Below are 108,876 nucleotides of genomic sequence, written 5' to 3' on the forward strand. Positions count from 1 at the left end.
AGGACTTCGAATAGGGTTCTCTCGCTGTGCTCCTTGCTCCTTTGAGGTGATTGAGCAATGTCACCCCAACTTCAGCCAGAGTGTCTGCTTTCTAAATGTTGTACGCTGCGGTCCCACATAAACTTTTCCTTTGGAAAATGTAGAATATAAACTCCCTGAGGACAGGGTCTTTTTGTTCACTAAGGAACCAAGAATTGGCCCTGAGTAGGTGCTCAATAAATATTCATTGAATTACCATGAATATGTGATACAGGGGATTGATTTGAGTGTTGTGATAGTTTGGATTATTATTCAGCAATTATTCACCCTCCTGCCCCTCCTGCTGGGCACAGAGTGTACTTCCCTGGATCAAGGTGTTGGTGACGTTAGTCTCAGCTGTGAAACTGGCCTTGGTGGGGGAATGTTATTGAATATGATGTGAGCAGAGGCTTGAAATATGCTTGTGTAGTTGAGTTTACCCTTCTATACTCTTGCATTTTGGGATAAGAATGTGCCTTAATTAGCCGCTGGCCGAGGAGAGTAAGATCTGGCCTTAACTGCAGCTTGACAAATGCATACACCTGTGTGAGCACCCACGCACAAGCGACAGGCCATTTTCCGCGTCCCCTGAAAGTTATCTGTGCCCCTTTACCATAAAATTTCCTCCATCCCTGGGCACAGGCAACCTCTGATCTGTTTTTGGTAACTACAGATTCATTTGGACTGTTCTAAAACTTCACATAAAAGGTATCATATGGTAATTACTGTTTTGTGTCAGAATTCTTTCATTCCCATTTTTGAGATACATCCATGTTGCTTTGTGTTTCAGTAGTTTGCTACTTTTTATTAATATTACTGAATAATATTTCATTTGTGGATTAGCTATTTTCTTCATCCATTTAAGTGTTATAAATAGTTGGATTCTTTGCAGGTTTCTGCTGTTTTGAATAAAGTATGAACGTACAAGATTTTGTGTGGACATATATTTTTATTTCTCTTGAATAAATTCAGTAGTCTCCTCTTATCTGCAGGGGATGCGTTCCAAGACCCCCAGTGGATGCTTGATACCATGGAGAGTACCAAACTCTACACATACTATGTTTTCTCCTATACATACATGCCTATAAAAAAGTTCAATTTATAAATTAGACACAGTAAGAGATTAACAACTAATAACAAAATAGACAATTATAACAACATATTGCAATAAAAGTGAAACAAGAATGACTTGAACACAAGCATCAGGATACCACAACAGTCGACGTGATAACTGAGCCAGCTACTAAGTGACTAACGGGCGGGGAGCGTCTACAGTGTGGGGACACTGGACAAGGGTAACCCGTGCGTGTCCTTGGTGGGATGGAGATGGACAGTGAGAGATTTTTTTCACACTATTCAGACCAGCATGCAATTTAAAACTTATGAATTATTTATTTCTGGAATTATTTATTCCATTGAATGTTTTTGGACTGCAGTTGACTGTGGGTAACTGAAAATTTGGAAAGTGAAACTTTGGGTAAGGGACTACCATATCTAGAAGCGGAATTGTTGAATCAAATGGTAATTGTATTCTTACTCATATAGGAAACTACCAAACTATTTTCAAAAGTGGTTGTACTGGGTGTAATCTTAGCACTCTGGGAGGCTGAGGCGGGCGGATCGTTTGAGCTCAGGAGTTCAAGACCAGCCTGAGAAAGAGTGAGACCCCGTCTCTACTAAAAAAATAGAAAGAAATTAGCTGGACAACTAAAAATATATAGAAAAAATTAGCTGGGCATGGTGGCGCGTGTCTGTAGTCCCAACTACTCGGGAGGCTGAGGTAGTAGGATTGCTTGAGCCCAGGAGTTTGAGGTTGCTGTGAGCTAGGCTGATGCCACGGCACTCTAGCCCAGGCAACAGAGTGAGACTCTGTCTCAAAAAAAAAAAAAAAAAAAGTGGTTGTACCATTTTACATTCCCACCACTTGATAATGCCAGCCTATCAATTTATTCATTCTCAGTGGTGTGTAATGGCATCTCATTGTGGTTTACTTTGCATTTCCTTAATGACTGATAATATGGAGCATCTTTTCTGGTGCTTATTGGCCATTTGTATATCTTTTTTTTTCCTTTGCCTATTTTTTTGTTGTTTATTTTCTTAACAATGGCTTATAAAATTCCTTATGTATCCTATAAACAAGTCCTTAGTATTGCAAATATTTTCTCCTAGTCTGGGGCTTGCGTATTTGCTATCATAATGGTGTGTTATAAAGAGCAGAAATTAAAAGTTTTGTGTGAAAATACATTTATCATTTTTTCCTTCATTTCATATTTTGTGTTTGTTATATCTATGCCTACCCCAAGGCTGCAAAGAATTTTCTATTTTTTTTCTTGAAGTGTGTGTATGTATGTATGTGTGTGTATAATTTTTGCTTTTAAATTTAGGTTTCAGATTCATTTCAAATTACTTTTTGTGTATGGTTTTAGACAAGGATTGAGGTTTATTTATTAATTGCATATAAATATTCAGTTGTTGCAGCACCGTTTATTGCAGTGACAATCCTTTCCCCATTGAATTACTTTGGCATCTTCATGAAAATCAGTTGACTGTACATGTGTGGGCCAACTTCTGGTTTCTCTATTCTGTTCCATTGGCTTACATGTGTCCATCCTTAGGCTAATCTTGTATTTTCTTGATTACTATGGCTTTATAGTGAATCTGACAATCTCTGTAGTTCAACTGGAGTGTTCAAATGATTACATTTAAAAGAATTATGTATTTTTATGGTTTGTTTTGCTCCTTTTTCTCCTCTTTTCCTGTCTTCTTTTGGATTCCTTGAGCATTTCTTTGTAATTCCATTTTACCTCCAATTGTTCTGTAAGCTATACTTCTCTGGTTTATTTTTATAATAGTTGCTGTGGGGGTTACAATATACATCATTACTTTATCACAGTCTACCTTCAAACAATATTATACCACTTCATGTATTGTGTATCTTTTAAGAATGCACTTTTATTTCCCTCTCCTCTTCTATGTGCTATTGTCATACATGTTTTCACAGTCTGCTGTTACCATATTTGCTTTTACACAGTCAATTATCTTTCAAAGAAGTTTAAAGTCTGACAACTTGTTAATATTTACTTATATATTTACCATTTCTGGTGTTTTTCATTCCTTTGTATCATTTACTTCTGGCCAAAGAACTTCCTTTAACAGAAAAGAAGTCTGTAGTTATCATTAGGCTTATTTCTCTGTACATAATGGGTCTTTTGTTTCTGTCTCAAGTTCCTCTCTATCACTGATTTTTAGGAATTTGATTATGATGTGTCTTGATGTGTTTTCCTTGTGTTTATCCTGCTTGGGATTCATTGAGCTTCATACATTTGAGCTTACAGTTTTCATCAGGTTTTCAAAATTTTCTGCCATTATTTCTTAAACTATTTTTTCTGCTACCCTTCAGCCCACTGGTTCTCCTCCTGGGAGTCCAATTACAAGTATGTCAGACTGCGTGATATGGTCTCACAGGTCATTGAAACACTGCTCTTTTGGCTTTTTATTCATTCATTTTTTTTCTTTGTGCTTTATTTTGGATACTTTTTATTGCTACATCTTCAAGTTCAATAATATTTTTTTCTGCAGTGTCTTATCTGCTTTTAATTCCAGGAAGTAAATTTTATTTTCAGATATTGTATTTTTCAGCTCCAGAAGTTCTGCTTTTTTTTTTTTTTAAGAAAAAATCTTTCATTTCCTTCTCACTGTGCTTATGTTTTTCCTTAAATACTAGAACTTATTTATAATAGCTGTTTGAAAATCTTTGTTAATTTCATCATGCCATTAATTTCTGGGTATATTTCTATTGACTATTTCTTGGTAAAAGGTTATATTTTCCTTTTTCTTGCATGTCTACCAATTTTTGGTTGGATGCCGGACATTGTGGATTTTATAGTATTGAATGTATGGATTTTATTGTTTTTCTTTAAGGAGTGTTGAGCTTTATTCTGAAAAGCAGTGAAGTTACCTGTGGTCCATTTTTACTATTTTGAGGCTTATTTTTAAGTTTTGTTATATTGAACATAGAGTAGCCTCTACCATATTATCAAGATACGGTCTTTCTGGAGTCTCTACTGAATCTCTCTCCTCTGGCTGATGGAAATCTGAACAATGCCAGCCCTGTGAGAGTTACTGGAACAGTTTAACTCACAGCTCCCCAGCCACCCTTCACCCAACCTTGTGGAGTTTTACTGGTCAACAAAGACTCAAGGAGACTTACAGAGATTTCTGGAGTCCTGTTTCTTTTAGCTCTTTTCTCTCCAGAACTCTGCCACACAGCTGCCTCTGCCTCCCGCTTCCATCTTTGCCTCCATTCAGTGAGATTGCTGTGCTCTTCCTGGGATCCTCCTCCCTGCTCTGTGGTCCAGGATGGAACTACAGGCAAAAAGTTGGGGTGATCATAGGGCTTACCTAATTGTTTTTCTTCTTCTATAGATCAATGTCCTTCATAGCCTATTGTTCAATGAATAACAGATTAATTTTATACATTTTGTCTAGTTTTCTAGTTATTTAAGGCAGCAGGTTAAGTCCAATCTCTGTTACTACATCACAACCAGAAACAGAAGTCCTGTTCAGTGATTTTAATAGAGGGATACATGCATGGGTATAGACAGTTAGTGCAGTACAGAGACTGGGCAGAAAAAGGGGTACCTGGAAAAGCAAATTTTTAGAGGAAGGAGGAGCCAAATCAAAATTGGAAAGTGGGAGGTAGGACAGATACTGCTTTCTCTGAAATAAAAAGAAGAAAATAAAAATTGTCAAAAACCTAGTAAGTCTGAAGATCAGAGAAGAGAAGGGGGCTGGGAGAGGAGTCTCAGGAGAAAAAAAGGCAGGCGGGCAAGTCTTCCTCTCCCTCTCGCCATCCCTCTCCCTCTCCGTCTCCTGACTGCTGTATGATAAAATAGCACTCTGAAATTATAACACTCAGATAACTTGTATATTGAGGAGAAGGAAAATAGTTTTCTTCTCCATTAACAATATTAGGAGACTTAGCAGCTCCCTGAGATGGTTTACACTTAATTCACAAACTGAGTATTAGAATGTTTCTCTTAAGTTCCTACATATAACTTTGAACTGAACTGGTACTTTTATCCTGATGATCTGGACCCAAAAGTAACTATTTCTAAAATGTGTTCTGTGTACTGGATCCTTTAACGTCAAAAACCCACCACAAAGCAGTGTGATTTAATTCAGTTTGCAGGAAGTTGTATTCAAAAAGTAGCTCACCTTAACCTTCTTCTCTGTAACTCAACACCTACTAGCATATGCTAAATGCTCAATCTTTCTTAAATGAGTAAAGGAATCTGCATTTTGTAGATGAGGAAAGCAATGCTTTCTGAAGTCCTGACCTGTCCAATATTGCATTGCTCACAGAGAAGGCACCAGGTCTAGACAGTGCTAGCTTTTAAGTAAGAAGCTTCTGACAGAATTGTTCGATAATTAAATCCAGTAATCTACTGGCCTTGCTTATTTAATAAAGTGTGGTGGGTTTTTTGTTTGTTTGTTTTTTGAGACAGTCTTGCTCTGTTGCCCAGGCTAGAGTGCTTGCAGCAACTTCGTACTCCTGTGCTCAAGCGATCCTCCTGCTTCAGCCTCCTGAGTAGCTGGGACTACTGGCATGTGCCACATGCCCATCTATTTTTTTTCTATTTTTGGAGAGAAGGGGTCTTGCTCTTGCTCAGGCTGGTCTTGAACCCCTGAACTCAAGCAATCCTCCCAGCGTAGCCTCTCAGATTGCTAGGATTACAGGTGTAAGCCACTGCACCTGGCCTAGAAATGTATTCTTGACCACTGAACATACTAGAACAGAAGCCAGAAAACATTTTTTAATGATATTTCCTGACCTTTGAAGGAAGCTTAACCATTGCTCACTGAAAGCCTTTGCTGAGATGAGTTCCCATTTTGATCCTAAAGAGTTTCTGCTCTACTCTAAGCCGTACATTTGCTAGCAACTTCTCTGATCTTTTGATGGAAAATTAATTTAAGCTAATGTAAGAGACATTTCCTGAAATGAAGGCAATATTAGGAAATAGGGCTTCAAATGGTGTTAATCTATGTGGCTAAGTAAAGCACAATCTCTGTACTAAAGACAAATCAAAGGATAAACAGTTTATCAGCAGTTATCCCCTTCTTTCAGGAAGGTCTAGGATGGGTTACATTTACAAGCTTTTATATGTGCACATGGCTCCCCTATATTTCGTCTTTAAATGCTGAAGATTTATTAAAGCAAAGCATCACATTGCCAGACAGATATTATTAGAAACATTTTTATTTAAATTCAGACAATAGAAAGGTATCACAGAAAAAAAATTACAGAAACTTGCAGCAACAGAATGCAACTTGCAAAATTTATTAGTAAATAAGAAGGGGAAAAAAGATAGTCCTGATTTTACCAAGTGATTTGCTAGTCCTTAATAGAATAATTTATCAATTCAGAAAAGTATATCCCTTGCTGGTATTTTTTGAACAGACAGCAATTTAACAATTGAGTTAATCTACTAAATTGGTATCTACTAAAATCTGCCATAGTGAGATAGTCAAGGCAGCATCTCCCCAGCATTTTAGATACAACTTGGGGAACTGAAATAATCACTGGAAAGTTGAAAAAAAAAAACAAACACTTCATATGAAATAAGTGGAACCTGGATTTCAGCCCACAGATGGCTCTCTGATAGAAAACAGGCCATAATAAGTCTGGACACTCCCCCCCCCCCACCACACACACACACACACACACACACACACATTGCATCCTGGAGCTCAAGTGCCATTGATGCCCTGCCTAGACTGCAGGCACAGAAGCCCTAGACTGAAAACAAGATGACCTGGGCCCTAGAGCCCTGAATCTATGCTGAGACCTTTCTGAATCCTAGATGGATGGGGCAGCAGGTTTAGGGTAAAGAATGTAAAAAAAATTTTAAACTTTGGCAAGTAAGTACACAAATGACTCTTTCTTGATTGTCACTTTAATAAGGAAATATCATTCTACCTCTTGAAAAGATATTCTTCTGTCTCATTTGATCTCCCTCTCAAACATTTGGAAGGCAAATGCCTATAAAACAGAGTGGGACTAAAACCTCTTTCCTGTAATAATGTTTAGTTTATCATTTTTCACCTTTTCTCTATTTAAAAACTATATAAAATGTATAGCCTATCATTGACAAGTAACTTCAAGATGGTGGTGGTAATGAAGGTTTGGGAACAACATGGTTAATCTTTTTAAAAATTGGCCTCTATATATTTGTTTTATAATAAATTATATATCAGATCTCTGATAAAACATTAGCTCATGCAAATTTTATCATTAATACTTAATACCTTGTAAAGGTATTAAAATCAGTAATGAGCCAAGAATTATGAATATTTTCTAAAATGCTATAATTAGCTGTTTATTCACATTTTTTTATAAACTCTGTTTAAAAAAGAAGAGACCTAAGAATAAACAATGCTATAAAATACTATTCCAAGAACTCACAATCTTATTTGAGATTAAGAAACAGATATTTATGCCTACAATGGTTTTGCTAACAGTAGCACGACTGTTCTATTCCAAAGGGTAATGAAGAGCATCTAAAGACCAGACACGAGATCCAAAATTAGAATCAAATCATAACTTGGAAGGGTAAATTACTGTTCATGATGTTAGGGTAAAAGGAATTTTAAATGCTACTGATCATTCACTAGATTAGTGAACTCATCAATTTGGCTATTTTGAGGGAAATATAAAGGGGAAATTGAGAAATATATTTAAAAATAAATATATGAGACTCTGCAGTTCCTTTTCTGGTTACAGAAAGAATTCTTCATAGATCTATAGGAATAAATTACTGATCTATCCAAACTTCCATCATGGAGTAAGTAGAGCTAACTTGTAAGTCTGGAGGACTCTTAGAGTTATAAATTAATTTAGAAACATTTAGCCCCTAAGTAAAGTTGCCGTAACTCTGCCTTCACATTGTTTGGGAGTGGGAGCAGGCACAAAAAAAGAGCAGGAGGGCTCTCTGTGTCTACTGAACGAGGTATAATCAATAAGTTGCACTCTTCCTAATACAGTCGTGGAATGCTTCTGCCTCATCTGTTCTAATAGATGATAGCACCCATAAAACCTACATTTGGATGAATGTCAGGAAGCAATCAACAAGCAGTTACCAAAGCATCTACTGTGTGCCCAGAACTAGGCTTGTTGCTATGGAGAAATATAAAAATTAGGAGATACATATGGGTCCTGCTTCCAAAAGCATAAACTATGATTAAAATGTGCTTTTTATTTCTTATTTAAAAATTCTAAGTACTATGTTCATGTTAACCTAAAGTCCTTTTTTAGGTCTGAATCCTTTCTAAGAAAGGCAGGTTAATTAGGGCTTTGTTATAATTGGCAGACACTGCTGATTAAAAAAACACACTCAAACACAAAACTTCAGCAATAAAGTGGTAGCCACTGAAACTCGTTCTGCAAATCACATTAAACTGCTTGGGGAAAAGGTATTACATAATGCTAAATCATACCATCTAAGTGAGGAAAACAGCTTTAAACATTCAGACCCTGTTTGGTTACACATGTCAAGGCTTAGATTTCCTAAACTAAGTCTTATTTAAACTAATTATAGTTTACAAATGTTTATATATTCTACTGGACTTAATTTTGAACATAATATTGTCAAGTACTGCCAAATCACTTCTGAAAAGATAATTACAACTCTTTCTCTTAGAAATTCACAGAAATGCTAATTGTTGAAGATTATGGGGCCCCCATCAGTGACCGCATGACTGCAGACCCTCCCTCCGAGGTACAGGCTTCAGCACAGACCAGCCCTCCAAAGTGTAGCTCTCAGCACAGAAGGGTGAACTCAGGGGAAAGAAACAGGGCCACCATAATATTCTGCATCTTGCAAATGGAAAGACTTGTAAGATCTTACATTTTGGTCCTTAGGAACTTCCTAACTTCTAGTTGCCATTAAGTAAAGGCAAATGATACCTTTATCAAGCAAGTGGTCACTCAGAAAGTCTTCAATGTCACATACCTGCAGAAATATACACTAAGGGGCGGGAGTAAACATACCTCTTGTTTCTAAGGGCCAGTGGCCCTTATTTTGAATGAGTTGGCCACTTTGCCCACACATGCTATGATTTAAACAAACACACCATGCAACATGGACTGTCATAGCATTTTTAACCCTCCATCAATATCTAACCTGTATAAAATAGGCAAAGAAGTCATATCTTGAAGAGACATTACAAATCTATACAGCTCTAAGGTAGGAAAGTCCTGGGTATTTTTGACATACACCTATTTAAGGAAATTGCTAACTTGATGGGTTAATATTCATTGAAACAACATCTCAGGCAATTCTACTGTTGTGTCTTCAGTGTACATCATATCAGAAATTTCATAAAATTGCTAAACTACACAAACCATATCATGTTATTTTGGAATTTGTACAATTTAACACATCCTAATGGGAGCGTAATGATTATGTTCATAAAAGTTATAAAGTAATTACATATTTACAGATACTTTACAAAAATAATTCACTCCTTACATCAAATCTGTGATCAATCAAAATTAACTCAATTTCATAGATAAGGAACTAGATATTGAAATAATCTGCCTAGAAATCAATTCAGAACAAAAATATGAATTCATTGTCTTTAAATTTCTAGCCCTTGTAAGTTCTCCCTCCCTCTCTCTGTTTCTAATCAATTTCAGCAAGCTGAAAGTTCATACAGGATTTCTTTACTACTCAGCTATTCTTCCACTCTTAAATTAAAAGTAGGACTAGGAAGGAACACTATTATTTAAAGTCCATGGCAAATTAAAGGATGAACAGAAACCTAAGCAAACATCATTTCACAATTAGGCTGTTTTGGGTGCAGCCTAATTCTGGGGTTTGGAACATTCAGCCGGGAAACACGGAGGATCCATACAGAAACAGAAACAGACCCAATTGTTGAAACAGAGTTTGAAATCACTCCAACATTTGATTTGTTTTCAAAGTTCAGAATGAGGTTCTAACCAAGATATGAGAAAGTTGCTTACTCTAAATTATTATGATCTTTTAGGTATTCCAGTTCAACACCCTGATAAATCCCACTCTATTCAACATCAAAATAAACAGGCATAAAATTTCTATCACAAGCCAATATGAACAGTTAAGTTACTTCTCAATTGATGAGCCTATCCAGACTCTTTTAAGACTCAAGTTATTTCCGTTATCTCTAAATGTGTGGTTTCTAAGAAAAGGGTCATAACTTACTTTTCTGTGTAATAGTTAAATCAAAGTACATGGATTCTAAAAACATCAGTTCACCTTAAAAAAGACTTATTCATTGGGAGAAAATGAATACTTTTTCAATTTTTGTGAGAAAACAGGCAAAAAGAATATTAAAATAATCTATGTTGACAGGATATGATAGAACATCCCCTAAGCTAATGTTATCTCAACAAAAAAGCTGCATGATAAATAACAACCATTATTTTAAACATGAACAAAATATTTTTACATAAAATATATTGTCCAATTTGAAACTAAGTCCAAACTTTCTTGTAAAATAACCTCTAGGACACTAGCTGATATAACAGGAACTCTAGAATACTTAATAAATAAACATTAATTACATAATTTTCATTAATGACTTTTAAACCTTGCTTTTTAATATTTTAATATCTTTTAGTAGTAAAAAAGATCTTCTGTTAAGAGTTTGTATTCTATTTTTATATTTAACAAGCCAAATTATCTTTTTTATATGATGTTTAAAATGTAAACAGCATTACACAATAATTACAAAATACATGAATGAATTAAAGATTTGGTAATATTTTTGATTTAATTATTAAAATTCAGCAATTTTACTGATTTTATCTTGACAAAAGAGTAAATTATAGTTTGGAATACAGATACATACTTTTTCTGTCAATTATATCCATTTTATTGACTTTTCAATTAACAATAAAGTTAGTTTGGATAGTAAATCAGAAAATACTTTCTTCGGTGGCTTTAAATTGCACTTTTTAACCCAAAAATGTTATCCAGAGCCATTTCAGACAAATGTAACCAACGTATAAACACTAAGAATTCACATTCCCTTGAGTAACTGTCCTTCCACTTAGAACACAACGAACTTCTTACGTAGGAAGAGTTCTTGTTCAATTCACTGCAATCCCATTTTAGCACAGAATCAAAGCAAAAAAAAAAAAAGGTAAAAACTGAAGAAGTGAATAGAAAGGATATGCATTATTAATAAACCATATGCTATCTGTTCCCACAGAAGTATTTTGCTGTATATTTTCAAAATCACTTCCCAAGTGCAGGTGTTTTCATCCAAGGACAGATTTCATTACTTACTTTCATTATATTTTATAATGAAATGCTCCTTTACAAGTTACTTATTGGAGTTATTACCAAAAAACATTGTCCTATACCTCCAGTTCAAGATACTAGTATCAGTGTAATACTTAGTTTCAGTTATAAATGATATTTATAGCACATTTATATACTGTAATAAATACACAAGAATGAATACAAGTTATTTTCATAAAATACAATTTCTAATCAATTTAGGAGACTTCCAAACTATGAGGACATTAAATACTTAAAACACTAGGTAATCCCCTCTGTTACAGAACACCAGTCAGGTGAAATCTGAAAGAGATTCTTTATTGGTAGCCAAATACAGTTGACCATACCTGTAATCTCTGTGTTTTCTTGCTGTTTAAGAAAAAATATAGAACCTAGACATTTAAAACATTATCAATGTAATAATTACTACAGACTCTTACTGGATTTTTTAAAATTTCATTAAAAATCACCAAAGTCATAATGAATACAATTATTGCAGCTACATCATTTGAAAAGTAGTATAAATTATGCTGCTAAAGACAAAAACACTGAAATACATAAACATCACAATGTAACACAGCTGTAACTCATAACTATTTCATATGAAAAATTAAATTTAAAAAGATATGTTAGAGAACTTGGGAATTTTTCACTTTAGCAAAACATTCTATTTATACTTGTGTATCTCCAACTTCTATAATATGATACAGTATACAATAAAATACTTTTAAAAGATATGACATTCAAATGCTTCATTTACACAAATAATATTGCCAAATACTAATAAAGTGATGCCCTTAAACATGAACTGCTCTGCTAATTGTGATTTTAAAATGTTTACTTCATTTTACATTTTAGTTAGCAATTAGCATTACATATTAATCAGTTCTGTGCTGACAAATAGAGAGGGTCCTAGTCAAAATACTGTTTCTCAAAAGTAATGTACATCATATTGCTTGAAACTAAACAACCATATAAAAGTGGCAATAATTTATCTAAACATTGATTATGAAAGACAACTGGCATATATTCAGGCAGAGTGTTGAGTTCATGATGATTTATTTACAATAAATATGTAACGGAAGTGAACATGATAAGATTTTATGTCAATTCCTACAGTCTCTTAAAGTTATAAAAATATTATATAAAATACCACAGACTTTAGAGGCTATAACTTCATGTGGTTCTGATACTAGCAGCTGAAAAGTGTTTATAATTTAAAAATAAATAAACTATAGAGGTAAACGAGTTACAAAACAGCAGAGGACTGCAATAGTCACAAGAGTGAAAAGAATTGCTTAATTACACAATAGCTAACAAAATGGTGAAGCAGTTGGATCAAAAGTTTTAAAAACCTCTTTCAGAGATTTATCATCTGTTTCTTTACTGGGGTCATTATCTGGTGTCGGGCTCACCTGTCCTGGCTGCCTTGATTGCCTCGGATCGCTGTACTGGGGCCTAATTAAGCCTGTTAATGCCTGAATAGGAAGACTGTGCACTGCTGGGACCTGAACCTTACCAGAACTCCTGAGAACATCTGCCTGCGGGTCAGCTGGCCCATCGGCAGTGACTTCCACGTTTGGAGTGGTTTTCTGTGGCAGGATTGCTTCTCCAGGAGAAGGCTCATTTTGGTCACTATTTTTTAAACCACTACTTTTTTTCTGGTTCTCTGCATTTTCTCCTAAAGAAACTGTTGCTGGCTCTGATGCAGATGACGAACTATGATCCCTAGGGTCATACAAACTAATACCACCAAGAACTGAACTTGGAGTTCCCAGGGGAAGGCCAGCTGAAGACAAGAGTTTAGGGGCATATGGAGGCAGAGCCCCAGGACCAGAATTGCTAGTTCCTGCCCCTGAGGACTGTGATGAACCAGGGTTTGATCTGGCTAAATGAGGGGTGCCCTTTGATGTATGTGAATCCTTCATAACCATTTGATGAGACTCTGTACTGGGCAGTCTGTGAAGCCTAGGATCAAAATTTTTTTGCAGCCTAGGATCTCCTAATTTACTTCCTGAACTATGTAAGTCTCCAAATTGTTCTAGATAGCCTTCTCTGTTTGCTGTGTTAATTTTGGCTTTAGCTGCTAATTTTGGATCAATAGACGCTGTGTTTTGATGAAGAGCACTTTTTGTATTCCATAACCTATTGAGCCTCTGGTCAGCTATAAGTGGGGGCAGAGGTAAATTGATTGAAGATACTGGATCAGGTTTAGGTAAAGGTACTGGAAGTAAGTCTTCTGGAGCCCACACGATGTGTTTTGCAAAATTGGGTTTGGTTAGGATAATGTCCATTTTAATGTGACTGAACTGTCTCAACTGTGACCTTGGATCCTGGAGCATTACACCAGGTGGAGCATCCAAAGGTATTAAGAAAGCTTTTTCTCTCAGTTCTCTTTCTGTATCTTCATCATCATCATCTCCTCTTTTGTGTTTGACATTAGCGCCAGCATTTGCATGATGTAAATCAAACTTTGCCCCACCAACAGATGAGCCTACGTGACTACTTCCATTCCCTCTTAATTTCCTGGGATCCCACGCAAGTCTAAGATCCAGTGGAGCAGACTCAGGAGGTTTTTTAATGTCTTGCCTTGGGATAGTCCTAAGTCTAGGGTCAACCACTTGATTTCCTTTACATTTCTCTTTAGCAAGTCTTGGATCAGTAGGAGTGCTGAGTTCTATGGAAGGTTGTTGCTGATTCCTTAAAGATTCTGTTTGTCTCTGTAATGTTTTCAGTATTGACTTGACACTGCTCCCTTCTTCTTCTTCACTACTGGAATACCAGTTAACTGTATCATCTAAATGCAGACAAAAACTTATTATAAAGAATGAAGCATTTATATTGGGCCTTAATTATTAAGATAAAAACACATACTGTATATTTCTAAAATAGGTGTAGTCTAACTTCAAGAAAATGCATGACAGAAATGCCAGATTTTAATACTGGAACAAGATAAGATGTAGTAAGACAATTACCAATTCAGTCATTATACTCTGTAAAGGAAGAGGTACAATATTAGAATACGTGTAAGGTCCTTCCAGTCAAAGTCAGGACATTTCATTCCAACTGGCCAAAGGGAACTCAGATGTGTGTGTGGTACGCATGGCAGGGCTGGGGGAGAAGAGAAGATACTCTTGGAGAGGCATTCTAATGTGGTTTTGGAATCTCCAATTCAATTATTCCTTAAGCTTCAAAACTCTGGATTTATCAAGATAACAAGGGACTGGAAAGAAAACAAAATGCTATAAATGATGGTTAAGGGAGCAGTGGAAACTGAGCAAATGAGGGATGGGGTGGAGACTTTTCATTTACACTTTATGATATTTTTAGATGTTTGACCCATGTGAATATATTAATTATTCAAGCATTAAATTAAAAAATAACAAAAATAACTTCCTCAAGTTTATAGATTCTTAACTTCATGAGAACACTTACTCCTAAAGCCTATTTAACTCGAGTGTTAGACACAATTTTAAGAAGCCTACCTATCAGACGGCTTCTCTGTAGTAGAGAAGGAATTACAAACTGAAAGTTCAGGAGGGTGATTCTCCTTCCTCTCCATTACAATATATATAGGTTGGCTATGAATTGACCACAAAGTATCTACTCTTCACATTCTTGCCAGAACATACAATACAGATATATACTCTGTATACGTGTGTGTGTGTGTGTGTGTGTGTGTGTGTGTATACATTCTAGAATATCTTATATCGGCAGAACATCCAACATATTCTCATTTTTACCCCATTTCACTGCTCACTAATGTGTTTCTACTACATGAAACTTTAGTGTTACAGGTTTAGTTAGAATAGAGCAGTACGTAGAAAAACAAGCATTGGTATTTAGGGTGGACTGTGGTTTAAAACAGCATGTATAATAGTATATCACAATTACAAAAAGTTTTACTCAGATCTCAGTGTCTGAAAAAACTACTTCTAGACACTAGATCTCTTTACTTCTCTTACTTCTTTGACATCAAGGAAACTTTGACCTGGACTTGTGATTCACTTTTACCTGTGCAGTTATATTAAATATTTCTGCATAATAATTTCACTCTTTATTGTATTTGTTGCTTCTATCCTTATTTTTTTCATTTCCATATATTTTATAAGCAGTCTTACATCCTTCTTAAAATAAGAGCGAATATAGTAACAGAAGGAGAACAGAAGAGATAGACCAATGGGAAACAGATATTAGAAAATGATACTTAAAAGCTTTTTATCAAAGGAGAGATGAAATTCATATAAAAGCATTAAAATTTATAAAAATAAACACAAACAAAAAATCTTAGCTGTTAAAGATTATTTCTTTAAATGGTTCCTGATCCAAAAAAGAGAAAGATTATTTGTGTATATAGAGCAAACTCTCACAGAACATTACCAATGTATAATATTGTAGTATAAAATTTTATATTATCTAGAAGTTTTAATTTTCTTGTTTATGAAAACATAAAACTCTGTAAGACTTTACAGAAAGATTACCCTTAAAGTGGTTGTTTTTTAAAATTAAGTTTTAGCACTTAAAGGAGTACTTTTAAAATGTATAGAAAATTCACTTAGCAGAGATCCTTCATTTTTCTGTGATATTAGATAAATAAAGTTAATATTACCTTCTTCAAAAATGTAACAAAAAATGTTCATATAATAGCTTGTGCCTACCTAGTCTCACCTAGATTTACATAGTTATTCATAAATTCCATATTTAAGACTGGCCAAACATCAATTTTGTAATTCATAAAAAGAACTGGATGGTTTAAACTTTTCTCATCCTTGACTGAATTAACTAATTGCTGTATACTTATCAATATCAAAAGTTCTAAGGTAAATTTACCATATAATCTTTTCATATTAAAAATAGTATTTCTTAATAATATGGTAGAACCTTGATTACAGCCTTATGCTCCCAAAATTTCTCTAATAACTGAATCATTTTGAAATTGGGCTAGACTTCAAAATCCTCAAACTGGAAGGTATCTTTTTCCTATTCTATTAATATTTCTTTTCTTCCAAAAAAAAAGGTTTAACTGCTTCCAAGTCTGATCACCTAAGCTTTGAACTCTAAGTTCAAATCTGTTCACTACTTCAAGTCTAACTGTTTGCAATTGCAATTAATTATTAATGCATTAATGGCACTGAAACCACAATTAATCTCAAGAAGATAGGGGATACAAGGTAAACTGGAATAGAATAGATAGGTCAGAGGAACACATTTTCTAATTTTAAGTAAGATGCTATTAATAACACCTGACACACCTTCTTCCTTGCTTGGTGCCCTGTGAGGTTGGGTGCTGGTTGGTTCTTCGTCTTCTTGGTATCTCTGAGTAAGTCTGACAAAAAGAGCTCTCTGCACTGCAGGGAGGAGCCCTGGTGCAGGAAGAGGGCCACGGCCTGTCCTGTTGCTGCTGCCATCAGACCCACTCCCACAGTTAGGTGAGTCTTGAAGAACAGGAGGCTGCTGCTGGGCATATTCACCATGCCACATCCCATCTACATGCATAACATGGGAGAGACAGACACTGAGTAAGCACCAAACTCCACCACACTCATAAGAAATGGAAGCTCTCATAATAATTAGATTCAATTATCAAATTATTATGTACTTTTAAAGTATTTTTAAAGTTATCTTAAATTATATTGTTTCAAAAGTTTGGCTAAACTGAAAACATTTTAAGATTTCAATTTCATCAATTATACCTTTTAGCTTTATTGAAACACACATTCCTATCATGCTTTCAATGAAAAATTGGACTTTAAATATTTTAAACTAGGAATAAGTTATTTCAAAAGGTAAACTTACCACCTAAGGTAGTGGGTGGCTGAAAATTATGTACAGCATGCTGTGAATAGTAATTATCATAAAACTCAGCTGGGTTTTGTAGGGACTCATAATTGGTGTTGAGCTGCATTTCACCAGGACTTTGCTGGTATGATGAACCTGGAGAACAGTGATTCTCTCTGGGTACTTTCATCACGTGTCCTGGAAAACCTGAAGACTGGTAAGCCCCACCCATATTCGGCAGTGTCAGAGGTGTATCCGGTTGAACAAGGACTCCAGCTTGATTGTGAGGGCCTACAATTTCAGGTGGACCAGGTGGTAAAGGTGGGCTCTGTGGCACTGGTAGACCAGGGGGTCCTGAACATGGGTGATGTCCAGGGGAGCCTGGGTGCATCACAGGACTGCTGCGTCCCTGAGACATATTAGGTCCAGGACCTGGACTTGACCCAGAACTATAAATATGTTGAGGGCGTGGGCTGCTTCCCTGAAATTGTGGTCCTGGAGGTGAGGCACTGTTATAAAATGCTGGTGGCCTGTAGACAGAAATAGTATTCCTTATTAGTTCAAAGAAAAGAGAAAAACAAGAATGTTAACATTTCTAAATAGATATTGGTTAAGTATGTTTTTCTATATCAGAATAGAATAACTGTGTTTAAGAAGTTTAGTCCCTATCATCTTTAGGTAGAAACACCACACATGCCTCTTGCTTTCATTTTAGCCCACTGGCTGCTTATTACCAGCTGCTCTAAAACTCACTCATTATAGATATTTTGAAAAATCCAGAAAAGTACTAAGATCACCTTTAATCCCACCACCCAAAGATAAATTTTTTGATTGGTTCTCTCCTAGTTCTTTTTCTGGGTATACATAGACTTTTTTACAAAAAAATTATATTACAATTGGTAATTGGTTATTGCTGGCATATAAAAAGACTTTCACTTTTTGACTGTTGCTCTTCTTTCTGGACATCTTACTAATTTAATTATTATTTCTAACAGTTTTGTCGGTTGATTCCTTTGGGTGTATTGAGGGAGACTGTCCAAATAATGAGTCTGCCACTCTACTTCTAATCTTTACATATTTTGTACCTTTCTCTTATTTCATTGACTAGGTAGGATCTGATATACAATATCTGCAAAATAGTGGAATAACTTTTTGTCCTTCTTGACTTCAACAAAAATACTTTTAATGGTTCACATTAATTGTGATATTTACTTTAGATATATTGTTCCTCATTTGCTGAGATCTCCTTGTTTCCCTGAGCGGTCAGGGTTAAAAGAATAAACAATGGGAACTTACTTCTTTCCAATTTTATGTGCTAAATCCACAGTAGGTTTTACAACTATTTCAAACAGAGATGGAATTTTCTTGAAATCATCAGAGAGATCTGTCTGAAAATCATCTTCAGGATCAGAAAAGGGAAAATGCTCTGGAGGAGTTGGCAGAAGCCCAACCCCTGGAGGCGGCTTGGGAAGAGGAGTTATGCCACGCTTTCTAAGTTCTTCTAATTCTCGCTCGTCTTCATTTATAAGTTCTTCATCAGTATTTAACACCTAAAAATATTGGCAAAGATTACTATTTCAAAACAAGTTATCTTCCTCATATTAAAACTGTGAAGACTTCAGTAAACTAATTTTGACAGTACGAAAATAATATTGAAGTTGAAATAGATCAGAGATAGCTAATTCCTCATTTTTGATAAATAGAATGAGGTTCAAAGAGGTAAGGAATATTGCTCAAAGTAAATTAGTTTGCTTAATGGCAGAAGAAGGATAAGAACAAAAGAGTCCTAACTCCTAGTCCAATATTTCTGCTTTTCTAATGTATTATATTAATAGAATAAAACATAAAATAAAAAATCCTCAATTTCTCAGCAGTTTCATAAAATACGATTTGTAAAATATGATTCAAGTCAAAACAATCTTCAGAGAAACCTAACAAATAATCAAGGTACAGAAATATTACTCACTTTGTCCAAAAGTTTCCTTGTTTCTTTAGTTAGATCATCATGGGAAAATTTACAGTTGTCTCCTTGGTAACACTTTGCTCCGCTATGGTAGAACTTGCACGGAAATTCATGTAAATAAAAATATTAAGGAACAGACCAAGTAAAATCAAGGTCTAATTTTTTAAGCAAAAATAAAAAATAACTGTTATACAAGATGATTAAGTTCTAGAGATCTGCTGTATAACATTGTGCCTACAGTCAACAAGACTGTATTTTATACTTAAAATTTTAAGAGGGTAGAACTCATGTTGTGTTCTTACTGTTTAATTAAAAAAACTGCTGAATCAATAAGGTTGTATTATATATTATACTGAATTTCCTATAATCATATCAGACTATTTTTTATTTTATTAAGATTAAATATTTTAATTATACAGGAATGTTTAAGCAGTTTTTAAAATCTGTCATTTATTAAAACTAGAAAACCATTTTTTAAAGAAAAAAACATTTATAATGGTTACAGTAAACACTACAGTATTTTAATTACATAAGCCCCATTACTTTCTACAATAAAATAATATATACATACAAATTTTGTAGCATGAACTTATATCTATGAAGAAAGTAAAGGGGCTTGATATGTCATATTAAAGGCAAATATCCCAACAGTGAAAACTAAGACTAATCTTACTTAAGATTTTGGAGACTAACTTCTAAAGAAAATATTAAATCTACAAGCATAGTGAGAAATACACCATTTTTAGGTGGTGTGTGTTCAGGGAATAGCTCGGTGGTTTCAGGAAATTTATTACTATAATCATATTGATAAGGTCAAGAAAGAAAAATCATATCATCTTGGCAGATGCAAAAGGCAACTGATAAAATTCAAAATTCTTTCTCGATTAAAAAAAAACCTATTGGTAAAATAAGAATATACTTTCTTAACTTGATTTTAAAACAACTGTCTTAAAACAATAGCCACAAGCCAAAACAAAAAGGCATCATTATTAAAATATGTATTATTTCTGCCACAATCACTATTATTTAACATTATTTTAGAAGTATAACAATACAATTAAAATAAAATAAGAGGTATAAATATTGTTAATGAAATAAAATTATCATTATTTACAGATGGCATGACTGTGGAAAAAACAGTAAGACTAAATTGAAAGCTTTTAGAAACAGAGTTCTTTCTATAAGATGTTTGGTTTCTAAAGAAATATGTCAAATCTGAAAAAGAATTATTTTTCTTGAATAGGACAAATTTATTACAACATTTTGATAAAGAAGGGAGGAGTATTTTCCCTACCAAATATCAAACATACTCTTATAGAAGGGAATAGTCACAATAGATAAGAGTAGTATAGAAGCAGAATTGTGTACAAAGGAAACATTAGGGTCTGGCAAAGATGCCATTTTAAATCAGTGAAGATGAGACAATGAGTTAACCATTTGGAAAAAGAATAAAGTCCTTACTGCACATCATACATTAAAATAGAGTCCATATGAATTAAAGATGTAAATGTAAAATAAAAATTACAATCTTCACAGTTATTATATTAATAGATCTCATTTTTATAAAAAATTGTGTGTATAAACATATATACGTATATATATTCATTCACACACACATACTTTGGCATAGAAGAAAGTCTGGAGAGGCTTTATGCATATTGTAAGCATGGTTATCCCTATAGAATGACATTACTTAGGATTTAAAAGTTTGAAGGTTATCAAACATACACAAAAGTAGAGAGAATAACTGTAAATTCCCTCTCATGCTGACCACATAGGTTCAACAATTTTCATCATTTGGCAATTTTGTGAGATTTATAATATATCACCCCTATACTTTCTTCCTGACTCTCACTCCAAACACTGGAGTATTTTAAAGCATATTTCAAATACATTTCATCTGTCAATATTTCTGTACCTACTTCAAACATATAAGGAATACTTTTTTTTTTTTTTTTGAGACAGAGTCTTACTCTGTTGCCAGGGCTAGAGTGCCGTGGCGTCAGCCTTGCTCACAGCAACCTCAGACTCCTGGGCTCAGGCAATCCTCCTGCCTAAGCCTCCCAAGCAGCTGGGACTACAGGCATGCGCCATCATGCCCGGCTAATTTTTCTATATATATTTTTAGCTGTCCATATAATTTTTTCTATGTTTAGTAGAGACGGGGTCTCGCTCTTGCTCAGGCTGGTGATTCGCCTGCCTCGGCCTCCCAGAGTGCTAGGATTACAGGCGTGAGCCACTGTGCCCAGCCAGGAATAATTTTTCTTACCAATCACGACCTCATTATCAACCTGAAAAAATTAATGCATTAATTTCAACTAGTGCCCAGTCACCATACAAATTTTCTAGACTGTTCTTTAAGTTTTTTTTTATAATTCCTTTATTCAGATTAGGATCCAAAGATGATAGACAAATTGCATCTAGTTAATGTATCTTTCAAGTTTCTTTTATTGATCTCTATTTTTATATCATGTATTTGTTAATTTTAATATTAGTTATAGATGGTATTTAAATACTCCCTACTGTTTCTTATCAGGAGGTATTTAATAACTGATTGTTTCTTTTTAGTGATGTTAAGACTTATCAATTTAGGTGTTGTCAGCTTCATACATCAATTATAAAGTTCCTCATCCACTTTTCACCTAATGATTTTTGCATCCATCAGTAATCACTACCCAGATGGATTAGAATTTGCAAAAGGTGAAACTGCTAGGTCAAAGGATAAATGCGTGTGTAATTTTGCCAGACACTGCCAGGCTTCCCTCCAAAAGGGTGCACTGTTTTGACATTCCTACCAACAAGGTATGAATGTATGTATTTTCTCACAGCCTTGCTAACAAACTTTGCTGTCACATTTTTTGGGTTTTTGCAAATCTGCTAGCTGCAAATGTTATCTCAGTGTAGTTTAAATTACATTCCTCTTATCTAAACAAGATTGGGCATCTTTTTGGGACCATTTGCCGCCTTTCTCTTTCTGTGAATTATCTATATCTCTTGCCCCATTTTTCTTCTCAATTTATAAAAACTCATATATTAAGGGTATTACCTGTTCATAACTAATATAAATTGGATACAATTTTTCCCACTTTAATATGTTTTTGTTACAGAAATTTAAGCTTTTCTGTGTAGTCTAGTTTTCAATCTTTTCCTTATTGCTTCTGGACCTTGAGTCATAGGAAAGTTTTCTGCTCTCTTAGGTTATAAAGGAATGTATTCATGTATTCCTCTGGTTATTGTATGGTTCAATTTTTTTACATTTAGACCTATGATAGAAATTTTTCATTCTCTACTTTATTTACTTTCTTTTTTGTTTTTTACATTATTTTTTTAAACTTGACAACACTATTTAAAATTTATCTGAAAAATAAACATGAGAATCTATCAAATATCACAGTGTGCTATTGTGGCAGAAATAATCACAGCAAAGCAACTCATACATGAGGGCAAACAAATCCAAAGAGCCAAACAGAAAGTCTAGAAAAAAACCATATGTGTAAACATTTTGTCTATGATAGAGTTTCAAATCCATGGGAAAAGCTCCATTGGTCATAAGTGGTAGTGAGCAATCAGCTAAGCTCTCTGGGGAAAAATTAACATGAAAAAAATGCATAATACGTTATTTTTTTTTCAAAGGACCAGAATACTACATATGGTGAAATCTCTATTTGAGTAGGGCCAAGAGTACAACTTAAAAGTATATATATTTCCAAGATGAAAAGCAGAGAAGAACATACAGTGGCTATCATTGGATAGTAAGATTTGACAAGACTGATTTTATAATTTTCAACAATGATAATTTACTACTTATGAACCTAAGTAAAATAATTGTCATAAAATAAATATTTTTCCAACTACTTCAGCAAGCACAGTCTCTTGAAATACTTTAAGCTGATTATATAATGTTAAACATAAAGTAATTTTACTTCATAGAATTTTTTTCCAAAGGGAAGTTACTTCATTTTCCTAAAGAATAAAAGTCAGTTTGCCCTTTTGAAGTACAGTCTGACTAGACTGAGTTTATGTAATATGTTGTTTTAAATTTAAAACAAAACTTGGTTTTCTAGGTTATATTTATGAATTTTAAAAATCTCAATGCTTTCAAACCTCAATATTTTGTTTAACGTACATTTTAAATAAAGGATATTATGCATATAAATGCAGTTCTCTCCTTTGGTACAATATCCTTGTAAATAAAATTTGCAGATCTCTTTTCTCTTCTCCAACTCTGCATCATGATCAAATTTACACTGATCTCCCTGTTCACAAAAAAAAAAAAAAGAAAGAAAGAAAAAGGAAAAACAAAAGGTAAGAAAAAAAGAAGAAGAAAATGAAACAAAGAAAAAATTACATTGAATTTTCTCCATGGTGTTTCATGATGGAATTTGTGGTCATTATCTTCAGTCTTTAAATAATGAGCCGATAATAACTCAAACATTCCCTTAGAGTTCCTGCCCAAGACAGTGGATGTGGCTGTGTGCAGCAAGGCTGCACAGTGATGAAGGCCTCAGAAGACATTGCCTGAGTTCCACCAGCACTCACCATTTCTGAACTACCGTGGGAACTTATTTACCCTCTTAGTGCCCTGTATAAAATTACGATAATAATAGTAAATAGTAACTACTTTGTAGGGTCACTGCAAGGTTTAAACCATTTAATAATAGTTGTACTTTGAACAGTACTTGCCATGAAGCATTATGTGATTGTTAAATAAAATCTGATTTTAATAAATTATGTTACTGTCCTAGAATATCATTAAATGACCTTATATACAGTATTTCCATAAAGATACATTTTAAAAAACCAGTTTTATTACAACTATATGAGAAATTAAAAAAATTAGCCACCCCCAAAAAAGACTTTAAGTATCATTTGGGAAGTTAAAATAATTTATGATACCCCTATAAATTTACCTTAATACATCTCCCTTCCAGGAAGTATTTACAGATTTGTTTTCCTTTGTGTTCCACTGTATGCTGATTAATAAATTCCTGAGTCATAACCTTCCATTTTTTCCCTGGTTTACTGTACTGTGAGAAAAAAAATTTCATTTGAATCAACATATGAAATATTAATAGGTATTAAATGTATAGCTAAATGGATCTGGAAAGCCATACAAACTGACTATTAAAAGTGATCAAAATTGATCATTCTGATGCTATTCATTTATTTGGAGAACAATATATTTCTAATAATCTGCTTATTGCTATTAGTGGTTGTAAAGAAGCCTATTTCTATTTTAATGAGGATGTACAACTTCATTTTAAAAACAAAATTATGCAAAGCTTGAAAATTCACAATACTACTCAGTTTTAGCAAAGGTACAATAAAATATGCATTCTCACATCTCATCGATAGCTATGTGATAAAAGACTTTAAAATGTCCATATTGTTTGATACAAAATTTGTACTTTTCAAGATTATTCTGAAAGAATTATCAGGGAGGCACACAAAGATTTATTCACAAAACAATTGCTGCAGAATTACTGACATAGTAAAATAAACAAACAAACGAAACTAGAAACACTCTACATACCCAAAACTATTTAATAGCAGACTGGTCAAATACATTATGATACATTTAGGTGGTAGAATTTTATGCAGTCATTAAACAATCATGTGATAGACAACTCTGGGACATAAAAAATGTTTACAACTTTATGAAGTGAAAAATTGATCTCAATTCTATAATAATAAATAAAGGCAAAGAAAAAAGAATATGCCCCCACATTTTACGGTATATGTCTCTAGATAGTCAGATTAGAGATTTTATGTGTGTGGTTATTTTGTACTTTCTCTAGGAAAAAAAAGGACATAAACAGGGAGTATATATTACCTTTAACTTTTAAATTAAAAAAATTAAGAAAAAGAAATATATTAAGAAAAATTAAGAAAAAGAAATCTCAGGCCAGGGGAGGTGGCTCACGCCTGTAATCCAAGCACTTTGGGAGGCCAAAGAGGGAGGATCACTGGAGGCCAGGAGTTGGAGACCAGCTTGAGCAACACAGAGAGACCCTGTCTCTACAAAAAATAGGAAAATTAGCCAGGCATAGTGGTGCATGTCTGTAGTCCCACCTACCCAGGAGACCAAGGCAAGAGGATCACTTGAGCCAAGGAGTTTGAGTTTGCAGTGAGCTATGATGACACCACTGCACTCTAGCCAGAGCAATAGAGCAAGACCCTGTCACAAAAGAAAAGGAAAGAAAGGAAGAAAGGAAGGAAGGAAAGGAAGGAAAAAAAAGAAATCTCACAGCCCTACTTGTTTTCTTTAGTTCTCCTATTCAACTTTTGCTGCAAGTATAAGATGATTGAGTAACAAGACAGAGTATGATGCTTAGCCATGCTGAATGTAGTAAGTTACATTCATGAACTCTATAAAACAACAGTTTTTCAAGCACTTGGCATGCACTATGCCTTGCACATCATAGGAGCCCAGTAACAATTTACTCTTCTGATTTCATTTCAGTTTTTCCTTTTCCCTTAATTTGCTAGAAGATGGAGCACAAAGCTCCATCTACAGAAAACAGGAAATTGCCTCACAGCAAACACTTGAGGCAATAGATGCCTAAACTAAAATCTGATTCTCACCACTCACAGCTGAAATTATGTTTTACTATAAGCATTTTGAAAAAGGTGCAAGAATACTAAACAAACAGATAATGCTAGAGGTTTTTTAAAATATAAGTATATCCAACTTGTCCCAGGAAAACACAATAAAATTGCTTATAATATACTCTGATAGAATCACTTAAATGTGTTCTTGCATGCTCTAGCTTCTAAAAAAACAAAAGAATCATTTAAAATGTCTTAAATCTACATAAATTTGATTCACAAACATTTTTGTATTTATTATATAAATTAATTTAGAACAAGTGGATATAAATGACCAGCTCACATATGCCTTCTGTACAAAAAATCATAGCTATAATAAAATAAGCAGGCCGGGCACGATGCCTCATGCCTGTAATCCTAGCACTCTGGGAGGCCGAGGCGGGCGGATCGTTTGAGCTCAGGAGTTCGAAACCAGCCTGAGCAAGAGCGAGACCCCGTCTCTACTAAAAAATAAAAAGAAATTAGCTGGACAACTAAAAATATACAGAAAAAAAACATTAGCCAGGCATGGTGGCGCATGCCTGTAGTCCCAGCTACTTGGGAGGCTGAGACAAAAGGATTGCTTGAGCCCAGGAGTTTGAGGTTGCTGTGAGCTAGGCTGACGACACGGCACTCTAGCCCAGGCAACAGAGTGGGATTCTGTCTCAAAAATAAAATAAAATAAGCAGCCAAAGAGAGTGCATTTTGCAAAGTCAATGAGCCAATTTGAGGAATAGAACTCTTAAATTAAAAAGGATTAAGGCCAGGCGCGGTGGCTCACACCTGTAATCGCAGCACTCTGGGAGGCCGAGGCAGGCGGATCGTTTGAGCTCAGGAGTTCGAGACCAGCCTGAGCAAGAGTGAGACCCCGGTCTCTACTAAAAATAGAAAGAAATTATATGGACATCTAAAAATATATATAGAAAAAAATTAGCCAGGCATGGTGGTACATGCCTGTAGTCCCAGCTACTTGGGAGGCTGAGGTAGTAGGATTGCTTGAGCCCAGGAGTTTGAGGTTGCTGTGAGCTAGGCTGACGCCATGGCACTCTACCCCGGGCAACAGAGCGGGACTCTGCCTCAAAAATAAAATAAAATAAAATAAAATAAAATAAAATAAAATAAAATAAAATAAGTAGCCAAAGAGAGTACATTTTGTAAAGTCAATGAGCCAATTTGAGGAGTAGAACTCTTAAATTAAAAAGAATTAAGGTCCGGCGCGGTGGCTCATGCCTGTAATCCTAGCACTCTGGGAGGCCGAGGCGGGTGGATCGCTCGAGGTCAGGAGTTCGAGACCAGCCTGAGCAAGAGCGAGACCCTGTCTCTACTAAAAATAGAAAGAAATTATATGGACATCTAAAAATATATATAGAAAAAAATCAGCCGGGCATGGTGGCGCATGCCTGTAGTCCCAGCTACTTGGGAGGCTGAGGCAGGAGGATTGCTTGAGCCCAGGAGTTTGAGGTTGCTGTGAGCTAGGCTGATGACACGGCACTCTAGCCCGGGCAACAGAGTGAGACTGTCTCAAAAAAAAAAAAAAAAAAAAGAATTAAGTAATCACACACACACAAAAACCCTGAAAAATGCAACAAGTTGTACCTATGTTTCATTAGTACCTAGCTCTTTCTGTCTGCATTATTTTTAATAATGTTTTATTGTTTTAATAAAAGATTGGGGGAGTTGTTTTTTAGTGTAGCTCAGTTTAAATGAGCAGAAAGTATCTCAGTATCCATAACTATGGGAAACCTGATTATAATCAAGGTATTCTAGAAAATCTAAAACAACTGTAACAAAAAAATTTTTAGAACAATATTAAGTGCCCAGGAGATATGGCCTTTTAAGTTTGGGCTTAGAAAGGAACCACAAATGTTTTCTACCTATAAGATCTCTTGTAATGCAAGAGCTGGAAGAACCACAGAATTAATCTAGTTCATCACCCTCACTGGACAAACATGAAAACTGATGATTAGAGAAGTTAGTGACTTGCCAAAGCTTGCATGGTGCGTTGGCAGATTAAGGACTGAACTCAGGTATTGTGTCTTCCAGCTCCATGCTCTTTGCATTATATCATACTAATGCTAGAAAAACACAATACAAGAAAGAGGGAGAGAAAGAGGGAAGGAAATCTAAGCTACCTACTATACTTGGTCATTTAAAAATTTATTTACTTTAGAAGATATATTGATATAAGGGACGAGCAAAAAAATACACACACACACACACACACACACACACACACACACACACACACACACACACACATGGAAATGAAAGTATCTACCAGGAAAAGAATATGTATTCATAGAAAATGTAATAGCTACTATAAACACTAAGGAAACTTAAGAGTATTATGGCTAATAGAATGAAGAAGTCTTTATAATCCTGCAAAAGTTTGCTTCTTCTGTGACTACCCTTGAATTTTCAAAAAAAGTGAGTGTTGACCTGAAGGTACTCCTGCATTTATCTGGCCTTTGGGGAAACTCGCAGTCCCTGACAGGCGCAGGATGGAGATGGAGCTATGTTGGCCACTTTGGTGTGGCCTGCATGTTCACTCTACTCTGCATGGGCCTCCCCTAGACCACTCCTGAACATGAGCTACTTCCTTGGGCTCTGACGCACTCCTGGTTATTTCTTGAATCATAAGAAATGTCTATCATGACAGCCAGTAAACTGACATATTTGATAATGTATTTTATCTTGATTTTTCTATTACATGATAAAGAATTATTTAATTATAACCCAGATCTATAGACATCTAAAATGTTAGTGCTTGAAGGGGCCCTCAGAGTTAATTTAATACTATACTCTCACTTTACAGATTAAGCAAATTGAAGCTCAAAGATAGGTAGTAAATTGCTCCAAGTCACACTTTCTTGGAAGCTAATTCTTTTTTAGGTATAGGAAGTATAGGAGGAGGCTTACATTCATATTAGTTTGAGTCAGGAAAAGCAACACATTCTAGAGGTCTGCTGGTCTAGAGGTATTGAAGATGGACAGGCAGGTTTCAGTCACTCAAAAATTCTAAAATAATAATAATTATAATAATTCCAAGGCTGCTATTCCATAGAACAGTGAGAAGCTCAGTGAATGTTAATTGGTGTGTGTGGGGGCAGGGGTGAGAGTTCATGGTCAAGCAAATTTTTAAAATGATAAGTTGAACAAAATGTATAGGCTTCTTTATGCTTAACCTGCTCAGAACCTTTAATACATTAATGTCGACTAAGAATCTCCAAAAGCAGAGTGGCATGTGCTGGGTTTCACAATTTATTTGAGCCTGAACTTCTTTTTTTAGGTCATATCTGTTAATATCTCCTTGAACAGCACACCAAGGAGTACATATTAAGAAATGTTTGCCTGTTATCTTTAAATTGAGAGATCAGAAAACCAAGCCTATTCAAATAACAGTAGCTCTCACTCAACGTTGCAGCTTAATAATCCATACTTGCCTCTGTATAATTCAATCAACTCTTACTAGAACAGTGGTAAAATATAGGAATTGGACGACTCTAATCTAGAGAGTCACTACAAGGTTGAAATGTATGTGTTCAGAGTTCAACTCAACATATATTTGTTAAATATCTACTACTATATTCAGGGTATTAATATATAAATTTATCTTTCCAACCATTTATATTCCCTTTTCTTCTCTTTCAATGCTTTCAGTTCTAATAGTAAGTTAATTTACCACTGCCTCCCTTCTTGGTCCTGCTACATATTGAGCTATTAGCATTTTATTGCCATTTGCATCTGGGGAAAATGAATCCTTGGAAATAAAAGCACAACAGAAGACTAACAGAGGATATGTTTGTCGCTTTTAAACATATCAATTTTATTTTGAGGTTCTTTCAAACATATCACTTTTATTTCAAAATCACCTAAATTTGTACCTCTCTACTAGTATCATGACTAATTAAAATAACAATTCTTTTTTGGAGTTTATTTATACTCATTTGATCTGATCTGTAAGTTTTTCATTTACTAGGAAAGTAGTGTTAAAATCATAATGCTTTCTTTGCAACCAAATAGATTAAAAGATGGAAAAGCTTCTCTACACCTTACATATAAATAAATTCTCAGTACCTCTTGAAAGTCATCTGTTCCTGAAAAAACATTAGGCCCTTTATTGGCTCTTCCTCCACGGTCTTTTCTTTTAATTTTCTTCGGCAAACCACGTCCACGACTCACATTAAAACTTTTAACCCTTTGTTCAATACCTAAAAAAAGTTAAAATGTACTTCAAATACTACAGAAAAACAGCATACCTGTCAATCTATTAGTTTACAAGGAACAGCATATTTTTAATAGTTTATAATGTACAATGCATTCTTTTTTTCCTCTTTAGATTCAATGAAAAAAAATTAATTAAATCTTTACATTTTACTTCCTGAGTACTGCTTCTTGTTCCTTTGTTTCTTAGGGGATGTTAACAACATAGGAAGGCAAGGAACAAGGATATACATGACTAGAGAAGCTAAATCCAATTTTATTCATTTCAATTTTCCTTAGGATAAGATCATTAACAAGCCTTTCTGCATTCAAGAGAATTAAATACTGTATTCCTATTTAAGGAAGACATTATAGGTATTAGTTAATTTATAGCTAACAAATTTCTCTTGATAATTTTGAGTAGCTATGTACGCATTTCTCCAAGTAAAAATTACACTTGTTTTTTGCTTTTGAGTAACATGGTATTTAAAAGTATCTAAAAAGGTACTCAAATACAAAAGTTATATGTTAGGGTAGTAAGTTAACAATACAAAGTAATTTCTCATTTTACCAACGTCATCCTGAACCAGTAAGTTTTCCAATTACCTTAAAACCTACAAAATGGCCAAAAAATATATGGAAAAATGTTTCATCATTAAAAGAAATCAAAGAAATTTAGAATTTTTAAAATATCATGTCCATTTTCATCTCAAAGAGTAATAAAATTCATTGTTGATAGTTAAAAGAGAAATTGGCATTTTCACACACTGGCAGGGGAACTGTAAATTGGTGCATCAACTTTTTTGATATCAACAGCATATGGGTCAAAAATCTTCAAATATGTGGCTATGTCTTTTGACTTGGCAATTCTACTTTTCAGAATTTGTCCTTAAGAAAAAATATTTACCAAGATGTTTTCTGAGATATGTATAAATATGTTTATGGCAGGGTCACAGAATTGGGAAAAAAAATAGATGCAGGGGAAAAAACCAAGTTACAACAGTATGTATAGTTTTTGTTGAAAATAATGGTCATAAAAATTCTGGAAGAATGTACCAAAAATATCAATATTTCTGGGTGGCAGGGATTCAATTTATTTTTCTTTTATCTTTGATCATTGCTGCGTTATCTTTTCTACACACAGAAAAGTTTTCTGCATTTGACCATATACTACTTTCATAACTCAGGGGGAAAAGAATGTCAAAAATAAAATACAATACCCAATTCTTTAAAAGGACAAGTAAGAGCTGGAAAAGAAAAACCTCAGATGGAAATGGACGGGCCAAGTCCTCTCTGCATGACCCCCACTCTCCAAGTGGGATGATCCAGAACAAACTTGCTGAGTACAATAGCATAAATTCTTTTTATTTTATTTCAGCTAAACTTGCATTCATATTTTTCAAAGGAATTTTGCTATGAAATCAAGAAAAACTAAAGCCATAAAAATAACCAAATTTACTCATAACCATTCCTTTGTTCAAAGATAATTAAAGAGTAGTTACATAGGGTGTGGCTGCTCACTGCTTCACCTCAGCCTCATCTTGCTCCAGTTTTCTTGAACCACATATATCCACTAGCCAATAATTAAGGTTGATTTGAGCCTTACGTGACCTATAGTGTCTTCATCTATTGTCAACAGCTGGCAACTTGCCCTGGTCTCTCCAGGCACCATGTATTAATACTTCAATACAGCACAAAAACAGGCACTCACTCCAGAAATCTCTTTAGATTATGTTCTTATTTCCAGTCCTAAAGGATGTCCATCATCTTATGTACATTCGCATAACAAAGATGACACCGTATTTTAAAGCCTAATAAAAGAATAGCTTCCCAGAGTTCTGTCCTTATTGGTCTAAAATATAAAGTAACACATACAGTAACAGAGACAACTGTATATTGACATCATATAGAAGGGAGGGAAAAACATAATAAAGTATTACATTTTTATACTTTTAAAATATGAGAACGCCATTTTAATTGAAATATTAAGATATATAGATTAAAATATTTGTAGCTTTTTGTTCTTATGGTTTAAAAAATAAAGGAAAATAAATTTAGGTACCGCAAGAATAAGCTGATCTTGAGAAGGGGATAAGAAATTTCTAAGTTTTTACTCCACAGCTACTTGTTTTAATAAGGTTCTCATATTCTAAAACAGACTGTTCAAACTTACCTTGCTGAACTCCTTTCATTCTCTGTTTTTTCCCTGGTTCTTTAGAAAATGATGACCCTAAAGTAGTATTTGAGGTTTCTTTAGTTTGTCTGTATTGTTTCAGCTGACTGGCAAAATCTTCCTCTGTTTCCTGATCGTAGTTACCAAAGTTGTCATCACTGTAGTTACCGAAGTTGTCATCGCTGTAGGTACTGTATTCATCATATTCTTTACTTTTAAATTTTTTGTTATGTTGACCCTTCTTTGATGTCATGTAGTTTCCTGATATATGTCCATGCTAAGTGAAAATGGACAATCATTATCAGGATTTTTCAATTATATAGCAAATGATAGTAACACAGGATATCTATTTTCCCCCAGAAAGTTGGAAGAAAGAAGGTAAAAAGACAGTTACTAGTTCTGACTCTTAATTAATACTTATCTGATACTATTTAACACTAAGTTCAAAAGGCTAAATGTTACTCTGATTTTATTAAACATTATAATCTTTATGCTTTAGCTTTTTTTTTTTTTTTTTTTTTGAGACAGAGTCTCGCTCTGTTGCCCGGGCTAGAGTGAGTGCCGTGGCGTCAGCCTAGCTCACAGCAACCTCAAACTCCTGGGCTTAAGCGATCCTCCTGCCTCAGCCTCCTGAGTAGCTGGGACTACAGGCATGCACCACCATGCCCGGCTAATTTTTTCTGTATATATTTTTAGTTGGCCAGATCATCTCTTTCTATTTTTAGTAGAGACGAGGTCTCACTCTTGCTCAGGCTGGTCTCGAACTCCTGACCTCGAGCGATCCACCCGCCTCGGCCTCCCAGAGTGCTAGGATTACAGGTGTGAGCCACCGCGCCCTGCCTGCTTTAGCTTTTGTTCTCCATATTCTATGTCTCAACACTCATACACACAGAAATACTTAAAAATCCACGTGATCATGTATAAAAATTCCTTCTCCAAAAAATGAAAAGGTCTTTTTGAAAATAAGGAAAAGACAGTTAAAATAAGTTAGGGGTGGTGGTATGGAAAAACATTATTTCTCCTAACACTGAAAAACTCTCTATTGACATTATATTTAGTTTTTAAAAAGTGTGGAATACTTTATAAAAAGAAAATGTTTATATCAATGGTCTAATAGAAAAAACAGAACTTTCCCTATTAGTGAAAAACATCTAGTGAATAAATTGCTCATTAGAAACCATTCATTACAACATTGTTAATTTTATTGCTTCCTTACTAAAGCATGTACAAGCAAAGAATACACTTCAGTCCTGGAAGTTTATTTAATGATAATATTCAAGTCTGTCTCTATTCACTGAAATATTTTTATTAGATCTGTCATATCCTAATTTTTTTTATAATAAAGCAATAAAAAAATTCACATAACTACAACTTGAAGATCTAGAAAACCCCACACCATGATTCATATTTACTTCAGTGCATATAAAAGTACTGCCCTGGCAAAATATCAAGATGAGACTATTTTTAATTAAATACACAAACATATTAGATCTTTATTATTATAAAATAGATACAAATGCATAACTAATCAAGAAAATTAATTTGCTCACCAATTTTAAAAACACTATTAGATTTCTGATTTTTTTTAAGCAGTACTTTTTAAAGTTTATAAACTCCATTCTTAATCTAGCACTTCAGAAATTCAGAAAGGGACTTAAAATTGTAGCCAAAAGGCACTGTTTCCAACATTTTTAAAAAGGCACTATGAAAACTCAAGCAAAACAAAAAATAGCTGCTTAGATTAAGTTGAAGATTAGTTAGTTAAATGATGCTTACATTTCCTTTTATTAAAAATGTGATTACGCTAATACTTTAGTGATTACTGTTAATGATAAGTATGAATTTTTCTCTGGAGATTAGATGCTTCTCATTAAAGTTTTCAGTTCTTAATATTAATTCAACTCTCTGATTTTCACAGCTTTATAAAAATAATCTCCATGTTTTTTAAGTAGAATTACCCCTATACTTTCACAGTTTATCTCCTCCCTAGTTTTCCCAACTGCAAATATTTCTAATAGCCCCCTTAGGATACAAACATTCCATCCCAGGGCTCCTTCTGTAGTGAAAGACTTCTAATGTGGACTGCTAAAGTCTTTAACATTCAGATCAGAGTGCCACCCATGTGGTGTGACTCTCCAAGGAAGCATTAAATGGATGAAGGGTTACAGAGAAGCACCATTTTTCTAGAATACCTCCTTATGGTTTGCATGCTCATCACTGGAGTGAACAAAATGCACTCACAAGCAGGGTCTAGCAAATATTTTTTCAAGCCCTACTGAGAGAAGATAAAAGAAATAAAAAAGATTATAACTACCAAAAGACAGTTTTTCTGACTGCTTTACTGATTGATTATTAGACTATAGAAACTGCTGCAATGTCTGTGGGAGAAGATTTGGTTTCTGTAAAACAAAAAGGAGCCCCATGGCAATCACTGAAAACATGAAATAAAGGAAGAGGAGGCCCTAAAAAAGCAAGAAGAAAAGGGAAGCTATATTAAGTCCTCAATTTAACTTCAAGATGTTAAGAGTATATTTTAATTTCAGCCTGCAATTGTAGAAGTTACATAGCAGATACCTACTATCTAAGAAAATGGGATTTTAAGGATGTAGTTAGAATATTTTCTAATTCTCATTGAGTTAACTCTAAGATATATGTGGAGGATATGGTACTGAACTTTCTCTTTTTGTAATGGCAGACTAGGTAATTCAGACCAGATGTCCCCCTAAGAAAAGTAGAATCTGCTGTAGACATCAGAGAGCTAACAAATTAGTGAAGGATTACTAGCCCAATATCCATGGAGTAGATGAAAATCCCAAGAAGTGAGCAGTATTTGGAGCTGCTTTTGCTCTGAGAGCATCAGCCCACCAGGAAGAATCAGCTGAAAGGCACTTTTAACTTTAACAGCACTCCTGACTATCCCATTAGTCTACAGGAACAAAAGGTGGAGTCCAGAGTCTGGAAAAGGTGGAAGCTCAGTAACCGCCCCGCCTTCTCAATTATGAGAGGTTCTCAAAATGTGAATCAGAGACTGCAGCTCAGCCTGCAGTCATCTGAGTGGTCCAGAAAAGTCTCAAATCTTGAAATTGGAATACAGTTTGTAAAGGTTAACAGGGATCTGGCCAAAGCAAGTGAAAATCTTCTCTGAAGGAAAAGAACATTATCCTAGGCCTAAAACTATTTCTACAAAAGGCACTGTATTTTGCAAATACAATGCCCAGCACACAACAGAAAAAAATCACAAGACAGGCCAGGCACAGTGGCTCATGCCTATAATCCTAGCACTTTGGGAGGCCAAGGCAGGAGGATCACTTGAGGCCAGGAGTTCCTGACCAGGGTGGGCAACACAGCAAGACCCCATCTCTACAAGAAATAAAAATTAAAAAATTAGCTAGGCATGGTGATATGCACCTGTAGTCTCAGCTACTCAGGAGGCTGAGGCAGGAAGATCATTGAGCCCAGGAGTTCAAGGATGCAGTGAGCTATGATAGTGCCATTGTACTACAGCCTGGATGATAGAGTGAGACCCTGTCTCTAAAAAACAATTTTTTTTAATAAAAAAATTAAAACTATTTAAAGAATTTAAAAAAAGAAAAAATACAAAACAAAAATAGGCTTATGAGGAGACAAGACCACATGAAAGGGAACCAGCAAAAACAACAGGCAATAGAAATACAGACTTCAGATATTGAAATTTATGTGACGACAGATTTAAAAATATCTGTTTTGCTATTTTCAAGTACAAGACAATATGAGAATTCCAGAAGGGAACTGGAAACAATAAACTTGACTTAGAAAATTTGAAAAGAATCAAATAAATTTCTAGATATGAAAAATACAAGTACTAAAAATTAACAACTTAATATATGTTTAAAGGCAAATTAGATTCCTCTGAAGAGAAGATAAGAGAAGAGCAATAAAGAATTAAGTAAAGCATACATGGTAAAATGTTAACAATTAGGGAGTTTGGATGAAAGATCTATAGCAGTTCTTTTCACCATTCTTGCAACTTTTCTGTAAGTCTGAAATTATGACAAAATAAAAAGTTATAAAAAATGAGGGTAAAATAAACACATTGCCCAATAAATAAAAGTTAATTGATAGAAAACCTGCTTTCAAATGCTAAACAAAGGCTGAATGAAATACCGCAGGTTGAAAGAAAATGATACCACACTGAAACTCAGACCTACACAAAGAAACAAACAGCACTGGAAATGAAATGTGGATAAATAGAAATATAAATCCTTTTTCTTAATTTCTTTAACTGATTTTTAAAGCAAAAGTAATACCATTTTATCTATAGGGATATATAATAATCATTATATTAACAATACATATTTATTAGCAATAAATAACTGCATGTTTAAAAATGAGACACTTAAAACCAATGCACTATTACTTATACAAACTGAACTTGTCCCTCACAGTGGCCACACAGAAAACTATGTATTTATTGTAATAATGCTGCTACTATTTTCAAATATTCTGAACCTCCTTTTTTGGAGACATTTTAATAAAACCTCATTTATTTTTAATTTCACTTAGCAACCTCAACTATAAAGGTGGCAACAGAAAGTCAGACTATAGAAATAATTCTAACAAAAATAGTAATTTGGTTTCTAAACTTACAAGAGATTAGGAATATCAAATTGGGAGAAAGAATAGAGCTCTTGTATATAAGAATAGTGACAGACTGGCAAAAACCAGAACTCAGAAACTCTGGGGTTTTTCATGTAAATGCACACTGACTTGAATACTTCCAAATGCTTCTGAGGGAATCATTATTTTCCTCGCACAAAATGCTGTATATTCAGAGATAGGGCCTTTAAAGAGGAGAGTAAGTTAAAATGAGGCTGTTAGAATGGGCTCTAATCCAATCTGACTGGTATCCTTACAATAAGAAAAAACCTAGACAGAGAGACACTAAGAGTTCTTGTGCACAGAGAAATGACCACGTGAGGACAAAGAAGAGAGAAGGAGGCCATCTACAAACCAAGGAGAGCACAGATTCTTCCCTTACATTCCCTCCGAGAAAACCAACTGTGCTGGCACCTTGTTCTTGGACTTCTAGCCTCCAGACTGTGAGAAAATAAATTTCTGTTGTTTAAGCCACTTAGTCTGTGGTATTTTGTTATATTAGCTCTAGCAAACTAATACATAATATATTCTTTATTTTCAAAGATTTGAAATTTGCAGCATATGTCTGATAAAACATTTTTTTTCAAAATACCAGAAAGCGAAGAATAAAACTGAAAGTTTATTTTTCTCTTTAAAAGGCAATACCTCAAAAGCACAATGAGAGCCCACTTCACACCCCTTTTCTGTTTCCAAAAAAGAAGAAAAATAACAAGTGTTGGCAAGGATATGGAGAAATTGGAACCCTCAAGCATTACTAGTATGAACGTAAAATGGGTGGCAGCCCTGTGGAAAACAGTTTGACAACTCCTTAGGAAGTTAAATGTTGAATTACCATGTGATCCAGCAATTCCACTCCCAGGTATATACCCCAGTGAATTGAACAGAAGGGTCTTAAAGAGCTGTTTGTACACCCATGTTATAAGCAGCATTATTCACAATAGCCAAAAGGTGGAAGCTACTCAGGTGTCTATCAACAGATGAGTGGATAAACAAAATGTGGTACATGTATACAATGGAATATTATTCAGCCTTAAAAAGGAAATGGAATTCTGACACACGTTACAACATAGTTGAACCCTAAAAAATATGCTAAGTAAAACAAAAGGACAAAATACTGTATGTTTCCACTTATAGGAGGTACCCAGAATAGGCAAATTCATAGAAAGCATAACAGTGGTTACCAGGGGCTGGGAGCAGGTGAAAATGAGGTGTTATTGTTTAATGAGTACAGAGTTTCTGTTTGGGATGATCGAAGAGTTCTGAAATGGGTAAGTGGTGATGGTTGCACAACATTGTGAATATACTTAATACCATTAAATTGTACACTTAAAAAGGATTAAAATGGTAGATTTTTATGTTAGATATGTTTTATCACAATTAAAAAAAGGCAATACCTGAGGAAATGGAATGTCATAATCCCTGTAGAAACCAGTTCTTTTTTTATGGGAACTTTCTGTATGTTCCACATCTGAATCAAGGCTGTAGTCTGAACTATCATCACTAGATGGAGAATTATGCTGAAGGAAAGGAAAAGACATAAATATATTACATTTGCAAAGGAAAGAAAATTTAACTAGTAAGTAGCTAAGCTTGTTTCAGCTAGAGGTGCCAACCAGTAGATTACATTACTCCAGTACTGCAAAATTCTTGCTCCAAAAGCCGCCACCACTTCAACTTCTCTAAGGTTTTCTTGGGGGAAAGTATAGCTTCCCTTCTCATCAGGGACTTTAGGACAGCATTTTCCTCATCATCCCTTTGGCCCAAACAGAAATAATGCACCCCTGGTGTCTAAAGTCATCTTATATTTAAGCTAATCCTAAAGGAAGTGAAATTGACTCATCATCATCAAAAAGGGTCGTAGCAAATGAGAAGAGTATGTATTTATTTTTACCTAAAATGGCTTTGGAGTTCTTATTCTATTGCATGAGTAGCCTAAAACTAAAAGATACCAAAACACGCCAAATTACAAATATGAAGTAAATCCAGCCCACAAAATTGAACAAAAGTGAAATGAAAACCACAAGTAATTGATAATGACTGACAAATATCAAGAGTAAGCTTTTTCAAGTATGAGTGCAATTTCAAAAAAAAGTGACCAAATCTCCTGATCTGGTCAAAATAATTACCTTCCAAGGTTGACCACTCTCTTTAAAGAGTTCTTAAATTTCTTAGCAATAAAGACACTAGCTCTGGATTTTATTATCTTTGCATTCCCAGCATCTAGGTCTAATACAAACTCAGTAAAAATTTGCTGAAGTGAACTCTGATGCTCTTACAGGGAAAAGAGTACTCTATTCCATTCTTAAATGCTCTTTTAGGGAAGACAAACTGCTTTCCTCCATTTTGTTCCTAAATGGGGACTGGTTTTGTGGTGTCATCAGTTTTGTTTTTGTTGATTTGATAGGTGATATGAAGAAATCTTTTTACGATTATGCTGTCAAATCTTCAACTTTAAGTACCTAATCTTTGTCAGGATTTAAAATATTAGTAAATATTGTCCATTAAAAATCAAGTATGCTCAGTCACTATCAGAAGTCAACTCCAGCCCTATGGAAAACCTTTCACTTGGAAAAAACTTAAGGGATAAGACTTGCTTAAGACGAATCTCAAGGGAAGATACTGCTTCAGGAAAAACGATCAGCAAAGAGAAGATTCTGAATAAGGGGAAGGTTCTTCGGCTATTCCAAAAAAAAAAAAAATGAGGTGAGAACATATACACTTTTTGGCTCATATATAACCAACGTAATTTTGACCTGAAATTGGCAATTGAACTACCTTAATAATAGCTGAAAATAGTAGAGAGTAATTAAAAGTCACAAAAATTAATTGAAAAAATATGCTTTGAGAATATTTGTGTTTCCGTTTATTCCTCTTTTCTTGGGGGGGGGATATTGTTTGAGTTGTTTGTTTAGAGTTTGAAAATTTTGCTTTTAATTTTTGTTATTTTACCCATAACACAATGGTGGGTTTTTTCCTTAAATATACTTGGTTTGTAAGTACTAAAGTTCAAGTCTAAATTATTATGTTTTCTATAGTACTCTTAAACAAACACCATCACATCACCTCATGATGAGTAAAGAGAGCAAAAGACATATAATTCAAGGACTAATTAACAGGAAAGCCACAGAGTGACCCTTTAAATATTCAAAATTGTGACAGAAAGAATATAAGGACTTAGGTAACTTCCTCCAAACATGCTCTGTGTTTCTTTGAGCAATCAGCTAATTCCTACCTGTCCTTCAAGATTTACTAAAGAGCCACTGAATCCCCCCAAAATTCTAATGTCAGGGAAGCAGTCTGAGAAAACTACTCAGCTACAAATTCATACTACCTTTCATTGAAAAGGAAGGATGACTCAGAGGGCAGAACCAATAGCCCAGAGGGTGGATCCAAGACCTATGGAGAATTACGCCCAGACTTTGAAACGTAATCAAGAAAAAATCATGGGGACGTTCAAGTAGCCTTTAAGAAGCCCATACAGCAAAAGATTACCTGATTTTTGAAGGTTTGACAGAACTCTCCTTTGAAAAGATTTGGCCCTCATGTCCCTTAGTAAGGGAAATTATAAAATATATTCTCCAAAAAGTTTTAGACTTTGTGACTCTCTGGAATTAATTTTGTCAGGTAGTATTTTTCTACAAAATTACCTATGTCATCTTGGTTTTTATATTCATTTTTATAAAACTACATAAATAAATGTCTTATGGCTTTAATTTCCTCTTTTTGATAGTTATTTCACCCTCAGCATATCTAAATTTATTTTTCTTTCCTTTCTTTTTTCTTGATTAGTTTGGCCAGTGATTTACATATGTTGTCGATCTTTTTTAAAAACTATTAATTTTTCATTCTAATTCATTAAGCTCTGCTTATAACTTTATTAAGTACTTCCTTTTTGTTCACTTTGTTTTGCTTTGCTATTATTCTGGCTTTTCAAGTTTGGTATTTAATAACCCACTTTTCTTTCGTTTTTATTGCTGTGGATAACTAATACTATAATACTATAATTTTTCTTCCAACAATTGCTTTAGCTATATTCCATAGACACTATGTCAAGATTTTATTATTTTCATGAGATTTCAGCAGTTTTAACCTGTTTCCCCTATGTTCCACAAGCTATTTACAGCATGTATATGAATTACCAAATAGAAAGGCATTGTTGTTTTTTGACTTTATTATTAATGCTAGTTTTACTGCATTGTGGTTTGAGATGGCTCTTTGTACTATTTCTACTCTATTGAATTAACTGTAGTTTTCTTTTTGGCCTATGATACGGTCAATTTTTATGAAAATTCCAAGTGTACCTGACAGGAAAATGTATTCTCAGGAGTCAGAGCTTAATATATATAATATTTGTTATCTCTTCAGTATCCTTGCCACCTTTTCATTCACTTGATTGATCTCTTTTGATTAAGAGAGGTATATTGGTCAACTTCCTATTAGTAGTATATTCTGTCTATTCCTTCTTGCAGTCCCTATAGTTCCTGCTTTATGAAAGCTGCTGTTTTGGGGAAGATACAAAATATCAATAACATATCTTCATTGTGAATTATAAGCTTTAACATTATAAAATGCCCTTCTTTATTTCTTTCAATGACTTTTTGACCTAAATTTGACTTTTTCAGATATCAATATTGTGACTTCTGCCTTCTCTTTCTTTGCATTTGCCTTGTATAACTTTACTATTATTTAGTACCTTTCTCTTGTACATAGCTTAGAGTTGAATTTTGCATTGTTGGGGGGTATATCTTTTGATATTTAGAAAGGCTTATATTTTTGTTTCAATGATTTCCTTCATACTACTGTCTTTTTCCAATAACCAGTCACTATTTTTGCATACTACTTATTTATTAATAGAAACAATGTTGAAATCAGGCAGTAACCTCTTCTTTCTTCTTTCATCCCCAGGATAATAATTTGAAGTAACATCCTTTTACTCTCAGTTAATAACAATAAGGCAAATCAGCAAGTTCATGCTGCTTGCCATATACTCTTCTGCTTTTCCTGACATTTTTTACAGTTGTAATGTTCCAATACATAATACTGCCCTCCTTACCCATCATTTAGTCTTAGTTTTATAAGTAACTATGTGTATGCATGTAGACCTTTCTCTCTTTTTCTCTCTCTGCCCCCAGTCATTTTGGTTATCTAAACTTGTTCTTGAATAGATTCTACAGAAAGGCTCAGGATCACAATATTTCCTGAGTTCTTGCATATACAATTTGTCTCAAGACTTTATATTTGGAGGTCAGTTTTAACTAGATATAAAATCTTTGGCTCATACTTTATTTCCTTGTGTATTTTATTTAAATTTGTCACTTCATTATCTTCTGGAATAAAATTGTTCAAAATTTTTTATATAAATCTGATTTTCTTTTCTTAATAAGGCACTTGGTCTTTCTGCCTGAATGGCCAAAGAATTTTTTTCCAAATTCTATTTATGCTGTTTGATAATAGCTTGTATTGTTTTCTTAATTTCGTATTATTTTGAAATATTAGGTTAAATTTTTCATACGCTTTGTGGTATTCTTTCTTTTCTAGAAGACTATTATTCTCTCCGTTATTCTCTTTTTTCTTATTATTAATGTCTGTGGAATGTAATCATAGTCCTATCTTGCTGTTCCTGTGAAAAATGGATGGAAAGAGCCAAAAAAGCTTTCCTAGTTTCATGGCTCTAGGGTTATCTCTTCCGTTGTTAGCATGAAGTATTCAAAAATATGGCTGCTTTTTCTGCGATATGCCTCTTCTGCTTCCTTCCCCCATTTGTTACTTGATCATTTCTTTCCTTGGCCCTAGCATACCTGTCTCTCAGTTTAGATTCTGCTCCCAACATTTACTTCCTCAGTGTAGACCTCTGTCCTAGAAAAGGGGATTTGGTTGATTAGTATTAGGAGTTCATCAAGCCCAGACCTTTCCAGCACCATCCAGTTTTCTATGGTCATCTTAGACTTACGTGTGAACTGGAGATGGTAGAGCCCCCTCCCAGTTTTTGTTGCTGTTCTCAGGCCCACGAGCTTTCCAGGTTGAGTGTGGACTCCACCATTTGAGGCAAACACCTGCTGGCAATTTCTTTTCTGTAAGTCCCTTTACTTTCCCTCTGTTTCATTTGTACAGTTGCTGATACTACACTGGTCTTGTTGCTGTCTATGATTTGGGCCCAACCATTTGTATTTTTGAGGTTTATGGGGATAACTTGTTTCTTCATTTTTTTACAGATGTTGTCAATGGGTTTTTGGTTTGGCTATCCTAATTGCTCTATTTTTATGGGAAAAATTGAGGGAGTTTCAAAAACTACCCTTCCATTGCTGCCAACTTTTCCCCAATTTCTCCACCAGCATAGGTTCCCCTTCTTCCCCACCCCAAACCCACATTATTCTCCACCGAGCACCCTGTTGTTTTCTTGATAGCATTTGTTTTTCATTTATTTACTGCCTCTCTCCTTCCCGTTTCAATGTAACCTCAATAAGAGCCAGCTATTTCACCCAGTTTTATAATCCCCAGTACACAGCATAGATGTTGTCACAGTAAGTACTCAATAAAATACATATGAATGAATAAATAAATGAACAGATGGGCAGTGCCAGTGCTGGTAATCTGTATCTGTAGAGAATGGCATTCTTTTCTTAACCTTCCACTATCCTTGCATACAATCTTCTATCATAAAAGATTATGTCATTTTAATCTATAATAATCAAGTTAAGATTTAACTTACTTTTTAAATCTTTATTTTGATATTTCATATAATATTTATGTTTATAAAAACTGTTAATTACATAAATAAAAATATCTCATCCATACATTTTATAACAGAATAGGTAATAATATACTTCCTAAGTTTCCATATTTTATATTTCATAAAAATTTACCAAAAGAATAAAAAGTAGATTCTAACTAACCTTATGTTTCTCACGTTTTCTCCTTTTGGATTTTTTCTTCTCTCTTTCTTTCTTGTGTTTTTTTCTTGACTTTCTGTAGGCTTTCTCATTTTTCTGCTTTTCATCCTCCTTTGCTTCCTGTTCTTGTGTTTCTTCAAATCCTGCATCATCTATTTCACCATCTTCTAATTCACCATCTTCTCTGTAGAAGACAATGAAAATTTTAATGTTCAAATGTCAGTTCTAAAACCAATCTTATAGGATCATTTCAAAAGAAAAAAAGCATGTGCCAAGAATTTAAGTTATATTCATTTAGATAAAGGATTGAAAAACTTTTTCTATAAAAGCCCAGATAGTAAATATTTTACATTTGTAGACCATATATGGTTTCTGTTGTGAATTCTTCTTCCTTTTTTTTAACAACCCTTTAGAAATGTTAAGAACCATTCTTAGTAGCCAAAGTTTGCCAGACCTCTGATTTAGGTTAAGATCACTGCCTTTCACAAAATGAATGAATGAATACAGTACTATCCTAAAGTATTGTAATAGTTACCTTCAAAAAAAAGGAAGTTAAACTAAAACATAGTACTATAGGAAATATTCTAATTATAGGAAAGAATTTTTAACTTAGTGGCCTGTAAACAGCTATAAATAGCTTTAGAATAAAAGCAATCTATATTAATTCTTACCAACAAAGTAAATTTCAATAAATAAATAAATTTCAATACATTTCAGTATACAAAAGGAGAATTATAAATTCCTCGACTTGACTCTGTAAAAACATTCATATTAAAACTAGTAAATCTAATTCCACTTGCCAAATACTAGTATCTTTGCTTTTATGGAGACTGAATCCTAGAACAAACTGACTTTTAATTGATTATGACATTTTAATAGTTATAGAAGCCAAAAATATCATTAATAATATTTTTAAATGCAAATAAACCAACTGATATACATGGGAATTTAAATACATAGAACAATTTTAATATTTAATCATGTTCCCATAACATTACAGTTTGAAAAACTGCAAATTACTATAGTCATGGTAGTGCAAAAAGACAAATGTCTTTGCATAACTGGCAGTACATGAGAAACATCCAAACTATGGTGCATGCATTTTAAAGGTAATTTAGAACTACTAGGAACATGTAATTTCTAAAATGCAAACTGATCATGTCACTCTCCTGCTATAAATCTTCAATGATATGATATCTCAAATTTGTCTCAAAATAATCCACTGGGATGGATGAAGTAGTCTCAACAAGATTAGCCATGAGTTGGTAATTCCTGAAGCTATGCCATATGTATAACAAGATTCATTCTATTATTCTCTACACGTTTGAAGTTTTCTATAATAAAAAGATAATCTTCAATGGCTCCCTCTGCTTACCCAGCCACTTTCAATTTCTTAAGTCTCCAAGCATTAAACATTGCCTGAAAACTCTCATTGCCCTGCTTACCTCAACTACCATGAGCACCTCCTTCACCTGTCTAATTCCAACTTAATATTTAGGACCCAGTTTAGATGTCACTTCCTCTAAGATGCCTCCTCTTACTACTCAGGTTTAGGTGAGATGCTCCATCCTAAGTACTCCCCTAATAACTCTCATTCTCTTATCAATGTACTCTGCACATTATGTTCAAATGACTTGCTTTTTGGTTGGTGAAAACAGGGTGTATGACTTTCACAGATGTATCTCTAGCACCTAGCATGGAATCTTGCTGTTTACTGAATGATTGAAGGTATTAAATATAATATCCATAACTCTTGCATTATAGAACAGGCATACAATACCACCCTAAGTTGGCTGTAAATTTTATATCTAGAAATCACTGATTCATATTTAGCATTTAACTAGAGCTATTTAAAAACACAAAGTACACTTTACACAAATTCTTTAAATGTGAATATGGGCCATTTATATTTTTTATAAGATGTAAAACACTGCTAGTTTTTTTCAAATCTGTCTTCTCCCTTAGCCTATTTGTAATTTCAGCATTCATACAATAGCAGATTTAAACTTGTAAATTTGTGTATATTTACAAAAATGGGAGAGAAAGAGGAAATAAAGAATAATGATTCATACTTCTATGAACTGCTTCCAAATGCTTTAAAAAGGCAGCTTTGGGCACATATGGAAAGCATGTGTGGCATAATGGAAAGAGGAGACTTCATGGGAGGAAAACTGGATTCTAATTCCAGCTCTGTCACCAAAATAAAATAAAGCTTTTTGACTGGGCACCTACTAATGTATCAGATATTAACCTAGTAGTCTTGAGAAAAAAGCAACAGTAAAGGAAATAATAGAAGTAATTAAGAGTGCTTAGCATTTTTTAGATTTTGAACTAGCTCAACACTATTATAAGAACTGTTTGGTTTACTAAGCCAAGATATTTTTTTAAACTTAATAAATCAAAAAGAGAAGTTCCTAGCTCAATTATAAATAGGTAATGTTTTATTAATACAAAAATAAGAGTGATTATTCCTTTTTTAAAAAGCATATTCGTGTTCATGTACCAAAGACTGGCAAATAACTGTCCAGTTAATAAACAAAATTATTTTTGAAGGAAGTTATCTCTTAAGAAAATCCATAGAGACAGAAAGTAGATTAGGGGTTGCTAGGTAAATTAGAGGAAAGAATGCAGAGTGACTGCCAATGGGTACAGTCTTTCTTTTTGGAGTGATGAAATGTTCTAAAATTAGATAATGGTAATGACTGCAAAACTCTGAATATACTAAAAACCAGTGAACTGTAAACTTTAAAAGTGGAAATTGTATCTCAATAAAGCTTTTATTTTTAAAAAATCAAGTTAAAAATATTTTTTCTCTAGATTTAAATATCTAGATTGCAGACAACTGGGGAATATCATAATACAGTATAGTATAAATTAGACTCTGAAATTGGTCAGCACCCTCACTGTCCATGATATGTTCCTATTCTGAGGTAAATATTCACTAAATCTTTATAAATTATAATAATATGCCTTAACAGAGGATTCTACGTTTCTCCATTCTGATATTGTTGGCTATTAAAATAAATTAACCTGAACCATTCAGTCTTACCTCCACAGGTAGTTTCTGCTTTTTCTTTATGCATGCCTAAAGGCTCCTGTTACAAGCTACATATATAGATCAGAAACTGAGTCTTCTGGAAGAAACACAAAAGCCTCAATAAAACACCATCCAAGTACTCCTGATGGATATATTACATAGACATTACTCATGAATACAAACTTCCTGGGATAAGCTAATATGATAACCACAAAAAAGACATTTTTCAGAATGTTCCAAGTGACTGTGTCAGGATTTCTTCACAGTCCAGGAGCAAACAACTTAATAGACGTAGACTGCTTCTCCTAAGACCAACAGAACACAAATTTCCTAGATGCTTGAAACTATTACTTGTAAAGTGTTAGTTCTTTTCATGCTTTTGTACTAATTCATGCAGTCATTTTCCCCTTACCATGGATGATAAGGTAGGGGAACTGTTCTGTACTGGTGTCCTGGCAACCTTGCGTGTCCCCACACAGACCACATAGGGAAAGGCTCAACCACAGGCTGACCTATGCCTCAGCAGAATGCCCTGTGATCCTCCAGATATGGAAAGACACACAGTCTTGTGACGTACTGCTACAAGGCTATTCCTCAACTATCTCCCTATTTTGTGGGAGGCTGCTATGAGGCAGTTTCTCATCCATCTTTCCTGGTTCCAATGAGATCTGAGATTTACCACCTTGCCTGCTCCTTAGGATATAGCTACAGACTAAAAAATTGCTTAGCTATGGTACAGAAAGTGTTCCTCAGCAAAAGAGTGCCCATCACTCATGTTACCTACCATCTGGCCCCTTTGGTTTCAGTGTTATCCTGTGAAACAAGGGACATGACCATGTTGACCATGCATTTGTTGTCTATATTAGTAATAAACTGAATCCTACCGGCTGAGTCAGTAGGCATGCTTGACAGATAACTTGCTTGGATCTAGGCTTTGCCCATGCCTACTCTGATCTTTTCCCTCAACATGTATAGCATACATATGGTCCTCTTCATTAAGCTTCTTCATTGAACTAACTCCCTACCTTACCCCCAACAAATTAGACATTTCCCCTCAAGGAACATACTGTCTGGTCATACTGAGCCATGGAAGAGTTACCTGACATGAGTTTTTGTGGTTTTATGTTTATTCCCAAACTGGACCTTGGACATTTACATCCTGGATAGCTTATTTCACTTTCTCTTTATAATTTCAGAAATAGTTTCTCTTTACAAATTATCAGTGGTGAATACCTACAGCCTTTAAAGCACTTTTATCTTTATTCTTTATCCAATTTGTAGAAACTCAGTTTACTCCTTTTTGCTATCTATAGCCATGGCAATTTTTACTTGGTTTGTTTTGCTTCTCAAGCCAATCCTAGAATTTTTCAAAGCCTCAACCCAAATACAAATTCCTTCAGAAATGTAACTTAGTGTAAATATATAGGCAATATTATAAATTTTAATTAGCCTAACGTCCTTCACAGTCCTATGACAACCTTCACAGATTTTGTTTAACTCCATGTAAGGTATCTCTACCCCAGAGATAACTGAATTTTTTCTTATCCACTTTTCTTACAAGTATTTCCTCTTTTATTTATGAAACTATATGTGGCCTTCCTAATCTTTATTTCCTGAATCAATGACATATTTACTCATATTTGCCTCATTAGGACCTAATTCGCATACATAACTCTATATAACCTAATTTACATATAATAAGTCCATGTAACAATGTAACAATTAGATGATTTTTAATACTTCTATGTCTTTCAGGAGACCATGTTTCTCTGGTAATGTCTGAAGGCAACTTGAAAAAGCTATCAAAACTTTGTTAATAACATTGACTGAAAGATTAATAGAACTGTGAAGCCCTAGAAGTACAACAAACTAATCTAAAATCACTGATCCAAGTGTTTATGGATAACGGCATAGCTCTAGATCTCTTGTTTTGGCAAGCCAAGAATAAAACATGAAATACCAATAAAATTTCCTGCTGCATGTGGAGTAATACCACAGGGAAAGTTGATCAATCTACAATCAAACTGAAAGGACAACTCGGCTAACCAAAAATGGACTCAGAAGGACTCTTGAAATATGATGTCCTGGTTAAAGTAAAAAAATCTTTGGTCATCAATCTAAAGAGACTTCCAGTCTCTTCTTACAATAATAATGATTATTTTCACTTGTCTCACAATATTCCAATGACTGGCTTTCAGAGTCATATAGCTACCACACAGCTGTTATTTCATTGATGGTACAAAAATTTACTTGGCAACAGAAGGAAAATAAGGGGACTCTGATATTCAGTCAAGCTAAATGCCAAGGCTTTCAGTCAGAACTCCTACAAAGGTCCTAACGCATACAGCAGTGAATATGTAGCCTTCTGTTCTGCTTCTACAGGGAGGGCCAAAAGGGGTGGGGGCTTGTTAAAATACAAAACTCTGCCAAGTTCCCAGCATGTGTGTACAAAAGTGCTGACTTTATGCCCCAGAGCCTAATAGACACTCATATCCCGCCTCAGACCTTTGCTACACAGAGTCGGTGTTTTTGTGACACAGGCATAAAAAAATCAAAAGGGAGAATTTCCAATCCTCAAATGAACCAATCAAAACTGAATACCTAGAATCCCCCCCAATATGTAATAACCTTTTTATTTTCCTCTTTACCTATCTCTTCCACTTTATGTGAAGACACTGAAATTGTCTTACCCAGCAAGCAGATTAATTTAGTTAGTTAGTTTGTTTGTTTGTTTATTTATTTATTTATTTATTTATTTCGCTCTGGTGGTGTTTGTATTATTTCTTGCAAGGTATTTCTAGAGTATTTATTGAATAAACTATAAAGTATATAAATAAGAGTTAAAATTATAAAGATTAAGATGAAGCTAACACTAAGATTAGTTTACACAGATGTATGCCAGAAACTCCTGACTAATTTTTAGATGTGAGCAGCAAATCTGGCTTTGAACTTTAGGAAACAAAAATTAGGCATGAGACAACAGTGTTCCAAGACAAAAACAAAACTGGAAGTAAAATCAAGAGAGAAATTTCTTCTCTGAGTCCTCGGAAAGACAGTAGTTGATATAGCAGGCATTGCTCTCAAGAGTATCCAATTATAACAGTTTATCCATAAGCCAGTTTAAGCCAAGGGCATGCTGCCAAAGTTAGATTAAGAAAAAGCAATTATATAAGGGAACAAAGTAACACTATGCAAGTACACAATTGTCTGATGTTCTAACTTGATCCAGGGATGAAATCCACAATATCCAGAGGTGCAATTCTTAAAAACTATATATATATAAGAATTTTCTGTCCCTCTAGCTTAAAAAAAAAAGGCAATTCGCTCATTTAACATACATTTATTTACCAACTTCTCAGTGGAGATACAATGGTAAACAACAAGAAAGACACACGATTTCTTCGCTCAGGAAGTTTTTAATCTAGTGGCATGAGAGACAGACACCAATAAAAAAAAAAAAGCACACAAATAGACACAAAATAACCACAGAAGTCTACGAAAGAGGTAAATAGTACTATGAGAACACACAACAAGGGAAAGTCTTCTGTCAGAGAAGTCTGGAAGGCTTTCCCTGAGGAAGTCCTGAGTGAAGGGAGATGAGTTAACCTGACTGGGGCGGGGAGGGACCTCTGCTGACAGAGAAAATAAGATGAGCAAAATTTCTGTGTAGAAGAGAGCACAACATGCTGTAGGAAGTGAGACAAGGTCAATGTCACTGGACCATAAAATAAATGTGAATTATTAAATACTTCAGTTCCTTAGGAGTTATTCTAATGTTTGCCAGGAAATGGTGGCCACCAGGGCAGATCAGTTAGGTTGGTAATATAGCATTTGGAGTTATAAACTGCTAGGGGTTTTCTTTTTGTTGAACAGTATTTTTTTAAAGAATTTAAAGAACATTAGTCTAAATTTTTTACTGTACAGATTAAAAAAAAAAATAGAGGCAAGCCAGGTGCAGTGGTTCATGCCTGTAATCCTAGAATTTTGGGAGGCTGAGGCGGGAGGATCACTTGAGGTCCAGAGTTCAAGACCAGCCTGGGCAACACAGCAAGACCTCATCTCTACAAAAAGTAAAAAAATTAGCCGGGTGTGGTGGCATGCACCTGTAGTCCCAGCTACTCGGAAGGCTGAGACAGGAGTCACCTGAGGCCAAGAGGTCAGGGCTGCAGTGAGATATGATCCCACCACTGCCCTCCAGCTTGGCTGACAAAGGGAGACACTGTCTCCAAAAAAAAGCTAGGAAATAGGTTGTTCGACTGCCCTATTTCATTTCAGGGTTCCAGACAAGTTGATAAAGAGTGGTTCAACAGACACTTGGGACTTGGAAGAGCAGAAGGATGGGAGAGGAGTGTGGGATGCGAAATTACTTAATGGGTACTACATACACTAATCAGCTGATGGTTACACAGAAAGCCAGGACTTCACCACTACACAATATATCCATGTGACAAAACTGCAGTTGTGTGCCCTAATTCTATAAAAATGGTAAGAAAAAAGAAAAAAAAAAGAGTGATTCAACCCATTAGATAAAAGCCTCCACATTAAAGTCAGACAGGGAAAGAAAAGAGAGGAATGTTGAAAGAAATAAAAACTGCTATTTTATTACTAAGGTTTGTAGTTCAATTAAAACAAAAAAGGGCTGAGCACCAATATGCAGAAGAGAGAGTGGAATATGTTATAGTGAGGTAAGTGGCTGCCAGAACGGTAATTTCTACCTAGAGTTAAAGAGGACCCAAACCGAAGACAAAACAAAACAAAAAACCACCTCTTATTTAATGAAGACCCAGGGTTCTGGCAAAGTGAGGTGACCTGAACCTGGAAATTAAAATAGTAGTGTTAAATGAGAATAACCAGCAACAAAAGAGTTCTTAAAACAACTATTTAATGCTTTAAACTTGTGACATGTTAAAACTGATTACTTAAAAAGATACCAAAGAAGGTAGAAGAACAAAAATCTCTAGAACCAGAAAGATCTGTGTTCAAATTCTACTTCCTAATCATATACTACCTATATCAACATGAACAAATGATCCCACTCCTCCAATATTTAGTATTCTTATCTGCAAAATGGGAGTAATCAATCACCTTTACCACCACAGAGTTGTTTAAGGATTACATGAAATAAAGTTATCACTAAACTCAACTAAAGTTTCCTTGCCCCTTATAATTTACCCAAAATACATGTATTCAAATAGAATAGTATGCTAGACTACAAGTTCTTTCACAGAACGAACTGGGAATGGTTATAAATCCAAGGAACTGGGATTCTAAGGGGAAATTTCTCTTTTTATCCTTCAGAGGATAACAATGAAAAACTATCAGGAACAAGTAAAAGCAGAAAGTAAACTGGGGCAGACTAAGTTTGGAGTCTGTTTGTGAAGTATTTCTACCTTATCCTACTGTTATGCAACACTTAGCAGTGGTCTGTATGAAAGCCTCCCATCTTCCCAAAAGCTCCCCAAGGCAACAATGAAACATAAGATGGAGTACGTCTAGTGCTCATAGTGATTACGGTGGGAATAGATGTTTATGATGATCCAAAGTAATTAAGAAAAGGGTAAGTCAGTAACTGTTTAGTAAAACAGGAAGGCAAGCAATATATTTTACATACAAATAGTTCCTTAGAAGAAGTTTCCAACAAAATTGATTTCTGATAATAAAATATCTGTTAATGTTTAATTCCCTGCCCCCATCCAATGCCAGATGTAAGAAGTACTGCTGTACATTAATTTGGGAAAATAAGAATTTTTAAATAAATCCTTAAGTTTGTATTTTGACATCATGAAGAAAAAACACACCTTTCCTCAAATATCCTTATGTTGTAAGCTGAGACAGACTATTATGTGAATAAACCAAAACTGTGAATTAGCTTGCCATAGTTTTTTTTTTTTTTTGAGACTACATTTTAAAAAGTATTCTTTTTTATATTTCATTTACTCTTTGGATATCTAACTAAGCTAGGACTGATTTACTTTCATTACCTTTCAATTTATCCTCTTCATGTAGGCTCTCTAGTACAGACTAGAGAAGCTAGAAATTTCACAGAAACAAATCTCAGCAAATAAAATTCCCTTAGAATATGAATGTCAGAAAATAATCCTTTAGGTGTCATGACATCAAAAGTTGAAAAAGTTGATTCTGTCCACAATATTTTCATATAGCAAGCAGTTCTCTAGAAATCTACAATGAACCAGAGTGAAATTGTCTATTTACCTAGTATTATTCCAAAAGAGCACTTGGTCTGTCTCAAACATCCCAATCCAGCATCTGATACCAGATTAACTATTATTATGAAGTACTGTGGCTCCAGGATTTGGGGGTGTGGTGGAGGTAGATTTTTTAGAAGAGCTATTCCAAATTAGATTTTGGCCTAAGCATTCAGCTAAAGTGTGCTTCTCTAATTCTGTCTTGGCCTGCCTCAAGTCATTTCTGGTATCCTTAAATGTCACACGATCAGAGATTGCATGATCATCAAGTTACCATTACATCTAATCAATGTAATAAAAATGTGAAAATATTTTTTCAAATATTAAAAAGCCATGCCATTTACATTTCCTGTTAGTATCTGAATACTCATTTTCCAAGTTAAGTGCTCGAGGTACAGCTGGGAATGAAAATCTCTTTGTACACTTTATAAGTTAAAATTTTATCAATTAGATGAAGTACAAATGTACATAATGCAAGAGAAAAATGTTCCAATTAATCATAATGAAAGCTATTTTATGTGCAAAAGAAATCAACAATTTTCAAAGAGTCAAATAAAACATCCTATAATAATATTGACAGAGTTAGCTAATGTTGGAAGAGTATTATATCCTTTCCTAGCTGATAATTATAAAAATTTTAATAAAAATACAAAGCAGAATAATAGAGATTATATATAATTCTAACTTTGTTCAATTGTTTTGCATACTGGTATTCATAACATGAAAAAAATCATTTCTAAAGAGTATCTTTAATTTTTAGTTATTTTATTCCACAAATCTTTTAAGAAAAAAAAATCTTATTTGGGGATTCTTCACATTTTTTGTAGATGAATTAAAAGCAGAATGTTAACTGTGTCACTCCAAAATGTCATAAGGAGAAAAACTTCCAAAGTTATGTATAACAAAATCATTTTTGCTCCAGATATTACATATATGTGTATATACATATACACACACACACATACAGAAACGTGTGAAGATGTTAGATGAAAAAAGTTCCTCCAACCATCTTGTATTTCACTAACCTCAGTTGAAAGTGACCCTCTATTTAGCATCTGTACTGTGCGTTATAACAATTACAGGAATAATCCCGCAACAGGCAACACTGAGAAATTATCACTAAAGCACTATAATGTCCTCCTCTTAAAATGAAGACTACTAAAATTTCTAACAATAAATTATAACAGCCTCAGGGATAACATTTCATATTTCTTCACTTATGTCAGATATTTACTCTCATGATGATGATATTGATTTCAGCCCCAGCTTTAGACAAACATTGATTTTCACACGTGGCCATTTGACATTAAAAAAAAATCTGTTTGTAGGTATTTCTTAAGTTAATGCATTATTTGCTTCCATTTTCATTTGCTTAGCCAAAATATAATTTTTAAGCAGAATCTTATACATTCCAAGGATGTAGAAATCAACTCAAAACTTCCCTTATGGTCTAACAGCAGAGGTTATAAAGAACTTAATCCCATACACAAGCATCAGTGATCCAGCAACATTTTATTGTCAACTGTTAGCAATCAAGAAAACTCCAAGCAAAAGAGGTGTTGGTTCTTCTGATCTCTATGCAGTTCAAATGAACTCCCTTAATAGGCTGACACTTGTACACAATAGAAGAATTCCTGTCTTCTACAGCTAGAAACTTGCAGATCTAAATTAGCTAGATTTAATTGATTTCATATACTCTTAAAAATATAAGTCAATAATATTTTTTATAAATTCAATTTTTATTATTTTAAGATTTATAAAAAGGTGTCATACAAGATGAATTTATAACAAACTAAGATAAAATTGTCTGTGATTCAGTAATATCCAAAAAAAGACCTTTGTAAGTGCCAACATCAAGCATCTGATACCAGACTAACTATCATTATTAAGTAATGGAAAGAGTACTGAAACTGAATGCCATAGATAGGTCATGGCTCTCACTCAGCTGTTTAGTCACCTTGGACAAATTATTTACCCTTTGAGTCTGTTTCCTAAACTATAAAATGAAGATTTGAATCTGTCTACATGTACCAAATGAAGTAAAGTATGGAAATTACAAACTGTGATATATTTAATATATTGAGTATCATAAGGATTCCAAATCTAGGTGCTTTATGTTTGTATCAACTTTATGAATAGATCCTGATTGATTTTATGTAGTTTTATGTTATACTTTTAATGATAATTAACTTAGGACTCCCTTCAAAAACTACCTGGGATTTGCTTTGGTTATTTATTTGACACGTAAGAATGTACATGTAATTTATGAAAGTTTAAGTATTAAGACAATTATTTGAAGTATTAACGTTAAGCTAGAACTCACATTAAAAACAAAGCAAAAGAAAACAAATATAAACTCATAACAGAGAAAGCTTGCTCTCTGCCAAGAGCAGTAACAGTTTGCTGAAATTCTTGTTAAAATCATTTAATGACTGCCATCTTGGTTGGTGCATGACATCAGCAGTTTAGTAACATTTCCCAGAATCCAACTATCCCCCCAAAAGATTTGGGAATAAGAATGTCCTCAGAAACCAAAAGATAAACCAGATCAGAAATTAGGAAGTCAGGCACACACGACAAAGTAAAAAATGACTGACTAAATTTAAGATAGTAACATGCAAAGGAAAGAAATGTATCTACCAGAAAGTTGTCAGCAATGGAAGCAATGAAAAAGGAGAGGTGCAAAGATAAATGTGGGCAGTGCCCATGTAAACACCACCCAGGAGAAAGGATATCCTGTAAGGCAGATGGATGCAAGTAACTGTTTGACAAGTACATTACAGAGATGGGAATGTCACTTTATCAGAGCCGGATGTCATTTAAACTTCCAGTCATTTATACCCAACTCCCTTGTACTAATCCCATGTTCAGTAGGTAGCTTTTGATAATTTGGTTTTCCACATAGCATTCTACATGGAAAGAATACATTCCCTGATGCAAATATCTAGTTCTCGTTTTATATAACTAAATTGGCCTTCTCATGTGTGTGTGTATATATACATATATATACATGTATATATATATGTACATACATATATATACACACACACACACACAGAGATATATTCTCTTGTGATGGGGATGTATGTATATGCTCTGGTAAAAGTGTGGGCTCTGACCTTGGGAAATTGACCCATCGCAGTGCCTGTTTCTTCATCTGTAAAAAGGGGACTAATAACATGACCTACTTCCTAGCGTCATGGTGAGGATTAAATAATTCACTGAAAGTACTTAAAACAGTACCTGTCACATAGCAAGCACCAAATAAATGTTAGCCATTCTTATGATTTTTGAGCATGAATTAACATTCCTAAATCTGATCAGCTCTGAGACTGACCAGTTTCTGAATCTGAAAAACTAAAGCAAGGCCACTGTGTTGCACAACTCCAGGGGACATCGGTGCACAAAAGAATACAGTACTCTGGAAGCCCTGGACTGGACTGAAGGCTTAATGTGGTGAATTCAAGGTTACCTATCCCTGTGAGGTTTTTTCGGTAGCCAGTCTGTCCAGGTGAAAACTTAATACATAACCAAGGGTCACAAACTCAAGTGCCTACAGTGGTCAGGCAGTCTTCTAAAAATGAAGCACACCGTGACTGATGAGTTTGCAAAGACAGTATCAGTGATAAGACTGTGGACAGTGGAGAACATAGTAAAGCCTTAAAAGTTTTCAAACACAAATATTTTAAAACATCCTGTCAGGCAAAAACCACAGTGTGGGCAGATTTTAAGCCTGAAGGCCACCAGTTTGCCAACCCTGCAGCACCCTTTCATTCAAATATTGAAATGTTTTAATTTAGGATAATGTATATCCTGTGACTTCTTTTTTTTTTAAAGAGGCAAAGTCTCACTCTGTCATCCAGGCTGGAGTGAAATGGCACAACTGTAGCTCACTGTAGCCTCAAACTCCTGAGCTCATGAGATCCTCCCTCTGCAAGTAGCTGGGATTACAGGCAAGAGCCACTGTGCCCAATCTGTCACCTATTTTTAACCCTTATTTTCCTTTACTGCTCAGTGACTATTCTTTCCTTTCTCCTTTAGCTTTCAAAAGCTTCTGTCCTCTTTTCCATAACCTCTGACACACACATCTCTGATCTCATTCATTTCAATTAACATCTCAGCTAAAAACTCCCAGATATTTAATCTAATTCTATCAATGCTAAGAAATAGCTCATGAATTTTGCCTGTCTGCTTCCTCATTGTCAATGCCTTTAATCAGATCTTCATCATCCAATTTCTAGACATTTATGGATTTGGCTCATTTTTTTCTTGCATAGTCCACATTCATCCACCAGCAAATTCTATAGGTTCTACCACCAAACCATGTCCAAAATGCAACCATTTTCACCCCCTGGCCTAAACCGTCATCACCTGTCACCTAGATTACTACAGCAGGTTTCTTTTACTACTCTTTTACCATGGTAGGATCCTGTCCCTCCTTTGTTCAAATCCCCCAGTGGCTCCCATATCACTCAAGAGTGAAATCTAAGGTCCTTACAATAGCTTACAAGGCCCTATACAATCTTCCCTTACTCCTCTAACTTCATCTCTTATTACTCTCCCCATTGCTCACTCTTTTCCCTGGCCACACTGCCCTTTTTTTCCCTTAATCACTCGGCTCATTCCTGGCTCCAGGTTTATTCCACCTCCCATTCCCTTTATCTGGGATGTTCTTTCCCCAAATGTCCTAGGTTTGGATTGCTCTCCTATTGCAGGGCTTCGCTCAAATGTTATTTGAGCACTCTATTTAAAAGAGAAAATATCCTCCCCACACCCACCAGACTCCCCATCTCCCTTTCTGCTTTATTATCGTCTAACACATTTGTTTTTCCCATGTGTTTATTTTCTCTCTCTCCCAGGAAAATGCAAGCTCCATTACGGCAAGGATTTTTTTTCTTTATTACTATATTCCTTGTGCCTAGAACAATGCATCAATATATTAAATATTAGGTGCTTAATGTTTAACAAAAATGATTGCAAAGCCTCCTAACTTGTCCTCCTCCTACTGATCTCCCCCTCTGTTGTCCACGTCCTCCTAGTCCCTAGGCAGCCTAACAAAAAAATGCATCTGATCATTCTCTTAAAAAACTTTGATGAGATCCACACATCCTTTAGGGTCTGGCCCCCAAATTTATTTAAACCTTTTCCTCATTCCCCAAAATAGCTGTACACTCCTCCCCACATATTAACACTTTTATCATCCATGAACCTACCATGTCATTTCATTTCTTCATGCTTTTTGTATCTCTCTGCTTCTACTTGGCCTTATTCATCCTGCAGACCTAGCTATTCCATGATGCCTCCCGAAGCCCTCATTTATAGCCCCACTGCACTCAGTTCATACCTCCACTATAGTACTTGTGCTATAACTATGTATTTATCATTCTGTTTCTCTGACTAGATTACAAGATCCTGGAAAGCAAGTTCATGAGGGTCTATTGAGATTTGTTTCACCAGTGCTTAACACTATACTTAGAAGAGAGGGAACACTGTCAGTCTGTTGAATGAAAATTTAAAAATAAATGAAATAATCTGTTTATGATAGGACTGGGGGGGGGGATGTCTTCCTAAGAGTCAGAGTGCTTTTCCACATCAAACCTGAACCTGATATATAATTTGAGGTTTTTATATTTGTTAAAGAAAGATGCACCTTGGTGATTTCAACAATAGTTAAATTCTGGAAACAAAAATAAGTCCTGGCTAGTCAGGAAAGACATTTACTCCACTAAACATACTAATTTTCAAACCAGATATTGTGTAGAACATAAAGTGTACTCTGATCTGAGAAAAGGCGTCTGCAATTTTTTGAATTAAAATTGACTTTTTAAAGCAGGAAGGGAATTGGAGGTAATCCAGTTCAACTACCTTATTTCACAAATGAGAAAAATCCTGAAAAAGAGAAGAGTAATAACCAAGTTAGAAGAAAGACCAGGATCAGAACCAAGGTTTTATTCAAAATAAGGGGCTCTCTCAAATATACCAAGTTATAATTGCAAACTACTCAAGAATTAAAGGCCAGAACTTATTCCATTACTTCCTTACGCCAACTTAATGAAGAGTGAAAATAATATTGCATACCTGGGTTCCTATCTAAGCTGTATTTGTGGGATCTCAGACAATTCACCGAACCTTATACTACTACCTTGATTATCTACCTAATACCACACAAGATTATTTAAAAAATCAAATGAAAGCCCTGTTACAAATGGAAAATATAATCATCTTTTCCACCCTCATCCCTTCAGATTCTCCAGTGCACTCTCTTGGCAAGATTTCAATCAATATCGGGGGCCATAAACTACTACAATTCTGATTAGTTAGGAATTTTGTTGTTCTTGTTTTACAGGAGGAAGGAAAGCAGGAAGAGAAGGGAAAAAATGCAGGGAGGTTGTTTATAATGGGCAAAGAATAACCTCCTCCCAAAGGAAAGGTTTATCCATACCTCCTATCAATTAAAGACTCTTTGAGAGTCACAAGATCTTATACTATTCACCTTAAAATTATCTTTTTCCCCAGTACAGTCCCTGCAATACTTTTTACCATTAACATATTTTAGAAAATTCTATAACATTACTTGGGTTATATTTATCTCTTCCTACTCTACCGTAGATGTGTCCAATGCAAGGGACTCATGGCATTTAGCCTTCAAGAGTTGCTGTGAATTGTTTTAACTGGGTCAACATCCAGCTGAAATATAAAGCTAGGTGGCTAGAGTTGTGCCTGAGAGAACTGAATAAAAGAATTGAATGATGAGAGACAAGAATTACACTTCCCTTTGATTTCCCCCAACTCCTTCCTCTCCATCTCTATTATTTATTGCTAAAGACCTTTAGAAACTAGGCTTCGAGCTTATGCAGAAGTCTTCTATGACATTCTACATAGCCACAAGTTTATTTACACATTTTATATTAATAAGACTTTATAAAAATATAATGTTTTAACTCCATGCATGAAAATATTTAAAGGAAAGTACATCAAATGGATATTTTTAAAAAGTTATTGTCCAAAATGTTCACCATATAAAACACATACAAGAAAAAAAATTTTTTAAAGGAGAAAAAATTTTACATTCTGTAAATTCCATTTATAATCTCATTCCCACATAAATTATAATGGTACTATTTCAATTTGTATAAAACCAAGGTAGTTGTAAATATTAATCATAGATTTCGTTTTTTTCCTGCACACACAATATACCTTAATTTTCAAAAATGTCAAAAAAGAATATCCCTGAGACAATGCCTAGCTCCATATACCAAGTTTCATATACTTTTCTCCACTCAATTCACAGAAACTTTTATTACAGTATAAAATAGCTATAATATGGAAAACCAGAATATTTGGGGAGCCCACAGATTAGCCCATTTTTCCCCAAATTTCTTAAGAATCATCCAGGGAGCCTATAAAAAATACAACTACCACAACCTTCCCCTGGAGATTCTGATTCAGGGCAGGGCAAAACTCTACCTCAAAGTGACTTCTGATGATTAACTAAAATTGGGAAAACACTGATTTAATACAGTGGTTCTCAATTTGGCACATATTAGACTTACCTGGGGAGCTTTTAGAACTCTTAAAACACAGGCTGAGGTCCAGACCAATAGCATCAATATTTTTTTTTAAAAAAAAAGCTCCCCAGGGAAAGTTGAGAACCATTGATCTTGTAGAACTTGAAAATTTCTCATAGAAGCCTCTTATCAATTAAGAAACTAGACTTGCTCAAGTTCACAAAGCTAGGTGGTGACAAAACTAGAGCTAGAACCATTTCACCTGACTCCTGGTCCATTTGGTTTTTTGATGTAGTTGTTTTTCATTTGGGTTGACAAAAAAAATGTGAAAAAGATAAACCATCTCTTTTCACCTCTGAACCACACTGCCACTTAACAACTGGATAAGTTAAAGTGGAGCTAACCTTTTTGTTTCAGAAATCACTAGAAAATGTTTCTTAGTCGTAATTTTAAATAAAAATAGACTAAATATCTGGCATCACAGTTCCTTACTAGCAAAATTATTTTGATACTTGAATTAGTGATATGGGTTTTACATCATATAGAATACAAAGTTCTACATGTTGAAGTTACTCTATGCACTAACAGATGAGAACAGATTTCCTTCTTCCATATAAAAGGAAGAATTTTATGCTACGCTAGCAAAACCTCATGGTTGACTTGTCCACAGATGTTCAGAGTGAGAAACTTCTCAAAGTATTAATTAACTCATTCCAAGAATTTTCTTTTTAATAAAAGAGTTTTAACATAAAAACCACGAAAAATAGGGTCAAGTGCAAGCACATGCACCTATAATTTTTAAGAGTACATTTTACTTTCTAAAAATTACTCCATGTTTAACTTGCCTTCTGAGGATCTACTTTTCTTATTACAGTACCAAAGTTGTTGAAATACCACTTTTATCCATCTCAAGATTGCCAGATATTTAGATATTTCAAATTTCAGCTCTGTTTGTGATTTTTGCTTCTGGGTTAAAAAAAAAAATGCTTGGAATGCTTTCCCAAAAAGAGATCACATTATTCCACAGATAAAACTTGAGCAATTTGTATACAGTTTAGTGTACAATGTATACTTTTGATTACTTCTTTTCGCAAAGGAGTAATTGTGAGGTCCTAGATTTCCAAATGAACATCCTAAGAATCAGATGTAATGAATTTTGTTTCATTAATTTTAATGAATGAAGGCCCCCCCTTTTTAATGATTAAGATAGATATGAATGAAAATTTGAGACTTAACCAAAATTAAGTATGCTAAAGTAAACGCCCCCAAACTGTTGAATAGAACCAAGAATGTGCCTCTTAAGGCACAGAGTGAAAGTAAAATATCAGAATCTCACTTAAAGGTTCAAGTGATACACAGTATCTAGAAAATTGGCTTAGACTGAATAATTCATGGAGTTACTTTAGAACATTGCGCTACACTAGTTTGCAAAGTCTAAATACTTTGTGTTAACATTTAACTTGAAACTTGCCATTTCAAATTCCAAGGGGTAGGACTGTATATAACACATGGCCTTTTCGGGTGGCTTAAAAATTCCCTAAAATCCAAACAGGTTTATTTTTAGAGGTGTTCTTGGGTAGTAGTCAAACATCAAAAGACCGGTTACTGCAAATCCTGGCCGGTCCTACTCGGCGGTGAACACCGGCCCCGGGACGGGGAGGCGCTGGCCCGCAGCACCGCGCCCGCACGCGGAGAGCCGCCCGGCGCCGACGGAGCCCGCCCGGGGGCGGGGGGCTCGTACGTGCCCGGCCGGGGGCGGGGCCGGCGCCGGCGAGCAGCGACCCCGGCTCGGGGAGGCGGGCGCGGCCGGGCCGACCTCCCCCGCGGCCGCGATGCTGAGGTTTACATAAGGGTGCGCGTCATGGAACTGATGGAGCCACACAGAGACGTCTAAGTCATGCAGGAGGCGCCCGGCCCCGGCCCGCTCCCGCCGCCCCAGACCCCTCCTCTCATCCGACAGAAAGACAGACAAGAAGGGTTCCCGACCTGTCGTGCCCTGCATGTTCAGAGTCTGTCATGTTTGGTCAAGAACGGGGCGGGGCTGGAGGGCAGGTCTGCGAGGCCGGCGGCGGCGGGGCGCGGGGAGGACCCCTGCGCCGCCTGCGGGTACCTGCTCCCGGCCGCCGCCGACAGGTGACGAAGTGGTAAAAACTCACGGTTACTAGTGAGCGACACAGACACAGACTTTCCAGTCTATTAACAACCACGCCAGAGAGATGGGGCTCTAACTGCAAACACTGGGCAACGGCCCCGCGCTGCCGGCGCTGCCGCTCTAGTCTCTATTCGCCGCCGGTGGCTGTGGCGTGGGAGCGGGCGGGCGGGCGGCGTGCAGCGACGCGGGGATTTGGACAGTGGCCGTAACGGTGATTTCTCCTCACCAACATGGCGGCACCCGAGACAGGCGGCTCGAGAAAATGGCGCCGGCCGCAACACCTTGCCCGGGACTAAAGGGCAAGAGAGATTCCTCCGCGAGCCGCGGCCCTTGCCCAGCCCGCCGGGGCCGAGCGCGTTGACCATTGGAGGAGGCTGCCCGTCAATCACCTCCAGGGGCGGGTCTCCATGCTTCCCGGTGCAGCGGCGGAGGCGGCATCCTGGTAGCGGGGCTGGGCGGCGAGAGACGCGGCCGGGTGGTGCCTTGAGTGGTTTCAGGAGGGGGAGGTGGCCCACGGGGCCCGCCAGGTCCACTAGAGTCGCTGGGCCTGGCCTGGCGTGGGCCGCGGTTTCCCCTCAAGACGCCAGCCTCCCAAGACGTGAGCGGTTCTAGACGAACCATACAAACGGCCCCCAAAACCATTAGCCGATGTGGGGTGATAACGCGCTTATAGAGTCGTCTTTAACAAAAAAAAAGTTCTTGAAATAATGGGGTATCTCCTTCACAGTTGTAGCGTCTGTTCTTGTAATGTTTCGTCCTCAGAACCGCGTTTTAAGGAATAGCTTGCCATGCAACTTTTTCTGATAATACCAAATTTTTATTTCCAATTTTTACTTGATAATAAATGTAGCTATTAGACTAGTTATGTAAATGTTATTTTGTAATTATATTTTTATATGTAAAATGTACGTATTTTAAAGATAACAATTAGGCATTACATTCCTTTATACTTAATGAAAGTGGCCTTTAGAAATAATTTTTAAGTGACAAGTCAGATGTTTTGGCCTAATTAATATATTACTTAGTTCCGAAGGAAAAGTTCCTTGCTTTTTATTAAAATGGTGGACTTAATGGGTAATCCCAAATATCTGACTTCATTTGTCTTTGCTTAATAACGAGTTTTGCTAATGGATAAATGGAATGTATTCAGAAACAATTGCAACCAGTATATTAAATTTGAAATGTAAAGGTTTTTTGAAACGAAGAAAAGTCGCACTTTTTTTTAAGATGAATGCAGCCATTGACAGAACAGTATGATGATAGAAACTTCACTTGACCAGCAAAAAAAAAAAAAAAAACGGCAGACATTCTCCACGTTTTGCCATATAATATTAATACATTTCTAGGAAATTTTCAAAAAGATCAATTTTGTCTGGAAGAACTATGTTAACATTTGGAATTACATTAGAACCTCAGGACTTTGTCTTTATTGCGACTATTTTACTTAATTTAGCCTTACTGTAGCTAATTTGGATAGCCAATTTCTTTGAGATTATCTGAAGGCATTTGAGGTAAACAGTTGCTGTTCTTTTTGCACTTGTTTTCCTTCTCCTTTGTATCTTGAGGCCTCAGGATCTCTTTCAGATCTTTAAGGTCTTTGGTTTGCTATAGTGTAGAACAATGTAGTTCTCTCCGGATGAAAAGCTTCCTTCCCTAACCCTTAGCATGTATCATTTAGGAAGTCTGATGCTAAAATATAGCATCAGGTCCTGGTCTTTTTTTTTAGGTAACAGAAAGGGAGATGTCTGTGGGTGAGCGCTGTGGAGCTCTTTTGACGCTGTGAGTTTTTAGAATCTGGAAGTGGTTGGAGACCTGTTACACAAAATGCTTTTTTTTTTTTTTTTTTTTCAGTTAAAGACTAAGCCCAACATTTCTCACCGTGTCTTTAATTGCCTCAGTAGATCATTAATTTTCAGCCTAACAGATTTTACCTAACAATGACATGTGAATCGCGAGACGGGCAGAACTCTTGTCTCATAACAATCCCCTCCAAACCTCTGCACTAAGAGATGACCAAACTCTCTAGCAAGGCTTGTAGCAGCATAGGTTGTGTCCCTAGGATGACCCCAACACTGCCGACCCCATCTCTAATTAAAATGCCTGCCTGGAAAGCACAATGCTGCCAGAATTTACTGTTTGTCCCAGCCAACACCTGACCATAGGCCCTTGGCCTCCCTTTCTTAGAGAAGCTGTCCCCAACCTTTTTGGCACCAGGGAGCAGTTTCATGGAAGACAATTTTTCGGGGGCGGGGGAGGCGGAGGCGGAGCTCAGGCAGCCATGCCAATCATAGGGAGCAGATGTAAACACAGATGAAGCTTTGCTAGCTCACCGCTGCTCACCTCCTGTTGTGCACCCCCCCCCCCACCTCCTAATTTGATGAAGACCATTTTTCCACGGGAGGGGAGGAGAGGGTGACAGGCGGAGCTTTGCAGCCTCGTCCTCGGCTGGTACCTGTCTGCAGCCTAGGGGGTTGGAGACCGCAGTCTTAAAGCATTTACTAAAAAAGTTCATGAATCCTTCCTCTGTCCATATAAAATGCACATGTATCTCCTATAATTCAGGAGTGTCTTTCTTAAGGACCCTGAAAGCCATTCTTTTGAAATGTAATCATCTGGAATGTTAGGGCTTCTCTCCCAGTCTCTGTGGGAGGACAGAAACCTAACTTTGGTGATAATTTCCATCTAGCCTACACAGCTGGTCTAATCACATTTATACTGACCAACACTTTGTAATTTTTTTCGTGAGCCCCCCGCTCTCTCCCTCTCCCTCATTCTTTCTTTAAAATGCCCGATTACTGCTGCACAAATTGAAATAAAGCTCAGCTCTTTTCCCTGCTGTCAGTAATTACTGAATAAAATTGATTTTCACCACTTTAGCTAATGTTCAGTTTTGTTTCTCTTTAACAACAATCCCCACTCCCAATGCACACAAAATTATAACAGATATAAAGGTGTTAACACTTTATTTTGCCAAATAAGTTGTTTTAAAAAACCTTATCATGGTTATTTCATAAAAGACATTTTAACATCAAGAAAGTAGAAAGGGTATACTTATTAAAAAGCCAATTCCTTTAAATTAGATATGTTTAGCTTTAAGAAAAATTCATTTCATTTCCCTTGTTTTGTCCCAGACAGGTAAGAATAAGCTCTGGCATACCAGGGCTCCAATATTGGGACAAATTACAGTGCAACAGTGTGACACAGGAGAAGATCACTGGATATTCAAAGAGACTGGTCAGGCTTTGACAAAAAGGATCTCCTAGGTGATCATCTTAGATGAAGATTTGGGGGCCTTTCCCCCACCCTTCCTGGTAGCTTGTCAACTTCCTAAATGTATATGGGGCCCTAGGCAGGGGGAGGGAACCCTGGCCACAACTGTATTTTCTGCCTGCCTACCAGAATGGGGGCTTAGGGTTGGATTGAATTTGGAAAAAAAAAAAAAAATTCCCTGTACAATACACTTTGAGGTTACAAATGAACACTCACTGTATTCACATCACTGGAAAGTTTTAAACACACACACACAAACCAAAAATACAAGCACCAGACATTAGCTATGTCTTTGAAAAGGTACTTTTAAAATGTTGCCTCCAAACAGGATTAAGATACAGTTGGGAAGCTCCATCTTAAGGAAATATAGAAGTGTCCCTTCTCTTGTGCTTGTCCCCTGATGACCTCAGAATGGAAAACATCCAGTGGGTATTCTGGCTATGTTTAATCCTTTACTCTTAATATATAGTTTAAAAATAGCTACTTAGAATTTTATGTAAATCTCAGAGTTATAAAGTTCCATGAATAAATCTTGAGATTTTTATCAGCATTACATTAAATCTATAGGTCAATTTGGAAAGAACTGACAATTGTATAATGTCTTTCATATTATAAATATGTAATATCTCTCCATTTATTTAGCACTCATATCTCAACACAATTTTATAATTTTTCCTGTAGGTGTTCTCTGTGTGTGTGTGTGTATATATATATTTTATCTTTTATAGATAAATTTCTAAATATTTGGTATTTTTTATTGAAGATTTTAAAATCTGTATTCTATATTGGTCTGCTGTTTCTTTGTCTTTGTCTGTTTTTGGAATTGAGTTAATGCTGATCTCATAAAATAATTTAGGAAGTATTCCTTCCTTTTCTATTTTTTGTACGAGATCATGTAAAATTGGTATTTTTTCTTTAAACATTTGGTAGAGTTCCCCAGAAAAACCATCTGGGCCTTGAGATTTCTTATTTTGGAAGGTTTTATGTTATGAGTTTAATTTCCTCAATAGTTATTGTTCTGTTAAGATTATGTATTTTACCTTAGATGGGTATTCATAGATTGTGGTGTGTGAGGAATTTGACCGTTTAATCTAAAGTTGTCAAATTTATGTATGTAGAGTTTTTTAAAATATTGACTTAACAGCGCTTTCTGTTGTCTGTGGAATCTATAGTGAAATCCCCTCTTTCATTGCTGATTGGTAATTTGTATCTTCTCTCCTTTTTCTTTTCAGTTGTGCTATGATTTCTGCGCTTTAATATATTCTCCCTTCTCTAGTTTTTCTAATTTCTTAAGGTGGAAGCTGAAGTTATTGATTTGAGATCTTTCTTCTTTTCTGATATGTGCTTAGAGCTCGAAATTCTCATGTACCTGCTTTATCAGTATTCCACAAATTTTATGTTACATTTTAATTTTCATTCAGTTCAAAATATTTTCTAATTTACTTGTGAGTACTTCTTTGACCCATAGATTTTCTTTAAAGGTATACTGTTTAATTTCCAAGTATTTGGAGATTTTTCTGTTATCTATTATTGATTTCTTGTTTAGTTCCATTATGGTTAGAGAACATATTTTATATTATTTCAACTCTGTAACATTTGTTAAGGTTTACTTTATAACCCAGTACATAGTTGGTGAATGTTCCATGTGCTTTGTATATTTTGTGCATGCATGTTTAGGATTATTATGTCTTTGGTAAATTTACTTTTTATAATTATGTAACATCCATTTTTATCTCTGAAGTCCACTTTGTTTGATATTAATATAATCACTCCAGCTTTATTTGGTTTAGTGTTTGTATAGTATATCTTTTCCTAACATTTTTCTTTCTTTCTTTGTTTTAGAAATGGGATCTTGCTCTGTCACCTAAGCTGGTGTGTGGAGTGCAGTGGTGCAGTCATAGCTCACTGCAGCCTTCAACTCCTGGGCTCAAGGGATCCTTCCACCACAGCATCCCAAGTAGCTGGGACTACAGGTATGCAATACCATGACTGGCTAATTTTTTTTCTGTTATTTTTAGAGATGGGGTCTTGCTATGTTGCCCAGGCTGGTCTCCAACTCCTGCCCTCAAGCAATCTTCCTGCCTTAGCCTCCCCAGTTACTGGGATTATAGGCATGAGCCATAGCACCAGCTAGCCTTTTACTTTTAACCTACCTATGTCATTATATTTCAAGTGAATTTCTTGTGGAGAGCATATAGCTGGATCATATTTATTCATTCTGACAGTCTCCTTGTTTTATTAATATTTGGTAAGTTTAGCCTGTTTACATTCAATGTAACTATTAATGTGTTTGATTTCAGGTCTATCTTTTAAATTTTTTTCTCTTCATTCTCTTTTTGTTCTTCTAGTTTTCCTTTTCTGCTTTTCCATTTTAGGGGTATTCCATTTTAATTTATTTATTGTGTCTTTGAATATTCATGAGTTTTTAATTTTAGTTTTTGTATCTTTTGGTTTTGAAAATTCCATTTGGTTCTTTTCTATGTCTTCTCTTTCTTTTCTGAGATGTTCTATTTTTTCCATTTGTTTCAAGAGCATTTAGTATAGCATCTTTAAAATAGCTGTTTCAAAGTCTTTCAGATTGTTCTGACATACAATTCATCACAGCTTTGGCATCTGTTGATTGTCTTTTCCCATTCAATTTGAGATTTTCATGGTTCTTTGTATGTCAAATAAGTTCGAATTGTATCCTAGACATTCTGAATATTATATTATGAGACTCTGGATCTTATTTAAGTCCTATGCAGAATGTTTATTTATTTTTTTGCAGGTAATAGACCTGGTTAGGTTCAGGCTTGAAATTCTAACCCACTTCTCTGTACTGTGGCTACAGTGCCTCTTCAACTGGAAATGCTCTTTGAATCTGTTTTGGATGTGTACTACCCAGTGGTCAGTCTAAGACCTGGATGAGTTATATCTATTCAGCTCTCAAAAGTCTTTGGTATCCTTATTAGGATCAGAGCCATGCCTGCACAACTCAGCGATAAGCCCAGGAGTTCAGAAATTTATACAGTCACTTTTTCAAGCTCCTTCCTCAATATGATATCCTAGAAATTTTCCAGTTCCCTGGAGCTTTATTTTTATTTCTTTGTTGTTGTTCTTGTTGTTGTCTAACCAGAAAACTGGAGCTTCAGTTAATCCCCACTTCTGCATACTTTTGAAGTTGTGCCTGTATCAGGGGCCAAGTGGCAGGAGGACCAGAGGAAAAAGAAAATAGCAAACTTACTACCAGTTCAATGGTACTTTGAATTCTGGTCTTAATCACCAATACACCTGCTTTAATTATTTTCCAGAGTCTTCAAATAATTGTTCCATGCATTCTATCTATGTATATCTATATTCAGGGGATATAAGGTGCTTATTCTATCTTACCCAAAACCAGAAATCCCACTGTATATTTTTAAATCCCAAAATATATTAGTAATATTATTTTATTTAGTAAATATTCATTTAGAATTACCACTTTCTTCATTCTCCATTATTTCTTGCAACTCAAACCTTTCATCTCAGGTTTTCTGCTATCAGATCCATTCTTTCTACTTTCTGAATTCATTCTAAAGAATGAATCTCCTAAATAATTTACTTATAGTGACCTCTTTTTGTTTTCCTAAAAATGTTTTATAGCTCACCTCTATTTTTTAATATCGTTTCAAGATATAGAATTCTAGTTTGAAAGTTTTATTTTCTTTTAATTTCTTGATGATATTTCATTGTCTTCTGCATTCCCTTACTGCTGTTGTGAAAGCAGCTGGCAGTCTAATTGTCACTATTTTGAAAGTAATCTTTTAAATTTTTTCTGTGCCTGTTTTAAAATTTTTCTCTGCTTTTCTGCAGTTTCAGTATGATGTGTCTTGGTGTGTATTTCTTTTCATTATTCTTCTTGGTATTTTTTTAATGTCCTGATCTGTGAATTGATATGATTTATTAGTTTTGGAAAAGTCTTAGCCTTTTCAAGTATTTCCTCTTCTTCATTCTCTTTTTCTTCTCTTTTTATGATTATTATCATGTTAGATGTTTTAATATATTATTTGTGTTTCTAATAATCTCTTTTGTGGCTTCCCTTATTTGGGGCAGCAGTCTGTCTATGATGTACTCTGAATAATTTCTTCTGATTTGTATTCCAATTCACTGATTTTCTCTTCTACTCTGTCTAGTCTTCTGTTACAGCCATTTTATTACTCAGAATCTTATCAGAGAAGCAGAATCACTAGAAGATAGATAGATAGATAGATAGGTAGATAGATAGATAGATAGATAGATTTCAAGGGGTTTGACCTTATGCAATTGTGGGAGCTGTTTAAAACAGTTTGCAAAGCTTTTATCTGATGCTGGAGCTTAAGATCTACAAAGTAGGTATTCAGAAAGGGAAGTTGGATGTAAAGTAGGGGAAAAGTAAGGACAAACTGGAATCCCTGCTGACAAACCAGAACCTATATTAGTTTCTGACCCTGTTCAACTTTTATGATGTAGATGTCGTACAGGATAATCTTGTGCCCTTTGTCATGGAGATAAGCATATACTTGGCCCAGAATTTAGAGAATCTGAAGGAGGTTCTGGGCTGAGGTATATCAGCTGCAAGTCTGGCTGTTGTTCTATATCAATAAGGTGAACCATCAGACAAATGGCAATATGCATTAGTTGCAACAGCATCTGCTGCCCCTTAATTGACCTCCTGAATGTAAAAAACAATGTGGCTGCTGTTTCACTTCCACCTTTCAAATTTTTACAAGATCTCTCTTATGGGCTACCCTACCTAACTAGAAGCATGCAGAACAGGAATCTTTGAAAATACAGTTCAACTAGCCAAAATGACATATTACAAAATCACCAAATATATACCTTTCAACTAGGCACCTATAAATACTTCTTTAACCCAAACTTAGCTTCCAGATAAAGGCAATAACAAAGTCATGCCTCTGTCTAACGTAATGCAACTATCCCACATTCAACCAAAAAACATGCTAACTCATTCCCCCCACCCCCACAAATAAACAGTCCCTTTTCCACCTTTGGGTGATATTCATTCTTCTAATCCTTCTTTTAGCTCAGTCACACACCTCCTTTCATATCCTATAACTTAAATAATGAAATAAAAGTTAACTACTAACTTGTGTTAAATGGTAGAGGGGAAGGTTTTATACACACACACACACACACACACACATATATAACCTCCACACACATACATATATACATTTATATCAAATTAAGGATGAAATATTCATAACTATTACAAGCATTTTTTTTTTTTTGAGACAGAGTCTTGCTCTGTTGCCCGGGCTAGAGTGCCGCGGCGTCAGCCTAGCTCACAGCAATCTCACACTCCTGGGCTTAAGCAATCCTCCTGCCTCAGCCTCCCGCATTGCTGGGACTACAGGCATGCGCCACCATGCCTGGCTAATTTTTTTTTTGTATATATTTTTAGTTGTCCAGCTAATTTGTTTCTATTTTTAGTAGAGACAGAGGTCTCACTCTTGCTCAGGCTGGTCTCAAACTCCTGACCTTGAGAGATCCACCCGCCTCAGCCTCCCAGAGTGCTAGGATTACAGGAGTGAGCCACCACACCTGGCCTTATTACAAGCATTTTTGCTACTGGTCATGTGGTTGTAGTTGATATTTGTATAACTATCTTCTGCCTCTCTCCTTTGCCATGTTCTCTTTGCCCTCATCTGGTCTTGGCTCCTTGCTTGGTGGGTAACCCAAACCTTCATTCCTGAAGGGTTTGGGGCACTTGTAGTGCTGCCTGTGGTGGTGGTATTTTTTATTGACTTTAATCATAGTATATAGGATTACTTAGCCCTGCTTCCCCAGGAAATCTCCTGCATTCTAGACATATTCTTCCTTAACCTCATTGTGTAGTTAGGATAACTTGATAGGATTAATCACCTCTGCCAGTACAGTAAATCCCTTCTTTACCTGTTAATTCACTGGTTTGAGGAGCCCTAAGTGGCCAAATCATAGTCTCAAATTCAAGCTTAAAGGAGCCATTGTCATGTCCCTTGATGGAACTATTCCTGCTTTTGGAATTGATAACTCTAGACCAGTGGTTCTCAATTGGGGACGATTTTGCCCCAGAGGACTTTGGCAATGTCTGGAGGCATTTTTGGTTGCCACAACTGGGAAGCAGGAGCTACTGACATCTAGTGGTAGAGGCCATGGATGCTGCTAAACATCCTACAATGCACAAGACTGTCCCCTGTAGCAGAGAATTATCAAGGTCAAAATAACAACATGCTAAGGTTGAAAAATCCTTCTCTAAATCAGCAGAGCCCAAAGTAGCATGGATAGGAAGCAGAACTTTTTCTAGGGCCTCACTAGGGATAATGTGGAGAGAAACTACTCCTATTTCCATCCCCTTGGTTCCCAGACCCCGTAAATCCTGGCTATGGGAGAAAAGCACCATATACTGCTGACCGCTGATTTATAGCATATACCCACCCACAAGGTACCTCACCTAGTTAGTACAGTAACTGAAACCATTCCACCATCTTAACATGGCAGCTGCTTTCTTTTTTTATTTTGATAAAATATGTATGACATAAATTTGCCATTTCAACCATTTTTAAGTGTACATTTCAGTGGTAATAGTTACATTCATACTGTTGTGCAACCATCACCATTATCTGTTTCCAAACTTTTCCATCACCCCCAAAACGAAATTCTGTAACCATTAAGCAATAACTCCCCATTTCCCCCTCTCTGGGTCCCTGATAACCTCTACCATCTGTCTCTATAAAATTGCCTATTCTACATATTTTATATAAGTAGAAACATACAATATTTGTCCTTTTTTGAGTCTGGCTTACTTCACTTAGCATATTGTTTTCAAGGTCCAGCCATGATGTAGAATGTATCCAAACTTCATCTGATGCCTTTGCAGGTCAGTTTTTCTTGTTTGATGTTTTTAACCTATCAATCTAATTTCCTTTTGTGTCTGGTTATCTTTTGCTGTATGCTGGACATTTTATGTAAAAAACAAGTATGTATGGTAATAATTGGTTTTCTGGTACCCCTCTAAAAGTGGGTACTTATAGTTTTTATCTCCTTAATTCAATTTTTCTCTCAATATTTAGTAATGATTCATGTAAAATAGGTGATTGCCTATGTTATAAACAATAGAGGAGTTTAGAATTTCCCTGAGGAAGATGTCTAGCTTTAAAGAATTCCCTTTCCTTGTCTGTGGAGTGGACCCTGCTTCATGCCAGGAATCAAACGGTCCCTTCACTTACAGAAGCAAGTCAAGTTCTCTGTCACTGATCCAACCTTAAGTTTGAGCTGCACTTTCTACAATTCCTTTATATGGCATTATGTTAAGCAAAACTGTTTTCCAACCATGTGCTCTATTTTCCTGCCTTTATACAATTCTCTCCATTTAGGATGCCCATTTACTACCCCTAACTTCATCCCTTCCTAAGAAAATTACCTTAAGACCAGCTAAAAGCCACCTCCTCTCCCCTACAAGTCGTCCCAACCAGATGTGCTGTTTTTTCCCTCTCCTGAATTCTTTCAGCACTCCGTACTTTTTAATGGACTTTTCTGCCTTGAAGTTACTTGTGTATTTATTTTAACCTCATTCGATTAGAGACCCTCCAAGTTACATTACCTGTCTACATTTTTTTATTCATCTAAAAAATGTGGATAGTATTAGTACATATTTTACAGAGATTCCTTCATAATCCTGTTATGACGATTAAGTCAGCTAAGACTTGAAAAGATATTTCTAAGGAATGGTAAAGGAGGGCTCGAATTCTAGCGGGTACAGTGCACACTATTCTGGTGACGGGCAAACTAAAAGCCCTGACTTCAGCATTATAAAATTCATATGCAACAAGAACACTTGTACCCCCTAATATTTTGAAATAAAAATGTTTAAAAACAATAGAAAAAATAAATTCTAGCTATTGCTACCATTCCTCAGAAACACTGTGATTCCGATCTAAGAGTTTTCACCAAAGTGAAAGAAAGCAGAGTCCTATGGACTAAATTAAAAAAATTCTGTCTGAGATAATGGGAGAAACAGCACAAGTTCACGTATGTAATCAGTTGGCGCGTGCGCAGAGCCGATGAGGCGCGGGAGAGAGCCGGCCTGCGCAAAGTCGCCGGGGGCGGGGCGGCGCGTGCGCGTGCGAGCGGCGCGTGCGCGGGGCGGGGCTTGCGGCCCTAAGGGCGGAGCTGGGTTCCTGACCTCGCGCTGTGGTTGTTCGTTTGTAGCGACCGGGTCCGCGAGAGGGAGGCTCTCGTCTTGGGTAATGGATTTTGAGAATCTTTTCTCAAACCCCCCCAACCCTGCCCTCGGCAAAAAACCGGCCTCGGACTCTCACGAAAGGTGATCCCACATCTTTTCATCCTTTGAATGTAGGGCCCCAGCCGGGCTCCGCCTCTTCGTTCCTTTTGGATTGGAGGCTGCGCGGGGCCACGTCCGGGCCGCGCCGCGAGGGCCGGTGGGGAGCACGTGGGCCAGCCCTGGCCGGGCGCGACAGTCGGACCGGGAGAGGTCGTGTGGGCGGAGGGGGGTTAGAAGCCGGAGATGGGGTCCAGTTCGTAGACCGCGACGGCCAGGGGCGCCGAGAGCCTGGGCGAGGGGAGCGATTGGGGTGGGAGCGAGGAGGCTCCAAGATGCTCTCCTTTCTCTGTACACCTGCCCCTCTAGGCTAGTTAGGAGCTTGCCACTGTGTACCCATAGCCTGTTGCCCTCTTGCCTGTTTCCATAAGCTCCCAAAGGACAGAGATCATTTGTCGTTTTCCACTGACACATGCTAGGCTTTTTTTTGTAGAAAGGACGAAATCACAAGTTTATTAAGCGGTAGAGAATAAATAGGGAATAACTCTGCCATTAGTTCACCGATTTGCATCAGAAAACCCTAAAGACCATAATAAGGCAACAAACACCATGTGGACTTAATTCCGTTAGGTTGAAAAAGCAAGTGAGCTTAGGCCAAATGGCGCTACTTTGTTGGTCTCATTCTTGGAGACGTGTATAGTGTAGTTTGTTTACACCCAGATATTCTTTCACTTTTTATTCGTTGGAGTTTTAAATGCTAAACACCATCTCTCCTAAACCTAGGTCTTCTATGTTCCCCAATTTTCCTAAGCTGAAACCTTGACACACATCTCACATTCTTTTATTTCCCTCAACTCAGGTGTATCTCTGATTCTGGTTGATTTTACTTCTCGGTATCACTCATGTACTCATTTCACTCCATCTCAAATGCCTTAATTGAAACTATTACCTTAATTGATCATTAGGATCTTTACTACACACTTTACATGAAATATATATCATTACATGATATATATCTCACAAAAATCTTAGGGAGAAGATAATACTGTCTTCGTTTTATAGATGGGAAAACTGAGGCACAGAGACGTTAAATAACCTGCCAAGATTGCACAGTGTAAGTGGCAAAGCTAGGATTAAGTTGCCCAGACAGTCTGACTCCAGGACCCATGATTTCATCACCAAGCTTCTAAAATAAAATAAGACTTATAAATATTGCAAAGAGATAAAGACAATAATTGCTTGTAGATGATATCATTTACTAAGAAAAACAAGAGGAACCAATTGATGAACTATAAAATACATAAGAGAATTCATCACCAAAAACAATAGCATCATTTTAAAAATGGATTATCAGCTATCAATTTAAAAATGTATTGAACAAAAGATCCATTCACAAAAACTTGACTGAAGTACATAAAAGACACTTGGAATTTTGCCAAAATGATAGGTGAAGGATGGCATGGAAGTATGGTGAACTGTCCATTCATATCATTTGCCCATTTTTCTCTTTGGCTGTTGGTATCTTTCAAATTTTAGGATCTCTTGTCTGCGTGTATTTTACTCCCAGTTGTCATTTGTCTTTGACTTTGCCTATGGCATCATTTCTCAATGCGTAAAGGTGTGGGGGTATTTTGGTTTTGTTTTGTGCAAATGAAGCAGTCTTTTCTCTTATGATTTCTGGGGTTTTTTGCTAGTAATTTTTGGATGAAAATACTTTTCATTCATTCAAAAGAAGTTTACTGAATACATGCTATGTAGGAGACATTATTCTAGGCCTTGGGGATATAGCAATAAATGAACAAGAAAAAAATCCCAGTACTAATAAAATTTACACGATTGGGGGAGGGGGAGGCAGATAATACATAAATATATAGTATTTTACGTGATGTTAAATGCCCTGGAGAGAATGAAAGAAGGGTAAGGGGAACAGAAGCACTGGTGAGATGGTAGGAAGTGTGTAGATATTTTAAAGGTAGTTAAGGAGGGCCTCACTGATCACATTGGTAAGTAACATTTGAGTAGGGACTTGAAGGAAGTGAGGGAAGTTGCTATCTAGGGGGGGTGGAGTATAATCTGTGGAAAGGTCCTGAGATGGAGTGATCTTGGTGTGGTTGGATTAGGGAAGTGAAGTGGCCAGAATGACTACTGGAGTGGAGTAAGAGTAGTAGGACTTGAAGTCTGAGAGGTACTGGGGTAGGTTTGAAGGAAGCAGATCATGTAGGGACTTGTAGGTGCCATAATAAGGGCTTTGGCTTTGACTCTGAGATGAGAGGCCATGGTAGTGCTTTCAGCAATGACATCTGGCATATTTTAGCAGGGTCATTCTGGTTATGTTGAGGGTAGAATGTAGGGGACTGAGAGCAACCTGGATTATTAGTGGCAAGAAGTGGTCAAATATGGACATATTTTGAAGATAGAACAAACTGCATTTTTTTCACAGATTGGAGGGGGTTTATAAGAGGAGTCAAGATTGACCTTAAGGTTTTGGTCAGTATCATGAAAGAGATGGAGTTGCTGTTTAAGATAGTAGGAGCATTAGGTTCCAGAGAGAAGAGCAAGAGTTCAGTGTTGGATATGTTAAGATATCCAGGTGGACATGTTGAGTAGGAAGTTAGCTCTGTTTGGATTTTAGGGGAGGGATTTGGGTTGGAGACTTGGATATTGAAATCAACTACATATAGATGGTATTCGAAGCCATGAGGTAGAAGGAGATCACCTCCTAGAATAAGAATATAGACAAAGAAAAAAGAGGTTTGAAGACTGACATTTGAAGTTGTGAAGATGAGCACCCAACAGTGGAGACTGAGAAGAGGCGCCCGGTAAGGAAGAAAAACTAGGAGAACTGAGTATCCTTGAAGCTAAGTAAAGAATATGTTTTACAGAGGAGAGGGTCAACTCTGTCTCATCCTGCTCATAGGTCAGGTAATATGGGCTCAGAATTGTAGACCTTAACAGTGGAGTGGTGAAAGTAGACACCTATTTGGAGTGGGCAGTATGGAATAGGGTGTGGTTTTAAGGCACACTTCGAAGCCTGCCTGCCTGGGCTCAAATCTCAGCTCCGCCATTTGACTAACTCTGTGACAAGTTATGCATCCTTCTTATAATTCAGTTTTCTCATCTGTAAAATGGACTTTTAAAGCAATAATATATGTATCATAAGGTTGTTGTGGTAAGTAGAGTGTGCATGCAGGGACACTTGGCACAGAATAAGCGTTTTGCAAGTGTTGGCTGCTGCTGTTATTGCTATTGTAGTCATTATCTCTGTGCCTAAGGAGAGGTTGCCTCCTGCTCCATGAGATGATTCCTTACTGGAAACTAGAGCAATAAAGGCTCACAAATATTTGATCTTTTTGGCTCTAGGAATGGTAGCTTGGCTCACAGCTTGGCACCTCATCTGATGAATGTAACTCAGGAGCTCCAAGGTCAATGTAAACTGTTGAATTGGATGAAACTGTGAAGCCCAAGTTCCTGTAACTTTGAAAGAAGCACAAAGCCACTATCCACATTCTCCTCGTGCTAGCAGTGCCTTCCGTTTGTAACATGTTCTTTTGAGAATGGATACATTGCCTATTCCTGGCCTTTGTCTGGCATAGAACAGTCTTGTGTTCACTATTTTCTTAAGCTCCCTATATCTCTAGCATCAATGATTAATTAGATTCACCTATACATTTTATTGGCTTCTTTGTTCTCCAGTTTCTTATATTTCCCATCTTCATTTTGAGTTTACTTTTCATTTTGTTGCAATATCCTCAAGTAATTGATGTCTGTGCAGGGTCAGCTTCTCAGTCCTATGAGTCTGAAAACAATTTTTCCTTTTCATCTTTACATTTGAGTATGTTTGTCCCTTTTCTAGTCTCAGAAGGCACCCTGCATTCTGCCTGAAATACCTTTCTCCCTTACATTCCTTTTTGTTTGCTAACTCTTACGTATCTTTTAGGTTCAGAAAGCCCCTGGCCCCCAAGTCCAGGTTAAGTGTTCCTCATATATGCATCTATTTTATCACACCATTTTGAAATAGCCTTATTTTTTCTCCCAAGCAAGTAGGAAGTTCTTAGAAGGCAGGAACAAGATCTGTCTTTTTTATTGTAGCCCATGAGATAAGTCCTAGAGCCTGGTATATGGTGGATATTCAGTATTTGTTGAATAAATGGAATGATAGATGAATGAATGATTTATATAGCTGCTAATACCTGAACATTACCATTGTGTAATCTAAAATTTCATTTGTACAGGTTATTTATAAACATATATTGACATTTACTGCCCACCATAATTTTGTACATTATTTATCTTGAGTATTTGGAATACTGATTTCAAATTTCTTTCAGGGCAAGTTGAAGACAACCCAAAGCAGTTAATTTTAATGTTGTGGTGTGAACCCTTTTCAGGTTGAAAAAATCCTTTTGTGTTATTTGATATTTTTGCTACAGAATCGATGATGAAATAGATGATACAGAAGTTGAAGAAACACAAGAAGAGAAAATAAAATGGGAAGTTAATCTGGAGTGTGAGAAAATTCCCAAAAAAGTAAGATTAAGTTGGCATATTGAAAAAACAGATAGGAATGGATGTGAGAAATTCATGAGGGATCCTATTTGTCTCATTTTAGTAAGCATTTGGGACCCACTTACTTATATCAGGGAACCTTTTTTATACTTTGTTGCTATTTAACATGAATTGTTTTTAGTAATTGGTTTCCATTTTCCCTATTTCTGAAATGGATTGTAAACTGCTTCAAAAACTTCTTTCATATTAGATTAAAATTTTGAGGGCTTTGATTTGCTAACTTAACCAACCTTAGTGATTTATAGTTTAAAGCCTATATTAGTTTGATAGGTTTGCCATAACAAAATACCACAAACTGGGTGGCTTAAACAATAGAAATTTATTGTCTTATGGTTCTGAAGGCCAGAAATCCCAGAGCAAAGTATTCGTAGTGTTGGTTCCTTCGGAGGGCTGTGAAGAACCTGTTCATTCCTCTCCACTTGTTTCTGAAGCATTGCTGGCAATCTTTGGCCTTCTTGGCTCGCAAAAGTATCACCCTCATCTCTGCCTTCATGTTCATATGGCATTCTCCCTGTGTGCCTGTGTCTGATTTCCCTTTTATAAGGACATCAGTCATATTGGACTGGGGCCCACCCTAATGACTTCATCTTAAATTAATTATGCCCGTAATGGCCCTGTTTCCAAATATTGCTGCATTCCGAGGTACTGGGGATTAGGACTTCAAGATAAGAATTTTGGGAGGACACAGTTCAACCCATAACAAACATATGCTCTTCTCTTACCTTTCTTTTTCTCATTTTGAACTTTTCTCATTAAGCTTAATTCTAGCTTTTGATTTAAAGTGAGAGACGTGATTTTTCCTTTCACTTGAACGCTTAGAGGCCATTGTATGGTTATTACTTGGCCTAATTTCAATATCATTGTGTCTCAGGAAATAGGGAGGACCAAGGAAAAGGGAGAGAGACAGAGGAATAGCCTGTGGTGGAGAACACACACAACTTATCCATTAAGTTCACTGTCTTATATGGGCAGGGTTCATGGCATCCCAAAACAATTACAATAGTAACATCAAAGATCACTGATCACATAGCTGGGAACAGTGGCTCACCCTCATAATCCCAGTATTTGGGAGGCTGAGGTGGGAGGACCGTTTGAGCCCAGGAGTTAGAAACCAGTCTGGGTGATATAGCAAGACCCTGTCTCAAATAAATAAATAAATAAATACCAAAAGAACCACAAAGCTCACTGATCTCAGACACAGATCACAATGACAGATATAATAATAATGAAAAAGTTTGAAATATTGTGAGAATTACCAAAATGTGACACATAGGCATGAAGTGTAGCACATGCTGTTGAAAAAATAGCATAGATAGACTTGCTCTATGCAGGGTTGCCACAAACCTTTAATTTGTAAAAAACACATCTGTGAAGTACAATAAAGTGAAAAGCAATAAAACAAGGTATGAGGCCGGGTGCGGTGGCTCACGCCTGTAATCCTAGCTCTGGGAGGCCGAGGTGGGTGGATCATTTGAGCTCAGGAGTTCGAGACCAGCCTCAGCAAGAGTGAGACCCCGTCTCTACTAAAAATAGAAAGAAATTATCTGGCCAACTAAAAATATATATACAAAAAAAAATTAGCCGGGCATGGTGGCTCATGCCTGTAGTCCCAGCTACTCGGGAGGCTGAGGCAGTAGGATCGCTTAAGCCCAGGAGTCTGAGGTTGCTGTGAGCTAGGCTGATGCCACGGCACTCACTCTAGCCCGGGCAACAAAGTGAGACTCTGTCTCAAAAATAAATAAATAAATAAATAAAACAAGGTATGCCTATAATTTTCTTGGTAGGTATCGCACATCTTACATACCTTTTGTTACATTTATTGCTGAATGTTTAATGAAGCTATTATAAATTATGTCTTTTTCAAAGTATCATTTTCTAACTATTGGTTTCTCATTTGGTTGGCATACATCCTTATGTAGGAATGCATGGAAGATAAATTTTTGAGTTCTTATTAACATTTCCGAAAATATCTTGAATTTATCCTCATAATTGATAGTTTGCCTGAAATAGAATTAAGTTTGAGGTTATTGCTCCGTTGTTTTCTGTTATCCAGTGTTGCAAAGGTGAAGTCTTACCAGTTTGATTCTAGTTTCTTTGTGTAAGTATCCTGTTCTTTCTGGAAGCTTGTAGATTCTTCTTTTTATTCTTGGTGTTCTTAATTATATGAGATTGTAAGTCTTTCTTCATTCATCATGCTTAGTGTTATTGTGGTGAGACCATGCTCATATCCTTCATATATGAGACATATCTCTTATTTTTTATCTCTTTTTTCTTTGTATTCTAAGAATTTGCTCTATCTTTATAAGTTATAATTTAACTATTTAGGAGCTCATTCTTGTTTTTAAAGCTTTCTAGCATTGTTTTTTGAATATAATATCTTGAATATCTTTGTGTATTTATTTTTAAAATTTTGATTTCTTTTCCTGGAACCATATTTGCTTCTTCTGGATCAGTTTTTCAGTTATTTTCTTGCTCTTTTGTTTTATTCTCTAGATCAGGGATCAGTAAGCATTTTCTGTGAGGATAAGACAGTAAATAGTTTAGGCTTTTCAAGCCAAGAAGAAAAATTGAGAACGTTATGTAGTTACTTATATAATGAAAGAGAGAAAACAAATTTCCATAACTTTTTATTGACAAAATTTAGCATATAATTGTTTTTATAATACAGGTCTACTAATGAGAAGAATGAGGTTCTTCTTTATGGAATAATTATTTGCTTAATTGGGGTTCAAATTTATTGTTCCGTATCATCAAAATTTATTGCAAAGATTCATCTGTTATGTCAATACATAATAGAACTATTTCACTACAGATAGGTATTGCCAAATACTGATATCAGTTCACCGGCACATGATTTTAATTGAGCATATTCATTGCTTAGAAGGCATTTATGGAACTTTATTAGATTCTTCACTAGGTTTGTCTTTTAATACGTTGTTACTTTGCAGATTAATTACTTCCAATTGACAGTTAAGCGAAGCTCCTCGTTTGCACAATAAATGGATTATGAAATGGTAGTTACCTTTGCTTTTGTATTACCTTTGCTATTGTATTAAAGTCTGAAAAAACAGTGCAGGAATTATAGTTTGAATGTAGACAATACATCTGCAGCAAATTAGTGTGGTTATGGAGATCTTGCTTCTGTTTTAAGTTGGAACAGCCCAGTGATACTAAGCAGTCAGTCTCAATAACATCTGTCAGCTCATTAAGAGCCAGGGAAAACCACTTGAAATCATTTGCCTCGTGTTTTAATTGTCTGTTGAAGTTCCTCCCAGTTTCCTCAGTCTTTGAGCAGCCCTTCAACTGCTACAATCAAGCATGATTTAATTAACTCACCATCAGCTGTCTTTGATTGGCTAACAAATGAGCCGCTCAGAAACTTGCTTTGTGGAGGCTTTGTTTTTGTTTTTTATTTCTGTGAAGAAAGAAATTTGTGATGAGATCATCTGTTTCAAGTTTTCTTATTTTTCTCACTGTTACTTTCTTGTGAGTTTGGAACATTGTGATGAATGCTTAATACTGTAGTGTCCACATATGTTGTGTTCTTTTAGTACTACTGTAGTATCATTATATATTAATAGGAACCACAATGCTTTGCCATCTAATTTGACAGTAAAATAATCCACACTTCACTGGGCCTTTAAATGCATTACATTCAAAGTCTACTTTTCATGCTTGGACCTGGTGGGTATGCACTGGTAATGAAAAAAATGAAATAAAATGGCATGAAGTACTCAGTGAGGAACTCCAAATGCTATAACTGTTATAAATGTTATAACTGTTATAACTGTTACCGCAGTTTGTAGTGCACTGGGCATCTTTGTGAACTGATAAAAATGCCATAATGGTCTCTTTTGCAATTACTCAACTCTGCTGTTACAATGAGGAAGCAGCCAGTATAATACATTAATAAATGAGAGTGGCTGTGTGCCAATGAAACTTTATTTATGGACACTAAAATTTGAATTTTGTACAATTTTCAAGTGTCATTAAATATTTTTTTTTAATTTTTTTGTTACACTTAAAAAAAAGCAACGATCATTCTTAGCTTGTGGGTTATTACAAAAACAGGCGGCAGAGTGGATTTGGCCCTTGGGTTGTAGTTTGCTGACCCCTGCTTAGATTTTTGTGACATGCTTTTATGTTCCCTTCTTGTCCCTTCATTTAAGAAAGGCCTGGAGAGTTGATGGATAGCCTCTGCTGATGTGTTTGGTAGGTCTGTGTCTCTATTAGCCTTTCCTCTAAATGGGAAGGAAGCCTGCCTTGGCATTCAGTAGGTGAGTAGGCTGCATAGGTAGGTAGGTTTCCCAGCAGCGTAACAGTTCTTAAGCTTCTTTGTGCCATGCACCCCCTTTAGCAGTCTGGAGAAGCCTATGGGCCCCTGCTCAGAGTAAAGTTTTTAAGTGTGTAAAATAAAATATGTTGGATTACAAAGAAAATTGATTTTATTGAAGTATAGCTTATCAAAATAGTAAAGACAAATGTGGTAAGACTAATATGTTCTTTACTAATGCACTAAATAGTAAGACCTAGCAGTGGGTCTAATTATTCTAATTTTGAAGTAGTGGTAAATGTAAAAAATATTTTGAGATCTATAGCAACTGTAATGTAATGTATGAAAATACCCGTGATTTGTATTAGTGACAGTCATAGGTACTACTGGTACTACTATGGTTTGTTCCCTGTGTTCAAAACAGGAGAAAATACAAAATGTCAATTTAGGGGTTGATGCAAATAATATGTGATTTTCTTTCCATCTAAGTTCACTGAATTTTCTGAATTCAATCCATAGACCCTTGCGGCGGGGAGGGTGGGGGGTGGTCTCTGGACAGGAGAGTGAAAACCTCTGCTTTAGGGTGAGTGGGATAGAGTATTTTTCTGGTAGGGGTTGTTCCCAAATACACATAGAAAGAAGACTTAGTACCCTTATGTGGGTGATTTTACTGTTCACATGTGAAGCTTTACCTTTTACCAGACTTTTTATTCAATTTCTTTGGATAACAGCCCTCTCTTTTCTCAGGGAAAGTTCCTGGTTAATTATGTCTGGTGAGGAGTAGGGTAGAGAAAATTTGTTATAATAGCTTTGTTTTCATGTAGAATTATAATGCATTGTCATTTATAGCCCCATTTCTCACACTCCAACCTAAGCCCAACCTCTAGGCTGTGGTCTCCAACCCTCAGTACCAGTACCAGTCTTCAGCCTGTTAGGAACCAGGCAGGCTACAGAGCTTCCCGGCCCCAGCTTCATCTCCCTGCACTCCTGTCTGTGGAAAAATTGTCTTCCATGAAACTGGTCCCTGGTGCCAAAAAGGTTGGGGGCCACTGCTTTAGAGTGTAACTTGCTTTTTGATTGTCAGAAATTTGTTGAACTCTGTCAGTTACTGATGAACGCACTTCATGCCTCCCAGACACATACACACTATTCTCTGTACTTTTATTTCTGTTGGGGTGTCAGGAGGCCTTACCAGTTTACTAAGCCATCCTGAATCAAAAGCAAGAAAACCTTTTACTTGGAAAAAAAAGCTACTTTATTTAGACTCCTTCACAAAAGGAGAAAAGGATTGTAATCATGTTTGTACACTTTCCAGATTATACCTTTGTGAACAACAAACTGAAGCATTGAGTTTACAGCTAGCTAAGTGAAGAAAAGTATTCAGTAATATGTATTTCAGTGCCTTCTGAAAAGACTCATTAGTAATATTCATCTCTACTGTATAATAAAACAACATAATTGATGATTGTCATAGTTTTATTAATTTGCCAGCTCATCTCATGTCTTCATTTAATACAAATTAGACGTTATTACTTATGGTAAAAGGAATCGCTTCAATACTGTAGGTCTATGTGTTTTGTGCAAGTAGAGGACACTTAATCACTCATTTGGATCATTTTAATATTTTGATTTGGATACAATGAACAGAATCTTATCTCTGTGTGTTTGAGTAAGCTAATCGTGGGGGCTGCTGCATATTGAATAATCGTTTTGGTTCCCCCTATGCCCACCAAGTAAAATTAAAGAGCAGAACCAAGGCAAACATAACGATCTATCACAAGAGTTAGCCAACTTTTTCATAAAGGATAAGACAGTGAATAGACTTTGTGGGCCATGTTGTATCTGTCACAACTAAGTACAACTAAGACAACATGTAAATGAATGGGCGAGACAGTGTTCCAGTAAAACTTTATTTTCAAAAACAGGTAGCCAGGCTGAAGTTTGCTTACCCCAACCTATCAGTCCAGAAGTTACATTTACAAGTTTGTTCTATGGTGTTAGTTGGACAAAGGTGCTCTCTTTTGAAGCCTTGCAGACAAAGAACTTGGTGGCCTGAAGATTGTTAGATTGGTTGGTAGTCTTGTCTGGCATAATGAAGATAAGGTGTACATTGAAGCCATTGTCAGATCAAGAAACTTCCTCAGCTTGTTTGGATTCTTTAAACAGGGAGCAAGTTCATTTTCTAGGCTTATAATCAATCTGGTGGAATATCTCCTAACTTTGTAGTTAACCATCACATGTAAACCATTAAATTGGGACATCGAGTACATTTTATAATAGTGATTCTACTGTTTTGTTTTTTGTTTTGTGCTGCCTTAGTCAGTTGTCATGTGAAAGTAAATACAGACCAGGCCCCAAAGTATGCTTTGGAACAGAATCATTGGCCACTGTAATGATAGGCATGTCATCTCTTCCTGACATCGCATAGGAGCCCTTTGGGACTTGGTCATTTTTTAAAATAAGCTTTTTGGTTAAAATTTATCATATAAATTATAATTATACAGTTTGATATACCTCTGTCACCAAGTGTAGATACCTGTGTAATGGATGCTTGAAAATTTTTATACAGAAATTGCTTTAAGTATCTGCTGTGATCAGCTTGGCCTCCTCCAAAGTCAGCTCCCATACCTGGGTTTCTGTTCCAGTGAGTGGTTGGGTTCTCTGGTGTTGCCTTGGGGCCCTTTTAACAACAGAGTTAGAAAAACTATTTCTGAAAATGAACTTGATTTCAAATAACAGGGAAGTTCTTTCTTCCTTGTTGTTGCTGCCACTATTGCTATGAGTTACAGGAGAAAGAGTAGGCTTTGGTAGCTGAAATGTATCTTAAGTTAAATGGGCCATAGTAGTTTACTTGGTGTTTTATGAAATGGTAAATTATTGAATGAAGACATTTAAAAGTATTGTCAAAGAAATCATTATATCAAAAAGACACCTCCACTCATATGTTTATCACAGCACAATTCTCAGTCACAAAGATATGGGATTAGCCTACATGCCCATTAATTGATGAGTGGATAAAGAAAATATACACTATAGAGTACTACTCAGCGATAAGAAAGAATGAAATAATGTCTTTTGCAGCAACTTCAATGGAACTGGAGACCATTATCCCAAGTGAAGTAACTCAGGAACAGAAAAATAAATGCCATATGTTCTCATTTATAAGTGGGAGCTAAATTATGGCTACACAAGGGCACACAGAGTGATATAATGAACATTGGAGACTCACAGTGGGGAGACAGGGTGAGGATGAGGGATGAAAAATTACCTGTGGAGTGCAATATACACTACTTGGGTGATGGGTACACCAAAGCCCAGACTCTACCACTTTACAGTGTATATATGTAATGGAATTCAACTAGTACCCCCTAAATCTATTAAAATTTAAACAAAAGAAAGAGAAAAAAATAAAAGTATTGTCAGTGCAAAGGCAGAAATGCAATGTGAGAATACTGTAATCCATTTATATCAAATAATTAAGATTTGGGGGTTTAGACTTTTAATTCAGTAAAATGCATACAGTGTATAAATTCAGAATCTTCCCTTAAAGTGTCTTTAAAGATGGATTTGTCATACTGGTTTGTTAATTCATTTTTAATTTTGGAAAATTACAAATATATGAGTGGAGAGAATACTATATGAACCCCATGTGCCGAAGACCCAGCTTCAACAATGATGAATTCATGGCCAATCTTGTTTTCTTCTAAATAACCAGATTGTTTTGAATCATATTAGGTTTTTAAAGTTGAAAATTCAATTTTTACTTAGTTTAGGCACTTTGGAAACTCTACAACGTCACCAAGGAGTTTGCCACGTAGAAAATCAAGAAGTAAGGACTATGATGTGTATAGTGATAATGAAATCTGCAGTCAGGAATCAGAAGATAGTTTTGCCAAGGAGCTTCAGCAGTACATACAAGCTAAAGAAATGGCAAATGCTGCTCAATCCCTACCATTTCCTGAAGAATCTATGAAGAAAGAGGGAGCAAAAGATACTCAGCAGGGTAAGGATCAAACTATTAATATTTCATCATTTAAAGTTTATCTAAAGAAGTCATCACAGTTGTCCATATATGGCCAGGGGTTTTTTCCTTGCTCTTTATCTCATGATACATTCGATCATGGTTTTCATGGATCTTTACACCAGACTTGGGCTTGTATGGCCCAAGATCCCACCTAAGACCTGCTGCTTGGTGTATAAATGCTCACTGTTTGTAGGAGCTGGGGGTGCAGGTGAGCCATGTAGCAAAGGCCATGGCTTTTTCTAAAGGCAGAATGCTAAATCCCTGACCTCTGCATGTATGAAGGATAGGATGCCTGTTTGTATTGCTGTCATTTGAAGAAGACTTGACTGGTTGTATGTCAGACTGGAACTCGGAAACATATTCTTTTAGATTACTAAAATGAGATTTGGCTGTAAATATGAGGGCAACTAGAAATTGTACGTGAAATTCATAATACTCTTATTGTTTTCTTCCTCTAAGTGTTTTTTCTATTTAAAATGGATCGATAGATTAAATCTATATAAAATGTTTTCAGTGAAAAATATGACAGTAATATATGAAGTCATTTTAAATATTGGAAGCTTTTACCTTTATAGTGCTATGGCAATTCCTAATTAGATCCATCATACTCTGAACACTTCAAAAGGCATCTGGCTTGTGGCTTGTAAGATTGATTTCATTAATTATCTTGCTTTTTTCCTGACAATATCTTATATATTTTCAAAAAGAATGAATTGCGGTGCCCTGGAAGATATTTCAGGAAAAAAAAGTAATGAATTGGGAATCTAGTGTATATTATAATTCTCTTTTTGATCTCTTAATCCCAGAAATTCTAGAAAGACAGGTCAGTATCTTACCAGTTTTCACTCACTGAGCTGTAGAGAACTTTTTCTGGATTATTCTAAGACATACTTCTTAGAAGTAAACTATGTTCATTCATTGTCTGGTTACTGAAAAAAAAAAAAAGAAGTAAACTTGCTATTATACTTCTATGTTGTTTTTTAAATTAACTTTTTTGTTTTTAGCTGCTAAACAAAAAAATAACAGTATTAAAGCTGATCACAAGAATGGTAAAAAGAAGAAAATGAAGCGAAAATGGCCTGGCAGTGGAAACAAGGGACCAAATGCTTTGCTGAGGAACAGTGGCTCACAGGAACAGGTATAGGATCATAGGCTTGTAGGAGGACCCCTGTATGCTTTTGGATTTTTATCTTATACTTCAGTGACAAGAAGTTTTATGTGATAGTGAGAGATGGGAGCATCCCACAAAATCAGGGTTTTCTGATGGCGAAGATCTCCTTTTGCCGAGAGTGGGCTCTCCATGTTCTTCCTTATTACAGCTTCCTTCCCTTTCACTCATTAGCTGCCAGCACCCATTTTAAGCCTTAGTGTTCTCCCTGTTGCCCTGAATACATGAATATAAGCCCCTTGATTTTTGAGTGTTGTACTGTCAATGACTATGGAAAAGTGGGAAGCCCAGAGAAGATCGAGTAGTCATGAGGTCATTTCAAAGGCCATAGAGTCCTACAAAGTTTGTCCTTCGTCTGTTGGTTCCTGACTCCCTCTAGAAATTCAAAATGAATATTTCTAGGCATTGGCCTTACCAAATCTCCCTACCCACTACCCTCCTGGTATTGCGATTTTGTTTGTAGAAATTCCTCTTCCTTGGTCTGCGGGTGTAATCAGGGTAGGACAATAAGTGACTCCTCTCGACTCTGCTTTTCTGATGGAAAAATGGACTTTAAATTGGATGGCAACCTTTTTATTAGGCTTGTCACAGGGAACCAGAGTAAGGGCTTATAAAATATTAGAAATACCAAATATTATAGATCAAAATCCATTATATGAAATCTATCCCTGCCTCTTTATTTTACAAATGAGGACTCTGAAGCCCTAGGGTTCAGGTAATTGTCTGTAGTCACACAGGGCCAAGCCACAGCTAGAAGAACTTTGTGTCCTGACCCCCAGTCAGTACTCCCTTTCATTTGGTTTACATTGAATCAAATGATTATTAAGCCAAAGGTAACAGCCTTTCTACATGAGGAAAAAATTCTGAACACATATGATAGACTTTAATAATATAACCAGATAAAACCAGAGATTTAAACTGACACCTATAAGGCATAATTTTGGTGGTGCTAAGTGGAAATTCAACATTATTGCAAAGCAGATCATATAACTATACAGTCAGCTCCTTTGTTTGTACATACTGTATTCCTAGAACTGTATTCAAAAGTTTGGTATGCAAAAGCTGTAAGCTGTGTACTACAAGTTAAAAGTAATATATTTCTGAAGAGCTTGAATGTATTATAAAATTCCCCTTTTGTTTTTTATATAAAAATGACCTTTAGTTTTATATCTTTATCACCATATCTGAAGGTATATTTCTAGTTACATTTGTGGATTCAAGCTGGTCGGTATACTCAACTCACACCCACTGGGCATCTCATTGAAACTATGGATTTCACTGCTTTGGGCTGACCCCATGACTTCCACCTTTCTCCTTGTTCTAAAGATCTCTGTTCTTAGACTTCACTTTTTATCACAAGTACTAAAAAATTCATTTTTTAATTTTATTCATTCTTTTAAGGGCAACATATAAAATATTTCAATTGCACAAGCACTAATATTCAATGGTGAAATGCTGTTGAAACTAACAAAACATTCATTTCTAAATTGATGTACAAAAGTCCAGATCTTACATGTGAGGGCCAGTTTAGAAGAGTGAGTTTTTAATATTTTAATGGTGATTTAAAATAATTTTGTGCAACAGAATAAAATATTCAATTTTCTATTTCTCACATTTAATTTTTTGTTTTTGTTTCTAAAGGATGGTAAACCTAAAGAGAAGCAGCAGCATGTGAGAATGAGTCAGGGATTCATCAACCAACATACAGTGGAATACAAGGGAAAACAAATTTGTAAATATTTTCTTGAAAGGAAATGTATTAAGGTATAAAACTGTGTAAGCAAAAATATACTAAAATGTACTAAAACAAACTGCTGTTTCTATTGACACTCTTTTAAATCATACCTTTAGGTTGTTAAAACTCTTTCCTTCTGGAAAAGGTTCAATTAGAAAATTTTAGTAAAGTATTCTGTTTAAAAAAGTAGATAAAGTACGTAATTTTAAAAGATGATTTGTGTTAAAAATGCTTAGGACTTAAGGAAATTTTAAGCAGTTATATGTGAGGTACTTACAAGGTAACTCATTAAAATTAGACTCTACTGCTTCCTAAGACTTTGGTTCTTTCTGGAATCATTTGTATCTTTAAAGTTTAATAGGAATTAAATTGTAATGACTTATAAGAAATAATGACTTTTCCTTGTTCCTTCTTTTGCCTTAGGGAGACCAGTGTAAATTTGATCATGATGCAGAGATAGAGAAGAAAAAGGAAATGTGTAAGTTTTATGTACAAGGATATTGTACCAGAGGTGAAAACTGTCTGTATTTGCATAATATCCTTTATGACAAGATACAGTAACTTTACTCTTCGTAGATATTTACATGAACATTTTAAATATGCAAAATTTTTAATAAAACCAATGTTTTAGTATAACAAAATTACATTATCCAAGCCCAGCTTAGTATCAAAGTGATTAAATTATACATAGATTTTTTTTTCCCCATAAGAAAGGAAAAATAACTTCCTTAGACAATCTCTCAAATGATGATTCTTTCTGCTCAACCTGGGTGGTATTGAGGGTTCATGAGACCTATTCAAGTCCCTTTCTGATACATGTACAGAAAGACTGCCGGAATTTCTGCTGTGACATTGACTAATTGAATGTATATTCAGAAAAGCTATTTTATTAAAAAGGCAGGGCTTGAATAATTTGGGAGTACTTATTTCCTGTATATTCTGTACTATATAGAGGTTAATTGTACCTTAATTTGAAGAATAATCTTAGCTCTTCAGTGCAAATGATGCAGACATGTTATAAAAACATGAAGCATAAACATTTTAGGGTAATAGCACCTTTGGTCACCACAAAAGTTGTTTTTCTTCAGTCATTCAGTATAAGGAATCTTAAATTCTAACTTGAGGATTTTTTTTCCTAGAAAATAATATTGAAGTTGTATAAATTTATTCTATTTTGAACAAGCCTAATATTTGAAGGATTCAGGTTTGTAAGACATATCATTGTTATTGACTGTGATTCCTCTACCCCAAAAGAATGCGTTAAAAATAATCACATTTCTCAAGGTGTTTAAAATATATATCCTTTTCATATTTCAATGAAACCTATCTGTAGTCTATTATAAGAATGGATATGAAGAAAAAAGTGTCTTGTGATGGCCAATAAACTTGATTTATGTAATCTTTCAAAAGTTAGATTTTTTGTGTAACCCAATTAATAATTTATTTTCTCATATTTTAAATAGAGAATTCAGTGTTTCTACTAGTATAAAAATACTTCATATAGGAAAAATAAAGTCATTAAAATAACAACAAATTATTTCAGTTCAATTAAAATTGTTCTCTTCCTTGACATTTGTGTTACATGAATATCCTTGCAAGTTTTACCATACAGGAACAAAATGTTATCAGGGTGAGTACTGCAAGTTTTCACATGCCCCACTGACTGCCGAAACACAAGAACTGTTGGCTAAAGTAAGTACAATTTTAATAATCTTTTGTTTTTCTTTTTTAAAGAATATATTTGAACTAAGGATGAGAATTGAAGATACTGTTCCTTAAGGAGAGGGCCTCATAGGTTGACATATGGAATATATTAGAACTGATAATTTAAGAATTTACTTCAGGTTAAAAAATTACTTTTCATTTGTATATTTTTCCTTACGGCTGAAAGGAAGATTTATACTCATTGCTGATATAAATTGGGATACTCTTAAAACCCTCAATGTTATTAGCAATTTTAATAGCTAAGCTAAACAAAAGAAAGTAAAGCAGATAAGAGAAATATTAATAGTACTCCTGTTATAAAGATTCTTAGAAAGAAAGTTGAGAGTCATAGGTTGATAAACATGTTAGAGTTATATTCAAGAATAATCAAGTAGTAATTTCAAAGTGTTTTCTTCAAATATTCTTTCAGTCAGTGAGAAAAGATTATTGAAAAATTATAGTCATTTATAGTCTTTTACTTCCTGTGTTAGTCGGAGCTAGTCTTTTCAAAATTAAATTGAAATGTACGTGAAAATAAAGATTCTTTTAAAATCAACCATACCATCTTGTGGTGAAATGTTCCCTTGAGCATATGCAAATATTAGAAAATCAAAAGTACTTATTTCTAGATATTTTTATGTTGTAAAATATGAAAGGTTACTGTGGAATTAGAATTTGTACCAAATGTTTAGTTTATTTGTATAAAATATGTATTGAAAAATGATATGTAAAATTAGTTTCCAGTTCCTCTTACAGTAGTAAATACTAGATTATTATTAGGATGGATGTTACTGGAATCATTTGAGAATTGTCAGTATGACAGTGTACCTGAATTAGACATTAATGCATAAAAATGATTATGTGATTTTTTTTCTTATTAGGTTTTAGATACTGAAAAGAAGTCATATAAATAAAATAGACATTAAAAAGGTAAAATTAGAATTTACCACATTTTTCTTTTTTTTTCCCCCTTTAAACCATCTCTAGAAATTGGCATGGCAATCTCAATAGGGCTTTTTCCATTTTCTCAAATAGAAGTATTTTTCTCTTACCTCCCCCACTAAAAAAATTGTAAGCTACTTGATACGTATACATAGCTATGTGGATCTCTATCTGTCTGCTTCCCTGCGTGGGTCTATCATTTATATTTTTATTCTCCTCTTGTGTTTCTTTGCAGATGGACCCAATGTGTATAATTCGTGAAACAGTATATTTAGTTTTGCTTATGTTTAGAATTCCTTTAGATGATATTATACTCTGTATTACTGCGGTCCCCAACGCCTAGGCCACAGGCTGGTACTGGTCTGTGGCCTGTTAGGAACCTGGCTGCACACAGCAGGAGGTGAGCAGCAGTTGAGCAAGCAAAGCTTCATCTGTATTTACAGCCACTCCCCATGGCTTACCTCCCCCATCCCTGGCCACCCCCCTGCTTGGTCCATGGAAAAATTGTCTTCCATGAAACCAGTCCCTGATGCCGAAAGGTTGAGAACTACTGATGTATTAATTGGTCACTTGCTGTTTTCATTCAACATTATACTTATAAGATTCATTCATGTAAAAATGCATGCAGCTGTCATTCATTTTTCTCCTTTATAGCATTTCATTCTATGTATATGTTATTTGTCATACTATTATTAATGGATATTTAGGTTATTTTCAGTTCTTTCACAAGGTATTATAAATATTCATACATGTGTCTGTCTGTTGGTATAAATATGCTTGAGTTATCCAGGGTATATACCAAGGAGTAGAATTGTATCATCTTAAAACTTAAGATAGTACCAGTTTTTTTGTAAAGGAGTCATAACAGTTTATACTCCTAAAAATTGTGTAGAAGAACTCTAGTTATTGCACATTTACCAATATTGTTATATTGCTAATACTTTAAATTTTTTTGGTTAATCTAATGGGTGTAAAAATACAGTTTCATAGCTTTATTTGCATGAAGTACAGCATCTCATGCTTATGGACCTTTGAGTTTCATTTTTGGTGAAATCCCTCTTGATGTCTTTTGCCCATGTTTTTTTGGTCTCATTGTCCTTTATATATTAATTTTATATATTCATGATAAAGTCCTTTCTGCAGTATGTGTGGCAAGTCTTTTCCTAGTCTTTTCCCAGTTACCTTAAAGGGCACAGGAATATATCACTCTGTTGATAGTGTCCTTTGCAAAGTTTTTCATTTTCGTGAAGCCTAATTTATATCTATTTTTAATTTTGTTGCCTATGCCTTTGGTGTCATACACAAGAAATCATTGCCAAATTCTTTGTTGTGAAGCCTTTCCTTTATGTAATCTTCTAGGAGTTCTATAGCTTTAGCTCTTATGTTTGATCCATTTTGAGTTAATTTGTATGGATTATCTAAGACAAGGGTCCAACTTCATTATTTTGCATGTACATATCCAGTTTTCCCAGCACCATTTGTTGAAAGAGTGTCCTTCCTGCATTGAATGGGCTTGGCACCCTTCTTAAAAATTATTTGACCGTATATGTTAAGATTTATTTCCAGCCTCTCTATTCTGTTCCATTGGTCTATATGTCTGTCTTTATGCTGGTGCCACACTATTTTGATTACTATAGCTTTGTAGTAACTTTTCAAATCAGAAGTATGAGTCATCTAACTTTGTTCTTTTTCAAGATTGTTTTGACTATTCAGGGTTTCTTGAGATTTCATGTGAATTTTAGGGTGGATTTTTCTGTTTCTGCAAAAAACACCATTTCAGTTTTGATAGAGATGGTATTGAAGGTACAGATTGTTTTGGGTAGTATTGATATTTTAATATTATTGTCTTCTGTTATTGAGCATGGCATGTCTTTCCCTTTATTTATTGTCTTTGATTTCTTTCAGCAACATTTTGTAATTTTTATTGTACAAGTCTCATCTCCTTGGTTAAATCCTAAGTACGGGCCAGGCGCGGTGGGTCACACCTGTAATCCTAGCACTCTGGGAGGCCGAGGCAGGTGGATCATTTGAGCTCAGGAGTTCGAGACCAGCCTGAGCAAGAGCGAGACCCCGTCTCTACTAAAAATAGAAAGAAATTATCTGGCCAACTAAAAATATACATATAGAAAAAATTAGCCGGGCATGGTGGCGCATGCCTGTAGTCCCAGCTACTCGGGAGGCTGAGGCAGTAGGATCGCTTAAAAGCCCAGGAGTTTGAGGTTGCTGTGAGCTAGGCTGACGCCACGGCACTCACTCTAGCCCAGGCAAAAGAGTGAGACTCTGTCTCAAAAAAAAAAAATCCTACGTACAGTTGACCCTTGAACAACATGGGGGTTAGGGGTGCTACCCCCATGGAGTAAAAAAAATCTACATATAACTTTTGACTCCCCAAAAACTTAACTATTAACACTAATAGCCTACTATTGACGAGAAGCCTTACAGATAATACAAACAGTTGATTAACACATAAATACACCAGTATTTACATATATTTTATACATTCATAACTGTTTCTTAATTTTTTCAATAATTCTAGGGTATGCAGTTTGTAAGGTTTTTCAAATTGTCACAAATCTCCAAAAACTTTTCCAATATATTTTTTGAAAAACATCCATGTGTAAGTGGACCCACACACTTCAAACTTGTACTGTTCAAGGGTCAACTGTATTTTATCCTTTTTGATGCTATTGTAAATGGATTTTTTTTTTAATTTCCTTTTTAGATTGTTCATTGTTAGTGTGTAGAAATGCAACTGATTTTTTTGTGTTAAGATTTTCTACATATAAGATCATAGGATAGATATTTTCTTAACTAGAAGAGTTTATGTTTCAATAAGATTGTCCAGTTTCTAAACCTTGAATAGAGTTCCCCTCTGAAAACATCAGCATCTGGTGCCAGTTTCATTTAAGAATGTCCCTTATGAAGCAATAAAAATTATTAATGTTATTAAACCTCAACTCATATAATCTTTTCAATATTATGTCTAGCAAAATGGAAAGATATATTACTGCATACTGAAGTGGTATTATCAAGGAAAAGCACTTGTGCTGTTATCTCAGTTGAAAGCTGAATTAGCTGTTTCTCATGAATACTATTTTTACTTGAAAGAACAACTGAGGTGAGGTGGTGTGTGCCTCTAGTCCCAGCTGCTCAGGAGGCTGAGGCAGGAGGATTGCTTGAGCCCAGGAGTTCAAGTGTGAGTTCAGCCTAGGCAACACAGCAAGACCCTATCTCTTAAAAAAAAAAAAAAGATGTTTGGCAGGAACTTTTCCACAAATGAACAGAGTGACCCTGTCACTTCGAGGAAGACAACTGAAAATATTTATCAATGATAAAATTCAAGCTTTTGAGCAAAAATTACAATTTTAGAACATTTGATCTGCCTCTGTGAGCTTAAAAGCTTTCATATACCTAAAGACTTTTTTGGTAAGATTTATTGATGATACTAAGGAATGTGATTTTTAAAACACTAAACTATATAATGAAACATTTGGAAGATCTGCATAAATTAGTACCCTAATAATTTCCAAATAATGCAAGATACAAAATTATGCATGGGTAAGACATCCATCCAACCTACAATATGACCAATGGATTTTAATGCAATAGTACAAAAAGTTTATTGATGTGGTTTCATATTCTGCACTGCATCTTGAAATTTGTTTCCATTTGCTTTTAATATTCATTTGCCCATCATTTTATTTTTGCTTTTCTGAATAATTTTTAGGTTTGTTTCTTGTATGGAACATATATAGTTGGCTTTTGCCCTGTGAGCTAAACCAAAATCTTTTTCTTTTGATAGGTGTATTAAGTCCATTCACATTTATGGATATGACCAAACATTTGACTTAGTTGCTATCATTTTATAGTTACTGTGTTACATTTGCATGTTTTTTCTATCATGTGTTTTCTTTGCTCTTTATTTTTTCTTTTTTCATCTCAATTTTATTCTTTTTGCTGTTTTTCTGCTTTTGTCCAATAACTCTTACTATGTTTCCATTCAAATCTATTCTTTCTTGTAATATAGTTTTCATTTTACATGTGATTTTATTTCCTTGTATCATTTCTGATGTCAGTCAACTCTTGTTTCATTACTTCTATTTTTTTGTTCGGTTCTAGTCTTAAGTTTTTGAATTTCAATTCAAGGTATTTCATTTTCCCAAAGAGGAGTCTTTAATTATTTAGATGTTTGTGTTATAGTTTTCTTCTGCTGCATGGGTTTTTTTTTTTTTTTTTTTTTTTTGGAGAAGGAGGCGGTAAGTGTGGCTAAGTTGGTAATTTTCACAAGCTAATGTGTTTTTTGTTCTCTGTTTTCTTCTGTAGCATTATATAGATGAAGAATGTTTAAGCCTATGCCTGTTCATGACTGGTGATTTGGAGTAGTTTACAAGATTCTTCATTCAAAGCGCCCTCTTGTGTCATTGGAATGATGTGCAGCTTCTTTATGGATGGGCAGAGGGCTGGGATCTAGTGTACAGGTGTACAAGGGATTGGTCTTCCCTGAAGTGTTCCTGCCGGTGGAACAGGAGAGCAGCATATATGGCAGAGATGCTGGCTGATGGGTTGCAGAAGTCTCTTCTGATTGATTTAGTTTTCTCAATAAAATAGGAAGCAAGGTTAGGCTGAGTGAGGATGGGTGAAGAGGTATAGGAAGTTTGAGGAGAGAAAACTGCTAGGAAGACATTGGCATAATAAGTGGACTATGAAAATAGAGCTAGATCTCTTCATGTCATTAAACATTTTCACATGTTTTTAATGGTTGCTCGCAATTTCTTTTGAGAGTTAAAATATGGTTTTATAATATTGTAAATAAATTTCCTGTTGGGCATTTGTTTCCAGTTTCTTAGTATTATAATAAATAAAATGGATTCCAGTTTCTTACTGTTGTAAATAAAATGGAAAAATATCTCTTGCTATATCATTCCTAAACTTTGAGTTCTTAACTTTTCTGTTGTTAATATATAAGAATATTTATATTTCTCATTGGTTTATAAACTGTAGTTAGATTAAATGTAAAATAGAAACTTTAGGAGTGTAATGATGTCTTTAACACAATATTCAATGCAAAATTTTCCAAATATAAATAATATTCTAAATATGCATTTCTATATAGTAGTATTGATTATTATTAGACAAATGCCATGAAGTTGAAACTGTCATCATCATATTGTTTTATTGCTGGGAAAAATAATAGTATTACTAACTTGTTGGACATATAGAGTACACCAAAGGTAGTGACACTTCTTAGCAAAGTCCTCTTTGAAAATAAAAGTCAAAGTTATTTTGGTTGTAATCTTATCCCACTAAAGCAAGAAATGGGATTGGATATATTCCAAGCAAAGGTTTATCAGGCAGCACCTAAGAAAGTAGGAAACCAGGATACATCCTGGGCCCTTAGAAGCAGGAAAATGACCTGAGAGTGAGTCATCTCTCTGTGCCCTGTTGCTGTCTGCCAAGCTGATTGGTCCACTCGCTGGCTGTGGCGACAGAAGAGGGCCAGGCAGTAGAAGCTGCTAAAGGAAATCACAGAGGAGAGAGGCCAAGCTGGCTCTTTAAAGGGGTCTGTTACAAAAATCCTTGGTAATTTAATGAAATTATACAAGAGAGTAGTTAGAACCCATAGAACAGATACTTTCTGTCTTCTTTAAAGATCATATATAACTTTAAGGAATTCGAGATCCTGTCATAGCTCACACTTGTGAAAGGTAAATTTTATGGCAAAACTGTTGTAAGCTAATACTCGCCCACATGAATAATAAGCCAACCTTAATGCACACTTTGCATGTGCCAGGTACTATGCTATTTTATTTTATACTGTTTAACTTTCTTATTTAAGCCTCTTATTTAAGTTTAGCAACCTTATGAGGTGGATAATGTAATCCATTGCATAGAAAGAGAATAAATAGGAACGTTTATCTATTTTTTTTATTTTCATAAGCTCTGTAAATACTTGTAATTATTAGATTATAATATAAATTGTTATATATATTACAATCTAACAATTTCCTGATATTACCTCATGTATATTTTGATACTTATGAAGTATAAATGTTTATATATAAAGTTTATATATAAGAGAAAAATAATTCTTACATTCCTGAGACAGTACTCATCTCACTTATAAACTTAAAAGACCAGGCAGAGGTTTGAGAGACTTAGAAGTCAAATAGAGAAGTTTAAAAACCTCTTATTTTACAAATGATTATTTTGAAGAGGCAGGCATATCTGTGTCAGTGGAATCCCTTAACTTGTGTTAAAGCAAGCTGGAAGAGAGACATGTTCTCTGGAATGTGCCCTGTGCACCCAAAGCAGCCTTTAGGGTGTGCATCTCTCGTACCTGGGTTATTGCGGCACCTTCAGCTGATCACCTGCCTCCCTGCTCCACTTTCTTCTCTGCAGTTCACTCGGGTTTCCTCAGAACTGGTTTCCCCGCGTACTGCTTCAGCCGTGCCTCCACTGTGTAGTTCTTGAATCAAGATCTGTTTGTCTGCCTGGTTTAAAGGTGCTCTGTAGCCTGGTGTCTCAGCCATACCGAGCTTGATTCCTACCTCCCTCTGCTGTCTCTGCCGCCCCTTGGTTTCCTCCTGTGAGGTCTGTCTCACAGACTTGCTGCAGCTCCAAGCAACTGTATATATAATAATACCATAGTCGGTTTTAAAAAGCCAGGCCAGGAGAAAAATAGGTACGAAAGTTGTATGGGAAAATCTGTACACAGATGTCATTTGTACATACATGTCATTTGGCCAGCATGGTTAGCAAGGCTGTATTCAGTTTACTTCTGATCTCTGAAGCCACAGCAAAAAGGATGAGGTGATCAGCTACTTATTTCTCATTATCAGGAAGAAGGTGGGAGGTAAAACCTCTTTTAATAATTTCATAAAAACAATTCTTATGTGGGTCTTAATTATGGAAATCACTAGAGTGGACAAGATTCTCATTTCTAAAATTCTTTGTGACAGGTTATTTATGTGGCTTTTTTTTTGTGGTCAGTTATTAAAAGGTACACAACAGTAAAACTCAAATCTTTTTGTCAGTTCATGAGATAATATAGGTCAAGTATGTAGCATTTTGGTGTTTTGACTTTGTCCAGTTGTAGAACTTAAGAAATTCAGACTAGGAGATGTTAAATGACTGCCTGTTTTAATAGGTTTCCTGACTTCTAGCATAATTTTCTCAGTTTACTGACTCATTTCTGATAAGCTTAACCGCTGGGGAGTTACATTCAAGGATTTTTCTCTGAGCTGTTGTTTACTGAGTTCAAGATACTAGGTGATTTGGTGATGTGGCCTAAAGAATATGAGGTTCCTAGTTCCAATTAGAAGCACAAATGCCACATCTGGGGTTTGGTGAGATCAGAATATCTCAGGTTAAGCACCTGCTGAATACTAGGAATCATACATATGAAACTATTAATGCTTTTTAATCCCTATTACAATCTTAGAGATTACAATAGTAGTTATTACTACTTATAGATGTAGAAACCATGTCTGTAAGAGGCATTATCGGCCCTGGATCTCTGTAGTTCATATTTGTGTACCATCGCATATGTTTCCTTCCCTTCCTAACAGAATTTCAATTTTGGTTGGATTCTTTCTTCCCAGTGGAGTCATCTGTGCTTTATGGGTGGTGGGTCCTGGCCCCAACCCTCAGGGTGGTATCAACAGGAGTCTAAGTTTGTGGTTCTCAAGCTTGGCTTCCCACTGGAATTACCTGAGAAGGTTTTTTAAAAAACTGATGCTTGGGGCCCACTTTCAGAAGTTCCGATTTTTCTCTCTCTTTTTGGCTTGGGGTATGGACATGAGATTTTCAGTAGCTCCCAGTTGATTCTAAAGCACAGCCAAGGTTGAAAACAACTGGTCTCAACAAATAATGGAAGTACCATTCTTTTTGCCGATAGTTGGTTTAAGCTTGAAATATGAATACATCCTCTAATGCACTTCAGGAAAAGTTATCTTTTCCCTTGAGATACATGAGGAAGAGGTTGGACATTGCCATGTCTAAATATGGCACCCAGCACTGATGCAGCTGTCCTAAGACCTCAAGGAGGGCTAGCTAACCAGCTGAAAACAACAGAACAAAGTTGGGAAGAAGCTGGGTCCTTGATAACAACTGAGTGATGGAATTAACCAATCTCAGAGAAGAGATACTCAACCTTCAGTTTTCGTGTCATACCATCTGAAATAATATATATATATATATATATTGTTTAAGCTATTTTGATTTGGGTTCTCGCAGCCAAAGGCAAGCTAATAAATGTGAACCAAGAATCAAACGTACATTCTTCTTTCCAGAGTCTCTTCCTCCCCCTCACCAACCTCTTCACCAAAGAATACATTCATTGTACTCAGCTCCTGCAAAGAGCACACATTAAGAAACAGGTGTGAGAAAGTGCTATGCACTGAATGTTTGTCTCCCCAGAATTCTTATGTTGAAATACCAATGGGATGGTCTTAGGAGGTGGGGCCTTTGGGAGGCGATTAGGCTGTCAGGGTGGGGCCCTCACAATAGTGCTTCAAACCATGTAAAGCAAAAACAGAACCGAAAGGAGAAATAGATAAATTCACAATTATAGTTGGTAATTTCAATACTCCTTTCACACTAATCTATGGAACTAGTAGAAGATATAGAAGAGCTGAACAACACTATCAATTAACTTAATCTAACTGACATTGAACACCCACAAATGAGTGGAAGAATATACATTCTTTTCAAGTGCTCATAGAATATTCATCAAGGTAAACCATATTATGGGTCATAAAACAAACCTTAATTTAAGAGAATCAAAATCATTCAAAGTATGTTCTTTGACTATAATGGAGTTAGATTAAAAGTCAATAATGGAAAGATAATAGGAAAATATCAAACACTGGAAATTTTAAAAACACACTAATATTAGCCCGTGGATCAAAAAAATCTCAAGAGAACTAGAAAATATTTGGAAACAAATGAAAGTATAACTTATCAAGATTTTCAGGATGCAGCTAAAGGAGTATTGATTGATTGATTTAGTAGAGACAGGGTCTCACTATGCTGCCTAGGCTGGTCTCTGAACTCCTGGCCTCAAGTGATCCTCCTGCCTCTGCCTCTCAATGTGCTGGGATTATGGGCTTGAGTCACCATGCCCAGCCTAAAGCAGTTTTTAAAACAAAATGTATTGTACTAAATGCTTATACTAGAAAAGAAAAGTATCAAATCAATAATCTAAAATGGATTAGAAGCTAGAAAAAGTATAGCAAAATAAATCCAAGGCAAGATGAAGGAAATAAGAGTAGAAATCAATGCTATTGAAAACAGGAAATAAAGGAAATCAATAAAACCAAAACCTTGTTCTTTGTAAAGATCAATAAAATTGATAAACCTCTAGGCAGACTGATTAAAAAAAGACAAGAGATACAAAATACCAGTATCAGGATTGAAAAAGGGAATATTTCTAGAAATCCTTCAAGAAATTAAAGGGATAAGAGGATACTACAAATATCGGTATGTACACAAATTTGAGATTATAGATGAAACACACCAGTTCCTCTAAAGTAACAAATGACTAAACCTCATATAAGAGGAAATAAATGACCTGAATTTGTCCTTATAACTATTGAAGACATTGAATTCATACTTTAAGATTTTCTACAATAGAAATCTCCAGGTTCAAATAGTTTCACTGGCAAATTCTATCAAATCTAAAAAAGAAACACCACCAATTCTACACAATTTCAATATATGGGAGACATCAATTCTGTCCAGATTGATTTAGATTTAATACAGCTCCAATAAAAATCCAAACAGGACATTTTTTGTAGATACAAGCTCATTCTAAAATTTATGTGAAAGGCAAAGGAACTAGAATAGCCAAATCAATTTTTAAAAGGTTTAAATTGGACCACTTGCACTACCTGAATTTAAGAATTACTATAAGCTACAGTAATCAAGACAGTGTGATATTGGTGAAGTGACACATATATCAATTTAACTGATTAGAGTTTACAGAAATTGTGCACACAAATATGGGCAACTGATTTTCTTATTGGTGTATCTAGACCATTTACATTTAGTGTAATTATTAATATGTCAGGACTTAAATTTGCTATTTTATTATTTGTTTTCTGTTTATTCCCTGTTTTTTAATTTTCTTCCCTTCTTTCCTGTGGGTTATTTGAACATTTTTTAGAATTTTATCTTGATTTATCTATAGTGTTTTTGAGTGTCTCTCTTTATAGATTTTTAAGTGTTTGTTCTAACATACATGAAATCTATGCATGTATAACGGTTCAAATACATTTAAGGTAATTGCTAGTAAGGTAGAATTTTATGTCTAACATTTTGTTACTTGTTTTCTGAGTGTCTTATGTCCTTTCTGTTCCTCTATTCCTCCATTAATGCCTTCTTTTGTGTTAAATGCTTTCTAGTTTATTATTTTAATTTCTTTGATTCTTTTTTACTATAAGCATATTAATGGTTGCCCTGGGGATTACAATTAACAACTTAAAACCATCTGGTTGAGATTTATACCAAATTAATGTCAATAGTAGACGAAAAACTTATTCCAGTATACCTTTGCTCCCTCTTCCCTTTTTGTACTATTATATTTATATCACTAAATTTTTATACATTATAAGCATTATAAAACCAACAGTTTTATAATTATTGCTTTTTGAAGTTGTTTAAATCAGATAGGATTTAAAAGTGTTACAGAAAACATATTTATACCAAATTTTATATTTATTTATGTAGTTACCTTTATTAGTGTTCTTTGTTCCTTTGTGTGGATTCAAGTTACTATCTAGTGGCCTTTCCTATCAGCCTGAAGGACTTTCTTTAATATTTCATGTTGGATAGATGTGCTAGCAATAAATTTTCTCAATTTTCTGTATGTGAGAGTATCTAAATTTTTCCATTCTTGAAGAATAGTTTTGCTGGTATAGAATTTGTGGTTGATAGCTTTTAAAAAAAAATCTCTTTGAAGATGTCATCTTACTGTCTTCTGGCTTCCATAGTTTCTGATGAGATGTGACCCTTTACTCTTATTGAGCTTCCCTTATACTTAAGAGCTTTTCTCTTACTGGTTTAAAAATTCTTTATTTTTGGCTTTTAGCAGTTTGGTCATGATATGCCTAGGTGTGGATCTCTTTTACTCTATCTTGCTTGGAATTCTTTGAGCTTCTTGGATGTGCATAGGAGTGTTTTTCATCAAATTTGGGGAGTTTTCTACCATTATTTCTTCAAATATCCCTTTTTCTCTCTCCTCTCCTTCTGAGACTCCCATTATGCATATGTTGATATGCTTGACGGTGACTTCACAAATATCAGAAACTCTGTTTTTCTTTTTTTTCTTTTTTATTCATCAAACTGGATAATATCAATTGACCTATGTTCAAGTTCACTGATTCTTTCTTCCGCCTGCTCAAATCTGTTCTTGAGCCTTCCTGTGAATTTGTTATTTCAGTTGTAATTCTCAACTCTAGCATTTCTATTTGGTTCTTTTAAAATAATTTTTATCTCTTTATTGATATTCTCTATTTGATAAGACAGCATTCTCATACGATAATGTTTTACATATGGTTTCCATTAGTTTTTTCAAAATATTTATACTAGCTAATTTAAAGTCTTTCTCTAGTAAGCCCAACATCTGATTTCCTTAGGGTTAGTTTTTATTGACTATTTGTCTGTGGGTGTATCTATGTAGGGGGGGGCATATTTTCCTTGTTTTAAAATTTTTTTGCATGTTCATAACTTTTTGTTGAAAATTAGACATTTTAAACAATATAGTTTGCCAACTCTGTAAATCAGACTACCCATGCAGGGGTTTTTGTTGTTGCTGTTTATTGTCATTGTTGTTTGTTTAGTGATTTTCCTGGACTAATTCTGTAAAGTCTGTAATTTTTATTATGTATGGCTATTGAAGTCGATACTCATTAGCTTAACAGTCAGCTAATGATTGGACAGAGATTTTGTTAAATACCTTGAACAGTCTTCCAGTCTTACAGAGGAATTTTGTGTGTGAGTTAGAACAAACCTTCAGTATTCCGTTTGGCGGTTTACAACTCTGCCTTAGGCTTTCCTTCCTGCATGAGCAGAGCCTTAAGGCTAGTCTGAGAAGAGAACTTAGGGCCCTTTCAGGTCTTTCCTGGGCATGTTCTCAGTCCTTCATGTGCATGATCTTTCAGATTCCCTGGAATGTGTCAGAGCTTTTCTAAACCCCCTATGGATATTTCATTTCTCAGTTTTAAGTTTTTTTGGTCAGCCTCTTTTTTTGGAGGGGTGGCAGAGTCTTGCTCTGTTGCCCAGTAGAGTGCCATGGCATCAGCTTAGCTCACAGAAACCTCAAACTCCTGAGCTCAAGCAATCCTCCCACCTCAGCCTCCCAGAGTGCTAGGATTACAGGAGTGAGCCACCATGCCCAGCCTTGGTCAGCCTCTTGTTGGGTCTGACTGGTAATACCACCTCCAGTTGCAATGTGAAACAATTGCTGCTGATCGTTTTTGACAAATGGTAGGGATATTCACACAGTAAGCTCTTCAGTCTGGTCAAATGAAGCCAGGTCCTGAGTGAGCTGGCTATTCAGTGAGCTCTTAGACAGATCGAATAGTGACTGTTTCGGGGAATGGGGCTTTTGAGAAGCTCCAGACCTGTTCTACCCACTCCACTGACTAGTAGGTACTGGTTTTCACAGCTATTAAAGTTGCAGTGCTTTTGGTTTTCAAGGTTCATGCTCTGTTGCTAGGAAAAGGAAAATGAGATTAGGGAAGATAAAATGCGACAAGCATTCCACTAAGATTCAGCTGTTTTGCTTGAATAAATTCTCTTCAAATTGTTGCAAGCCTTTAGTTTCCAGAGTCTGAAAAAGTTGATTTTGACTATTTTTGCCAGTGTTCTTATGCCTTTTATGGAGGGGTGGATTTTTGTAGATTCTTACTCTGCTATTCCAGAAGTAGAAACTCTGGTTCATTCTTAAGTATTGTTTGACATCACAATACCTTTTTTTAAATACCTGCACTATAGAAAAATGTGTATGTCTAAATATATTTCATACATATGTATATATAAGTAGAAATATATATTCATTTATTTATGACTGGTATGAATGCTGAACATATGCCATCTTCTAGTACTTTTATTTCAGAATCCCGTTTCCCTGCCTGTCATGCCAGGGACTCATCATCTTCCTAGGGAAAACAATTGCACCTAGACGATTGAGACAGTCAATGATTACTGGATAAAGTGCATCCGACTGTTGACAGGAAGATCCTAGTCTGTTAATATTAGGGACCTTTACTCCTTACTCCAAATTTTGAAACTGCCTTTTTAAGGAATTCCATAGAAGTGATCTTATTTACCATTCCCATAAGTCTTAAATAAATACAAGCTTTGTATCCCAGCTGTATCCTACGCAAAAACATTTCAAATTTATTTGCTTGGATGTGTTGCTTGGCAGGTATATCTGTTACATAATAATTTAAACCGGACTTTAATCTTGGACTTCCTGAACAAGTCTGTGATTCAGCCCCATGTCTGCTGACACACCAGCTCTTTTCAGCCTTCCATATGCCCGTGGACTGCAAGCCAATTTAAACTTCCTTGTTTAGCTGAACTCAGTTAGGTAGACCCGGAATCAACAGAAATGCTCCTTATTTCAGCCAAATACACATAAAACAGTCATTTCAGTCTGTGAAGGAGGAAGGCCTGGTAGCTGTGAATTCCGTATTTTCTCGGAGACTCAATGCCCGTCCTTGTGCGGCTGTGAAGGATTCTATGTTCTCCCCAAGTTGAGGAGATGATGTGAGCAGCCCCTCGGGAAACAGAATCCTGCCCAACCTCCCCCGCCTCCCACCTCTCTGGACTACCAGGAGTTCCGGAGGGCTGTGTTCTTTGGGATGCGCCCTACACCTAAACCTGAAGGGGGGAAGAAGGAAGAAGGGGGGAAATGCCCTTGACTTTTTAAATGGGACGTGCAGACCTCCTGTCCAGGGGCTGGAACAGCAAGGCGGGGCAGCGGTTCCCTGGGACAAATGGGAGGCCTGGGAGAAATCCAGCTGGGAAGACACTGCTAGTGCCCGTGGACTTGTTCTGTTAAAGTTCGGTAAGGAGGATACTGGAGCTGTGACAAGGCCGTGGTGTGGGAGCTGCACAACGGGCCATGAAACAGCCCTCCCGGTCCCACCCACGAATTAGCAAGGGTCTGTTGTTTAGGACCCTCCAGGTCATAGCACAGGATCTGCAGTGGGGGTGCAGGACAGCAGTCACTGGGCCCCACCTCCTGCCTCCGAGGCCTCACTCACATCTCTGTTGTCAGGGGGTAGCCTTCGTGAGCCAGGCAAGGGCACCCCTCACCTCCACCCACCTTGAATCTCAGCAGCCCGCACACTCTTTGTCTGAAATTGTCCTCCCTGACATGCTGGAAGCAGCACTAGGTGGTCGATGTCTCTCCCTTACTCAAGGCTGTATTCCCTCCTCGGATCAAGCGCAGAAAATGTACTTGCTCAATATGCATTAAATCATCGACATTTAAAACATTGAAAAGGGTACTGTTTGCTTGTTTGGGTTTTTTTTGTTTGTTTGTTTTTTGTGGCTTTTTTTTTGCCATCCAACCATTTAAAAAAATGGTAGACCTTTGGGTGAAAGAAAGAATAAAAAGGATTTTAAAAAATGGTTAATCCTCGAAATGGTAGAGGCCAATCCATGAAACAACACAGAAGGGGCGATGTGACCTTCAGCACCGGTAATTCAAGAATTGCCCAGACAAAGGCAGAAATGAAGGAGGGTGGTCATGAATGCAGCTGGTGGTTCCCTTCGCATAAGCCAGGCACATACATGCTACCCTATATGTGACATTCCCACGCACATGTGACGTGTCCTCCATGACTTTGCACAGTTCTTCCTGAGCAAGTCATACTCTTTTCATTATTTTCAGACTCGGGAATCTTAATTAGTACTAGCCACCAACTACCTGATACACACCTCAGCTGATCGCCACACTCCAATGGATTCAGGGGCCATGGTTGAGACCACTGGTTGCTCAAGTTGGGAGTTGGTGTCCATCAGTCAAAGACCACCAGGAACCCACTGATAGTCAACAAAGTCAGGCTCCCTATCTGCTGCAGCAGGAGAGATTGCATATAGGGGTGTCTTAGTCTGTTTTCTGTTGCTATAACAGAAAACCACAGACTGAGTAATTTACAAAGAAAAGAAATGTATTTAGCTCACGGTTCTGGAGGCTGGGACATCTAAGAGCATAACACTGGCATAGCTGGTGTGGCCTTGCTATGTCATAACATGGTGGTGGCATCACACGGTGAGAGGGCAAGAGCAAGAGAGCCAGAGAGAGCTGCTTTTATAGCCAAGCCAATCCCATGATATGGAACTCACTCCTGTGATAGCAACATTAATCCACTCATGAGGGAAGAGGGATTAAGTTACCAACACATGAACGTTTGGAGGACACATTCAAACCATGGCAGAAAGAAACTGGAGGACATCTCAACAGGAATTAGGGAAAGGTAGTAACAGGGTATTTAAAACCATAGTAGGTCATGGAATGGCCCTGGGAGAGGTGGGTCAGATTTCTTAAACTAGAGTTACTGGAAGAGTCCATGGTCTTGCCTGATTGTATGAGTGAGCAGAGATTAGGAGAATTTATGTTTAGATGGTTCATGACGTTCATGTTCTGAATGGGTATCCTTTATGGGTTTTGAGTCCTAGAATAGCCATGTTGAAAAATGTGGTTTCTGCTTCAATTTTCAGTTCTCCCCAACAGCCTTGCTGCCAGCAGAGCAGTTTTTCATGCTGTTACAGGGAAAGTGTGGCAAATGAGAGAGTAGAGGGACACTGGGAAATGACCCTGCCCACTTGACAACTGTCTACTGTCAGTGTCAAGAGGGAGAGCTGCACACATGCATGACAATGGGAACAAGATGCCCTGGGCAATTTCTCAGGCATGGGGAAGGCTCTGATCTGGGAGGAATTTCTGTGGAATATTCTTGCCCATTTCTCTTTTGACTCACTTTTGATCTAGATTATAAATTGTTTTTCCCTTTTGTTTGTCTAAGAAGAAAAGGAAATGTGGGCCGTGCCCTCTGGTTCTTAGGGCAGAACCTGACTTCAATCAGGATGCAGATGGAACCCACACGGTCCTTCCCCTGCTCTGCAATGCCACCTGCACTTAATAAAACAGAGATTCCAATGGATTTGAGTTAGCCTGACTAGCTCACTGGTAGCCCACAGAGGAGAAAGGTTTCCCTGGCTTTACTGAGGGTGTCTCTTAGTCCATGCAGGCTGTTATAACAAACTACCTTAGACTGGGTGGCTTATAAACAACAGCAATTTATTTCTCACAGTTCTGAAGCCTGGACTATCCAAGATCAAAGGACCAGCAGATTTGGTGTCTGGTGAGGGCCCGTTTCCTTGTCCATAGTGACACCTTCTTGCTGTGTCCTCATGTGATAGA

At 35.8% G+C, this 108,876-nt stretch overlaps 2 protein-coding genes across 6 annotated transcripts; one reads left to right on the forward strand and one right to left on the reverse strand.

Annotated features, from left to right (window-relative positions):
- Positions 1 to 10,911: 10,911 nt before the first annotated feature.
- Positions 10,912 to 62,744, reverse strand: ZC3H6 (zinc finger CCCH-type containing 6). 2 transcript variants are annotated; one of them, XM_045550073.1, is made up of 12 exons: positions 62,313 to 62,744; positions 43,579 to 43,759; positions 38,080 to 38,202; positions 32,051 to 32,327; positions 29,752 to 29,885; positions 23,997 to 24,113; positions 23,231 to 23,342; positions 19,090 to 19,199; positions 18,420 to 18,673; positions 17,142 to 17,653; positions 16,598 to 16,831; positions 10,912 to 14,142 (listed from the first exon to the last, which is right to left on the reverse strand). In XM_045550073.1, the coding sequence occupies exons 1-12, from the start codon at positions 62,342 to 62,344 to the stop codon at positions 12,659 to 12,661; spliced, it is 3,570 nt and encodes a 1,189-aa protein (XP_045406029.1). In that variant the 5' UTR covers positions 62,345 to 62,744; the 3' UTR covers positions 10,912 to 12,658. The 2 variants fall into 2 exon arrangements, with proteins under 2 accessions (XP_045406029.1, XP_045406030.1); XM_045550074.1 differs by lacking the exons at positions 19,090 to 19,199; positions 23,231 to 23,342; positions 23,997 to 24,113.
- Positions 62,745 to 73,899: 11,155 nt separating this feature from the next.
- Positions 73,900 to 97,266, forward strand: ZC3H8 (zinc finger CCCH-type containing 8). Of its 4 annotated transcripts, XR_006734761.1 has the most exons (10): positions 73,900 to 74,071; positions 78,457 to 78,553; positions 86,634 to 86,868; positions 87,894 to 88,027; positions 89,699 to 89,821; positions 90,216 to 90,327; positions 91,375 to 91,484; positions 92,378 to 92,426; positions 92,674 to 92,838; positions 96,762 to 97,266. XR_006734761.1 is itself a non-coding variant. In XM_045550077.1 (9 exons), the coding sequence occupies exons 1-8, from the start codon at positions 73,995 to 73,997 to the stop codon at positions 92,408 to 92,410; spliced, it is 921 nt and encodes a 306-aa protein (XP_045406033.1). In that variant the 5' UTR covers positions 73,900 to 73,994; the 3' UTR covers positions 92,411 to 92,426; positions 96,762 to 97,266. The 4 variants fall into 4 exon arrangements, 3 of the variants coding, with proteins under 3 accessions (XP_045406033.1, XP_045406032.1, XP_045406031.1); XM_045550077.1 differs by lacking the exon at positions 92,674 to 92,838; XM_045550076.1 differs by lacking the exons at positions 92,378 to 92,426; positions 92,674 to 92,838; positions 96,762 to 97,266 and adding an exon at positions 84,833 to 84,834 and having other exon boundaries at positions 86,639 to 86,868; positions 91,375 to 91,800.
- Positions 97,267 to 108,876: the final 11,610 nt, after the last annotated feature.

Source organism: Lemur catta, chromosome 4 (assembly GCF_020740605.2).
Source record: "Lemur catta isolate mLemCat1 chromosome 4, mLemCat1.pri, whole genome shotgun sequence".
Classification (NCBI taxonomy): domain Eukaryota; kingdom Metazoa; phylum Chordata; class Mammalia; order Primates; family Lemuridae; genus Lemur; species Lemur catta.

Excerpts from the sequence above, each read along its gene's own strand:
- ZC3H6 (XM_045550073.1), bottom strand. The coding sequence starts at position 62,344 with ATGACAGACTCTGAACATGCAGGGCACGACAG. Across the intron at positions 24,114-29,751 it reads GAACAGATGACTTTCAAGAG|TACAGTAAACCAGGGAAAAA; the intron begins GTACTGAGAATT and ends TTTTTCTCACAG. Across the intron at positions 23,343-23,996 it reads TGGAAGGGAGATGTATTAAG|GGAGATCAGTGTAAATTTGA; the intron begins GTAAATTTATAG and ends TTTTGTGAACAG.
- ZC3H8 (XM_045550075.1), top strand. The coding sequence starts at position 73,995 with ATGGATTTTGAGAATCTTTTCTCAAACCCCCCCAACCCTGCCCTCGGC. Across the intron at positions 86,869-87,893 it reads AGCAAAAGATACTCAGCAGG|CTGCTAAACAAAAAAATAAC; the intron begins GTAAGGATCAAA and ends TTTTGTTTTTAG. Across the intron at positions 88,028-89,698 it reads ACAGTGGCTCACAGGAACAG|GATGGTAAACCTAAAGAGAA; the intron begins GTATAGGATCAT and ends TTGTTTCTAAAG.